General features: G+C 39.3%; 1 protein-coding gene across 2 annotated transcripts; it reads right to left on the reverse strand.

Moving 5' to 3' along the window:
* Window positions 1–25,076: 25,076 nt before the first annotated feature.
* On the reverse strand, window positions 25,077–97,450 carry LOC5570125. 2 transcript variants are annotated; one of them, XM_021839186.1, is made up of 4 exons: window positions 96,813–97,450; window positions 45,653–46,621; window positions 25,467–25,755; window positions 25,077–25,402 (listed from the first exon to the last, which is right to left on the reverse strand). In XM_021839186.1, exons 1-4 carry the CDS (start codon window positions 97,240–97,242, stop codon window positions 25,261–25,263), a joined length of 1,830 nt encoding a protein of 609 aa, XP_021694878.1. In that variant the 5' UTR covers window positions 97,243–97,450; the 3' UTR covers window positions 25,077–25,260. The 2 variants fall into 2 exon arrangements, with proteins under 2 accessions (XP_021694878.1, XP_021694879.1); XM_021839187.1 differs by lacking the exons at window positions 25,077–25,402; window positions 25,467–25,755; window positions 45,653–46,621 and adding exons at window positions 77,706–78,000; window positions 78,068–78,359; window positions 78,422–79,387 and having other exon boundaries at window positions 96,813–97,442.
* Window positions 97,451–102,138: the final 4,688 nt, after the last annotated feature.

Here is a 102,138-nt window from a genome sequence, read left to right on the forward strand (position 1 = left end):
TTCAGAGCTCTCATGTCTGTTGCAGCGGAGCCAAGGATGACAGTACGGCAGTATGACATTAAAACAGCGTTTCTAAACAGTGACCTTGAGGAGGAGTTGTTCATGCGCCAGCCTCCGGGATTCGTCGTCAAGGGCGCTGAAGCCAAGGTATGTCGTTTAAAACGTAGCTTATACGGGTTAAAGCAGAGTACTCGCTCGTGGAACTTGAAGCTTCATCAGGTGCTAGAAGGTGATGGTTTCAAGAGGAGTACCGCCGATCCGTGTCTGTATAGCAAGGTGGTCAACGGAAAGCGCTGCTATGTTTTAGTGTACGTCGATGATTTTATTATCGCCAGTGAGGAAGAAGGAATCATCGAGTCGTTTAGTCGAACGCTAGCTCGTAATTTTGAAATCGTTAGTCTCGGAGAAGTGCGGAATTACGTCGGCATTGAAGCGGAACGTGATAGTGCTGGTGACTTGCACATTGCGCAGCGCAGATACATTGCGGATATCGTGAAGTCGGCCGGATTGCAGGATGCCAAATCATCGCCGATACCTATTGACGTTGGTTATTACAAGCCGGATGGAGAAGACAAGCCTCTCTCGGATAACGCGGATTATCAAAAGCTAGTGGGAAAGTTGTTATTCGTGGCTGTAAACAGTCGGCCGGATATCGCAGCTCCAGTCTCGATACTTAGCCGAAAACTTTCGAACCCTACACAGCGTGATTGGAATGAACTGCGAAGGATTGTGCGTTATTTGAAAGGTTCAGTCAACCTGAAGCTTCGGCTGAGCAGTGATGGAGATAAATCTGGATTGGTGGGTCATGCAGATGCTGATTGGGCGGAATGCCGTGTGGATCGCAAATCTAATAGCGGATTTCTGTTCAAGTATTGTGGTGGCACCATATCATGGGCCTGCCGCAAACAGTCCTGCGTTTCCTTGTCAACTGCGGAGGCCGAGTTCGTCACCTTGTCGGAAGCTTCTCAGGAAGCAATCTGGCTTCAGCGGCTACTACGCGATCTGGGTGAAAACGTTCCAACAGTGCAACTAAATGAGGACAATCAGTCTTGTTTGAAAATGCTGCAGTCGGAGAAGTTTAGCAACAGAACAAAGTATATTGACACGAGGTACAATTTTGCCAAGGACTTGTGTCAAACCGACGTTATCAAGTACGTTTATTGTCCGTCAGAAGTGATGGTAGCTGATCTGCTCACCAAGCCGGTGGCACGTATTCGTGTTGAACAACTTCGACGTTTGAGCGGCCTAGAGGATTTGGAAGCCGGTATTGAGGAGGAGTGTAGAAGTACTGGCAACACGGCATCAGTTGTTTTGGTAATTTAAGAGTAAAAACTACCCATACCACTTTACAGTGTATTTTGTTCCATTACCGCTCGATTTACTTCCTGTCATATAACCAAAAGAAAACACGAGAAGAATAAACGTGTCCTAAAAGTAGTGCGTTGTAAGTGTTTTGTTCCGCAGTCCGATTCTCGATATTTCGTCCGATTCCGTTCGTTTGTGCGTGTCCGCCTGGTAAATGTTCATAGTCGTATCTACCAAATTGAACAGACACGACGATATGGGAGGATCGTCTTCATTCATCAGGGGTCCTTCGTCGTTGCTGATGAACATAGACTCTAATGCGTTCAAGTGCGAAGTTTTTCTTACGTTTTTTATAAGCTTTGCACTTTCCCAATCTATCGCATGATTGAAAGTTATCGCATGGGCTGCTACACTCGATTCACTAATTTTATTAGCCGATACTGCATTTTTGTGTTTATTTAATCTAACTTTAACTTTTCGGCGGGTTTGGCCTATGTAGACAGCTGGGCAATCCTTACAAGGGATCCGGTAAATTCCGGATTGCTCGTCCGGTGGAACCTTGTCTTTAAGGTTGCACAGTAGGTCACGTAGGGTCTTGTCGCTCTTGTGTACCACTTGTAGGCCTTGTCGATGGAGAGTGTTTCTGATAGGGTTTGTTATTTTCGGGAAGAATGGCAAACTGATCCTCCTTACATTTTCATCATCCGATCGAAGTGTTGTGATGTTTCCTCTGTGACTTTTGCGTTTGTGTTTCTGTAGAATTTTGTTCACAAATGATCGGTCATATCCGTTCATTTCGGCGGCCACGTGGATTTGGTGTTCTTCTTTGTTGAATTCGTCTTGTTCCATAGGTATATTGTAGAGACGATGTGCCATGGAGTGAAATGCGGCTTGCTTTTTCGCACCGAAGTGGTTGGAGTCAGAGGTAATATAGCGATCAGTGGAAGTGGATTGCGATAAATGCCAAATTTCAATGTGCAATCTTCTTTTCTGCTGATCATCAGATCAAGAGAAGGTAGATTTCCCTCGACTTCTTTTTCTACTGTGAAATTTATTGTGTTGTGTTTGATGGTCAGTGTCTGCTCTAAATATCGCTCTTTCACAGGAGTAAAAATGTCGTCTACATAGCGCCACCAGATTCTTGGAAAAAATTTTTCCTTCTGGGCGTCGACCTCGAAGTCACTCATGAAGACGTCTGCTAGCTAAGGCGAAAGCTTGCTGCCCATGCTCAACCCAAACGTTTGCCTATAAGTCTTCCCTCTAAATGTGAAATAGTTCTGGTTCATACACACCTGAGCAATCGAAAGATACGCGTCAATGTGGTTCGGTGGAGCTCGACTGCGTTCCAAATGGCGACGGAGGCTTTGCAGAGCTTCGGTGACAGGTACGCTTGGAAATAGCGCTGCCACATCAAACGAAACCAGAATCTCACCTCTTCTTATCTTGAACCCGTCTAGTTTCTCCACTAAATCGACCGAATTTTTCAAGCCTTTTCCATGTTTCACAGGATATTTCTGCATTTCCTTCACGAGCCAAGCTGCCATTTTTTCCGTGGGAGTTCGGACGTTAGAAGAAATAGGGCGCATTGCAATGGGATTTTTGTGAATCTTCGGCAAGCAATACAAATATGCAACCATTGGATTCGGCACATGAAGCTTTTTTTCAAACCTGTCTTCACCCATCAGATGGGCCACTTTTTGCCGCGCTTGATTCACTTCATCGATCATTTTATTGAGCGAATCTTTCGGCTAACAGTTCTTGAATTTGACTTTTTCATACGGGCCGGAACCGATCATTGAATGAACGCGCGTATCATAATCATCTCGATCCATTATCATCACTGCGTTTCCCTTATCCGCACGAGAATACATCACGTCACGAGATTTCAACTGCCGAATTGTGCACCACGTATCAAAACTTGGACGATTTTGGTTTTCTGTTTTACTTGTCGTTCGCAATAAGCACTGCTTCACGTTATGACGCGTAGCCGCTTTGAAGTCACTTCGGCGACACATAAAAAAAACACGAACCCGCTTGCTTGGATTTTACCAAGCGCACTCGTATTTTATCTTTGAATGAATGAATTCCCGATTCTGAAAGCCATTGAAAAAATCTCTTAAAAATTTATGGTGGAAATTATAGAAGGATCTTAGAACGAATTTCTATGGAAAACTCTGGAAAAAATCCGCAAGCAATGGAGTAATCTCTGAAATAATTTATATATAATTCGTTCAATATGATGTTGGAGGAATATAATGGAGTTTAGCTAACAAAATATCTTGTAGAACCTGTAGAAACGTGTGATTCATTGATAAACTCTAGGGTGGATTTCTGGTTTTGCAAATTTTGAAAAACTTTGATTTGATTGATTTGAATTTTTGAAGAAATCTGCATGAGACCTCTCCGGAATATCGATAAAGGTTTTCCCGAAAATAAATTTGAAAGAATCATTAATGGAAATTGTGAAAAGTATGTTGAAGAAATACTTGGTGGGATTTTTGAAAGACTTTCTGCAAGAACTCTTGAAGGAATTCTTTGAAGAATCCGAGAAAATTCAACTCATCAACATTCAACAACCCATTTCTGTTATTGTTAGTAGGAAAACACGGTACGGTTGAGCAAAATGTGTTCACCATTAGATTCGACGCAAATTTTGCGAGGACTTGAGTTTCGTCGGTTGGTTGGTAAATGGCTGGGCATGGCGTACCATTGGTACCTCGCGTACCTGAAGGAATAAAATAGACCCCTTTGTGCGGTCCTTAGCCTCTTGCCCAGCAACTCCTATCCCTACCTCCTCGCGGTACTGGCCGGGGTACGAGTAACCTTAGGGAAGATCGGGTAACCAACCCCCGGTGGGAACTTTGGTCGTATGCTGACAGGGAAGGGGGGGGGGGTTTGCTTTTGCTTTTGCTTCTGCAAACCTTGAGCGTCTGTACTCCATGTTAGGAGCGGCTCACAACAGTGTCTGTTCCCCATGTCAGGGGCGGCTGACCATCGTCCGAGTGTCAGAGATGGACTCTAAGTTAAACTGCGCACTATGGTCCTCCGAACATTTAGGGGGAATGGTCCTCCGGAAATCTAGGGAATTGGTGTCAGGCCATGCAAGCCAGCCGTAAAAAATCAAGCAACGAATAATCAACGAGAGAATACGAACCGGGACAATCGGCGAAGACCACTGCGACGTAAAGGGACTAGCGATTGGAAGCTCGGTACGTGGAACTGTAAGTCTCTCAACTTCATCGGGAGCACACGCATACTCGCCGACGTGCTGAAGGACCGTGGATTCGGCATCGTAGCGTTGCAGGAAGTGTGTTGGAAGGGATCAATGGTGCAAACGTTTAGAGGTAACCATACCATCTACCAGAGCTGCGGCAATACACATGAGCTGGGAACAGCTTTTATAGTGATGGGTGATATGCAGAGGCGCGTGATCGGGTGGTGGCCGATCAATGAGAGAATGTGCAAGTTGAGGATCTTCAACTTCAGCATAATAAACGTGCACAGCCCTCACTTCGGAAGCACTGATGATGATAAAGACGCTTTTTACGCGCAGCTCGAACGCGAGTACGACAGCTGCCCAAGCCACGACGTCAAAATCATCATAGGAGATCTAAACGCTCAGGTTGGCCAGGAGGAGGAATTCAGACCGACGATTGGAAAGTTCAGCGCCCACCGGCTGACGAACGAAAACGGCCTACGACTAAATGATTTTGCCGCCTCCAAAAATATGGCCATTCGTAGCACTTACTTCCAGCACAGCCTTCCGTCCCGATACACCTGGAGATCACCACAGCAGACAGAATCGCAAATCGACCACGTTCTGATTGATGGTCGGCACTTCTCCGACATTATCGACGTCAGGACCTATCGTGGCGCTAACATCGACTCTGACCACTATCTGGTGATGATCAAACTGCGCCCAAAACTCTCCGTCGTTAACAACGTACGGTAGCGACGGCCGCCCCGGTATGACCTAGAGCGGCTCAAGCAACCGGATGTCGCAGCGGCATACGCGCAGCAACTCGAGGCTGCATTACCGGAAGAGGGTGAGCTGGACGAAGCCCCTCTTGAGGACTGCTGGAGAACAGTAAAAGCAGCCATCAACGATGCAGCTGAGAGCAACGTCGGGTACGTAGGACGGAGTCGACGGAACGATTGGTTCGACGAGGAGTGCCAGGAGGTTTTGAAGGAGAAGAATGCAGCAAGGGACCCGGCAGAACGTGGAACGCTATAAACGGAAACGGCAACAGCAGACCCGCCTCTTTCGGGAGAAAAAACACCGCCTTGAGGAGACGGAGTGCGAGTAGATGGAACAGCTGTGCCGGTCTCAGGAAACGCGTAGGTTCTATCAGAAGCTCAACGCATCCCGCAACGGCTTCGTGCCGCGAGCCAAGATGTGCAGGGATAAGGATGGGAGCATTCTGACGGATGAGCGTGAGGTGATCGAAAGGTGGAAGCAGCACTTCGACGAGCACCTGAATGGTGCTGAGAGCACAGGCAAAGCAGGACGGGACAACGGAGGAAATGCCTTCGTCAGTACTGCGGAAGATGGAAACCAACCAGCCCCCACTTTGAGGGAGGTTAAGGATGCCATTCACCAGCTCAAGAACAATAAAGCTGCTGGTAAGGATGGTATCGGAGCTGAACTCATAAAGATGGGTCCGGAGAGGCTGGCCATTTGTCTGCACCGGCTGATAGGCACAATCTGGGAAACAGAACAGCTACCGGAGGAGTGGAAGGAAGGGGTAATCTGCCCCATCTTCAAGAAAGGCGACAAGTTAGATTGTGAGAACTTTCGAGCGATCACCATTCTAAATGCGGCCTACAAAGTATTATCCCAGATCATCTTCCGTCGTCTGTCACCTGTAGTAAACGAGTTCGTGGGAAGTTATCAAGCCGGCTTCGTTGACGGCCGATCGACAACGGACCAGATCTTTACTGTACGGCAAATCCTCCAAAAATGTCGTGAACACCAGGTCCCAACGCATCACCTTTTCATCGATTTCAAGGCGGTATACGACAGTATCGACCGCGTAGAGCTATGGAAAATCATGGACGAGAACAGCTCTCCCGGGAAGCTCACGAGACTGATAAGAGCGACGATGGAAGGTGTGCAAAATTGTGTGAAGGTTTCAGGCGAACACTCCAGTTCGTTTGGATCCCACCGGGGACTACGACAAGGTGATGGACTTTCGTGCCTGTTGTTCAATATTGCGCTAGAAGGTGTTATGCGGAGAGCCGGGCTTAACAGCCGGGGTACGATTTTTACGAGATCCAGTCAATTTGTTTGCATCGCGGATGATATGGACATCGTCGGCCGAACATTTGAAAAGGTGGCAGACCTGTACACCCGCCTGAAACGCGAGGCAGCAAAAGTTGGACTGGTGGTGAATGCGGCCAAGACAAAGTACATGCTAGCTGGTGGGGCCAAGCGCGACAGGGCTCGCCTAGGTAGCAGTGTTACGATAGACGGGGGTACTTTCGAGGTGGTCGACGAGTTCGTCTACCTTGGATCCTTGCTGACGGCTGACAATAACGTTAGCCGTGAAATACGGAGGCGCATCATCAGTGGAAGTCGGGCCTACTATGGCCTCCAGAAGAAGCTGCGGTCAAAAAAGATTCACGCTCGCACCAAATGTATCATGTACAAAACGCTCATAAGGCCGGTAGTCCTCTACGGGCATGAAACGTGGACGATGCTCGAGGAGGACCTGCAAGCACTTGGAGTCTTCGAACGTCGGGTGCTTAGGACGATCTTCGGCGGTGTGCAGGAGAACGGTGTGTGGCGGCGAAGGATGAACCACGAGCTCGCCCAACTCTACGGCGAACCCAGTATCCAGAAGGTGGCCAAAGCTGGAAGGATACGATGGGCAGGGCATGTTGCAAGAATGCCGGACAGCAACCCTGCAAAGATGGTATTCGCTTCGGATCCGGTTGGTACAAGAAGGCGTGGAGCGCAGCGAGCTAGGTGGGCGGATCAAGTGCGTATCGATTTGGCAAGCGTGAGGCAGAACCGAAGATGGAGAGATGCGGCCACGAACCGAGTATTGTGGCGTGAAATTGTTGATTCAGTGTTATCTGTGTAGATGTTAACTAAATAAATGAAATGAAAAATGAGTTTCGTCGGCGCGAAAAATATTTTGAACCTTCCATGACAACCCTGAAACAAGACTCTTAATAGAAATTACAGTAAAGTAGTCGAAGGATTTGCAGAAGATACAATAATGGTTTTCTGGACATATTTTCGAAGGATGTAAAAACCTTACGAAGATTTCAGGACGAATCCTCGATGTATCCCTGAAACATTTAGAATTTCTGAAGGAACGGGAGGGTATGAAAAAAACAGTAAAATAATCGGAATGCAGGTACCAATACTTAGAGAAGTAATCCAACAATTCTTATGGGATCTGTGAGTCTGCGATTTGGATTCTATACAGCGTTCTGTATTTCTTTATCAGTTTCAGAAGATCTAAAAGCGCTGTTCACCATCCAACAATCTGGTCATAAATCCTAGCGGGGTATACACGGTAACGGTCAACCACTGCAAAAATGCACAAAAGGTGTGTACAATGTTTAGTATACTACAGCTATGGCACAATGCCCAAGTGAAACAGGAGAACGCATTCACGAACCCTCGTATCTCGCAACAAAAGCCCCATCAAAACATCATCATCATCAGCAAACAGCTCGACCCTATCGTATGCAGAGATCGCAGATTACGGAACGAAAGTGCGAAATTTGATACTTTTCTTTATCCTTTATGCCTCTGTCATCGTCGTCAGTCATTCAGTCAGGATATTGCACCGCCACACGCTTTCAGTGAAGAATCACGGGAATCACGCTGCCGAATGCCATCGACCATTTCTCCACAGATTAACAGACGTAACACTTGGAACAAATTTCTTTAAATCACTTCGTCTATTTCGCACTATCATCATCTGGTAAGCTTGTTGCACGAAATATTGTTTCTTGCAACATGACCTGCAGATGGCAGTAGTGTGAAACGTCAAACACGAAGAAAATTGCCTCTGGTTATGAGATTTGAAACATAGCTAATTTGAAATGATCGTTAAATGAATGGAGGGAAATTTCAACAGTGTTACGTCTGTTTGTCTGTGTTTTCTCATTGCATCCCGCTTCGGAAGACTCAACAACCGAAGCGGGGAGCATCGTGACAGGAGACTAATTACTCAAAACTACTTTGCTAAATGTTGCCTCAAATTAAGTGCAATATGTGCACAACAGACACTTCCAATTATGGCCAGAATGTGTATTGTCATAAATTTCCCCGGCTCAGCAGAAAAAAGATCACCGCACGCACCAACCAGCGATTCCGAGGCAGCTTCTTGGAAACGCGAAGAAGATCAGAACGCAGTTCACGCGTTACGATGAGCGCAATCCCACGTGTTACCACTTTTACCTCAGACAAACAGACGTACCAGCTGGAACAAATATTTACAAAATCCATCGTCCAATTCAGACCATCATAATCTGGTGAACATGTTTCACGAAATACTTTAGAAGGTGCTAGTATGAAACGTCAAACAGGCGCGCCTCTGCATGCGAGGTTTGAAATATAACTAATTTGAAATCAGTGTTACGTCCAGTTATCTGTGCTGCTACCGTCTCTCCTTCCGCGCACGCGGCGTCTAATTTTAACGATTCCGATTCAATTATAATTTATTCCTCCCGACTAGTCAGCGACGATTATTCTGCTCCACCCCTTCGTGGTGACATCTGATCACCGAAGCAAGGCAACGCAGCGCTCTTCTAGTGAACCGTTTAGCTAGCGAGAGGTGCTTCAGCGTTCAGTTGCAGCTCAATTTGGGACTAATTTTAGTATAACCGCCTTTCTTTGCTTTCTGGTCGGATGGGGACGAGCGCGCGCACCAATTGAGATGAAACGGAAGAATAATTTACACGTCGTGTCACTTCGGCCGCTCATCGCAGGAATTGCAGAGATTTTGTTTGAGGTTCAGGAAAGGATGTTGCTCTTGACAAAGTAAATCAGATGCACATGTTGTGGACTACCTACCTTGTGGAAAAGCAATGCAACGGCTTAATCATTGCAATATGTTTGAAACTCGTCACCTAATAAACGTTTTTCGAGTGGGTGATTTTTCCATAAACTTTCCTTTGTGATTTTCTACATATAGGTATTTTGATATGTTAAGTGAAATTAGAATCCATAGCCATAGCAGGCATTGCAGAATTCGTTCTCAATTGATTTCGAAGCACGGTTAAAGCAGGCGAAGAAAAATATCCTATATGTATCGGTCCATGATCGGAAAAGTTCGTAAGTTGCTAGGACAGGACGTGACAGCTCAACTAAGACTGCCCTGTTGTTTTTCAGTCGATAATCTTGACGATGCAAAAACCAGTGCTACCAATATCCTTTTTGAGCTAATCTTGTGAACAAATTCAAATATCAAGGCTCATAATTTGGTTGTTTCTTGCACGTTTCATTCAATTAGTGCAATAGAGGATGCTAGCTTTCTAAAAAGTCAGCTTTAAATTCAAAAACGGCGTTAATTTTAGAGAATATTGGCACAGTTTCCGCTATATTGCTCTAAATAAAGTATTTTTTTTTTAATTCAGCATCGCAGGAGCACTTGCGGTAAACTTAACATCGAATATAAATAGATTTGGCACAAAAAAGTTTCATGAAATATTTGCAAACTTTCGATGAAAACTTTAATTCTCGATTACTTTTTCAAATCGGCGTAAGTAACTTTCATACGGTTTTGAGAAAACTAATTGAGAAGAATCACAACCTGTCTTCTAAAACTGTTTTAAAATGGATCACCTTTTTAACATTTTTTCGTCGTGTACATCGCTCAAATTTTGCATACAATCAGATCGCGTTCAAAAACTAGGTAGTTTCTATTATTTTCAACAAATATAATTATAACAAAATGATAAGCCGTTTCATACAGTTACTTTCGACGTTTTTCTACCAGTGTAAAATCGGCTCAAGTAGTGTTTTGTTTTGATTCGTGGTTAAGTCACTTTGTCTCCCTATACAACGGGGCGGCGAAAGTAGTGGTTAGGTTGCGAAAGTTGAAAATCTTACTTTCGTCGTTTTGTAAATCCGGAAATTAAACGTTCTAAAAGTGAAAAATCTAGTTGGGTAGGAGCGGAACATGGGGAATTTCGTCTGCGAAACACGTAGGATCAATAAAGTAAGTTTATTCACTTTTTGACTTGAGACTGTTTGAATAAGGTTTCGAGAATTTATGAACTAGCAACACGGCCCGGCTAGCAACAAAGTACCCTGTTGCAATCCAACTCAACGATGTGAAAGTAGGCCTTTGCCAAAACGACCAATGAGAAGTGGTCTTTTTTGACAGGCAATTGGTTTTGTTTTTGTACTTTGACCTGACACGTCTTGTCTTAGGTAAGTTGTATTGCACTTTTTGTTGAAGGATAGATTTTCGCCTTTCTATCTTGATGGCTACCAAGGCGAGTCCAGTTCTCTAAGGTATCACTTGGCGAGAGTGGCTAGAAGCACAGAACAGATAGCAAAGATGGCAACAAAAACAGCTGCCAAAATTAACGCGAACACTAGCGCACCTGGTGGCGGCGGGCAAGCTTTTTACACATTAAATTTTTCGAAAAATGTGCTGAATTGGACAAGAAAACTCGTCTAAATCTTTTTTAGATTTTTACTCCAAGGTTGTTGAAAAAAAGGTAGTCTTCAGAAGGAGTGGAATATTTTGATTGAACCCATGATAACCATGAAATTTTAATCGCAATTTAGGCATAACTTAGATTTTACTTAGCTAAAAATTCACAATTTTTTACACACATTTTTTTAGTTATCGCAAACATCAAATTTTGCAAAAAAAAAACGTCAATTTGTCAATTTTAAAATATTTTGAAAAGAAGAAGTTTTGCTGAAAAAAGTAATTCTACAACCCAAATTTATGATATTTGGTATATTGCTTTTAATCAGTTCATTTAAGAATGATTGCTTATTAAAAATATTGTAATTTTTGTCTAAATCTAAGTTTTGTTATAACTCAAAAGTTTGATTATGTATTGCTGTGTGCGTTTGAAACGCAAATATCAAATGCCTGAACACCAAACATGGTAAGATTTTTCACAAGGAAGATGAAGTCAAAGATTGATTTTTTTGCTAGGTTGGCGGTGATATCGATCATGATTGCTAAGTGTCCTTTGATTAGTTTGTTTTACCGCGTCTGAAGCTTAGTTGGACATAATTTGCACCTCAAACGCAAACAGCAATATCATTTTGTAAGTAAAATCGGCCAATGCGTAAATGTTGTACTGCACAAATGTTAGAAAATAATATCATGCAATTTTATTACAATATTCCAGACTTTTATTTATTTATAAGCAACAATATGTGTAGTACGTGATCATGCAAATCAAACATTGTTCTCGATTACATTCCGTCAAGTTTTTTGCATCTTTCTTTTCTACGATAAGCATACAAAGAAGAGGGTAAACAATCTAGAGTGAAGAACGATTTCTTAAAAACTTACATTTTTAGAATTAAAAATAAATGGTAGGTGGCTTAAACGCTTGATGTGTTTGTAATTCAAAAATTTTCTAGATGTTTTTTTCTAAGATTTAGAGGATTTTGAACAAAAAAAAACTCTATATTATGATATAATCACAGATTATATTTCAGTAAACACCTTGATTGAGTCATTTGTCTCATTTATGTCATCTTCAAAACCGAAAATTTCGAAGTTTGCAAACAACCAGAAATAACATAAGAGTTCATGTAAAAAATCGTATCGGATTGATTCAAACTTTGACCCATCTCCAGGATAATACGTCATTAGGGGGTTTAATCCTTATTGGAAGAAACTTTTAAGTCCGATAAATGCTAAAAAGAATCAGTATCACACAAAACATCTATCTAAGGAAAATAACGTCGTCATAAACATTAATATTTTTCAAATCTTAAGCATATTTTTAATCAAGTTTTTACCTCATTAAGTATTGTGACATTTATATTTTTTAACTTATAAATGTTGCTGGAAAATAATTGCTTTTGTGAAGTCAAGCATTTTATAAATAGGGTAGGTGTACCAGTTATGGTCATAGTGGTTCCCTATTTCGCTATACGGGATTACTTGTATGTTTTCACATTTTGAAAGATTTTCGGTGTTGTAGTAATAAGATTTAAGATATATCTTGATGTTTAAACATTAAAAAATATTTAAAATGTGAAAGTGATCGGAATTTTACGTATGGCCAAATAGGGAACCACTATGGCCATAACTGGTACACTTTCCCTATATTAATTTTAGAAGTATGTGATTATGTCGGATTAGTTGGGGATTTACACCCCGTTTATTCGTCATCTCACGCTCAAGTGCTGTTAAGACACCTAATCGATTCGACGTAATTCCGCACTTCGACCCGCACTATTTAAGAAATTCATAGGAATAAATGACCAAAGAATAGTGTAAATTTCATCAAATAAAGAAACAATAACAACCAAGAAATTTACTTCAGTTTTTCTACTTTTGTAGAACACGAGTCTGGTTGAACACCGGAATCCGGTAATCGTTTCTCCTCCTCAAACGTCAGCCATTGTATTCTTGCTGGATAGCGAATCTGATGCGCTATACAACGTGCCGTGTCGGGCATTAAATCTAAGGACTAGGAGATAAATCTTTTTTATGCATTCCAAACTGTGGAGCCAAAACAGAGTAGAATTGTATTAATCAAATTCAAGGAAACTAAATAACATAACACCGCGATAAATTAATCAACCTTGCACTCGTCTAAAAATTTGAACATCGGTGGTTTCTTCTTCATTTACATCATAGCAATCCTTTGGTGGAGAGTAATAAACAAAACTCGATACATTGGATGTGAATATTGAGTTCGTTCACAAATTTCACAACGCTGAAAATGACCATTTTCAACACCCACCCACCCTCTTGTAAAGCTTTCTTGTATGAGTAATCTAAAAAAAATGTATGAGCAGTAACATCTTAACGACATCCACCAGCCCCCTCCAGCTTTACGAAGTTTGTGAAAAGGCCCATTGAATAATATCAACCGTATCCTTCACGAGAGTGTAAGTGCGATCGTGTTGGAAAAGTCGTTGCGTAAAGGCGTTTTTGTTGAAAAAAATCAAGCTCATCAAGCAAAAACTGTGTGCTGCAACGTGTAGAAGAACTTTATGTTTGACATATATTTATTGCTTTAAGCCTGATTCGCTGCTGACAAGTAATTTCTCGGCCTATCTTGATGCATGGGTAATTTCTGCAAGGAATCGATCAAGAATGCGCTTTTTTCTGATCGCAGTACGCAGTTGAAAAGAACTGTCAGTTCAAATGGGAGACGCTGTAGAAAATTTCTGCAAGCAATCGGCGAGAAATTTCTTTAGCGATTCCTTTTCAGTAGCAAATCAGGCTTTAAACGGTGGACGAAGAAGGTGCACATGATTGAAATTAGCGTTATTTTTTTCGATATAAGTTTGATAACCAATTAATTCACAGTGCTCACCAAGGTGGCGGAGGAGGTTAGTTTTTTTTCAAGTTTAAAACTCCAGTCGCACATAAAGAGTATTACCAGTTACCACATGATTTAGCTAACACATCCCCAAAGAAATCCAAAAGAACGTCAAAAGCCAATAAACATCGGAAAATGTTCAGATTTTCAGTTTAAAGTGTGTCGGGCTTTTGTTGACAAATGTGCACTGCAAGGCTGCAAGGCTTACTGTGCTGGCGAATCAATGGTGTTGACATAACTTCAAACAAATTATACGAGCGAGGCAGATCATTTTAGACGAAATGAACGTCAATATCCTGCACTGTAAATTCCAGTGGGGCAAACAGTGCTTTATTCGCCTACTCTTCTCCACATTTTCTTGTACTCTAGATGAAAAATACATTTTGTTCTAAGATGGCTATCTGTTCTGTGCTAGAAGGCCATCTTCAACTTGCTGGTCGTTTTGTTTGCAAACATAACTGCCTTGCCCGGATGAAGCTGAAACTGAAACTAACTGTGCTGCCATCAGTGTGGATGAAATTGTCAAAATGAAAGAAAGGAGTAGAGCACACAAGGAGCAGGGGCGACCAGATAAGAATAATTCTTGACAACACTGTTTCTCCAACCAATCAGGAGTCAATCTCTCGACTACCTGTCTCAGATGTTTGTAAACAAAACGGCCAGCCCTTCCTCACCTACCCGGTCTGGTTTTCTCCACAAAGTGAGCATAATGGGACCAGAGTTACTCGCTGTCACTATCAACGCTTAAAATTTGCTGATTTGTACAGGCCGACTGCGATACAATTCGGATCAATCTATGTCGCATCAACATCATGCTGTCTACTCCATCACCAGTGCATTGATGGCGATAGACTATGGATATCACTGATGGGTTAAGTTTAACCTTAAATTAAGCAAATAAAATGGCAATTTATCAGTACGATATTTTTGACAGTGCTGCAGATAGATTGAAACTATATGTTGGTCACTGAAAAACAATAATAGCATGGATAATTACCACGTGATCACTCATTCTGCAGTGATTATGATCTAGAGTGCGCAGTCGGATCCCTACTGTTGGTTGTCAAATCAAAGTGATATTGATAGCTCGCAAGTGATATTGATAGTTTTAGAGCATCAGCCATCAGCTGATATGATTGATATTAAGCAACTTTGAATGGGACACCTTAGAGAATTGAACTCGCCTTGATGGCTACAGCGTAACGTCACGCCATTGCCGGGCGTATAGAGCGCTGCATATGAGCCTCTGTACGTGCTATAAATTCTTTTGTTCTCTTGACTTTTACTGTGCGCCGTGTGTTGGTGCTGTCTCGCTCTCTCTCACGGGCAACTTGAAAACAGGGCGCACAGTAAAAGTCAAACGTTTTATAGCATGCATAGGCTCATGACGAGCCTAACCTCATTTATTTGACAGCTGCTGGTCCTGTTGTTTACGTTTCGGACTTAGTCGTTTTTTCCATCATTTTTTCATCTTATTGATGGTGACGATTTTCCACGGTAGGAAGATAGAATAATACGATCCGTGGGTATCTGCAGTGGATTTGACCTCTCCTCGCAGCAAACTTTCACGAAATTAAAAATGATTCGAAAAAAGTCCAAACTGTAAACAACAGGACCAATACCTGTCAAAATTGATGCGTGACGTCACAGTGCAGTGGAGTATTATGGAGCTCCATCTTCGTCGGTCTTGGGCGTTACCTGGGAGGGAGAAACCGATACAAAATTTATGTACGTCATACCCGCATAATTATGAATCATATTGATACCATTCCCCAGAACATCCACAACTATTTCTGACAATAACCAAACAATTCCACAAATCATCCAAAGTAACAATAAAACGACAGTACCCCGAACAGTTTTTACAGTTTGTTAAATGGTAATTGGAAAAATTACAATGTGGGAAATAGGCGGTTAAGTTATGTTACCATTTAAAAACGTCGATTTTCTCGAACAAATTTTTCGAATTATGTTAATGGAAATGGTTGATATATTCGGTGTCTAACACTATGGCGAACAGTTCAGGAACAGTTGGACAGTTTCTAAAAAAAAATATGGCGGGGGTTGCATTGTTGCATCGCAAAATTTCTCAAATCTTGATAAAAATTATGAAATCTCACTCTCCTCCAATAAATCATGTTTTATTATCAAATAAATTATCCTCACTACAAAAAAGTGTGCTGTTCAATGTATCTGTAAATATTTCGCATTCTTAGCACTGCATAATTTCTAATACCGGTAATGTGGCGAAGTGAAGTTGTAGCTTTGCTGCTGCTTTGTAGGCTGGATCGTACTTTTTAGCCTGATTTATGTTCTGTTTGTTCTCGAATCTGTTCCTCGTCTAACTCTAGTTGCTGGTGGATCAGCGAAAGCGGTAGGCTAGCTTCATTTTGCATCCAACAGCTTGCTCGAGTATCGCGTTCCTGTTGAAAACACAACATTGAATTGGCCGCAGTTTTAAAGAACTTTTAAAAGATTTACTCACCAGCGCTATAGTTTAACCGGATCACAATTATATTTCGGGAAACATATACTTTTACAGGCAATCAAAACTTCGATTGGAAATACGCAACTTAGTGATTTTTGTTTTGTTTTGTTTTTTTTCTTTCAATTGCACAAATGCATACACGCTTAAAAAACATCACTACGATTGTTGAAGTTGCACAACATATTTGAAATATTTTTTTTTGTTTTCACGATTTTAATCAAATGTGTCGAACATAATCAATTTTACCGTATTTTTTTTATCTAAAATAAAACTCTTTTACGACCAAATTGTTATGAAAAATTATTATATCTTTGTACGAAACGTACACTACTAATTGGTTACTTTTAAGCGTGCCTCTACCATTCGGCAAACCGTGGCCTTATACTTTAACTATTTCGCACGAATTTAAACCCCCATATAGTTTCACAATGCCATGACAAAATTAGATACTGTTACAATTTGATATGCATTACTCAAATGATTTTTTATAATCTAAAGCTTCAGATTTATTATTGTACAACAAGAAAGCTACTGTTTGTGGAACATTAACCATAACAATTAAAAGAATGTTACTGTATGGAATGTACGGCGAATTGTGTTTTTCTATGCGGGTAGTGAGCCGAGATTCTGCTGTCACGAACTGTCACTGTGAGCCCAGATCTTCAAAAATGGACAAACATGAAAAAAGCAAAATTGATCAACCAATATTTTTGCATTTCAACACAGTTGACAACAATCGATTAAAAATCAATTCCTGCACACCCAATGCGATGATAACACCTTTTAATTTGATCGAATATAAAGTATTGAAACACGCATCTTTTTACTCTTTTCCAATCAAAATTAAAATGAAATGCACATTAAACTATGGCTTCTTTTCCAAGTTTGTCCAGAAAGATCGAAGGTACACAACAAAAGCAAACTAGCGATTTTTCCGAAGCCTGCCTTGATTGTCGTTGGTGAGCGGGAGTTATCTTGCAATTTGGAAAAGTGTTGTTCAATATTTCGTGTGCAGTATCTGTGACTCCCTCCCAGGGCGTTACTTCTCCAGTTGCCACGAACGATTAGGGTCACCAGGTCCTCTTGCACTACATTCAGCCAGCGTACTCGTGGTATTCCACGAAGTCGCCTATTACTAACTGATTCCCGGCTAAATAATATTTTCGCAAATCTTTCTTCCGGCATTCTCACTACGTAACCAGCCCACTGAAGTCTGCCGTATTTCATCCGTGATAGCATGGCAACCCTGCCGTGTGGAGACTTTACATCACGAACTTTTTCCATTTCCTTTCTATTTGAGCTTTGAATAAAAGTACAGTTGAATTCGTTCTCTCTACCTGATTGGTTGTGTTTTATTAGCTCTGCTCTACCTCCCAAAAGGTTATGGGCCGGTGTTAGCCATTTTGTTTTCGTGTGCATTGAAAATCGCAATTTTTCGGTTCGTTTCAAGTGTGATCGCGAAAATTGAAAATGGAGAGAACGGGTATTGCGAAATTGAACAATGAAAATTACGACTCGTGGAAGCTGGAAGTGGAATTTCTGCTCGTAAGAGAAGGATTGTGGAAGTACGTTTCGCCGGGAGTGAAGCCTGAACCTGCTGCTGACGGCGCAAACGCGGCTGAGATCGCTGCTTGGGAAGAAGCAGATCAGAGAGCGCGTGCGACAATCGGATTGCTGCTTTCTCGGAGTCAACACGGCCATATTCGAAACACTACGACCGCGAAGGCTGTGTGGGATAATTTGAAGCAACAACACGAGAAGAAAACGTTGACTTCCAAGGTGCTACTTCTGAAGCGGATTTGTGACCTTCAGTATCACGAGGGCGATGACATTGTGGAGCATCTGCAGGAATATGAAGATCTTTTCGAGAAGCTTGCGAATGCCGGAACCAAATTGGACAACGATTTGCAAGTGATTCTAGTCTTTCGTAGCCTGCCTAGCTCATTTGATGCGTTAACAACTACGTTGGAGAACCGTTCGGAGGACGATTTGACGTTGGAACTCGTAAAAGGCAAAATCGTCAACGAGGTCCTCAAGCGAAAGGAGAAAACACCAGCAGAAGGCATCGCCATGAAAGCGGAAGACAAGAAGAAGAATATTGTGTGCCATCACTGTCAAAAGGCGGGACACAAAAAGCGTTTCTGCAAGCTTTTGACGAAGAAAAATAAAGAAGAAAGTGCGCGAAGCCAGAGTGAGTCTGATCGTAAAGCAGAAAAAGCTAAACTGGCAAAATCGGAAGAAGAAGTGTTCGCGTTCGGTGTAAGTGACAGTGCGGTCTCGAATTCGGTCGACGGCTGGATAATCGACTCGGGCGCAAGTTCACATATGTGCACCAATAAGGGATATTTCCAATCGTTGGACACATTGCGCGATGACACTCCGAAATCAGTTACGGTCGCGGACGGGAAAAGTGCTGATGTGAAAGGTATCGGCATTTGCAAATTGCGTTGCTATGGACAAGACTCAAAAGTGAAACAAATCGTGTTAAGTGAGGTCTTGTATGTTCCGGATCTCGATATGAACCTAGTATCAGTGAGTAAGCTGGTGCAAAAAGGAGCCACGGTTACTTTCAGTGAAACAGGATGTACAATATCAAGAGGAAGTCGGATTGCTGCAGTTGCCCCCAGGTATATGGGCCTTTACCACTTGAGATTGGCGGAACAAGCGGGTGCAGCGATGGAGCAAAGTTGCGGAAAACACTGTGTACATGAGTGGCACCGTAAACTAGGACACAGGGATGTCCAAGCCATCCGAGAAATGGAGAATAAGCAGCTAGCGACTGGTATCAAGGTAGGTAGCTGTTCCTCTAATATCACTTGTGAAACGTGTCTGCAAGGGAAAATGACTCGTCTTCCATTTCCCAAGAAGGCTAAAATCAAATCGAAAGCCGTTCTTGACCTGGTGCACAGTGACTTGTGTGGACCCATGAACACAGTCACACCAGGTGGTCACCGCTATTTTTTAACGCTTATCGACGATTTTAGCCGATACACCACGTTATATTTCCTGCACAAGAAGTCAGAAACTGTCGAGGCAATCAAAGACTTCGTGCGGTGTATGAAGACACGATTTGGTAAACCACCAAAAATGATTAGATCTGATCAAGGCGGTGAGTACCGTGCAACGGAGCTGGTTCGTTTCTTGAAGGATGAAGGAATTTTGCAGCAATTTACTACAGCCTATACGCCGCAACAAAACGGCGTTGCTGAGCGAAAAAATCGTTCATTAGTTGAGATGGCTCGCTGCATGATTATTGATTCTGGTATGCATTACCGGTATTGGGCTGAAGCTGTCAGCACAGCCAATTTCCTTCAAAACATGCTACCTACCAAACCGATCCAGTTGACACCGTACGAAATGTGGTGCGGTGAAAAGCCGGACTTTGGAATGATACAAATTTTCGGCTCCGAAGCCTATGTATTTGTGCCGAAAGAAAAGCGTACTAAACTCGAATCGAAGGCGGTGAAAATGACTTTTGTAGGGTATTCATCGCAACATAAGGCGTGGCGCTTTATAGATACGAAAACGAACAAAATTGTATTCAGTCGCGATGCAAGGTTTCTACCCACAAAAGAAAACCCTCACTCGAGTACTCCAGACGCGCCAGAAGATCACGTTGTGGAAGAACTACCGCCGGTGTCTGTACCTGCAACTACAGAGAGCCATATGGATAGACCACCAGATGGATTTGCATCGGATGAAGAAGATTTCTATGGATATGAAGAAGAAGATTTCCATGGTTATGAAGATGAACCCACTATGTATGAAGATGCCTGTAATAGCGGAGAAAACGTTTCGGAGCACGGCGATGAAAGTGATGCGGTTCAGGAGGAGTTTGGTGAAATTGAGGAGGAGCAATCCAGTGGCGATCTACGCCGCTCGAATCGGACAAACAAGGGCGTTCCGCCGGATCGTTTTTCTGCTAGCAGTAGATTTGCCCGTCCACAGTCATCGGAACCCAGGAGCTACAAGCAAGCCACAACCGGAACCGAAAGTGCACAGTGGATTACCGCTATGAAGGATGAACTCATTTCGCATCGTGAGAACAAGACGTGGGATGTGGTCAAGTTGCCGCCTGGAAAGAAAATAATTGGATGCCGTTGGATATACAAGCGAAAGTTGGATGAACACGGAAGGCTTAGCAGTCATAAAGCGCGCCTAGTGGCCCAGGGGCACAAACAACGATTCGGTCTTGACTACGATGAGATCTTTGCACCTGTTGCAAAGCAAGTCACGTTTAGAATGCTGCTAACAATCGCAAGTCGTCGTAACATGCTGGTAAAACACGTGGATGTTAAGACAGCATATCTGAACGGTGACTTGAAGGAGACTGTGTATATGAAGATTCCACCAGGTGTTGCTGCAGAACCCAACGAAGTTTGCTTGTTACGGAAGAGTTTATATGGACTGAAGCAGTCGGCCCGTATGTGGAATCGCAAATTAGATGAGACTCTACGCCAGATGGGATTTAAGCCTGCAGAAGCTGATCCGTGTCTGTACGTGCGTTGGCGTAATAAGAAGTTGACGTTTATTCTGGTGTACGTCGATGATATGTTGATCTGCACAAGCACCCAGGAGGAGTATGAGGGAATTCTTGAAGCGTTGAACAGCAAGTTCCAAATGACCGCCCTTGGAGATGTTAAACAGTTTTTAGGAATACAGGTCACTAAAACTGAAAACGGTTACTGTTTAAACCAGCAAGCATACATTAACCGAATGGTGGCTAGTTTTGGTTTGGACGATGCTAAAGGATCTCGCATTCCAATGGACCCGGGATACATTCAGCTGAAGGAGGAGGTAGAAAGGCTACCCAATAATGATAAATACCAGAGCCTTGTGGGTGGTCTGCTTTATGTATCCGTACACACCCGTCCTGACATTGGAATTAGTGCTTCGATACTAGGACGCCGAGTCAGTAACCCAACAGTAGCCGACTGGACAGAGGCAAAAAGAACATTGCGCTATCTGAAAGCTACGAGTGGACTGCAGCTTCAACTGGGCGGTGATGCCGGAGATCTTGAAGGCTTTGCTGATGCCGACTGGGCCGGGAACGTCTTAGATCGAAAGTCAAACTCAGGATATCTGTTTCGCTTTGGTGGTGGACTCATCTCTTGGTGCGCAAGGAAACAACCATGCGTGGCATTGTCTTCAACCGAGGCGGAATACATTTCACTATCGGAATGCTGCCAGGAACTGATGTGGCTGAAAAAGTTAATGAAAGATTTTGGTGAATCAGTGAAAAAGCCCATATGCATCTTTGAAGACAATCAGAGTTGCATTAAGCAGCTCAGTCAAGCAAAAACTATTGGCAAGCGTTCAAAACATATTGACACAAAATACCATTTTGTCAAGGACCTTTTTGAACAAGAACAAATCGACGTGACCTATTGCCCATCCGAAGATATGCTTGCGGATATTCTGACTAAGCCGTTGAATCGTGTTAAGCTGGAGATACTGCGAGACAGAATTGGCCTCAGGTCAGCACGTGATGAGGAGGAGTGATAGCATGGCAACCCTGCCGTGTGGAGACTTTACATCACGAACTTTTTCCATTTCCTTTCTATTTGAGCTTTGAATAAAAGTACAGTTGAATTCGTTCTCTCTACCTGATTGGTTGTGTTTTATTAGCTCTGCTCTACCTCCCAAAAATCCGCTAATTGATATTCGCATCTTTATACACTTAGTATAACTCGTGTGCGCTGCGCCACACACCATTTTCGAGTTTCCCGTCTAATATTGTCCGCAGCAGGGGATTTTTTTATTACCGTAAGGGTTTGGGCCGAAGGGTCTCAGATTTTCATGAAACTTTTTCCACAGGCAGGGCTCATGGATATATGAATAAAAAAAATTGAGAAAAATTCAGGGTCGCCTATTTTTCCGGAAAACTCAGGTGGAAATTTTTTGTTTTCCCTTGACACTACTTACTTTGAAAAATCATAACTCAAGAACGAAGCATCGTAGAAACAAAGTTTTTATATGAAAATTTAAGCAAATTTTCTCAAAAATCCAAAAAAAAATATTAACTGGAAAAAGTTTTCCACAAAATTTTCCACCGTTGGGAAAATTTGTAAAGAAAAGCCGGAAAAACTATGCCCGAACTCGTGGAAAATTTTCAAAAAAATATTTTCGAGAAGGTAATTTTATAAGCTTTAATCACTGAAATTTTTGGAATGCAGTTTTTTTTCGTTTTTGAGTTATGGCCAATTTTGTCAAAAATGTCCAGATGTGCCATATAAGACTTTTCTTTGAAAAATCATAACTCAAGAACGAAACATTGTAGAAACAAAGTTTTTATATGAAAATTTAAGCAAAAAAAAAATCAAAAAACAAATGAACTGGAAAAAGTTTTCCACAAAATTTTCTACCGTTGGGGAAATTCATAAAAAAAGCTGGAAAATCTATGCCCGAACTCGCGGAAATTTTTATTAAAATATTTTTAAGAAAGAAACTTTATAAACTTCAATTCTGGTAACTTTTAGGATGTACTTTTCTTTAGTTCCTGATCTATGGTCAATTTTGTAAAAAATGCAAAGATTTGCCATACATGCCTTTTCGTTTAAAAATCATGACTCAAGACTCATCATGACTTGTCGAACCGGATTCAAATTATCTCGAAAATATGAAATTTTTTAAATGGAATCAGTTTCCTAGGACATTTTTCACTGTTTATGAAAACAAATAATGAAAACCCGATTAGCTATTCCAGCTTTCAAACTAAGTATATTTGAAAAGAGCGATCAATAAGATCCAATCCTACAATATTTTTCAATACGCTCATTTTTCGTTCCTAAAACATGATCAAATATTGCTAGGATGAGCTGTTTGAACCATATATTTACAAATTTATAAATTCATAAACAAAATTTCTTAAGAACGAAACTACATAGAAACAAAGTTTTCTTCAATCAGAATGTAGGCAATTTTTTCCTGTTAGGTAACTACATAATTGACAGTTAAATAAATGGGTAGACAATATGACAAATAGGTATTTACCAATTCAAGTTTAAAGCGTTGAAATGGCTTGAGAATCATAAGTTTACCAAAAACTAACAAAGAGCAGTGAGAAAGTGCAAGTGTTGTCTATCAGCTGTATATTCCTCGTTATTATTTTTTGTAAAGTGAAAAAAGTTTTCCCGAAGCGGTTGAAATGGACAAAGTTCAATATTACGAATACAATTCTTTATGCTGTAACCCCTTCGGACTGGACGGCCACAAATCAGTAAGGACAAATCTACGATCGATCAGCCAAGGCCTCATCAGTAAGCTTCATTTGAATGGAGTTCGGTGGATTACGGAAAAGATGAAAATTTGCGTGAAGTGCTCCATTACCGGTGACCAGAAGGCTCTCGTAACGGATCTTCCAGAAGCAATGGCGTTTGAGGAACAAGTTTCACCACTATCTTCGTTGGCGTCGCCAAAGGAAACTCCTTCCTCGGGTGAGTCAGTTGGTTCTATAAATAATGTACAAAAAATACAAGAGCTTGCTAAATTCTTGGAAATTTCTTTTCAAGTAAAATCTTCACGTTTGGATGCTTCTAGTAGTAACTATCGCAATGCTTCTATGGACGAAATGTTCAATCAAATTTTGAGTAAAATAAAGACTTGGTTTCCGCCTAATATTGTCGATGTTACAGAGGATTTTAATTCCGTTTTATTAAATTTGAACTCAGCTGTTACAAAAGCCGAACCTGACAAGCAAATTGAACTTCTAAAATTACTTCCTAGGAATTGGTCATATGCCAAAGTTAAAGCTCATTTTGACGTGTCTCAACACGTTATAACGGAATCAAAAAAATACAATTTAGGGATTTAACCACTTTCAAAAGTAGGACGACCCTCGCATGGATCAGATGTCCAAGACATAGTTTCAAATTTTTACCTAAGGGATGATATCAGTCGGCCATTTCCTGGCTTGAAAGATACCATATCTATTAAGTTACCCAATGGAGTGCGCCAAAATGTTCAAAAACGCCTTTTGCTTGACCCTTTGGATAGTTTATATAAACAATATTTGGAAACCTGGAAGAGTGAACAGGAATCTGTCTCATTCACATCGTTCTGGAAACTTAAACCAAAACAATGTGTTTATACAAAGGATTCATCGGCCATGAATGTTTGTGTTTGCATGATACCGTAATCCGGGGTAACATTGATCAGTTTTTAGGACATTTCTTAAATATTTCATCCAAAAATGTAAATGTTGTGAGTTTTATATTTTTAAAACAAGTACTGCCACCCATAGCTCATGACTATATACTGTATTTTGTTTTCTGAAAGATTTAAGCATGTTTACAAAAATGTTTTATGTGAATTTTTAATTTAGCTGATATGGGGTAACATTGATCATCCATGTAAACAATGTTGGGTAATATTGAAAATGTCGTTACTTACATAAATCATGGCCCCTGAAGTCGAATATGATGTCCAAACGCTTACATCTCATCTACTTTTTGAGTTATTTTAAAATTGAAAACACCTCGAACAGCGGAATACGCCTAGAGGTAGGCAATTTCCTAAGGGAATTCTACATTCTTAACAGTAATTCGGTAATGCTGCCTAATTGAACATACTTATAAAAGTTTTGACAGCGGAAACGTTTTTGGCGATGCCATTTATAGTGAGAACCGCATTTTCCTTGCTCATATCGCTTACAGAAATTATGTGAGACATGAATCTTCGGTAGTGTCATCCTGAACCATTGAAATCATTGCTTCGCAAACTTGACAAATTTACGCTAGAGCACTACGTGACGGTAGGGCTGGTAGTCAATACGAATTTCATCCCTTTTTAGGCTATTCAAGAAGTTTCTATTTCAACCATTTCTTCAGTCGTACATTAAAAAATCGTTTGCGCTGTAATAATGTGATAAAATTGCCGAAAGCTTACTTTAGGTACCTCTAATACCTATTCCAATTCACGAAGTTCACTTACGAAGGGACATTAGTTCAATGTAGGGTTCCTTCTACTTATGCTGCAGGGGCCTCCTGCCCTGGTTCCGGCTCGTCTTCTTCTTTGATTCTTCTGGCCAAGCTGGCAATAACTAAGCCAGAGGCAATGTCGAATCCGTCCTGATCGAGGATGGTAATCTCCCACGGGTACTTGTTGTCTCTGGTGTGAAAAGAAAGTAAAGTTGAGGAATTTGGTTGCTAAAATTTAACATCCCATCACTTACACAATCTTAGCGTGAACGCGTTTGTTCAGCAATGTCCGATTCAGTTCAACCACCGCCGGAACGTGGAAGGACTTCGCCGGCTGCAAGTTGGATAACTTGCACAGCACCGCCTGGTACGGAAGATAGCTGAATCGTTCGTCCCACTCGTGGACTTCCTCCAGGCGAACCATCTCAGAGTTGCCGTAATCCACGTAGAACACCATAACGTTACGGTCGTCGTAGAATCGGACAACTTCCGCCCGGTACCACCGTTTATCTATGTACTTGGCGAACACCCGTTGGGCTATTTCTGCAAAAATGGATCGAGTGTAAGATGAAATGAATCACACCTCACAAAAGGCTCTGAGGGCATATCCCGAAAGCCGCAAATCCTGCCTGTATCGATGTTCTCCGATTGAGCCGATTGAAATTTCATGGCGAGCAATGGCGCGTAAACCAAAGCTCTTTAGCAAGGACACAAGGTGGTAATACCTGTGCCCCATCCCTGGAAGACAGGCGCATGGAGTGACATTAAATTTCTCAGCAACGACACTCCATTTTAAGTCATCTTGTTATTTTCAGCAATTTTAAGCCGTTTTATACCATTTTAAGCCATTCTCAGTTATTTTAAGCAATTTAAAGCTATTTTAAGCCGTTTTTATCCGTTTCAAGCAAATGGCTTAAAACATGTTCAGTAATTTTAAGTGATTTTAAGCCATTTAAAGCCATATTGAGTAATTTTAAGACGCTTTAAGCCAGTGTTTCCCAAACTTTTTTGACTTTCGCCCCCTTGAGACCAATATTTTTTGGAATCGCCCCCCTGATATCAAATTTAAACATTTCAGCATTTTTTTTATATGGGCTTATCTGCATTCATCGATTTCTCTTCAACTTTGCTTTTTTGTGTTATTGCAGAAAACTAATTCTCTTTTCGTAGAATATGTTTGTGCTGTAGAATGAAGAATCACTATATCTTGCTTCATTACCAAGAAATATTACAGATTTATCTAATTTAATGAAGTTATTAATGAAAGAGAGGATCGATGAAGGGAAATCGCTCATGTCAGTTAGTCTCTATTGAAGTAACAGTGTCGATTTATATTACACGTTAAACTTGTGTTGAAGTATGGATAAATATCTGAACATAAGTATACCGAAAATTGATCAAATTTTAAAGGGTGTAGCAGTCAATCTTAATGCTTCAATAAAAATACCCCAAAAAGTGTGTCTTCTACTTGTATATCCATAAAAGAGTCATGCAACATCTATCATATGCATCAATTGTTTTTGTAACAACGAATGTATTATCCTGGCTAATGTGCGATCATTAAAAAAGATTCAGCTCACGTTCTGATTTTTCTTTCTTTTTTTTAATGTTTCTTAAGTTGTTGAAATAAATATACGAAATTGTGGGTACATTTTCGACTGTTCTGAAAATAGTCTAATATAGATTTTTAATTAAAAAAAATATCAGTAAATCCAGACCTCAGTCAACAACTTCAACTTTGATCCAATTTTATGTCGTTCTGGCTTATTTTTAATTGGGTGATTTACTGGGTAATTTTATCATTGAAATCCAAAGTCGCATAAATTTATTTATAAAATGATTTGTACTATAAATACTGATTAGTATGCGTGTCAACAAAATATTAAAATGAGTAGTTTCACAAATGCGTGAGAAATAATAGAAACTTAAGGTGTCTTATTCTAAAGACCTCTAACTAATTTCAAACATCACCAAAAGTTCTCACATATTTTTTGCTTTCAAAATGCATTCAATATTATTTTTTGGCAGAAACCGTTCACATCTCAATGACAATCGTCAAATTTGTCTATCATAATTCAAAAACGAGCGTATTTAGAGGAAAAGAACCGATGAAATAGTTAAGTGATAAATAAATTCTTCCTCGGATGTATATGCTATCATTAAAATATGTTTGTCTCTTTCAATGTTTGAATCTATTCTTGTTTTTTATTTGATCCCACTTTCGCCCCCTTCCTAGCGTTTTCGCCCCCCAAATTCAGTTTTACAAATTTTCGCCCCCCTGGACCTGAAAATCGCCCCCAGGGGGGCGAATTCGCCCACTTTGGAAATCACTGCTTTAAGCCATTTTATGTTGTTTTAAACCATTAAACACAAGACTAGTTATTTATAATGTCTGCTACGTTTGCTTTCATTGAATTTCACTAAAAATGCCGATTATAAGCCAGATTTATGTTTGGTCAGTTGGTTTAAACTTGCAGTTTAAGCTCTTTTAGGAAATTAGTTAGCCTTTTGACGTAGGACTACGTCTTTGTTTTCTATATTGGGGTGCACTTTAAAAGTACGGAAAATGAGGCATGTAACGAAATTAGGGGAGATTTTGAACGTTAATAACTCAGTTGTTTATGAACCAATTATTACGATTTTAATATCATTCGATCAGATATGTATCTACGCATCGTAAGTAATATATCCGATAAGTGAATTTTGTTGTTAAACTATTGAAAATTTGATAAATGTTGACCCCTTTTTTATCCAACCAATCACGTACGAGCATTTTTCGACGGTATCGCGTCCCACTATAAAAGCAAACGGGTCCCTGCTTCTTCCCTCGGAAGGGACGAATGACCTTCGGGTTAAAGTCCCTCTCAAACAACAACAACAACAACTTCTTCCCTCAGTCTTCTTTTTGCGGTCGGACTGTGAACACGATCGGGCGAGTCATTCTCGCTTTGCTTTTGCACCCGCGTCACAGTCCAATTTGTGTCATCGGAAGAGGAAGACGCAAAATTGATTTGCGGCGGCGATGACGATGGTTTGGGCGCTTCTCCGAGCGGCGAACTACTGCCGCTCGGAGAAGCGTCCAAGCCATCGTCATCGCCGCCGCAAATTTATCCGTGCTCCCAGATTTCGACTCGTGATCGGTGGTCAAGAAGCAAGCCCGTTAGAAACCAGAAGCCCTCAGAGTTGCTGATCCGAGGAGATGCTGCTAATCGAGCGTCGGACTGGTGAAATCGCTCAAGATTTCAAGAGTGAGCATCGTTTCCGAATTTCGACTTGTTGCAGGAAATCCACAACCCGTTGCTGTTGTGCGCCATCCACGTCACGAACCTTTCAGCTGGTTCGTCGTTTGACCATGACAATCAACTGATAACATCCCGTAGTGCTATTTATCTGTGACCGTATCGAGGCTAAGAAAGCCATCGGCCCTTATCAGGGCCATCAAATTTGTGGAAAAGAGTTGAAGGAATAATATTTCCGACCTTATTACATCTTATAATCCTCAATCAATCTCGCAGCTTCGTACAAAATTTAATTTGTCATGAATAATTGATGGCATGACAATTTGAGACTATTCGTGGACACTGCTTCAGTGTCGTCGGGGTGAGTGTTCAACATTTCACAACGATTGTAAACTATAGTAGAATTTCCGACAGTGTCTTTGATTTGCCATATTTTATGAGAACACTTCGATTACGAAAATGATCACATGTTACAAAATTGCGACATGTTTAGAATGCTTTTAAAAAGAAATTCCCATTTAACAATTTTCATAATTTTGGCACCCATGGATCAGAAATTTACCTTCATATTGAAGAAAACAATTGATTATTATCATTTTCCGCAATTATCAAGTAATTCTAAGTCCAACTCATTATTGGCACATATGCATTTCCCAGATTGGTCGATTAGAAAGAGAAGAGCACGAAAGGGAGGAGCATTATCTGCTAATCAAAGGGTATATAGCATGCTTCCTTCGTTGGATTCGGCTTCATTCCGTTTCGACTTCCAAGCTGGCAAGAGCTCCTCCGATCCTGTGCAGCGACGTCCTTCAAGCTAGCGATCCAGCGTCTGGTGATCGGTGGTCAAGAAGCGAGCTCGTTAGGAGCCAAATACCAGAAGCCTTCAGAGTTGCTGATCCGAAGAGAAAAGAGCAGCGAATCGAGCGTTGGACTTATGAAATCGCTCAAGATTTCAAGAGTGAGCATCGGTTTCCATATTTAGAATGGTTTTCAAGAGAAATTCTGATTGAACAATTTTCATCATTTTGGCACGCATTAATCAGAAATTCACCTTCATACTAAAGAAAACTATTGATTATCAATAGCGAACTAGAGAATATTTTGTAAATGTCAAGCATTCCAACTATTCATGTTTGATCAATTTCTCACGCATTATCATATTCCGCAATTTTCAAGTAATTCTAAGCCCAACACATTATTGGCACATACCCATTTTCCAGATTGGTCGGCTAGAAGAGAAGAGCACGAATAAAAGGAGCATCATCTGCTAATCTAAGGGTTTAAAGCATGCTTCCTTCGCCGAATTCGGTTTCATTCCATTTTCACTTTCGAGCTGGTAAGAGCTCCTCCGAACCTGCTTAGCGAAGAGCACCTCGTAGCCAGAAGCCTGCTGAGCTGTTGATCAGCATCTGGTTTATGAGATTTCGGCTCGTGATAAACTCATCTGTGGTGCAGTCAAGAATCAAGCCCGTTAGGCATCATTACTACTATTATTAGACAAATCGAGGGTCCAGCTTGTGGTATCGCTCAAGAGTTCAAACTTAAGCTACGTTTTCAGATTTCGACTTCAGCCGTGTGATCTAATACCTGTTGCTGATGTGTGCCATCCACACCATGAAACATTCAACTGGTTCGTCTTATAAGCAGAGAACTTATACAAATTTCTACACATGCGTTGGGGATTCTTCGTTTAACCATGGCAATCAACTGATAACAGCCTGTAGTGCGATTCATCTATGACAGCATCCGAGCTAACAAAGCCTTTGGCTCTTTTCAGGGCCACCAAATGTGTGTAAGAGAGTTAACAGAGTAATATTTCCGACTTTATTTACCACATTGCCAAGCAATGAATAATATTTCTCTCAAACCATAAGATCAACAAAGCGATGACTGAAGCTTTCATTATGATTCTACCATATATTTCATAGGAGGTTACTAATATAATTTCAAAATGATCATACAACCTGCAGTGAAATTTCACATTTTCATAGATAAATATGACGAATTCATCGGATGAAGATATTGTATATTTAGGACATGATTAAACGTACACTTGGCTGCAAATCGTTATATGCATAAATATTTACGAAAACACTGAAAACAGTATGAAGTCAAAACGAGCAACAAGAACGACATCAAATTCAGTTAAATTAACCATCGTGGTCCTACGTCACCAGTTCATACAACCCCATAGGGATGTACCCTTATAGTTTTTAGAGTGTTTACATCTTTTGTCTCGCACATCTTTTAAAGAAAGCGTCTAGCTTGTGTTTATCACGGAGTTGCAGGTGTTTAATACAAATAAGAATGATGTGTTCAGAGGTGTTTAGTTGATCGCATATTTCACAGTATCTCTCGTCTTTGATCCGCATGATACTCAACCAGTATTGTGAGAAATCATGCCCTGAGATCAATCCGTTTAGCGTTCTTACTTCCGAGTTGGAGAGAGGCAGGTTTCGATACCAGGGTTTATCGTTGATGCCAGTTTGATATTGGAAGAATTTTCGTCCTTTTCCAAGTTCCTGAGTGTGGTTAACGTACCAAATTCGCGCATCATCCATTATTGCAATTTTGCATCTGTTTACAGCATCATGAGGAAATATTTTGTTTCAGGCTTTGTTGGAGAGCAGTAGGCCATGAAAAAGAACGGAGAAAAAAATTTTCATTACTTGTCAAACCGCGTTTTAGATTAGTGCAATAAAGCGAAAACCTCCAAATTAGAAACCGTTTAAATTGTAATTTCATTCTCCATTGCGGAGATTTCCCGAAGAAAAAGGAAGAAGTGTTCCGTCGGATAGTTTCCGATCATTTACAGGTGAGCGAAACTGTCAAAGCGATTCCGTGCCAGCCTCTGTGAAGAAGCAAGAAGAGCTCCCGAGAAGACGTTCCCGTCGCATTTGGTCCTTCTCCGTTTCTTAGGTGAGCCCGTCCCTGTCGGTGAATCCGAGCGAGCGAATCCTGAAACATTTGGTCCTTCGAGCCGGATTAGAGCCTTGGAACTCGTCGACGAGCTGGAGGAAGAGGAACTGCGTGTCTCCCTAGAGCAGGATCGGATTGAAGCGGAGCAGCGACTTGAAGCTCTCAAGATCCAGAAAGATTTCGAGCTCAAGAGGGAGCAGAAAAAGGCCGAATTCATCAGGAAGAAGCGTGAACGTGCAATCCAGATTAGTGAGTTGCGTTCGGGTTCTGGTGCATCGAATTGCGGCTCAACGCAACGTGTTCAAGCATGGTTGAACGAAAACGAGAATACTGCCAATGATGATGTTGATAACGGCGCCACTGGAAATGCGCCGCGCGGTGCAGCTGCTACCGGTACCGCCGTGAATGAGGCATTGTGTCATGCTCTCAAGGCTCTCCATAGCCGGAATGTCAGAGATCTACCGCAGTTTTCCGGATACATAATGGACTGGCCGATATTCGAAAATGAGTTCAAGACATCTACCGCCGAGTACAAGCTGACGAACAGGGAGAACCTCAGACGATTGAACAACGCATTGCAGGGAAAAGCTCGCAAAACTGTGGAGTGTCTGCTGTCTGCCCATAAAAATATCGATCTGATTATGCGAATGCTGAAATCAAATTTCGGACGCACTGAGTGGGTCGTAGCTAATAGACTGGAGCTACTACGTAACCTGGATTATGTTAAGGATGGAAACATCGAATCTTTCCGTTATTTCTACAATGCTGTCATCGGAACAGCGGTGGCGCTTAAAAATGTAAATGCAGAAGCGTACCTGATGAATCCTGAACTGATTTCCTAACTTGCCGAGAAGCTGCCTGTTTTCAGTAAGCAAATGTGGGTGCGTCACAAAGCGTTTCTATTGAAGCAGGATCTGATCGTCGGATTCCAGGAGTTTTCGTGGTGGTTGGAGGATGAGATGGAAAACCAACTGGCAAGCATGAATCCCGTCTTCTCAAACCGAAAGGAGCGCAAGGATGTATCGTTCATCAGACCAAGGCCACCCGTTCTAAACGTGAATGCGCGAGCAGCTCAAGTGCAAAGGAAATGCCCTCTATGCAGTTCAACGATCACCGAAGTCTAGCCAAGTGTGAACAGTTCACCAAACTGTCGGTAAATCAACGACGTTCTGCTGCAAGATCCTATTTTTTTTATTTAGTTGGTGTTACAACAATTGATTTGATAAAACCTCGTTAACGATGTTACGCCAATTTACTCGGTCCATGGCTGTGTCTCTCCAACTTCGATTTTGGCCCACGTTCACCAGATCTTGTTGCACCTGATCAAGCCACCTCGCTCGCTGTGTTCCTTGCCTTCTTGTGCCAACCGGATTCGACGCGAACACCATCTTTGCAGGATTGTTGTCCGGTAGTCTTGCAACATGCCCTGCCCAGCGCACCCTTCCGGCTTTCGCAACCTTCTGGATACTGGGTTCGCCGTAGAGCCTAGCGAGCTCGTGGTTCATTCTCCGCCGCCACACACCGTTTTCCTGTACTCTGCCAAAGATCGTCCTAAGCACCCTTCGTTCGAACACTCCAAGTGCTTGCAGGTCCTCTTCCAGCATGGTCCATGCTTCATGTCCATAGAGGACCACCGGTCTTATAAGCGTTTTGTACATGGTACATTTGGTGCGAGGGTGAATCTTTCTCGACCGCAGCTTCTTCTGGAGCCCATAGTAGGCGCGACTTCCACTATCCTTCCAAGATCCTGCAAAGTTTATTACATATGCTTAAGGCAGGATCATTCTCGTCGTGAATGTCGATCCGATAAAACCTGTTCGGTATGCGACAAGAATCATCACGATCTGGTACATTCGGATGAAGAGTACAAGAAGCCAGTTAACACGTTTGAGAAGAAGCAAGCTGAGGACCTTTGTCATGTCAACGGACGAAACGAAAGAACGCTGCTACGTGTTGGTAAGGTTCGAATTCGCAGTCAAGGCAGAGTACAGGACGTGTTCGCTCTGTTCGGCGAAGGATCATCCACCTCCATGATCGACTCGAATTTGGCTGAAAAATTGGATCTACGTGGTCCAGTATCCCCTGTAACATACCGTTGGACAAATGGAATTACACACAACGATTCAGAGTCGATGATGCTATCATTCCAAATTGCTGGACCAAGCGATCAAGCCAAATGGTACGAAATGGACAATGTAAGAACTATCAAAAATTTGAATCTACCAAGTGTGGACTTCGACATCGCAAAGATAATGAGTTTGTATCCACTTCTTGGTGAGGAAAAATTGTCCGTTTTGCAAAATGCTTCTCCAAAAATGCTAATTGGATCAAACAACGCTGGTTTGATCGTTCCTTTGAAAACTGTGCAGTATTCAGTGCGAGGATTACAACTAACGCGCTGCCATCTCGGTTGGACAATCCATAGAGAAATTGAACCCGGGACAGTGCAAGTTGCTGAACAGTTTCACGTTTTCCTCTGTGATAACAATTAAGATTTGGAGTTGACTGAATTGATCAAACAACAGTATAAAGTCGAAGATTGTGGAATCAGACAAGGTCCAACGATGTCCGAAGAAGATGAGAGAGCTTTGGACATCATGAATCGCACGTTGAAACGACCGTTTCGAGGTTGGCCAGGTGTATCGTTACAACAACTTTTCGTTTTCCGACAGCAAGCCGCAAGCGCTCCGCCGGCTAACCATCATGGAGAGAAAAATGGATGAAGACCCGAAGTTTGCCGAACAGTATTGCCAGAAGATTAAAGATTATATCGAAAAAGGCTACGCGAGGAAGCTGAGACCAGAGGAGTTGAACGAGACGTCTAACACCTGGTTATCGTGGTTTTGCCTAATGGTGGAGAATGACTACGAATGAATACCGGTGATGCATCACTTTGACTTCCTATGAATTTGATCAATTCATCTACTAATATTGAATACATTACTCAACACCTTCCCCTTTTAGGAGAATGATGTTATATCATTCTATGACCAAGTACTTTTTGTCTTAAATTTTTATTAGTCGATTTTTGTGTACAATTTGGTTTGTAAGTATATTTTCTATAGTAACATTTGGGTCTATAATATTTTTAACAATGTATGGTCCTGGATATAAAGCATCTAATTTTTTTTCTATTTTCGAGTGTCAATCCTACTTTATCTCCTACTATTATTTCAATCGGTTTTACACTTTTTTTCTATTTTGTATCGTTTGCAATTTTGTTTGTTCCAAATAGTCTTTAGCTCTGTTGTAAACAATTTTTAATCTGTGTTGAAATTCTTGATTGTAATCATCTACGTTATAAATTGGATTTATTTTTGTTGAAAATAGTTCCTTATTATTTTTTTCTGATCTGCCAAATACTAATTCAAAAGGTGTATAATTTGTTGAGAAATTTGGCGTTGTATTATAAGAGAAACAATAATAATTTGTCCATTCATCTCAATCATTTCTGTGTTCATTGGAAAAGATTCTTAAATATTCGTTTAAACATGTATGATTCCTTTCCAGTGAGCCAATTGTTTGGGGATGATATGCTGTTGAGGTGATATGATTAATTTAAAAAAATTTGTTTATTTTTGTAAATAATTCGTTTTTATATTCTGTCCCTAAATCTGTTCTTATTGCCTTTATTGTAATTCCAAATGTTCAACTATTGCTTTTGCGATTGCATGTGCTTCTTTATTTGGTGTTGGAATAATGACTATGTATTTACTAAGATCACATTGTATTGTGACTGCGTATCTATTGTTGTTTATTGTTTTGACAAATGGTCCAACGGTATCTATACTTATAATTTCAAATGGTTTAAGTGGTGTAGTTGTTTTAACAAATTTTTCACAAGTTTTTTGCTGGTTTTTATTCATTTTACACGCGTTACATTTTCTTACGAACTCTGCGATTGTTCGTTTCATTTGCTTCCATTCATATTCTTTCCTAAGTTTTTTATATAATTTGTTCTGTCCTATATGACCTCCGGTTGGTGTGTTATGGTTTTTCTCGAGAATCTCGGAAATCATATGGGAATCAATAATTATTTTTGGTCGTTCAAATAGTACGATGTTTAGTTTTTTGAGTATTTCGCTTGCAAGTTTCTTCAATATATCGACGTCTAATAATTCCATAAACGTTGTGTTAACATCAAGACCTATTTTGTGCATGCTTTTATTTTCAGCAGCTATTTCAATATCTCGAACCATGTACTCTAATGCGACAGGTTCTTGGAGACAAATTCTGTACTCTCCTACTAATAGAAGAGACTTCTTGTAGTTTTTATTCATAATATATACTACACATTGTACGAATTTCTTGTTTCTTTTTATAACTTCGATTTCAAGCTTTGGAATACCTCTAACCTCCTCATTTGACAACGAGTCATACATCTTGAGTTGATCAGGCTGCAAGGTGACTGTTGTCTTGTTCTTTGACCATGCTTCTAGTTAAAACGAACATGGATTTTAAATCATCGAAATTCAACTTTATTCGTGATAAAGCATCAGCGACTATGTTTTCTTTTCCTGCCATATATTCAATTGTAAAATCGAATTCTTCAAGATCCAATCGGATTCTGGTTAGTTTAGAAGTTGGATTTTTCATTCCAAACAAATAAACTAATGGTCTGTGGTCTGTACAAATTTTGAATTTACGTCCATATAAATATGATTTAAAGTAATTTATAGACCATTGTATAGCAGCTAATTCTTTTTCAATTACAGCTTTGTTCTCTTCACCTTTTGTAAAAGTTCTACTAGCTATAGGTAGATCTTTTCCATTGTGGTTTTGAACTGCACCACATGCGAAGGATGAAGCATCAGTGGTTAAAGTAAAATCTTTCGAAAAGTCGGTAAATTGTAAAATTTGAGGTGAAAGTAGTTTTTTCTTCAAATTTTCAAATGACTCCTGACATTCTGATATCCATAAAAAATTTACATCTTTTCGTAACAATTTATTTAACGGTCGTGCTATTAAAGCAAAATTTTGAATGAATTTCCTATAATAGTTACCAAACGCGACGAATCTTCTAAACTTCATCAGCATTTTGTGGTGCTGGATATTTTTCGATGATCATCAGGTGTTATACCTTTGTCTGAAATTTTGTGACCTAAATATGTGACTTCACTTTTGAAAAAAAAAACACATTTTTCAGGATTTAATTTTAAATTGTACATTCTTAAACGTTCGAAGACATTTTCTAGATTTCTAAGATGATGATTTTCTGAACAGCCTATCACAATAATATCATCTACGTAAATAAATGCACATTCCGGTGATAGTCCAGCCATTGCGATAGTCATCATCCTTTGAAAACTATTAGGAGAAATATTTAGTCCAAAGGGTAATCTTGTATATTGATAATGACCATCGCTAGTGGAAAAAGCAGTATACTTTTTTGAATTATTTTCCAAAGGTATCTGGTGAAATCTAGACATTAAATCTAATGCAGTAAAATAGCGTGCTCTACCCAGTTGATCAAGGATGGTTTCAATCCTTGGCAGTGGAAATTTATCGGGTAAGATTTTTCTGTTCAATTGACGAAAATCTATAACTAGACGCCATTTTTTACCAGAGTCAGATTTCTTTGGTACTAATAATATGGGTGAGTTAAAATGCGAAACAGATGGTTCAATGATACCATCATCGAGCATTTTCTTAACTTGGCTATTTATTTCAGTTTGTTGGGAATGAATCTGTTTGTAGTTAGGAATGTAAACGGAGGTATTGTCAATTAATTCAATTGATTGTTCGTAAAAATTATTTGCTGTTAGCCTACCCGAGCAGAGTTGAATAACAAAATAATAACAAGTCTTGTTACCTGGTTATCATCGTTTGATAACTGATTTTGTTATCACCTTGGCTGAATTAACAGCCAACATAACAAAAATGAGAACTCAAATTTGTTCGTCGAATAACAAAGCAATAGCAAATTGTGTTATCACTGAGTTCAAGTTGATAACTCAATTCGCATCATCAAATATTTTTGAATTTTATGGTCTTAAATCAAAGAAAAAAATTGAGAGATGAGTGTTTTGGAATAAACTTACGCTTCAAATAATTTTACAAAACTATATATGACGAAAAGTCAACTTTGTTTAACCCCTCTACCGGCAGCTTCATTTTTTACCTCAAAATAGATAATCAAATCGTTATAACTTTTTTGTTTTTCAATATTTTTGCACCATTTTTTCACAAGTTCACAAACAACTCTTCTTGTTTAGGAATCCGTGTCGATATTAATCATTGGTGATCTGGTTTTAAAGATATTTCGATGTTCCTTGGGGGACCGAAATTTTACATATAAAATGTCTTTGGCGGCCATTTTCTTTTTGATCAATTTATCAAAAAAATAAAATGTGGGCTATATTATGCCAGGTAATAAGGAGCTACTCTGAAAAAATCATACAAATCAATCAAGAATTCTTGGAGATATCTGAAAATTACGATATGATGTTTTTTGAAGTTTTTAAGATCTTTATTTGGCCAGCGTGGTTCCAGAAACCTAAATGCTCATTACTTAAAGACGGGTGCACCAAATTGCTTCATTTTTTCACAACATACTCTCATTAATGTATTGTTCCGAAAAGTGAATATCCGAATACGATTAAAATTCTGTAGCCTAAGAAATCAACGATGGTTTCTGGTTACAGGTCGGTCCCCCAAGGAATTTTGGAATATCTTCAAAACCAGATGACCAATGATAAATATCGACACAGATCCTGAAACTAGAAGAGTTTTTTGAGAACTTGTGAAAAAATAGTGCAAAAATATTAAAAAAAAACAAAAAAGTTATAACGATTTTAATATGAATTTTGCGGTAAAAAATAAAGCTGCCGGTAGAGGGGTTAATAACACACGCTTTATAAAAATGTTATAGGAAAGATGTGTGATAACATGTTTTGTTATCAACCTGTTATCAAAAATGTCTGTCACTGATACAATGATAACAAATGTTGTTATCATTCGGTTATCATTGATAACAAAATATCAAAATGATAACAGCGATAATAAAAGTTGTTATCATGTTGATATCATCCAGTTATCCATCTTTGCTCGGGTATCCTCTGATATATGAAATATATCATTATAGTTCATCATCAATTTGTAAAGATTTTTCTGAGTTTTATGTGAAATATTCCCAATTTTCACTTTAGTAATTAATTCTTCAATCCTATCACTATGCTTAATGTTCGAATTTGAGACGTTCATTATTTTATAACAACTTAGTTGTTCTAAAGTAGGTTTGAAGGGTTTTACTACTACATGCTCATTTAATGTATTAATAAATTTTACGTAAGGATTTTTCTTATTTATAATGGAATTTCCTATAAAAATTCCATGCTGAACTTCTTGTGAGCAAACAAGCAGTTCATCTTCTTCATTATCTGGAACGTCAATTCTTTTCACCATTTCACATCTTCCAGGTATAATAAATTTTCCATCTACGTTATCTTCTATGGGAATGGTAAAAACTTCGTTACTTATACTGATATTAAGCAACCATAAATCATAATCTATTGTACAACGATTATTTACAAAAAAATCTCTTCCTATTATACCATCTGTCGGTATTGGAAAGTCGTTTTCAACTATGTGAAAAATTTGATCTATCATATGTTCACTAATATTTATTGTACTTTTGGTACTATCTAGAGAGGTTATTGTACCTTCACCTATACCTACTATATTACAATCTTGGTTTGGGAAGTATGTTTTGGTGGGCTTAACACATTTCGCTTTGATCACTGGTATATCAGAACCACAGTCTACAATAAATGTACACTGAGTGTCTGACAGATCAGTTTTGAGCAAGACAAAATTTGATGCTGAAATTCTTATTGAGTACGCCCGTACTGTACCTCTAAAAAAGGATTGTTTGTCACTTGTTGTTGGTTTGATTGGTTTGTTGATTGTTGTCGACTAGAATTTTCCTGTGCAACATACACACGAGAATTCGTACCTCTTCTACCTCGGTTATTTGATTGATGACTGTGGTTTCTATCAGGGAAATTGTTTGTTTGCGGTCGTGGCTGATACTGGAAACGATTCGCAGTATTTGTGTTTCGTCCCCTATAAGTTGATCTTCTACCTCGATAAGTAGAAGTTATCATCCTAGCCTGGTGATTTGAAAAGGTTGGACGTGGTTGATAACGTGGTTGGTGGCCATTGGTCCAGAAAACTTGTTCCTGTTGACTTTGATCAGCCTCCAATTCAGTTACCTTGGTGATTGCAGAAGTAAGGTTTTCAAATTGTCCGGCTTTAAGTATTAGTTGGATTTCGGAGCTCTTTACTCCATTGGTCAACGCTTTTACGGCAGCTTTAGATGCTAACCTGGTTGCGGATGCTAATGGAACGTTTTCTGTTATATAAGTTTTTTCCAACTCCAATGCGAGTTTTTCAATTTTGTCAGTAAAATCTACGATAGTGGAAGTCTGTCTAGTTGCGTTCAATTTTGCAACTACAGCTTCAGGAGACTGCGTAATTCTGCATCTCTGTTCCAAACTTGTAATGATCTCGTTGACAGTTGCAGGAGCAGCATTAACAGCTGATCGTGCTTTGCCTTCCAATCTTGAGAGTATCACCTGAATGGCGATAGCTCTATTATTATCGTTTACCATCGTATCAATAGCTCTCAAGGCGGCGGTCGTACCTTCAAGCTTATCTGCATTGCCATTGAATTGAGGCAAAAGCGTAGCAATAAGCTTCACAATTTCCATATTATTTGCCATGGTAACTTTTCGACTGCCTTTTTTTAGAATTTCCGTTGCAAGTACTACTTGTGCTACTTGTTTAAACTTCAACAGATGAATACCTGTATCAAGCCTGGTATCAATAAAAATTTTAATCTGGGTGTAAATATCACGTACAGCTTTGGTTAAAAATCTTTGTCTTGTTTCATCAATTAATTGAAATAATTCTATAAGATTGTCATAAATTTGTCGGCTTTCACTTGCTTTAGCTTGCAAAGTACTCTTTAGATATTTTCGGTTTGGAAACTTTTTTAGATTTCTCAAAATATTGGAAAGTTTTTCAATTAATGGATCGATATCTTCATCCATTGAATTTTAAAACACGAAAAACCATTACACACTTTGTTCAAAGATTACCGGTTTTACACATTTGCAATTTAACACCTTTAACACAATGATTTATACTACGTCAAACGCATTTTACAAATTTACAACATATTACTTAACACTACCTATTTCTACTAACCTTTGATTATAATTATCCACTCCATTACTTTGTAGGTATGTGTAGTTTGATGCGCTCAATCCTGGATCAACAACAGCCGTATCAGCAACAGTAGCGGGTTTACAGTTAATCGTTCTACCACTCAACGGCTCTACCGTGGGTTGTGCGGGGGACTCTGCTTTGTTGATGCCTTTGATTCGCAATGATGTGACGCTATCCATAAGCGCAGTGTGGTTGAATTTGACGATATTGTTAACTTTCGCGCACTTCGCGATGACATTACGATTTTCACACTCTACCACATTCGCTATAGCGATTGCAACAGCTAATTTAAATGATTCGGTTCAATGTTCAAACGTTTTGCACTTTATTAGCGGTGCTTAATGCTTTAAGAGTTTGCTTCTTACAGCATTTCCACATCATTTTCACTAATTTTAATGTTAATAAGGCACTCGTTATAAAACTACAAATGAACTTTAACACTTCACTTTTTGCAAAAAAGTTATAAATAAAATTATCCACAGTTTTATATCGTGCTGGTTATGAAGCTGTGTGCTAATTTGCTGATTTTCAATAATAGTGACTTGCTGGTCACCTAACTGTTTAACGTGTGTGTTTCGGTCGTTACTTTCCGTATCTCCCATTTCGTTCGTTTAGGTGGCACTTTTTTCGAACGAGGCCGGGCAATGGAATCGCACTTTAACTGTGTCGGTTACAGGTTGTGGAAGGTAATGTTTTCTCTGGCAATGTTCTTCGCTTCACTTTCTTACGCGAACGTAATTCTTCTTGCTTACCAACGAGCAAACAAATGGGCGAATTTAGCCTTATCAGTCAATTCTTTCTGCTCGATTATTAATTGCATTACCAGGGTGTCTACTACCTGGAAAAACCTGGAAAACCTGGAATTATCAGGGAATTTTATTCAACCTGGAAAAAACCTGGAATTCTCAGGGAATTACGATCACAATCAGGGAAATTATTTTGAGGCATTTTTGCGTTATAACCCAGAGCTATCGTTAAGAAAACTATCTTCATTCGAAAAAAAATTCGGCTGCGCCGCTCTCCAAGCACTTTATGAGCTGAATGAGTGAGAATCTATTCGAGTATAAAATTTTATCAGCTTATCAAAACATGATTGATGTTTTTAATGTATCTAAATTAATTCGATCAAGGATTAACATATCTAGGGCTAGTAGCAGGTTTCTTTTTAGATACCATTCTTATGCAAGTCTCTAAAAAGTCTCTATTTTTGATAAAAGGTGTCTGCAGTCTCTATTTTAACCAAAGTAGTCTATAAAGTCTCTTTTTTTCGTTATTTTGCTTGCAAATTACTGAGATGCAAATTTTTTTTTCGTATTTCTCGAGAACAGCCTAAGAAAATATCCTAGTGGTTTTTCCAGAGATTTTATCAGGAATTCTTCAAGAAATTCCTTCAGCTTTTTTTTCATAGGATGCTTACAGGAGTTCCTCCATAATTTGCTCCAGGCAATCCTTGAATATTTCAACGTTACCACCTCTAGGAATTTTTCTCAGGCAGTACTTTGAACAAAGACTATCCTAGGACTTCCTCCAGATATTTTTTCACTAACTATCCAACCGAATTCTACAGTCGTTAATCTTAGAGATATCCAAAGTTTCTCTCGGCAAGAATTTCAACGCCATTTCATCTACGGTTATTCCAAAGAAAAGATCCAAAAGCTCATCGAGAGGTTATTCGAGTGAATATATTAAGAACATTTCAAATAATTCCCTCAATTCGACCTTTGGTTCATTGTTAAGTTTCTTTAGAGTATTTTTCTAGGAATTTCTCCAGCATTTCATCCAAAGATTACTGCAGTTCATCCAAACATTTTTCAATGAATTTCTTAAAAAATCCCCATGGAATTTTGAAAAGTTCATTTAAGGTTCCACACAATTTAACACCTCAGCAATTTTTTTCTACGAAATCCCTCGATTGTAGGAATGGTTATTCCTACACAATTTTCTAGTAATTTCGTCCTGTGTTCCAGTAGATCCTGTGCAATATCCTGCGAGCTATTATGATTTTTCTTTTTTTTATTATAGTAGCAATAATATTGGAAAGCTTCTAAAAGTTTTTCAAGAGTAAGAAAATCCTCTTTGATCAAGGGTGACCTAAGAAATTACATAAATAACTGTAACAGAGATACCCGTAAATTTGCTGTAGGAATACGTCACGAATTTTCTCAAAAATTTCTCAGCTTTCTGGGAAATTACATTCAAATTTCCTTGGTGAAAACTCTTAATAGAATGCTTGAGAAAAAAGTTTTGAAAAATTCCTTGAGAAATTTCTTTGAATTAATAGAGGAATTTCCGGAGAAATCCTAGGAGCAATCTCGGAAGTAATTCCTGAAGGTATCCTCAGAGAAATTTGTAGTCAAAATCTTATAAAAATTCTGAAGAACAATTTTGTAGAAAATCCTGAGAAATCCTTGGAGGCATCTAGAGAAGTTTCCGGTTGAATATTACAACATGTTTGAAACGGGAGTTGTGGAGGATGTTCTAGAAAAACTGATTGGAGAATCACCGGATAAAATCCTCGAGGACTAAGGGCTTTTTCAAAAAAAAAAATATCTGAAATAATATGTGAAGGAGTTTCTGGTGAAAGTCTTGAGGTATTTTTTGTGATAATGTAATGGAAAAATCCTGGTTCTATTTTGAGATATCCAAAACAAAATTTTTGGAAGAATTCCTTAGGAAAATTTTTGGAGAGTGAATATTTTAAATATAGATATCAATCCATCCCTCTCGTAATGTCGTCGTAAAACATCAATTAATGTTTGTCCTTCACTGGCATATACCAGATGTGCTGGTATGTCGTCGTAATGTCGCGAAAAATTATTTGAAAAAAAAAGTTTTAAAAATATTTTCAGATAAATGTCTGGTCGGATTAAACTATTTTGTCCTGGTTCCTGTTAGGTTTCGTTTTTTGATTACTGTTTGATCTCTTTTTCATTATTTCATTTTAATCTCTTTTTTCCTGGAAAGAGGTTTCTAAATTTCATACTTTCAAGAAACTCACTCACTCAAAATATTTAATTTCAGAAAAAAAATTTAAAAAGTAAACTGGAATTTGAACAACTTTAAATTCGAAATTTCGTAACAATCATGATTAATTTAGAACTTTTTCGAATGAAATGTAAACATCTATAAATTATTCATACAGTTAAATGTGTGAATATAATTTATTCATACAGTTAAATGTTATACGGTCGAACGCGATTACCCAGCGGCTTGATAATCCGTGTTTCTATTATCCAAAATAAAAAATGGATCCGGGATCCAAAAGTTTTACGAATTATTTTTGTTAATTTAAATAGGTTATCTACTTAAATATGTAGCAGATGATCATTAACACGATCGATTCAATTTGAGATGTTTTAAAGAATTTGTTTTTTTTTTTTGCAGGTCATAACTGTATGATAACTTGCTAATACATCGGCAAACTTAATATTTATTGTAAAATATTGCCAAATATCCAAATAGGGTTAATTTTGCGCCCATGAAGCTGTCTTAGTTATCCAAACGACCGATGGAAATAAATGGTACATAATCTGTACTAAAAATACTTTCAAAAAGAAACATACCGATGCACTTGTTCAGTTCACAGAGCTCTTACATACTAAATAAAAGACATCATCATTGGCAAACACGATTCCTTTGAATAAAACGTGGCTTTGGTATTGTTATCACCTTCATATTGTAATATTGGATATAAAACTGTTCCATTTCAGCATGCTTTGCATAATGTTTAGAAGTGTATAAATAGTTATTAAATCGAACACACTTTAAAATTTGTCATTAATTTGTTTTAGATATATAAAATTGAACCTGGAATTATTTTTATAAAACCTGGAAAAACCTGGAAATATCAGGGAATTTCATTTCGCTAAACGAGTAGACACCCTGATTACTATTTTACACATTAATGCCATTAGTACAAGTCCAATAATCAGTACCACACACGGCACTTTGCCTGAAGGCCGCCAATTATCGGTCATGACGAGTATTTTTTTGGTTACCGATTAATGGCACATTTTTGCTCACTGTTACACCAACTTCACTTTTTCGATAACTATGAAGACTGTAGGTCCTGTCACGGTCGCCATATCGTGGTTTTGCCTAATGGTGGAGAAGGACTACGAATGAATACCGGTGATGCATCACTTTGTAATTATTACACTTTGCTTTAGTTCTGAAGATGGTCACGGAAGGTGAACCTTCTTCATTAATGTCCGAAGTTGGACTCGTCTTTATTCAATCATACACTTCAAACGTTCTTCACCGTTTTTCACCAGTTTTTTTCAATTTATTTCATACTTGCAAAAAACAACGTGCTAACTTGTTTTTTATAGCTTCCACTTTTCGCCGTTTATACTTCGGTGTGATGCAAACGCAATAGTTTTTTTTTTGCTGAGATGGCCATGTTCAAGCTTGCGCAAGATTGATGTACACACGGATTGGAATAAGAAAATAACTCAGCTATCGCAGAAAAGAAAACCGTCTCCGCAAGTCTCGTCTCAGGTTAAAGCCATTTTGAGCGATTTTAATCCATTTAAAGTAATGTTGAGTAGTTTTAAGACGTTTCAAGTCATTTTAAGCAATTTTAGGCCATGGGGACGGACCTGGTGTAATGGTTAGAACACATACCTCTCACGCCGAGGACCTGGGATCGAATCCCATCTCCGAGATAGTCACTAAAAATTTCAGTGACGACTTCCTTCGGAAGGGAAGTAAAGCCGTTGGTCCCGAGATGAAACTAGCCCAGGGCTAAAAATCTCGTTAATAAAGATAAAAAAAAAAAAAATTTAGGCCATTTTAAGCCGTTCGAAGCAATTTAGAACCTTTTAAAGCCGCCTTAAGCAATATTAAGCCATTTTGAATTTTGATTTTTTAAGACGTTTAAAGCTATTTTAAGCCCATTCAAGCCGATTTAAGCCATTTCAAGTCATTGGCGAAACACCTTTTCTATATAAAAGAACAAACCTTAAAAATTTCAGCCCAATCGGAGAACATCGATATAACGTCCCTTGTAAAGGAGGTTGCCGTTCTGGTGACCTGACCCTCAAACCTACTTGGCCTTTGCTGCAGTTTCCGGTACTGCCTCGAGTACTCCGGATCGTTCATCCGCAGTTCCATCTCGCGGAAGTCCGGATTGACGTAGTCCGCCGTGACCACGTGGCACCAGATGTGTCCAACGTCCCGGATGAACTTCGGCATCAGCATCAGGTGCGACCCGACCGGAGGAACGATCCGCTGCTTAGCTTCGCCAGTTTCCCGCGATTTGTGGCCATTCTTGCTGTGAGCTCCCGTGGCGCAGTTGGACTCGTCGAACGGGCAGTACCGTTTCCCAGCGGTAAGCGCTGAGGGAAAACGAATACTGGTGAAAGGGTTGTTCTGCCTGACGGGATCAACCGCAAAAATGGTCGAACGCGGCGGTTTTGGAGGTGAGCTGCTAAGGGGTGCTGACCGACATCGCCTGGCCAGAGTGGGTTTCACTTTGGGAGGGGTCGATTCCGGCGTGGATGGCGTGGAGAATGGATCGTTTAGCAGGATCGGATGTTTGCTGAGCTCGACGAATAGGATGTGCTTCTCGGAGGACACTACCTTGAAGTGCAGGGTGGAGTTTACCATTTTCTTCAGATACCGGTCGAAATCTTCACAGAAGGGATCATCGATTACGCTGACCAACAGACAGCGGATGGCGAAGGCCGGAATTCGGCGGTAGTACTCGGAAAGGGCACACATCGATAGGGCGCCATCGTATGGAATGATCTCACCGGTATCCAACAGGCGAATATAATCCTTCCGGGAGAAGCTTCGGATGCTGGGTTTGTTCCGGACGGCGCGGTATAGCGCACCCTCCAGATACACTCCGAAAACTTCACCGGGTGGGGGCAGCTGGGTAATACGGGCACTGCTCATGCTCTGCATCGCAGCGAACAGTTTGGTACCGTCCGGGTGGTCACGGTCCACCATACAAAACTGGCGCTGGCCGGAGCCAACGGACGAGACGACACATCGACCGGTGTGATTGGGTTTATCTGGAATGGATTAGGCACGATTGGGGATCAGTTGTGATTACCGTGACTTGAACATTCGGAATTAAGACACAAAGGGGAATTAAGGGGACACGGGAGACCGTGTTATTTTCCCTATCTTTCATCTCACTCTAACAATAATCATCAAAACTTTGTGGAAGCAAATCTCGAGTTTTAGTGAACCGATGAAGCTGAAAATTTATCGGGTTGTGCACTACATATATAGAATCATAGTGATACATTTTCGCATCGATATATGGTGTGGTTCTTGGGATTTGCTTCTTGAAATGGATAGGGTGATTATGATGACGTCCCGTGCAGCCTTAATAGCTATCGAAGGTATTGCATTTACGTTACAGTTTACTAGGAAAATGTACGACTTACTCAGCGCGTGTGTCTGAATCTGGAAGATAACGACACCCTTTAACACATCTACTGGTACAAGCTAATTTAGAATTGGGATCCTTAAGATATTTAATATTTTCTACCAATTTAAAAAGCGAAGTCGCAACCTAGATTCGAATTAAGGTGAAAAATCTCGGAATTCAAATATGGCCGGCACAATGGCCGAACTGTGCCCCTACTAGGGTTTTCAAAGGCACAAAACTGAAAAAAAACGTTTATGATCTTCTTATTTTAAGCTTTCTGCTAGTGCACAGCCAAAATAAAAAGTGCATTTTAGGATGCTTTCTTCATGGGATTTGTGCCTTTAAAGTTTTAGTGCAATTTTAATAGTTGATCATAGAGCAAGTGATTTTCTCAAAAATTTATACTTCTACGGAAATCCGCTTGAGCAAAAAACAATGAAACAGTTTTTATTGTTGGTAATAATGATTTATAAATAAAACAATCATTGAAATATTATTTTTTTTTGTCGGTAGCGATAGGGGTAGTACTGGCACTCTTAATCTGCCCTAAGCTCCTTCCCAGCATTTGCTTTTATAAGCCTCTATTGCGTTCATCACACAGACGTTCCTAAGCAATGTTGCTCAAATGGTCACTGTGTACGCTAGCAGCAATCAGCCCTTGTCGTAGTTTTGCAGTCTAGTAGTTCAGACTACTATCAAACTATGATAAGGCCTGAAATGCTACTAGAGTGGTTAAAGTGAAGAACGAAATAGTTTTATTAAAAGGTCCTCATTTCCCATTTCATTTCATCACTCACTATCGTCACTTTTATTTTCGACACTATCACGTATATCACCGATTATCACTCATCAACTTTCGTAATACACTTCAGATATACTTTCTATTATATCACTTTTCATATCACACCATTTTAATATAAATCTGTTAGCATTACCATCTGTTAGCATTACTAAGTAATTTAAAGATATTCAATTTAAATGTATCATAATTTTTGTGGCTGTAGAGTCATTACTATTCAAACTACGATTTAGCACTATGATCAAGAAAGTTACATTAAAAAAAATCACTTCGATCCATTCTTCTGCACTCGCTGTCATTATGTATTAACACTTTTATCATGCACGTTTGAAGAACTAGGCAATTAAGTTTATATTCAGAAAAATGATTGCAAATGTATTATGGCCATTATTAAATTAGTAGAGTTCACATCATTATTATCATATTTTTAACAAAACTATCAGAATCACTTCCACCTTAATTTTCAAATTTTCATCACAATAGATTTAATTATAAAATCACTATTAGCACCTTCACAATCACTAAATTTAATAACGACGAGTGTAATGCACCGTTCCACCAAACACCCATTCTTATGTTGCATTATAAAACGATTGATCAAACGTTGGCTTCGAAACTTAACCACCATTGCACATTGGTCCCAAAGCCATATCTAGGAAGACAAAAATGATTGCGCATAAACCATCAATTTTAGATATGTATATGGTGTCTTCGGCAAAGTTTCTCCATATTTTTCAGACATTTTTTTCAGAGATGTGAAATTAGGGTGGCCCACATGGTTTACGAGATCAGCACATAAACTTTTTTGCTGACGCATTTAAGACTACACAATGTTCTACAATGTTTTAGAACAACCAATTTGGAGCAACTTTGCCGAAGAACCCAAATTTCTATCTCTTATGGTTAGCGAGTTATGATTTTTTTAAACAAAAAAGTTAGGGTGGTACTGAAAAATCAGTTTTTTCTTGATAACTTTTTATACAATAATTTCTCGCAAAAACTTTGTTCCAAGCACTTTTAGAACTTTTGATTGCGCAACTTTTTGCCGAAGAAACTACTGTTATATCTCTTATGGTTACAGAGTTATCAGAAATTTTCTTCGAAAAAATGGTTGTTTTCAAATGCCGATATCTCCGAAAGGCGCAAACGGATTTTCAATCTTTTGTCGGCATTAGAAAGATTATTTCTTTCTCTGTTAATGGTGAAAAAAACTGTGGGGACGTTTTTTGTTTGAAAAGATTGACAAAATTTTGAAAATAATATGTTTTTCAACCGAAAATTGTCCATAACTTGAAAATATTCGAGATAGCTCTTTGATGCCTTCAGCAAAAATGTGCAAAATTGAAAGTTCTGAAAGTGCTTCATACAAAGTATTCATAAAAAATCATTGCATCAAGATATATTCACCATAAACCGAATTTTGTATGGTAAAGAAAGCGAAAAAAGATATATTTGCTGAAACAACCGGAATAACTGTATGTAAAGTCATTTAAAATTGAAAATATATGTAATGAAATAAGATCGATCACAGTAAGCGAAATGTTAGGAGTTAGGGAAAGTAAGTTGCTGAACCAGTTTTAACAGTGATCCATGGAACATTAATCTATAAACGATGTCTTGTTATTTCACGTGACATAATGTTTGTCCAGCTAACCTATGCCGTGGTTGGTTATAAATTGCTACCGCTTCAGCTTACTAAGCAGAAGGTCATGCGTTCAACACCGGTTCCGTTTATTATATTATCAACCCCAAACGATAACAAACGAATTCCTTCAAATTACCAAAACCTTACTTCCCGTGATATCTTCCCGTAGAAATATAGAAGTATCTGCAATTATTTTATCTGGGCATCCAACTAATTCCATTCAATTTAATCAAATCCAATAAATCTGCCACAACGAATTAGTCAGGGCAGCATTCGCTTGTTGAAGAATGCATGAATCTTGAACAAGAGCCAGATATAAATCCCAAATATCTGTCTAAGGTAACGAATCAGAAGGTGGGCCTTGATCACTTGAAAACTGCTTCAGCAAATAATTTTCCTTTTTTCAACTCCTTAGATTCCGCTTACTATGATCGATATCAATACATGTGTATTCAATTTTAAATGACATACATACCGTTAGTTCGATTGTTCTAGCAAATATCTCTTTTTTCGCTTTCTTTATTATACAAAATTCGGTTTATGGTGAATATATGTGTAAGCGTTGATTTTTTATGAATACTTTGTATGAAGCACTATCAGAACTTTCAATTTTGCACATTTTTGCTGAAGGCATCAAAGAGCTATCTCGAATATTTTTCAAGTTATAGACAATTTTCGGTTAAAAACATATTACTTTCAATTTTTTATTCAATCTTTTCAAACAAAAAACATCTTCACAGTTTTTTCACCATTAACAGAGAAAGAAATAATCTTTCTAATGCCGACAAAATATTCAAAATCCGTTTGCGCCTTTCGGAGATATCGGCATTTGAAAACAACCATTTTTTCGAAGAAAATTTCTGATAACTCTGTAACCATAAGAGATAGAACAGTAGTTTTTTCGGCAAAAAGTTGCGCAATCAAAAGTTCTAAAAGTGCTTGGAACAAAGTTTTTGCGAGAAATTATTGTATAAAAAGTTATCAAGAAAAAACTGATTTTTCAGTACCACCCTAACTTTTTTGTTTAAAAAAATCATAACTCGCTAACCATAAGAGATAGAAATTTGGGTTCTTCGGCAAAGTTGCTCCAAATTGGTTGTTCTAAAACATTGTAGAACATTGTGTAGTCCTAAATGCGTCAGCAAAAAAGTTTATGTGCTGATCTCGTAAACCATGTGGGCCACCCTAATTTCACATCTCTGAAAAAAATGTCTGAAAAATATGGAGAAACTTTGCCGAAGACACCATATATCCAAAATTGACGGTTTAGGCGCAATCATTTTTGTCTTCCTAGATATGGCTTTGGAACCAATGTGCATTGCTGATTAGTACAAAGGATGCTACAGCTCGTGTAAACGAATTGAAACATCAAACAACCAGCACTGGTTTATAAGTAACTAATGAGCCCTGGCGGTCCCTCCGTTCGAAGAGGATCTGATAATATGCCGAAACATATTAACAGATCCTCCGCCTGAATGCAGCCGTTTCATGATAAATCATGAACCGTTGGAGGTGTGCCAAAGTATTGGGAAGGTGATATGTTTCACAGACGGGTATTATTATGGTGCACCTTCTACTTTGGCACCGTCAAACCCTGTGATCGTGGCCAGGGATAAATAAAACAATCCTTGAAATATTATGTATTGTTTGTATTGAAATTTAGAGTCACCACCATTGCAGGTGCTAAGGCATTCCATGTCGTACGGTTCCTCCTAATGCTTGAATATCGCTCTTGCACATGCGCCTACTTCAACACTCCTCAAGAACGATGTTCGGCAGGCCAATCTCCTCCTTCATCTTCCTCAGTTTCGGGGCTCAACAAACTGATACAACTTTGGTTGTCCTTGTAGATATTCCCCCAAATCTCACCAACTACTAAGGGCTCCCGTACGCGCGTATTATCTTCGGGATGGTTATTGGTCATGCATTTGCAACTTTTCATGAAGCCAATAATCTCCACTAGTATCTCAACTAGAGACTCTATTTTTAGGCATTCATACTGAGTGACCAGTCCATTTGAGTCTGATAGTAGGTGATACCTATACTAAAAAAATACTTTTCTTCGTATTTGGAACAGCTTGTTTGTGCACAAGCACTGACATAAGAGGAACAAAAATTCTATGACTCACACAGAGTTACAATCTTAAATTTCGTCTCAACTTTTCGGCTCACTGTTTTTATTCTTATGTATTAACATACATTGCGTATGTAAAAACGCACCGCAGTAAAAAAAAATAAAAACAGCAAAATGTCCTGTATCATAACTTTTGAGTAATTTCATTAAATAAATTGCGTTATTCTAGAGAATTGCAGAAGTGTCAACATATAATCCATGAACAGAGTAGATATTTTACTACATTCCATATTATGTTTTTAAGGTGGAATCACCGGCACCATGACAAATGCGAACACAGTTCAAATTACACTTTATTCTCAAAAATGTCACTGAAGCGTGCGATAAAAACGATTGACAGTGTGTCTGTGGTATTGATACGTATCTTTCTGCGTCAACTATTTCGAGCAACGTTTCCTCTTTGTTAAAGATTCTGTGAGACGTTAGATTTGTTAGGAGACGATCCAGATTTTTAATCAAGGGTACGGGTCTGAACATAATAAAAATGTTTCTTACGAGCTGGGTCTATGAGAATCATTTTGGATTCTCGGTTCCTGAGGGAATTTTCAGAAAGGAGATTGGGCAAATCTGGGCCCGGAATGTACACATATGACTCATATCTCATTTGAAAGATCTAAGTGAAACAAGAACAAGTTTGTATGGGGTCAAAAATATTCGTCGTGGGAGAAAAAAGTTATTCCGCATGGTTTGCGATGGATTTTTTATGTTTTTTATTTTTTTGCTATATTTTTTATCGATTAAAAATAAAAACATATATTTTTTTTCAGCACCTATATGATGATGAAAAGCTTTATGCTTTAAAGAAGTGAATAAGAGCTTTGATTCAGAGATTAAGATATTACATGGTGGTGTTAGACCGTAATAACTTCAAAATCGTTATAAAATATGTACGTATATTCAGTAAGTTTTCTACCAGACCCTGCTAGTCACATTAAACTAATTGCAGTTTATTGACCGACCAATCCTTTTTTTTCTCGCAATAAGGTAACATTACGACTTGTATATTCAAATAAAAAAGTCAGCTTCATTCGATGAAAAACAATTGGGAGACAGTGGTGAAAGAAAAGTGTGTGGTGTCTTATAAGAGAACTGACTGTAATTGTTTTAGCTAAAGTACTTATTTCTCCAGAACGGATTTTGCAAAGAGATCAATAAAACCATCAGCTCAACCTCAATGAACAACATCATCAGCCATAAACAACGTAAAATGTGAATTGAAATGCTTATTTCAACCTATCAGTAACATATGCGAAGTTTTAGGATTTCATGTGTTTTAAACAATGACAATTTAGCTAGCTAGTATAAATCATCTCACACTGTATACTGCATACGTGGATGTTTAGTGTACTCCTAAATTATCCTACCAGTCTTGAGTTGAAATGTCAATCATTATCATTTTACGAGTTGGTATACGAAAGTCGTGGATGAAATGAAAATGATCAACGCACAATGATTATACCTGTGGGTTGATGGCTACTTTCACTGTAGTAGAACAACCAAGAAGGGTCTCAGCCAGCAAAACCAAATCCGGTAACGACTGCTCGAGATGTGGAGCGATACTGTGGCGAAATCCTTCTACTTCAATCGCTGAAGGTCACGCTGACTGGTGTCGGTAAATCGTTCGTCGTAAATGACATGGAGTTTTAAGAGCAGTTTTATTACTATCAGGTAGAGGGTGGGCTAAATGTAAGCACCACGATAGATTCTGACGTTGATTATGTAAGAGATGTGCAATCCATCCATCAATACCTGATCGATTCGCGTCCGTTTGCAATGGTGATCGCCAGTTATATTAGTACAGGAGATTATCTTCGAAGTAGGTGCTGCGAATGATCATATCACCATATTCTTGGAGGCCGTTGATCGACCATTGATCCTCAACCTGCACATTCTTTTGTTGATCGACCACCATCCGATTTCATGTTTTTGCATGTCGTTCATCACGATGAAAGCTGTTCCCAGCTCAAGTGTGATTACTTCTGAACATTCACATTATTGACATCCTCATGAGTATTTAGCGATCTTGGCGAAGCATTTGAGGAGGTACATGTGCTTAGGCGTCGCCAATGGAACTGACATTGATAGCAAACTGAAATGGTTCTGCTCGGATTATTGGCAGTTTGTTCACGGATTATTGGTTGTTTATCAAACACTACAGTTACTTCCAGTTCAAATGAGTCCCTTCTCTGAGAAGCAATAGCATGACAGTATGATGTTATTGATATCAAAGATAGAAGTGTGGTAACTGTCGCGCAGATTTCCAGCACGCTTAAGCTGTGTACGACAAGCGAGGTATTTCCACCAGCGTAGAACAGAATCCAACAACGCAATCACTGTAATGCTAAAACGGATATAGTGTGGGAATTCGTTCCTGAGTACATGAACCGCTGGTTTAAACAAACATATTACTAGAACATTGGATTAGGATAATACGATTTGATATTTGTGTCCAACTGTTACCTAAAGCGACGTGTTTGTCAAACGCACATACCTATATCCTTATTATTTTATCTCCGTATGTTTTTGATATTAACATTGCAGCAATACAAAACGTCCTGAAATCTGTGTCAAATCACAATATTTGAAAAATATAAACGGAGTTAAATAAAAAAACATGCATAAGTACAAACATACGCACGAGTTCAAAACATTTGCGCATGAAAATATTATTTAATAGAAAACTGTTCAAAACATACCTCTTTTCACATCTTTCCAGCTTACATAACTTTTTTCTCCCACGACGAATATTTTTGGCTCCATATCAACTTTTTCTTGTCTCGTTTAGATCTTTCAAATGATATATGAATCATCCGTGTACATTCCGGGACCAAACCCCATACATTTTTGCCCAATCTCCTTTTAATGGATTCTTGAGGATATCTGCAGATTACTAGCGAACACTGAGGGTTTCTGGTGGGATCCTGAGAATGTATAATTGGTTATTAGGGATTAGGTTCAAAATCTGATTATTAGCTTAGCTTAGCTTAGACTGACTACACATATCAATGGTTGCTATTCCTTGATTGGCCGAAGTCAGTGAAAATGCACAATGAATCAACTAGAAGATCGGCTGGGATTGGCCATAATCTTCTTCAGTGTGCATAATTCAGTGCCTCTATTTATACATGGTCAATAACGGCGCCGGCCACGTCCTTGCAGTCAGGTGGGATTGGGGGAAGGAATGTTAGTGTGTAACCATGCCTCTGCATCTCCACAAAGGTTACTGGGAGGGATGTTTGTTAATGGGGAGGATCGTTGGGTCACAGGATTCACTTTGATAAGCGATTAGACCATGATCAATAATAATTGGTGAGATATAATGCTTATATGTAAATATAATATTTTCATTTGATATGAACAATATCTATGTAGAAAAATTATGCCGACACTTGACGTGACGAACCTTTCAAAATTTGTTGAATAAAGTGAACCTCTCGCAAGTCTACACTCGTAGTGTCGAACCATTTCAAGTTTTTTTTTAAATTTAAATACAAAAATAAAGGTTAAAGGAAAAAGATGTATTGAAAATAAATTAGACTTAAATAATTTATGAATCAGAGTTTATGTCGACACTCACAGTGACGAACCTTTCATAGTTTGTTGAAAAATCATATTTACGTCTCACCGTAGTAACGATTAAAAGTGCAGTCATACATGTTTTATAGATTAGAAATAGTAGCATGAAACGAGCTCACCAATTGATCCGTCATCCTTGAGCAGCAACAATCCACCTTTAGCTTCACTCGTTTGCTCGGCTATATAAAAGCACTCAGAGAAAATAGGCGCGCGACCGGAGAGGGAAAACAACTGACGACTGCTCGGGCTTTCTTGACGCACTGCCCAGGAGCAAGTGTCAACGTCGAAAGATCGAAAAGAACTAATAGAACGCGGCACTTTTTCACTTCACTCGACCGATGCCCGACATGTTTGATCCTGCCCTCATCGCCGGCCCCCGCAGGAGCAAGCGTCAAGGTCCAAGGATCAAACACAACTCAAGATTAGGTCCAAAATCTGGTTATTCCTAATAAACTCTTAAGATTGTTAGGGCATCCTATAATTTTATAGCGGGATAATGTGGGTTTCTAGTGATATTTTGAGTATTTTTGGTGAAAACTTGGTGATTTTGAAAAGGTTTTTAAAGGAATTTGAGAAATGCTAGTGGTAGCCTAATAATAATAAAAATTTGAAAATTTTCACCGGAGACTAAGCAATATCGCAGCAAAATCCAAAGATATTAATTCCTAGCAAAATTCTTAGCGGGATCCTGAGAATTCTAGGCGAGATCCTACGGATTCCTAGCAAGATAATTCTGAGCCCTTTCATTGTCCTGTAGATCCTTTACGAGCACTTGAAGATTTCTATCAGGCTCTTCAGGTTTCATAGCGCGATCATGTAAATTTGTGTTGATCTCATAGATAAATGTAAAACATATATCAAGCACAATTATAACTGATTTCAAGTAAAAATCACATTCTACACTATTACAAGCCACATTTATGGATCACCTCATGTTTATGCTTATTTTAGTTTGCTCTTTTGACTGCAGTCAATCGTTCATTATGAAATGTTTTACTTTATTAGAAACATAGATTAAAGGAGCTTACTAAATTTGGTCAAATTTTCCGCTAAAGTCAAAAAGTTAAACTGATTTTTAATGTTCGTCAAATTAAAAAAGATATGCCGTTTTGCAATACACAGCGCTTTTGTTTTGTAAATATGTCTTTGTTTGAACACAGTAATACATTCATTTAAAGAAAAGTTCAAGTACAAATTACAATCCTACGGAAAACTGCTGAACCGTTCCAAAGTCTCAATGCCATATGATTCCATAAGGATCATGTAATAACATTCTAATCATGTTTTCAAAACCAATAGTTGAAAAATAAAATTTAAAATATGGGTTCCGGTTTTGGCATGGTTCCGTTTTTGGCAACTGAAAATTTCGACTTTGTTGCCAAAAACGGAATCCCACTGTACATCGAGTTCTGTTTGATCTTTCGACCTTGACACTTGCTTTTGCCGGGGCGAGCAACGAGGGCAGGATCAAACATGTCGCGCGTTGGTCTAGTAAGTGAAAAAGTGGCGTGATCGGTGAGTTCGGTTGGAGTAACTGAAAAAGTGCCGCGATCGGTTAGTTCTGTTTGATCCTTCGACCTTGACGCTTGCTCCTGGGCAGTGCGTCAAGAAACCCCGAACAGTTTTTTTTTAATTCTTTTTGGGGTCGCGCGCTTATTTTTTTTTCCTGAGTGCTTTTTTATAGCCGAGCAAACGAGTGAAGCCGAAAGTGGATTGTGGCTGCTCAGTCAAGGATAACGGATCAATTGGTGAGCTCGTTTCATGCTACTATTTCTAATCTATAAAATATGTATGACTGCACATTCATTCGTTACAATGGTGGGATGTAAATATGATTTTTCAACAAACTATGGATGGTTCGTCACTGTGAGTGTCGACACAAACTCTGATTCATGATTTATTTATGTTTAACATTTTTTTTTCAGAACACCTCTTATATACCTTTATTTTTGTAATTAAAAAAAAATTTGAATGGTTCGACACTACAAGTGTAGACTTACGAAAGGTTCACTTTATTTAACAAACTTTGGATGGTTCGCCACTGTAAGTGTCGGCATAAGAATAAGAGTGTTCTATGATGTCCCAACCAATCGAGTTTTTTGTTTCTTTTCAAATGAGTAAAATATAATAACACATGCTTTCGTCCTGACAGCTGTAGGAATGTTACATTTAGGTATTTGTTCAACAAACTTTGAATGGTTCGTCACCTCAAGTGTCGGCATAATTTTCCTCTACATAGAAATTGTTCATATCAAATGAAAATATTATATTTACGTATAAGCATGTATATATCTCACAAATCATTGTTTATCATGGTCTAATCGCTTATCAAAGTGAATCCTATGACCCAACGATCCTCCCCATTAACAAACATCCCTCCCAGTAACCTTTGTGGAGATGCAGAGGCAAACACGGTCTCCAAAAAGCAAAGGTTACACACTAACATTCCTTCCCCCAATCCCACCTGACTGCAAGGACGTGGCCGGCGCCGTTATTGACCCTGTATAAATAGAGGCACTGAATTATGTACACTGAAGAAGATTATGGCCAATCCCAGCCGAACTTCTAGTTGATTCTTTGTGCATTTTCACTGACTTCGGTCAATTACGGAATAGCAACCATTGATATGTGTAGTCAGTCTAAGCTAAGCTAAGCTAAGCTAAAAACGGAATCCCACTGTACATCTTCAAGGACACGTTTTTGTGTCGTTCCATCACTTACACTCAAAAAAATCCAAACGTCATTGCTACGTGAAAAATCACGTAGATCATTCCAAATTCATTTTACCTCCACTTCACCTGACTAAGATAAAGATCACTAAACCATTCATAACCACCAAATAGTGACTCGGTAATGTTTACTGAGGTTACCTATCGCGCTTACGTGGAATTCACGTAGGTGCCTGAGTTCATTTTGACATTTGCATAGTGTACGTACATTCGGTGTTGAGCTCAAATCCTAAGATGGCGCCCGCTTGATTTTTGAAGAACTTCAGAAGCTGCTGCTGCTTTAAACACTGTGTAAGATTCATTTCAAGGTAAATATGCTTTGAATACCGAAGAATCCCTGCATTACTTCATATTTTATACGTGATTTATAACCCCTATCAATTATAGCACGCGAAGGCTACAACAAGACAGACCAAACTCATAAAATTGGGGAAACAGGATTCAAAATGCTCAGATTGACAATAAAAATATCACAATCTTTTAAGTTTGTTTACATTTTCCAATTGAGAATTAGTTTTCTTCCAAAGCCTATTAGAAATAAGATTGGTCTTTATTACAGTTAAATTTAATGCAAAACCATCTAGGTTCTATTGAAACGCTTCGTAATGGCTACCGGAAAATCCACGTAGCTCTTACGTTTAGCGACGGTGGAATGGACGAAGTTCAAAAGTTCATGCGTTCATTCTGGGCTACCTATGATTAACGTAAGGGACGGTTCAAATATGACGTCCATCGTTTTTCGGGATTCCTAGACCCCCCCTCCCCCTGTGTCACGCTTTTTCCAATACCTAATACACGCACTGTCACACTTTCATAGACCCCCCCCCCTCCCCTAAATGATGGACGTCATTTTTGGATGACCCCTAAGAGCTACGTGGAAAGTGCGATGGAAAAAAATCACGTATGTTTTCACGTAACAATGACGTTTGGATTATTTTGAGTGTACATCATGTGTCATTCAGTCATAACCAGAATTACCGTGATGCTACCATATTTCGCGAACGCTCCTAATTTCGCTCACTGACATTTTATCCATATTTGTTGATACATATTGGAGTATATAATTGCATGTTATAAAACCATGGCTGAAGTAGAATTATTCAAAATACTAGCCAACGAAAATTTATTTTGCCAAACATGTTTAAAATGTCAATGAGCGAAATTAGGAACGCGCGCGAAATATGGGTACTTTACGGTACGTCCAGAGCAATTTTCATTATTTTTAAGAGTGTAGTTGTCCCGGCAAACTTCGTCGGTTGATGTAAAACGTCATTCAAAATGACATATTAGTCATCACCCGTTTTCTCGATTATTCTGGAGAATTTACCTTCATTCCTTGTCGAGTTCAACTATGAAAAATTTACGTTAATTCGTTCATCCGTTCGCATTCCTTTTCGTGACATTCAAACACCCCTCCGTTTTTATTTATATAGCCGTTGAAACAAGTTTAAGTATAAATCAAGTTTGTGGTGTTAAATTATAGCTTCATATTTAGAAGTAATAAAAGTTATTGTGTAACAGCTTTTTTTTTCAAACACGATCTCACAGAATCTCACGTTTAGTCACAGACAAACAGACGTAACACTCTAATTATTTCCATCGTACAGCAGAATAGCGCCCAATTCTAATATTTGGTAGTTGGCCGACGGGCCACTTGTGGCGCTGGCCTCACTTTTGTTCGAGTTTGACGTTTGCTCACTACCGCCATCTAGCTCACGGTTGTCCAAAAGAATTATTTTGAGCATTGGGCGTAAATGTTTAAGTGACTATGTTTTGAATTGATAATTGTTCTAGCTGTAACGTCTGTTTGTCTGTTGTTTAGTTCTCTCAAAATCCTGATAGAAACTCACATGGTTCTCAGAGTACGGTACATAATTACCATAGAAAATCATGAACAGGCCTTTCACATGATGCAAGGTGACTTTTGGACGGATTTATTTTGTAAACTTCTTTACAGCTTGGCAGAATATTCAAAAAATCTAAGCATGGGAAAAATTCTCACAAAATGCTGAACCACACTTTCAGAGAATTTCCCGTTAGTGTAGAGCAAACATGAGTTATTTTTTAGGTACTTTCTGATGGAGTTGTTAAGCAAAATCATTCTAAAGTTTTTTCAATATTTCTAATTTCTAGCATCACGGCGTTGGCAAAATACTTATCAAAACCGTATCTTTACAAAACTTTTATATTTTTCCTACAAAGTGTGGATCAAAAGCTTTCGTTTGATGTTAAAAAGTTCTTAATTCATCAATTATTTTGTGAAATAAAAAATAGTTTCTCTCAGTAGTGCTACTATAGGAAGGCGCAAGGGAGCTCAAATTTTAAGCAAAACAAATTATTTCGATCCTTTTTTGAACAAAATCAAGCTATGTATCAATGGTACTTAGATAAATAGCTCCTGGGCTTCATGTCAAAAAATGTTTTTAAAAGGTTTATAGCAAAACGGCCATAAAAAGCCACACGTGCGACTATAGGGGACTGTCCAGTAAGGGAACACTGACCCTATCTGTAAAATTGTTGCTCCAAAATTAACTTGATTTTTTCCATCAAGTTGATGATCTGGTTGATGAAGCTTTCGAAGAACAAGCCATTTTTGAAAATAAAAAATACAAATTATCGAATTTTACAGCCAATTTCTAACAATCATTGATTTTGATAACCTCCAAAAATCGACCGTTTTAATCGTTGTTCCATATTCGTGTGAAATTTCATTATTTTGGAGATTTTTTATTATCACAACATTGTACAATACTAGTCGAATGTTGTGCAAAAAACCGATTGAAATTTCATTGATAAATTAAAAAGATACAGCATGCACAAGATGTCCACTTTATAAAATGAACAGTCCTTAGTGTCACCAACTTGTCTTGGATAGCTTTCCTCTAGTCAGGCTCGTTCGGATGACCTTCAACGTCATTGTAGCATTCGGGAACCTGTAGGGAATTTACACCAGCAGGAAGGGCCTGGTACGTGAGAAAACCAACCTGGTCTCCTGCAATCCCGACCAATGCTGATCCACTTGGCAAACGATTTATCGGCAGATAAAAAAGGTTTCCCTTCGATTTTGCCATACCGATGGTTTCGCCGTACTTCATCAAAATTGTACGATCCTGCATGAACTCCACGTGTGCTCCCAAGTTCAGCAACTTCGACAACGACATCCTGTTTTATTTCAGTTGCTTGACGAGCAACACGTGTCCAAACAACAAAGTGTACCGATTTTCACCAATGCACAAGTAACCTTCGTCGCCGACCAAGTGGAAACTCGCTCCCGAATCTAGGACCCATTCGATTTCGTCCGGCTTTTCCGACACCTTCGCTCCGGACACAAGTGCTACCGCCTTGTCGATCGGAATTTTTTGCTTTCGGACTGGCAAACTTCTTATGCCCGATCTCTCCACAGTGGTAGAGCTTTTAATAGGGAATTTCGATAATTGTCCCCGTTGATTTCAGGATCTGTCCGCTAACACCACTTCGTCAGGGCGACACTTGAACCGGATTCTCGTCCAGATCGCTTTTGATCTTCCGCTAGAAGGCATGTTTTTACGGTATCAAGCTTCAATTGGTATTCCACATTTGGAATCGCCAAGGTAACCACATCGCAACGAAATAAACAGCTAGCTCACCGGGTCGAGCTCCGTACTCATGGCACTTCAGCTGTCTTCCCAGCTCAGTGCTTTTAAGGGTCTAAATTCGTGATCGAAAATGTTTTGCACCAGAAAAGTTGGTTTTAGAGGTATGGTGTCTTCAGAGAAGTTGTTCGGGATGTTGAAGCTCTTCTTAAGAAAGTATTATTTTTTTTATGAATTCACCTAGCAGTGAGATAGATTTTCACTTTTTTGCAAAAGTGAAGATACACCAATGGTGTCTTCGGCAAAGTTGTAGATAATTTCACTACATGAAAATTTGCTAAATACACTATCTAAATCTACACAGCTCTATCTATTGAGTTTAAGAGATATGGCTCATTGTTTGTGAACGACTCTTTAAAACTAGTTTTTTAATAAAATACGCATTTCTTCGGAAGGAATAAAAATTGTATCTCTTATATTTTCTGAGTTATATGATATTTTATGTTGAAAAATCGACTATTTCACTTTCCTCTAACATTTACAGGGGCAAATTGGGGCAACATTTTTAGCTTGCATATAAAAGAATAACTCAACAGCTGTCAAATACATGGTAACTAACACGTGGCACTGCTTTCCTTGACTACAAAATATATTCTGTAAATTTTTTAAAAATTAAAATTATGCAAATTAATTAACTCATTACGCGTGGTAAAGATGGACAAATTATGGGTGAAATTATGAAAAAAATCCACGTTCTCGGCTGGGATAATTTCACCCATAATTTGTCCATCTTTACCACAAGTAATGAGTTAATTAATTTAATAACCATGCGTATTGGATTACCGAACAGCTCAATATAAGTATCAATTTAAAATTATGCAGCTTTTTCAGGGCTGAGTGACAATTGTCAGGTCATCGAGACAATGATATTTCTGTTTGCATTTGAGGTGCAAATCTTGACGAACAATGTTCCAAATGCGGTAAGACAAAACAATCAAAGGACACCTAGCAACGATTATCGAAATCACCGCCAACCTAGCAAAGAAAAGTTATCTTTGCCACCGCATTTCTTGTGGAAAATCTTACCGCGTTTGGTTGTCCCGCATTTGATATTTGCACTTCAAACTAGGGACGTTCCAATACTGAGAAGTATCGATATTTGATTCGATACGATTATAGAATCAAAGTATCAATACCACCGACATATTGATTCAAAATATCGATATATCGGAATATTATATGATATATTTGAATGGATCAAATGTCTATATCGCTTAGAGATCTGCCGTTTACATTCATGAGATTCGTAAACAATTCTTCGAACACTTAAGGTTACCGGTCCCAACCAGAATCTCATAACAATATTATAAAATATTTGCATGAACAGCAGTTAAAATAAGAGTAGTTTATATAATTGTGTTCTAAAGATGGCTTCGTCCTTAAATTTTCATATTTTTGTAACAAATCCTTAACAAAATTTGTTATATTTTTTTTGCATTACATTTAAGGGGTGTAAGTGACAAAAACATGGTTTGAAGAAAACCGACTTTGAAATTTTTTCAACAATTTTTCATTGCATACAAATTGTATGGGAGCCAATAAAACAAGCCAATCTTCTACGAAATATATTTTTTCTGTCTTTTTATGTTGGACAGAAAAATCACCTAAAATACAGTTTGAGACTAGCAAATTATAACTCAACTCAAAATATCTCTTACTCACGTTTGTATCCCTCATTTATAAATTTGTAGTAAGAACATCCAAAGTAATAAACAGTAACATCATTTGCAATAATGTTGTTATTTTGTAACATCCTTACCACACTTTATACCTTAATTGTATTATAGTTTTAATAGGATTCGATACAGTTTTGCTTTATTTGGTACAAATTTTGTTAGATTTTTTGTTATTCCAACTGATTTTAACTATTGAAAGTATATGTTTTATACAACTGGTGAAAATTTCATATCAGGGAATAAAATTCTGTTAAAATCTTGTTTCTTCCGTTCGATCGAGGTATTTTGACTAACATGGACACAAGTATCTTCTTCGAGAATACAAAAAAACTACAGGGATCGACTGTGATGGAAGTTATGATGTTACTGATTTTCAGCTTCCAGTCTTCACAGATCATAAACATCGTCAGGTGGAGAACAGAAATCCGTATATGACCTGTGAAAACTGGAAGCCGAAAACCAATAACAAGATACAAAAAATAACAATAAGATATTATATTTAAAAGAAACCCTACAATTGTCTTCGAAATATTCATATACGATATATCGGAAGCAAATATCGATATCACCGATATATTGAATAGGAAATATCGATACAAAAATATCGAATATCGAAAGCAAAATCTCGATATTCCGATATATCGGAAGTATCGGAACGTCCCTACTTCAAACGCACACAGTAATATATTCGGTTTGGCTAATGCTGATATTAGGATATCTTGATATCAAACGTCATACTTCTCATTTACAGTGAAAACTAGATGTATGAATTCGAAGAGAGAGCCTATACAGTAATGTCCCGATTTTGTCAGCCCCATGCTGCATTTAGGGTTGACAAAATTGGGAAAGAGCTAAAATCGGGAAAAAAAATCGAAAGGGTTCCAAGTTTTTGTTTTAATTTAAGGGCTTAGTTTTATGATTTTGTTAATATAAACATTTTTTTACTTCAATTTTAAATGTACCGTAATCCAAGGAAACATTCATCAGTTCCTTGGATAATTATTAAAAATTTAACATTTCGAAATTTCGATCTTTAGCTGATTGTATAGACGTGGCCAAGGTCATAATTGACTTTATGCACCCAATATTGCCAGTATAGACTGATTAAAATAAATATAAATTTTAGGCTGACAAAACAGGGAAAAAGGATGCTGAAATCGGGGGTAGACAAAATCGGGTTAAAAAGGGTGCTAAAATGGGGGGTAGATAAAATCGGGGGTAGACAATATCGGGGGTTGACAAAATCGGATCATTACTGTATTACATAACATCAGCTCTATTCTGAACGTAGTATGAAGCACATTGAATAATGTTAGTAATATATTTGCCTTGAAACGCAAGTCATCCTATTTAAACTTTAAATAATAATAATTATAACAATAAAAGAAGGAATGTTTTCTTTGGTTTTGATATTTTGCTTTTTTAGATTTACAAGAGAATATAATCTTTATAAATCTATCCATCTTTATATATAAATAAAACTAAAATGGTATGTGTATGTCACGAAATGGCTTTCAAACGGACTATCATCTGTTACCATGAACAAGCTATACATTCGCTGTTGTGTGTATTTGTACGATTTAAGATACTACTTTTTATAAATGTTAAGAAAAAAAAATATTTCTGTGCGACTATCCCAATCCCAATATTTTTGCCTATGTAGATTATTTCTTTGGTCCTCTTACCCTACAATTTCCTGATTCATAAAAAGACTATCTTTTTCATTATTATTATTATTAAACAAGTGTTCATATAATGATATGTAGTCTTATGCGAATTGATTACTTACATTATCCACTGTGTCACGTTTTTACAGTCATAACCCAATATATCATTTCGTAGAAGACCTGAAAATTTTCCACTCAGCTATGAAAAATGGGAGCGGTTCATTTGGCATAGGATCATTTGGCTTAACGCCATCTTGCATAATATCCATTTGACATAACGTCCATTTGGTATAGCTAGAGTTAAATCCCTTCTTTCAAAATATGCCTGTTTTTTATAAAATTTGTTCATGCTAAATGACCGTTATGCCAAATGTCTTTTATGCCAAACGGCGTGATGCCAAATTACCTTATGCCAAAAGGCTTTATGCCAAATTACCCAGACCCATGAAAAAGGGGAAATTTAAAAAAATACACGGCATTAAAAGCAGCATAATTTTAATTTTTAAACATTTTACAGAACATATTTTGTAGTCAAGGAAAGTAGTGCCACCAGGTCCGTCGCACTCGGGCTCAGATTGGGTACCACTTCTAGTACTGCATTTGGTCCCTCGGTAGTGCAAAAGGTACCCAAGTTTGACAGATCGCAGTACACTTTTCAAGGCATTCTAGATTACGTTATGAGTCATAAAATTTTAAGCAACTGCAAGGAACATCTTCTTCTTCTTCTTTCTGGCGTTACGTCCCCACTGGGACAAAGCCTGCTTCTCAGCTTAGTGTTCTTATGAGCACTTCCACAGTTATTCACTGAGAGCTTACTGTGCCAATGACCATTTTTGCATGCGTGTATCGTGTGGCAGGTACGAAGATATGGCGCGGTAAATGGCTGGGCATGGCGTACCATTGGTACCTCGCGTACCTGCAGGAATAAAATAGACCCCTTTGTGCGGTCCTTAGCCTCTTGCCCAGCAACTCCTATCCCTACCTCCTCGTGGTACTGGCCGGGGTACGAGTAACCTTGGGGAAGATCGGGTAACCAACCCCCGGTGGGAACTTTGGTCGTATGCTGACAGGGAAGGGGGGGTTTGCTTTTGCAAACCTGGAGCGTCTGTACTCCACGTTAGGAGCGGCTCACAACAGCGTCTGTTCCCCATGTCAGGGGCGGCTGATCATCGTCCGAGTGCCAGAGAAGGACTCTAAGCTAAACTGCGCACTATGGCCCTCCGAACATTTAGGGGGAATGGTCCTCCGGAAATCTAGGGGGTTGGTGTCAGGCCCTGCAAGCCAGCCGTAAAAACACATCAGCAAGGGAACGTCAACGAGAGAATACGGACCGGAACAATCGGCAAAGACCACAGCGACGAAAATGGACTAGCGATTGGAAACTCGGTACGTGGAACTGCAAATCTCTCAACTTCATTGGAAGTACTCGCATACTCTCCGATGTACTGAAGACTCGCGGTTTCGACATCGTAGCGCTGCAGGAGGTGTGCTGGACAGGAGCATTGGTGCGAACGTTTAGAGGTAATCATACCATCTACCAGAGCTGCGGCAACACACGCGAGCTGGGAACAGCTTTCATAGTGATGGGTGATATGCAAAGGCGCGTGATCGGGTGGTGGCCGATCAATGAACGAATGTGCAAGTTAAGAATCAAAGGCCGATTCTTTAACTTCAGCATAATCAACGTGCATAGCCCACACTCCGGAAGCACTGATGATGACAAGGACGCATTTTACGCGCAGCTCGAACGCGAGTACGACCGCTGCCCAAGCCACGACGTCAAGATCATCATAGGAGATTTGAACGCTCAGGTTGGCCAGGAGGAGGAGTTCAGACCGACGATTGGCAAGTTCAGCGCCCACCGGCTGACGAACGAGAACGGCCTACGACTGATAGGTTTTGCCGCCTCCAAGAACATGGCCATTCGTAGCACCTATTTCCAGCACAGCCTCCCGTATCGGTACACCTGGAGATCACCTCAGCAGACAGAATCGCAAATCGACCACGTTTTGATCGATGGACGGCACTTCTCCGACATAACCGACGTCAGAACCTATCGTGGCGCCAACATTGACTCCGACCACTACCTGGTGATGGTGAAACTGCGCCCAAAACTATCCGTCATCAACAATGTACGGTACCGACGCCCGCCCCGGTACAATCTCGAGCGGCTGAAACAACCGGATGTCGCCAATGCGTACGCGCAGCATCTTGAGGCAGCGTTGCCGGATGAGGGCGAGCTCGATAGGGCCCCTCTTGAGGACTGCTGGAGGTCAGTCAAATCAGCCATTAACGACGCTGCCGAAAGCGTTGTCGGATATGTGGAACGGAGCTCAAGAAACGATTGGTTCGACGAGGAGTGCCAGGAGGTTTTAGAGGAGAAGAATGCAGCGCGGGCTGTAATGCTGCAGCATGGTACGCGGCAAAACGTGGAGCGATACAGACTGAAGCGGAAACAGCAAACCCGCCTATTCCGGGACAAAAAGCGCCGCCTGGAAGAGGTGGAATGCCAAGAGATGGAGTTGCTGTACCGTTCTCAAGAAACGCGGAAGTTCTATCAGAAGCTCAACACATCCCGCAAAGGCTTCGTGCCGCGAGCTGAGATGTGCCGGGATAAGGATGGGAGCATCTTGACGGACGGACGCGAGGTGATCGAAAGGTGGAAGCAGCACTACGATGAACACCTGAATGGCGCAGAGAACACAGGCACAGAAGGTCAGGACAACGAAGGCGATGGCTACGTCAGCACAGCGGACAGCGGAAATCAACCAGCTCCCACGATGGGGGAAGTTAAGGATGCCATTCAACAGCTCAAGAACAACAAAGCCGCTGGCAAGGATGGTATCAGAGCCGAACTCATCAAGATGGGCCCGGACAGGTTGGCTGCTTGTCTGCATCGGCTGATAGTCAGAATCTGGGAAACGGAACAGCTACCGGAGGAGTGGAAGCAAGGCGTTATATGCCCTATCTACAAAAAGGGCGACAAACTGGAGTGTGAAAATTATCGTGCAATCACCATCCTAAACGCCGCCTATAAAGTGCTATCCCAGATTCTCTTCCGTCGTCTATCACCTATAGCAAACGAGTTCGTGGGAAGTTATCAAGCAGGTTTCATCGACGGCCGCTCGACAACGGACCAGATCTTTTCCGTGCGGCAAATCCTCCAGAAATGCCGTGAGTACCAGGTCATCGATTTCAAGGCGGCATACGATAGTATCGACCGCATAGAGCTATGGAAAATCATGGACGAGAACAGCTTTCCCGGGAAGCTCACAAGATTGATCAAAGCAACGATGGACGGTGTGCAAAACTGCGTGGAGATCTCGGGCGAACACTCCAGTTTGTTCGAGTCTCGGCGGGGACTACGACAGGGCGACGGACTTTCGTGCCTGTTGTTCAATATTGCGCTTGAAGGTGTCATGCGGAGAGCCGGACTTAACAGTCGAGGCACGATTTTCACGAGATCCGGACGACATGGATATTATTGGGAGAAAATTTGAAACGGTGGCAGATTTGTTCACCCGCCTGAAACGCGAAGCAACAAGAGTCGGGCTAATGGTGAATGCGTCGAAAACAAAGTACATGCTGGTTGGCGGAACTGAGCGCGACAGGGCCCGCTTAGGAAGCAGTGTTACGATAGAAGGGGATACCTTCGAGGTGGTGGACGAGTTCGTCTACCTCGGATCTTTGTTGACGGCTGACAACAATGTTAGTCGGGAAATACGAAGGCGCATCATCAGCGGAAGTCGTGCCTACTATGGGCTCCAGAAGAAACTGCGGTCAAGAAAGATTCACCCCCGCACCAAATGCACGATGTACAAAACGCTCATAAGACCGGTAGTCCTCTATGGGCATGAGGCGTGGACTATGCTCGAGGAGGACTTGCAAGCTCTTGGGGTTTTCGAACGTCGAGTGCTAAGGACGATCTTCGGCGGCGTGCAGGACAACGGCGTGTGGCGGCGAAGGATGAACCACGAGCTCGCTCAACTCTACGGCGAACCCAGTATCGTGAAGGTAGCTAAAGCTGGAAGGATACGCTGGGCAGGGCATGTTGCAAGAATGCCGGACAACAACCCTGTAAAGATGGTGTTCGCCACGAATCCGGTCGGAACAAGAAGGCGTGGGGCGCAGCGAGCTAGGTGGATTGATCAGGTACACCAGGACCTGGAGAGCGTGGGTCACAGTCGAGGATGGAGAGAAGCGGCCATGAACCGAGGGAATTGGCGAAATATTGTTGGCGAGGCTTTATCTAGATAATTGATGTAAAGCCAAATAAGTAAGTAAGTAAGTAAGGTACGAAGATACTATATGCCCTGGGGAGTCGAGAAAATTTCCAACCCGAAAAGATCCTCGACCGGTGGGATTCGAACCCACGACCCTCAACTTGGTCTTGCTGAATAGCTGCGCGTTTACCGCTACGGCTATCTGGGCCCCTGCAAGGAACATGGAGGTCTTTAATTTGTCTTTGGTGCCACGTCTTAGTTTCCATGGATTTGATAGTTGTTGAGTTACTCTTTTATATGCAAGCTAAAAATGTTGCCCCAATTTGCCCCTGTAAATGTTAGATGAACATAAAATAGCATATAACTCCGAAAATATAAGAGTGATTCCAAGCAACAGCACCAAAATTTGGTAAATTTTTTAATTCATTTTTTTCTATTGAGCTGAAACTTTGCACAGTTTTCCAGTTCCATCTAAATCGTCATTTTCCGATATCAAATCTTCAAGTTGAGTCACGACTAACTTTTCAAAAGTGTGTATGTGAAAATGGTTACAAAATATTCAAAAAGCTGCACAGCAAAAACGGTTCGTTCGATTGTTAGACAACTAAAGAAACAAAGTTAGACAACTAAATAAAGATTCCAAAAAAATACACACAGTAAAAAAAAATTTTTTTTTTGCATTAAAAAACATAATTTTTGACACAAAAACTCAAATATCTCAAAACCCTATCGGAATACCAACGTAATTTTTTGAGAGAAAACGGTCCATTATATTAGCTATCTACCATAAAAATTTGGTGATGGTAAACCAATAAACAAAAAAGTTATGACATTTCAAACATGTCACAATTTTCACATTTAGTAGAAAAAAAAAAATTTTTTTTTCGGTGTAAATTATTACGGGAACCGCAGTTTGTTGCTGATTTTATTGTTAAGGGTGAATTGCGTGAATTAAACAAGTCGTTTTCATGTATTCATTAGTATTATGTATATTATATGTATAAATATTATATGTATATGTATATATGTATAAATTAAAATGAATTAACAGATTACACGAAAATAAAATTTTCTTTTACCAGGATATTTTTTTTTGAGTATGATCGATAAGTTTCTAAATGTTATATATAAACTTTAAAAATTTTGGATTTGGGTATGCGTTATGAGATCATGAAAACATTTTATTAATACTTATTTATTTATTTATTGTTATTCATTTTTTTTACAATATCGAACACTTTTGCATCATTATCAGTACAGTTCGAGTATAGTTTTGCTTTAATTTTATTTTCTGACAATGGAATGAAACAGTGAAATTTTTGGGTTCCTTGGATCGTTTTCGCGTTATTATATTGCTCGCTGAGCTCTGATGCCGTTAATTCGTACTCTTCAGTAGTAGTAAAACAAAATGATAATTTTTTTAAATCTTCTTCTTTTCTGCGATTCGCAGTTTTAATTGGATGCTCACGTTCTTTGGCTAAACTTGCTCTTGTGGCCATGCGCTTTATGGTTCCTCCAATAGCATCACAAGGACCTTTGCCATGTGACGTAGCAAAGAAATGCCGTTCTGCATCAATTCCGTACTTTGATTTAAATTGACATAGGCTCGAAAAATTCTTACGGTTTTTGTACTGCGATGCTGCTCCATCAGACATGAAATATATCTTTCTGATTCCTTTATCCTTATCAACGCGTAAAAAGTTAATCATTTTGGCAATGAACAAATTAACAGATACTGTCTTAAATCTTCGGAAATTACAATAAAACTAAAATGTTCAATTTGCGTACTTCCATTGAAATAAATAACGAATGGATGAATTGTAGCTTGTTGTACGTTCCAGTGATGGGACTGTACTTCATCTTGCAATACAAAGCTATAGTTTTCAGAAAAATCACAAATGACTAAAAATTCACCATCTTGTAATGTATTTTTCGTATTTTTTAAAAAGCGGGATTGCTCTGTTTTAATAAAGTCGTGAGGAATTAAACTTTCTAATTTCAAGCAAAAAAAATGACACAAATACATCTACAGGTTTTACAATAGTTTCTAGGTCACACCTATCCGTGGTCACCCATTGCTCAAATGATAACTGATCAATATAATTTTCTTCAAACTCAGCGAATAAAGTATTTTCCATTGATGAAGAATCTGGACAATCCGAACAAGATCGTAGATAGCAATTTGATGTTGTATTTTCACACAAAAGACTACCAGTTAACATTTTAATATCCTTTGATAAATTGATTCTTTTCAAACTATGTAAGATTAGGTTAATATTTTCGTGTATTGTGCACACACAAACATTATGTGTTCCTGAATTAGATAGAAGCTTGCATTGCCTTGGACGAAGGCTTGCAAATGAGTAAAAACCTACCTTAATATTTTCGTTAATTTCCTTGAAGCGTGTATACGCTTCTTTCAAAGTAGTTAATCGTTTTTGGATTGCTTGACGCTTTCCATCTTTTTTTACAGATACATAATCTTTTTGGCCAGGCATAGCTCTACTTACTTCATCGTCTTCAAAATATTGAATTATTTTTTCTTTTGTCTCATCTGTTAATGAAGTACTCGACCTAGCATTTTTGGTTGCAAGACAGTTATTTTTGAATTGTTTTGCCTCTTTTGCTGTATTTCTATTGGTTTTGAACTCATCAATGGCGTCTTGAATAGACCACGAGCTTGGCAGCATCGACAAAATCAATAATTTTTCTTTCCTTGTCGTGGCTAGATTCAAGAACCTTTCCTTCATATTCATAATTACCTCATCGTAGTCTGTATTTTCCACATCCTCAGGTCCTAATTCGAAGAGGTTTCTTCGTACAGCTTCGTTGATTTCACGGTATTTTTTCTCGGGATAATTGACGTAACCCATCTTCGTCCATTTAATCGGAGTCACTTTTATTGCAGCTATCCCTTCGTTGAAGCGTTCGATGTTGACCTTCTGGATGCACTCATCTTCTGATTGATTTGTTGAAACAGATGTCGCTGATGGTACCGTGGCAAGACTATCTGCACTTGGTACTTCTGGTAACTCCTCAGTTGTTGTCGGTGCATCTAGTAATTCCTCAGTTGTTGTTGCTTTCGAACTTCCTGCAACCTGATCCACCGATGATGTACAGATTGCCCGTTTGTCAACGTTTAAACGGCAGGACGTACAAATGCGTAAATTTGTATTCAATGTAGACATTGGAGCATAACCAGCCGCTTTCAGTTTATCTATGGTGCTTTCGGTGAGATTTCGTAGCTCTTTCGAACACTTTTTTTCTGCAAACGGCCTGCAACAGTTGAGAAAGCGACTACTCATGTTGCTCGTTAGATTTTAATAAACAAAATCACTTTTAAGTTTTTACTGACTAGTTTGGTGTCGTTTGCTTGACTGAAGAAAAATTTTACAATTAAATCTTTTATAACCATAGTGGTAGTATATTTTTAGCTTTTTCGTGAGTATGTATGTGTATGTGTATGCACCTATCATGTTTTTGATGTTGTTGAAGTTACTCGCTTTCTCCCAAATATGATTAACAAAGTCTATTCTCTACCAAGGCGGGTCTATACCCAGGTGTAATCAGATTTTAACTTTGTGGAGAAAACCAGCGCCGAGAAAACCGACCTGCTTTACGTATACTAGATCACCTGGGTATAGACCCGCCTTGTTCTCTACGAGGTAAACTTTTTGCAGGTAAACTAGTCGTATACCTGTATAGAAAACTTTTTTTGTAGCTTTTGTCTTCAATATTAGATTTCTTATAGGTTTCTTTTATCAAAAGGTTTCAACACTATTGAGAGAATTTTTCTTCAGTTACGTACAATAAAAAATATGACACTATCAAGACTTTAAATCACAACACTGGATCGCGTCTAACTTTCTAATAGAAGCTATAATAGTTATGAATAATTAAATAAAATATCATGAAAACAACTTGTTAACCTCATGTGGTACCCTTAACAAAAAATTCAGCAACAAACTGCGGTCCTAAAAAAAAAATTAACAATGAAAAAAAAAATTTTTTTTCACTAAGTGTCAAATTTGTGAAATATTTGAAATGTCATAACTTTTTTGTTTATTGGCTTACCATCACCAAATTTTTATGGTAGATAGCTAATATAATGGACCGTTTTCCCTCAAAAAAATACGTTGATATTCCGATAGGGTTTTGAGATATTTGAGTTTTTGTGACAAAAATGATGTTTTTTAATGCAAAAAAAAAAAAATTTACTGTGTGTATTTTTTTTTGAATCTTTATTTAGTTGTCTAACTTTGTTTCTTTAGTTGTCTAACAATCGAACGAACCGTTTTTGCTGTGCAGCTTTTTGAATATTTTTGAACCATTTTCACATACACCCTTTTGAAAAGTTAGTCGTGACTCAACTTGAAGATTTGATATCGGAAAATGACGATTTAGATGGAACTGAAAAACTGTGCAAAGTTTCAGATATTTTTGAAATGGTCGATCAGAATCGATTTGCATGCCTCCGTGGAATCCCTCATAAGAGATATTATATTTATTTCTTACAAAGAAATGCGTATTTTATCGATTCAAACAACTTTGTAGAACATAAGAAAAAACTCAAAAATACCCAGAAAAAGATATAAGGTACAGTGGGGGAAGTGTATCAGTGGGGTAAGTGAATCATTTGTCAATATAAAGCATAAATACTTGAATATGTTGAATGTTTTCGTACCATTGCTTCGTTTTAGGTTATGTTTTTACGCCCACACTGATACTATTGCAAAACTGGTACTACACGTACACTAACACAAGCAAACTTGTTAGCTGCAAAAAGTAATTAATTTGAAAATTGTTTTCCATCAAACAAAAATCCATTGTATCTCTGCCTAAAAACGAATTCTATTATTTTTTTCGACACATGGTGAGCATTTCAGTTCTAATTAAATGAATCACAATGAAAAATATGTCATTTTTATAAATAAATACAAATATATTAGACATGGTACACTTACCCCTACTTTTTAATGGGGTGGGGTAAGTGGATCAAGAATAATTATCATTTGTTGGCAGACTGCTTACGAAAATTTTAATAAGCTTTAATATCCGCAAATTCTGTTTTCCTTTATTTTGTTCCATTCCCATCTTGAATTTGTCAAATTGACCATAGAAAATTTGAATGAATCCACCTAAAAGTTTGTTTTTTGACCTTTCTGGTATAAAAAAATATAGAAAGAATAATAATTTCAAAATTCACACGAAACTTTTCGTGGTTTATCTAAGTTGAGTTGTAAAAGGGCAAAATATACTAATTTTTCAATCGAAAGCATAGTATCGTACCTTATTTGACCATATAAATTGTTCTAGACAGATGATACACATATATTCATAAATAAAATAGAACGATTTCAGTTTGTTATTCAAAAGTAAATGTAACTAATATTTTTTAAACCAAGAGTGTTTTTCGAAAATATCGTTAGGAATTATCTTACAATACTTCTGTATAACTTATTCGTATGAATGGATGAATTTTCTCCAAATTTTTATAATTACAATGTATGTTTTTTTATTCAAATTAGTATGAGCTAATATATACATAATTTTTATTATATTTTGATTAAATAAAGATACTTTTTAATTTTAAAGTATTAAAATGTAACATTACTAGCATTAATAACAAAAACGAGGGTTATATGATTCTTATTAAACATAATCACACTTCATTTGTTTCGAGAACAGATTTTTTTTAATGGTGATCCACTTACCCCACCATGGTGGAACAAGTGAATCATTTGGCTCAAATTTTTAGGTCTCTCATACTCAATACATAACAATCAGAAAAATCGGAATAAATGATGATTTGAAGTATAATAGTCCCTTATTTGTTATCCACAGAAAAAAGTTTAAGTTACATTATTCACGTTAGCTGTACATAACAATGAAGCTAACTATTGATTTTTCTGTATCCACTTACCCCACGGTACCTTAACGAAAAAACTTATTTTTAGGGATCGTTCACAAAAAATGAGCCATATCTCTTAAAACTCAATAGATAGAGCTAAAGTGTATTTAGCAAGTTTTCATGTAGTGAAATTATCTACAACTTTGCCGAAGACACCATTGCACAGTGGGACGGATTGGGGTTTTAGGAGGAAAGATGGAACTTACACCTTCAATAATGATTTAACGTAAAAGAGATTTTTAAAGAAATTTGTTTTGATCGGAACGGAAATTAGGATGGGCCCTTGTGAAAAAAATATAATCATCAAAACTTTTTTATGTTAAAGAATATCGGTATAGTTTGTTCTACAAATTTGAAGATCAGAAAATTTTAAGCTGATTTGACTAAGAAAGTTTTTTTAGCTCTTAAATTGACCATTTTAGATTATTTTTAGTTAATTTATGTAGGGTGGCCCAACAAAAATAGGAATTTGTGTTCTATTTTTTTATTTAAAGTTTCTCAGCAAAGTTGTCTTCCTATCACATTTAGATCTAATTGAAGCGAATGTTTTGAGGCCAGTAGATTCATCCAATTTTGCCGAAGAATTGTTGTAAACATTGTTTAATGAAAAATGAATATTTTTTTCACCTGTAGATATAGTTGGGGCAAAAAATAACATTTTTTACAAATTAATAATTTTATTTCGGCTTAAAATTTGAATAAAAACGGTTTTTGTTCCATAAGCTAATAAAAGTACTTCTGAATTGAGCAAAAATAGTTCAGCAACAAAAATAAGAAAAAAGTTTTTCGGAGACATCTTTTAAATTTACCTCATGATTGTTATCATTGATTGAACCTTTCCTGGCGTGGCTATCCTTTAATTTCCGAACACTTTTGTTTTTGTATTCGTCAGCCTATTCGGGAAAAACTAATTGAAAGTAACGGATGCTTACTTACTACAAATCCGTGCACAAGTAATTTGTGCATCGTAGGAGATATAGCGTATCTGGAACGCTCGATTCCTAGAATATGCTTCCTAATTATGATGCTGATTTTTCAGTCTAGATTTAGGAATAAAAACTATCTGCATTATATGATCACGTATAGATGTTTTGATTGATTAAGGCTATAGTTTAGAGATAGCCACACCAGAAAATCTAACCTTCAAGTAAATTTGGGAGATGTTTTCATTTTTTTTAGCGTTTATTAACATATGATCCGGTCATGTCACTGACAAACAGATCCACCGTCTATTTTTGTTCACATTTCAGCACAATTATATCAAGATTTGTTACAAATAACAAATTTTGTTTCATTTTTGTTAGGAGCACTTTGAGTTGATGGAGGTAATTATCACAAAATTAAAAAAAAAACAGTTTTAACAAAGGCTGTTTCAAATTTGTTTCAATATAAAACATAATTATAACACAATTTGTTGTAAAAATTCAAGGGCTGTTGCTTACAACAAATTTTGTTATAACTCAGTTATGGAAAAAACAAAATGAGTTATAGCTTTGTTTTATTTGAAACATAATGAGTTACATTTCTGTTTAAATTATAACATATTTTGTTTTAATTTTGTTTAGTGTGGAGGAAGTTGTGTTATAATTTTTGTTATTTTAACTACTAATTAGCAAAAATTATAACATGTTTTGTTACAAAAAAAAGCGCCAGCTGTGTAACAAAATCTGCCAAAAACTCTGTTGTAATCCAATGGTCGGGATGCCCTTTGCTACGATGTTTCTAGTTGTGTTCTGGTCCTTTATTGATACGCTTTGGATAATCGCTGTTTCCGTGTCTACAATGATTTTCTTCACATCAGGCTTCGTAGTTAGCGCATATTCTAACCCCTTGTAGAGATGTGTCAATTGTTCCACTGTGAACTGCTGCGTCGAACGGTTAACTACGAAATCTTCAATCGGTTCTACAATCGGAGTAGAAACGCGGTTACCTTCCGTCGTCTTGGATCGCATGGTAGCTCGTTTTTTTTTTTGGTGTAGCCCGTTCTTCCTTTCGGCTTCGCACTCTTCCACTCGTTTAACCGTGGCCAGGAATAATGGGAGTTCTTCCGGATATTCCTGAGCCAATTTTAAATGCAGAAAATAGCACTTCGTCGTCAGCTTGTCCAGTTTCGCGTAGTGGGATTTAATCGATGCCGTGATGTACTCTTTCTCTGCTGTCCTCGCAATATGTTGTGGAATATGGGGGCCCATCTTATTCCTATGGCTAACAGGTGTTAGCTTTTCTTTTAGACACTTGTGCAAGTAGTAAGCGAATGCACCTGTCGCTTCCGGAATCACTCTTCATCGGACCAATCGTCCCGTCTTTTTCGTTCGACGTATCCGACAATACTCCGGCAATAATCTCGTCTACGACGTTGATGGCTTCTTTTGTTAAACTCCAGCAGTCCTCGAAAGGGACTTCGGCACGCAAATCCTCTTCCAGCAATACTTGCTATTGATAGCGCTATGTCGCTTCAGTCGCTTAAGGTCATATCGATGCGGGCGTCGGTACCGTACGTTTTAAAGTACATGTTCAACATTACCAGGTAGTGGTCAGAGTCGAAATAAGCATCCCGAGTTAGACCCTGACGTCGATAATGTCGGAGATATGTCATCCATCGATCAGAACGTGGTAGATATGAGATTCCTCCTGCAGCGCTACAATATCGAACTTGTGAAACTTGAATGCATCGCAATGATATCCAGACCCGTCCCAACGGATGTGATACATGGAAAATCCCAATAATTTACTTCTCATTCAAAATTATGTTTCTTAACGAGTTACAACTAGGACATGGAATATTTTGAGTACAATAAAAAATCTTCGCTTACGAACACATTAAAACTTCGAGAATCTTCATGGAACACAAACGTTATCAAAAATCATTAAACTAAACTTATGCTAAGCAGGCACCAGCCCGTGCTTTTCGCTGATCACAATCGGTTGCCTCGTGCGGGCCATATTCCTTCGTACCATCAGTTGCCCGATGTCCTGCATTCCGGCTCCGTACACCAGCACTTCCCAATACGAGCGGATGTCTCTGATATGTGCGAAAGTAAAATTAAAAACAAGTCAATCAGACTCGCCGATCTATCTATGATACTCACAGCACTTCGACGACCACCAACCGATCAAGGATCTCCTCTCTGAGTGCTTCCGTCGCCCGAACGTCATCATCCCGCAGCCGGCCAACATTGGCCAACCGACAGTGGACGGCCTGGAACGGAAGGTAATCGAATCGATCGTCCCACAAGCGCAAATCCGCCAGTCGAACGTTTTCCTTGTTGCCGTAATCCACATAAAACACCTCAACCAACCCATCGTGGAAGTATTCCAGCACTTCCGCTCGGTACCACTGGCCATCGGCCGCGTAGAACGCGAACACCAGCTCCCGGGCGTCTAGAATTGGAACTCTTTGAAGTCATTACGCCATCTCCGAAAAACCGCCCAACCCTACTCACATGGCTTGTGGTCCATCTCCCGGAAGTCCCTCACGTACATCGGATCGTTCAGCGTCTGCTGCAGACCCCGCAAACCCTCGCTGCATTCCTTCAGGTCCAGCTGGCCGTAGAACTCCTCCACGCTGACGATGGTCGTCGGTATCAGCTTCACCATCGCTCCGATCTTCGGTTCCACCAGTTGGGCACGAATTTTAGCCTTGTGCAGGGCACGATCCCGGGTCCAACCGTCGGGATCCTTGGCCACGTGCTCCAGCCGACAGGCCGCTCCCTTGAAGCAACCCTGAATAGCCGGATCGTAGAACGGACAAATCCGGACGTCGTCCTTCGGGACGTAACCCAGGGTGGCCTTCATGACGTTGGTGGTGTTCAGGGGCTCCTCGTACAGGATGTCCAACTGTTCCTGAGTTAGGGTTTTCTCCGAAATCTTATACTCAGGAGGAGCGGGTTCCAGGGGCTTCGACTTCACCACTCCATTGCGGTCCACCTTTGGAACTGCACTGAGCTTCACGTGGAGGAGATTGTCCTCGTCACGCGCGAAGATCTCGAATTTCCTGGTTTTGTACACGTTGCTCGTGAGATACCGATTGAAGTCTTTACAACGAGGTTGATCAACTACTTCCACAAGCTGACAACGGACAGCCAGCGGTGGCAGATTCTGATAGAATTTGGTCAACTGATAAAGCATCATCGAGTCCGCAAAGGGAAGCACATCACCCACATCCAACAACCTTAGAAACGGCCATCCACAGTCCGGTTTACTGCGAACGGCTCGGAACATGGTTCCCTCCAGCTCGACGCCAAATACGGTCTTGGGGGATTCCGGCAGAGTTTCCAACCTCATCGTCACGTTCTGAAGGGAGGACAATATTTGGTCTATTTTGCCGTGGCTGCGGTCGATCATGTAGAATGTGGCAGTTTGCGGTACAACAGATGTTAGGTATCCCGTTCCAGTTTGACCGGGAGTGTCTAAAATGAAATGGTTTCTTCTGATGAATACTCTCCAGACTAAATTTATAATTAATTTTGGGTTAAATGAAAGCATAAGTACCTAATTAGTCGCCTCGCTAAGCACATGCAGTTCTTAAGCCACTTAAAACAGCGCATCACAATTACACGGTTAACCTTATATCTGTGCTAGAATATGATTACTTTGTTTATGCTTTAGGGTCTCAAAATCATATAGTGATAATATAGGTAAGGGATGGTACACAAATTATGTCACGCTAAATTTAAACTTTTTTGGCTTTTTTGGAAGATAACATTTTATAGTACAAGTCACTTGCATTTAAACCATATTTTTTTCTGTTTTTCTATGCATTTCATGACGTTTTCCCTAGGCGGCCCATATTGCCCCGATCACCCCTATATGACATCCGTCTGCGTACGTTCCGTCATGCTATTAGTGATGTAGGAAGTGAGGCACAGTAAATTAGTGGTAGTTGACTGGCCCGCAGTGAAACCATGCTGGTCGGGGCTGAGAGTGAGAGCAAAGGTTCCATAACGACAAACTCCATAAGTTTCGAGACGGAACACAGCGCCGCAATTCCTCGGTAGTTATTCACGTCGCGTTTACTTCATTTTTTATGTACTGGGAACATGTATGCAGAGCCGTAGCGTGGTCTCATGGCGCCCTTGGCGAACTGCCAGTCGAGCGCACCTACTCAGAGTTTAACTTTTTTAACATTGTACCACAGACAAACAGACGTCACACTCTCATCATTGTCCATCGACCACCTTTTTAACGGTCGATTCAAAAATATGGTAGGTGGTCAATCCTCCACCCGCAGCGCTCGCATCGTTTTTGTTCGCGTTTGACGTTTGCGCACTACCGCCATCTGTTGGCCCGTCGGCCAAATACAATAATTTTAGCATTGGGCGCACATGTCCTCGTGACTATGATTTTGATCGAGATTTGTTCTAAGTGTTACGTCTGTTTGTCTGTGATTGTACCGTAATCCGGGGGCAAATTGATCACTGGGGTGAATTTGATTAGGTCGGTACCAAAAGACATTTTCTTCCAAGGATACTAAAGGTTTCATTGGCACTACAGACATTCCTTGTTTTCTAGTTTATGGATATCTTATGATGATTTTGAACTATTTCATTTTTATTAGGGTCAGTTTTGCATAGAAATATTCCCAGTTTTGGAAGGTGTAAGCAATACAGTTGGAAATGTCTATGCTAAACAATCCACTGGTGCAATGCCTACATGTTAACTTTGAGAGTTTAAAATGATGTGTAAGCTTAAGTATGAACTACTGAACTAATTTTTGATATCATACAGCATAGCAAATATAGTTTTTTGTTCATAAAACCGTTAATCTTGGATAATATGCTAATTTCAAGGGAAATTGCCTACATTTAGGCGTATTAGGCAGATTTTCAGAGTTTAATTTTGCAATAAACTGATCAAATACTCGAGTTATTAGTATGTTGCCATCATTTTCAGATTCAGGAGACCCAAATTTAGTAGACAGGGGAATTTTTAATTCTAAAATCTGCTTTGTGATATGGTGATCAATTAAGCCCCAATGTGTCATTTTAATTTCATAAACTGATAAAGATCAATGGAGTACTGGTTTTGTCGAAATTTATTTGACCATATTTGAATTCTGAAGGATAACACAACAAAAAGTTGTAAAATTGTGATCAATTTGCCCACGGATTACAGTACTAGTTTACTTTCGAAAAAACGTCAACAATAATTTTCAAAAGTCTATGGTAACTTCGTGATAAAGCTTAATCAATAATTAAACATTAGAAATCATTCAATTATTTGTAAGGCTTTGCAAAAATGTATATTAAATGTTTCAACATTCTTTTAAGGTGGAGATGAATCGAGATCATTCCTCAGATCTTTAGCAGCACAAATCTTGACAACCAAACAAGGGTTCCAGCTGCAGACTTGATCGTTCGATCACCGCCAGTGGGTAACTAATCTATCAAGTTCAAGCTTGAATTGCAGTCTGATGCCCTAGATATACTCCTAGTAGATTTGAGGAATGACTTCAATTTATCTACAGCTGAAATGTCTGTTAGTCCGGAGGTTATCTAGAAGATGTATCTAGGTGAAGATTAATCGAAGCAACACCTCACATCTACAAAAGCACAAATCTTCAGAATCAGAATGTTCAGAGATGTACTTGCAAAATATACTGGATTTATTGATTTAAACCTTCATTGAAATCTCAGTAAAATTCATATTCTTAAATGGTCTATTGTAAACATTTCTGAATCATCATTTCTTACTCGTTTTTGCATAGTTTTCTAAAACATTTGGTCAATATTGCAAACGAAATTTTCAGGAAATCTCTTAGTAAAATCTATTAGCCATATATTGTTGACCTAAAAATCACGAGATAACTTTAGGATTTTTTAATTTATTCAGCAACTTTTCAATGACCAAAATTTTTTTGAATGTTTTTGCCTTGAATATTAAATTCACTTCAAGAATCTTTGCGATAGTAGCTCAGAAAAGAAAAATAGAAAATAGTAAAAATAGAAGAAATTTCAAATACTCAAAGAGACCAAAATAGTATTCTGATCGAAAAAAATTTCCAAGATATCCTCTAGAACCTTAGTGATCACGGGGAAACAGTTCACTGAATAATGCTCTTTTCAACGAGATTTTTATACGATCAGAAGTCCGCGGTCTCCTGGATGGGAATCATGGCTGCATTAAAAAGGGAGCATGAAGTAAAATAGAAAATTTTGTTGTAAATCAGTAATACCTTTCTAGAAATGTTAGTAAGTTCTGCACGGGTTTTAAAGGAATTCTTTCTTGAGAAACAAAAAATATTGCTGTTGTTAGGAAGTATACCCAATTTCATGTTATAATTTTATAATTCTCTGAGAATCTCGTTCGCCAATAATTTCATGTATTCCGCTGTTTTACTTTCGATCAGACTATGAACACTCGTTTGATAGTTTGATTTCAAGATACCTACTTGTTTTCTGCCACAACAGGATTACAAATTATTGAAGAACTCTTCTAGAAATCTTTATTAAATTTACTGAGATGAACCAGGCTCGGTCTGAAAGCTCGTTGATAAATATAATAATGATAAATATAACATTGTTTATTATTTACTCTAAAAAGAGTTCAATTAACGAATCCTTTAACAACTTGTAGGTTGCTTTCAAAATATTTTGCTTAAGTCGATTCAGAAACTGTTTTAACTGTTCATGTTTCTGTCAACGATATTTTTCTCGAAATTTTGACTTAAGAGGTGCTCTAACTAAATATGCATTTCTAAAAAATTTACCAAATGGGTCACGCATTTTGGCGCCCCCTGAAGGCTGGCGGTCGCCAACCTGGCCAACCGCACGCTACGGCACTGCATGTATGCGGTTTTTCAGCAGGACGGAAAAGTACCACTGGAAAGCGACATTTGAAAAAGATGACGGAGAGGAACTAGCAAGTTGTCGATGTGTTTTTTTCAGGAGTGCGGAGGGGACACCGTCTGGCCCCGGATTATTTGAGGATTTCAGCTTTGAAGTGGCCTTGATGATCGCGTCGAATTCTCGCATACTCTGAGATAACGCCCTAAAAGCCATTGGTAACCACGAGCGTAGCTCGTTGTTTCTGAACAAATGAAAGAAATAGCATCCAAACCAACATCACGGGCTGGTAGATATTGATCTTTTCTTCCCCATAGCGTTGTCAAATAACATGAAAATCCATTCAAATGCTCAGAAACAACGAGCTACACACATGGTTACCAATGGCTTTTAGGGCGAGATCAGAAGTTATGCGAGAATTGTACGTCGATAGCACTCAACGATTGACCATTCAGAGGAACATAACTGGCTGCGCGGCTTACTTGGTCCTCGGGAATGCCCAAATAAATTTTTCAGCGAACAGCTGACAGATTTCTTGCGTGGTAGATGCGATTTCTCCGTTCAGCTCCATAGAAGACGGAAGGCCAGATTCCTTACGTTGTTCATTTACAAATTTCCAGAAGGATTTGGGCTTATTTTTAAGTTTAAGCTCTATATCTCGCTGGTGCTAAGAGTAACATAAGCGACTTAATCTTTTATATTCGTTATTGATCCTCACATAATCGTCCCTTAGAGGAAGCGTTCGATGCTTTGTTAGTTTCCTTAAAGCGGCTCTCTTCTGCGACTTAAGTTGGCGAAGCTCTTTTGTTAGCCAGGGAGGATGTGCGTCTTGAAGATGTATGCGCTATGGTACATGCCTGTCGATGACATATGAGAGAACATTTGAAAAGGTAGTTGCAGCGACTTCAACATCGCGGGGGTCAAGAATAGTTGCCCAATCGATACTTGACAGGACATCTGCAATGCTACGATGATCGGCTTTCACAAAGTTGTACGAAACAGAGGCGGGGCGATCGTCGAATTCGGATATCTGGTAGCCTTCAATAGATATCATCAACGCAGGATGATGAGCGACATCTTTTACTAAGGCGCACGGAGCCTCGGAAATTATTGGTGCTTTTTCTTGGAAACTCACGAAACATAGATCCAGACTACGGTTATTTTCATTGACAACGTGATTGATTTGAGTCAATGTGGCGGCACTGTAGCTATCCAACAGATTAATCGCACAGGCATGGAACGACGAGCACTCGGGGTCCGGATAGAGGAACGATACCATTTGTGCCTGACTCGTTGAAATTGGGTTCCACCAGTCGCGGGCTGATCCGTGTCTGTTCACCAAAAATGTGTTCGGAAAGCTAGTATATCTGCTGATCTACGTAGATGATATAATCGTTGCAAGTGAAGTTGAGGAGGAGATTGACCAAATCGAATGCCAGTTAAAGAAGAAAGTGAAATTATCATCGCTCGGTGAGGTTAGCTACTTCCTTGGAATAAGTGTCAGCAAGGACGACACCGGAAACTACACGTTGGACCAGCAGAACTACATAGCCAAGATAGCAGCGAAATTTCAGCTTGACCGTACGAAGGGATCAAAAATCCAAACGGCGTTCGGCCAAATGGCCGGACACTCTTCAGACAGCAGGTTGACAAAACGGTCACCAAAAGCAACATCTTGCTCAAAGCACTATACCCACTGATCAACCGGAAGTCAACTCTGTCTTTGAAGAACAAGCTTGCTGTTTACAAACAGGTCATTCTTCCAGTCATTGAATATGGCGTACCAATCTGGGAGAGTTGCGCCAAAAAGGCACCATCTGAGGCTCCAGAGGACCCAGAATAAATTCCTCCGGATGATCCTCAACAGCCCTCCGAGAATGAGGACAACCGAGGTCCACCGTCAGGCCGAGATCAAGATTCAGTGCTCGTTGCTACCAATCTGGCCAGCAGGTCATCCGGGACCTCGTTCCCCCCTAGGTTATCAAAATTTTGTAGTGTAAATAGTAGTAGTTAGGTTTTCAAATTTTCTTTTCAAAACTACCAGAGCCTATAAGGCCAACACTAATATTACTAGGGTAAAACCACCAGAACATAACCAGTCTGTAGTAACTTGATAGTCGCTTTTCTCAAAGCGTCTTTGCGAGCCAAGATTAGACCAATAACTGACAGAATGTTGTTACTTGGTTTCTATGCTCCTATTTTTCAAAGCCTGCTTACAATTCTATGTTGCCTGAATAGACAATTCAATCACACTACATTACTTCCTCACATTGCTATCCCTTTCTATTCTTTTCTTTTAATCAAATGTAATGTTTTATTTCCCTTTTTTTAGTAATTTACAAAATTCATTTATTTAAAATATAATTTATTCTATGTATGATCTCAATATTTAGCTAAATTAGTTCCAGATTTGTTTAAATATTATACGCAGTCAGTTTAAGTCCTTTCATTTGATAGTTCATTCAAATCATAATTTGGTCTTCTAATGGGCCATTATCACGGCTTAGATATATCTCCATAACTCAAATCTTCAGGGGTGGCGATAGTGATAACTTGATATTACTCAAATTGAAATTTGTACATCAGCATCGATTCCAATGACCTCGTATGGCCTATATTGAAAAGTTCGATTCGAAATAAATATTAACCTTCACGTTATCATTAAGTTATCATTAAGAACACGATCTACCGAAAGTTCTTTCATTACCATCGAAGACCAAAAAAAATCAAACCAAACCTTAGATTGCAAATTTTTACATCGAAGCTTTTTACGATGTTTGAATAGCAAAAGGCCTAATAACCTAGGGTGAAATCTTCATATTCCTTCTACTTCCAGTACTTCTTGAAATTACTTTATTCCAGTACTTCTTCGTATGATTCTGCAGCAATAGTATTTTCTAGATTATATTGTAGCGGGGAGTGGTGATCGCTTCAAAACCTTCAACAGTATTTTTTTACGAATAAACTTCAACTTAAATCGTCATCTAGTGTTATTTCGAAATTACCAATTATTTCTCTCTTGTAATTGGTGAGCATGATAATTTTAAAACAAACCGTTTTGTTGCAGTTTAGCAAATCTGTTCCAATTGTGCTATGCATCTTTCCGCACAGTTAATAACATCCCATAAAAACGTACATCGTCCACCAAATCAAATCCAAATTAAATCCACTTAAGAATGATCAGAGATGCATGTGCGGTAAGAGCATTCTTACCCGACGTTCGGGCACATGTTTTGCTGACTCGTATTATAGGGTAGTTGCCCCCAGTGCAGGGTACACGTGAAAGAGTCAAATAATCAAAATAATAACATCTATGGGTTCATACCCAAATGTGAATTATGGTCAGCATTATGACCCAGGCGTTTTCGTTCTTTTTTTAACATATATAATTATAGACAAGCATTTGTAAATAGTTGTAGAATGATAAGCTAAAATACCGTAGGACTTCAGAATTACAATCAGTCTTGTTCATACCAGAGACCCACACTTTTTCGAAGTGATTCCCAACTATTATTATTATAGTCGTTAACACCACTTCCCGAAGAAATGACCCTAGGGCTATTCTAAGCCCGATGGCTCTAGATAACTGCCAATCGTATGTCCATTTGGATCACGCGCGTGTAACCTCATGCACCGTATTCCCGTCACGACCGTGTGGCATGTAATACAATCTCAATTTTAGAAATTCTCATCTTCAACCACATATTTGCCGGGTGCTTCAAATTATTCTTTGGGTACAGGGATTCTAGCTTTTCCACTCTGAGCTCTCCTAGGGGCAGTATTCACGCAGAAAAGTTCAGAATTATAAGTTTGTTCATTGATGTTATCATTATCGATGCCGTTGAATATGAATTTCATTAAACTATGCCGTCGGACAATGCTCATCTAATTTCACCACCACATGCAGCGAGGCGTCGAATTATGAGCCTTGCTTATTTTTCTTACTCTTTTTTCCATATCGTTTTTCATCAACCCATTCGCTTCTTTCAACTCGTATGCTGTTGTTTCATCATGCAAAACAATATTAACAATTTTTAAAACTAAAGTCGACCACATTTCTATTTCGTATTTATGGGCTCAGTGTTTATCAGACTAGTACTGTTCTATAATTCATAGGTAAAATATATTTTATCAGCACCATCAACAGCGTCACAACGCTGATCGGTGCCGCATCCACAGCATCCTGCCGATCAGAGTACTCCATACGAGTCCGATGGGTCTTCTACCACACTGATATTTATCACTTATCTCTCAATTCGAACACACAATATAGTATTGTATGCACATCATACAATCGAAACCATTATACCCAAATTAAATTTTCATAAAACTAGAAGAATCAGTATTAGCTTACATGTCAATCGGTAAACTTCAATAATGTTCTCTCGTGAAGCCTCCCTACAAATTGATTATAGGTACACTAAATATTCCTCGTTAATAAGGTTCAGCGATGCACTAAAACTTTCATTCGATGCAGGTAATGCTTACTTATCCAAATTCAAGCTTTTCTTCACACGGTAACTCATAAAATTATACATTGATGTAATGAATTCACGGATTTCAATAAACTGTGCCGTCCGACATTGATCCTCAACATTCCTTTTGCATACTTATAGATGAACTCAGTGTTCATCAGAGACTTGCTTTTGAATTCTGCCCATTTCCGTCAGAATCCATTTTCCGGTACTCTGTCCTTGTCCATCAGAGACCATTCTTTCTCGGTTTTCTGTCTATTTCCATCAGAAACCATTTTCCTTTCATCTCCGCCCATGTCCGTCGGGGACTACTATTTTATTTCATCTATATTTCTATTTTGTTAAGGACTTACAAGGTGTTCGATAATTTCAAATTTTCTCGTCTCTACCGACTGCGCCAATGTAGTAACTTGATAGTCGCTTTTGTCAAAGCGTCTTTGCGAGCCAAGATTAGACCAATAGACCGATGCACGAGTTCACTAATTTGACGTTTGAGCGGTGCCGAATTCACTGGTTGCTATGGTCACATAAATAACACGGCACCGCTCAAACGTCAAATAGTGAACTCGTGCACTGGTCCATAACTGACAGAATGTTGTTACTTGGTTTCTATGCTCCTATTTTTCAAAGCCTGCTTACAATTCTATGTTGCCTGAATAGACAATTCAATCACACTACATTACTTCCTCACACAGTCCAAACCAAATTTAGGCAAACAAAGCTGAAGGACCCTACGGGGTCAACCTCTTAAAGTGCAAAAGCAATTTCTATGTAAAACTATGTAATGAAAAAAACATGAATTTGATGCAAATAATGCAATACCGCACAATCAGTATTGTTTTAACATCCGCGCGAATAAGACCAAGTAATCAAGTGCATAATAAAAGTGTAATGTAAATAGTTAAGCGCAGAGTAATAAAGTGCAGTAGTAAAGTGTAGTGATTGAAAAATGAGGTGTAAATTCTTTCATCCCGAATTCACAGTCGATATACAGTCCACCCCGACCTAACCGGAGTTGGCCACGGTGAACAGCGCCAACAGTGATGTTTCGCTTAATGGGTACCATAATCCGGGGTATCATTGATCAGCGGGTTAAAATTGATCGGAATGATTCATCTCGTAAAAAGTTCGCATTATCATTTATTGATGGAACATTTCCAAATCATTAATGGTGCTTCTCTTTCTCATATTCATAAGCTCATGAAAGTGAAGATTTTTGCGAAAATTGCGTTTACCTTATGCGTAAAGTTGGCAACTTTTCGAAACAATGATTTTAATGATTAAGGATAACACTACCGAAGATTCATTTCTCACATAAGTTCTGCAAACAATATGAGCAAGGAAAATGCAATTCGTACTAAAAATGGCATCGCCGAAAACGATTCCGTTGTCAAAACTTTCAAAAGTATGCTCAATTAGGCAACATTACCGAATTACTGTTAATAATGTAAAATTCCCTAAGGAAATTGCCTACCTTTAGGCGTATTCCGTGGCTCGAGGTGTTTTTAATCTTTAACTCAAAAAGTAAATGACTTGTAAGCATTTGGCCTTCATATTCGGCTTCAGGGGCCATGATTTAAGTAAGTAACGACATTTTCAATATTACCGAATGTTGTTTACATAGGTGATCAATGTTACCCCATATCAGCTTAATCAAAAAATCGCTTAAAACATTTTTTTGCGATACTTATTTTTTTTTTTTTTTTTTTTCAAAACAAAATACAGTATATAGCCACGAGCTATGGGTGGAAGTACTTGTTTTAAAAATATAAAATTTGCAACATTTGCATTTTCAAACGAAATATTTAAAAAATATTCAAAAAAAATGATCAATGTTACCCCGGATTACGGTATTTTCTTATGATAAGAAATATAATATTTTGGATCCAAAAACGAGATGCTGAAAATGGACTTATGGTCGTCTTCATCATGACACTGAAAGAATTTCCGGGAAACTGGTACTGAACTTTTTACGAATGCATTGAGATTTTACTAGTTACTTAAGAAATTGTAACAAATGAATTGCAGAAGTAATCCTTGGATCCTTGTTGGAGAAATTGCTTGGAAAATGTGTGGAGGAACTTCATGAGGAATTCCAGGAAGAGTACTAAACTTCCTAGTCAAAAATATATCTGAAAAAAAAAATCCTGAGCAAGTCTTCTCAATAACTTCCTTGTGTAAACTACAGGAGGTAGAAGCGTTAAAATGCTCAAAAATAGCAAATTTTGAAATTTCTCTAAACATTATTTGAAATGCCACTGAAAGAATTCCTGGGAAACTTGGTGATGGAAACACTGAAAAATAAATGCTACTCGAATCTCTGGAGGTATTTCTGAAAATCTCTATAGAACATCTCTGTGGAAATGACTAGGATAATTGCAGAATCTTTTCCTCTAGGAATCTGAGATGCAATTCCTGAAGCACATGTAAAGTAGTCGCATAATGGTCTATCGTTTTTTTTTTTTTTTTTTTTTTTACTTAATCATTTATTTAGCAGGCTCAAGCGCTCTTAGGCATTACGGAGCCGGATTGAAAGGATTTATTTACAAAATCATATTTGTTTCTTATAGAACTAAGTTAGTTTTGGGGAACCGTAAAACTCGCGGTTTGGTCGAGGTTAAGGAATACAATCATTTTTGGAAGGGATGGGAAATATGGTTTACTTGTTGATCTTCAACAGCAGCATTTTGTTGAGGCGTTATTGCTGCTGGTCAACGCAGAGTGGACATGACGACAACCTGTAACGGTACAAACAAACGGGTTTCGAGGGAAACAAGGTGGACATCCAAAAAACGGGAAGGGGTATACGAGGGGGACAAGCGGATCAAAAAGCATATTATCAAACAAAAATGTCGATTTGCTTCAAAAACTTGTAAACAAGTAACATGTAGTCAAAGTCCAGTCTACCCAACACATCTCTAATGTCTTCCTTGTCTGGTTTTCCTCGGGCCCTGAGAGATGTACATAGATTTGATCTGGCAATTCCGTATTCGGGGCAGTACCAGACAACATGGTTGATGTCTTGGTAACCAGCTCCACAACCACATCGATTATTGTCTGCGAGCCCTATTCGATAGAGATGCGAGCCTAACGAGTAGTGGTTGGACATCAGCCGACACATTATCTTGATAAAGTCGCGACTCATGTTCATCCCTTTAAACCACGACTTCTTTGACACCTGCGGGAGAATGGAATGTAACCACCTGCCCAAATCCCCTTTATCCCATTTTTGTTGCCAACTGAGCAAGGTCTGCTGACGAGCAATTGTGAAAAATTCTTCAAAGGCGATTTGTCGATCATAAATATCGCCTTCCATAGCGCCCACCTTGGCGAGTGCGTCCGCTTTCTCATTGCCCGGAATCGAGCAATGCGAGGGGACCCAAACCAAGGTGATGGTATGATTCGACAAAGCACTCAATTTAGATCGTATTTCACGGAGGAAATACGGGGAGTACTTTACCGGCCTCATTGAACGTATAGCCTCGATGGAGCTGAGACTATCCGTAAAAATGAAATATCGATCAGAGGGAAGAGAGGCAATTCGCTCTAATGCATAGTGTATAGCCGCTAATTCTGCGACGTATACTGAACAAGGGTTCTGAAGTTTGTGGGCGGCGCTATGAAATTCGTTGTATACACCAAATCCAGTGGAATCATTTGTTTTTGACCCGTCAGTATAAAACGTTCTGTCGCTGCTGACCTGGCCGAACTTGTTTGCAAAAATTAGTGGTATGACCTCCGATCGGAGCAGATCTGGAATTCCATGGGTTTCTCGCCTCATGGTCAGATCAAAACCTACAGTGGAGTTGGAGAGGTTTGGGAAGCAACTACGATTGGGAGCATTCAAAGAAGGGTTAATCTCCAGACTCATGTACCAGTAGTACAGTGTCATGAATTTTGTTTGAGGATTTCGTTCGATTAGCTTTTCAAAATTTTCAATAACCAATGGGTTTAATACCTCACAGCGGATGAGGAACCGGAGGGACAATTCCGCGAAACGATCTGATAAAGGAAGAACGCCTGCTAATACCTCTAAACTCATTGTATGAGTCGAGTTCATACAGCCTAACGCGATTCGAAGACAGCGATACTGGATACGCTCAAGCTTCAGAATGTGTGTTTTCGCGGCGGATTGGAAACAAAAGCTACCGTATTCAAGGACCGAGAGGATTGTAGTGCGGTATAACATTATCAGATCGTCCGGGTGGGCTCCCCACCATGTTCCGGTCAGTGTGCGCATGAAGTTGATTCGTTGTTGGCATTTCTGATACAGATACTTAATGTGCTTTCCCCAAGTGCATTTGGAATCGAACCAGACCCCAAGATACATATGTGAAAGACCCTGAGTTAGTTCCTTACCCATGATTTGAAGCGCCACCTGTGCTGGGGCATGCTTCTTAGAAAAGACAACCGACTCAGTTTTCTCCGGAGAGAATTCGATACCCAGCTTTAAAGCCCAAGTAGACAAATTGTCTAGAGTATCTTGCAGTGGTCTTTGCAAATCATCCGCCCCTGGTCCTGTGACGGAAACAACGGCATCATCTGCAAGCTGTCTTAGCGAGCAATTTTCCACGAGACAATCATCAATGTCTCTGACATAAAAATTGTAAAGAAGGGGGCTTAAGCATGAGCCCTGGGGGAGACCCATGTAACTTATTCGTGAAGCTGTTGAGGTACCGTGAGAAAAGCTCATACGTTTCTCAGACAACAAATTGTACAAATAGTTGTTGATTAATGGTGAAAGCCCACAGTCGTGGAGTTGGTCTGAAAGGACATCTATGCATACTGAATCAAAAGCTCCCTTAATGTCCAAAAAAACCGATCCCATTTGCTCCTTTTGAGCATAGGCCAGTTGGATTTCTGTTGAAAGAAGTGCAAGACAGTCGCTCGTTCCTTTGCCTCTGCGGAAACCAAATTGCGTATCTGATAGAAAGCCGTTCGATTCAACCCATTTGTCAAGCCGATGAAGAATCATCTTCTCTAACAGCTTGCGTAAACAGGACAGCATCGCGATAGGGCGGTACGAGTTGTAATCCGACGCGGGTTTTCCGGGCTTTTGGATGGCAATCACTCTCACTTGTCTCCAATCATCCGGAACAATGTTGCGTTCCAGAAACTGATTGAATAAGTTCAACAAGCGCCTCTTCGCGACGTCTGGGAGGTTTTTGAGCAAGTTGAACTTAATCCTATCCATTCCTGGGGCAGAATTGTTACATGAAAGGAGAGCAAGTGAGAATTCTAGCATCGAAAAGGGTCTATCAACTTCGTTTCTTTCGGTTAAGTTAACGCGAACCTTTCCGTGTACTGGAACGGAGTCAGGACACACTTTCTTGGCGAACTGGAAGATCCACCGAGAAGAGTGTTCTTTGTCTTCATTTACCGCTGTCGCGTTCCGCATTCTTCTACCGACGGTCCATAATGTTGTCATGGAAGTTTCCCTAGAAAGCCCGTTTACGAAATTGCGCCAATATCCTTTTTTCTTCGCTTTGACGAGGCTACCAAACTTGCGTTCAAGAGAGGTATAGCGCTCATAGTTTTCACGAGAACCGCGTTTCCGGTATTCTTTAAACGCGACGGACTTTTCCCGATATACTGCGGTGCACTCATCATCCCACCAAGGGGTGGGTGGCCGTCTTCGAATTTTCGCTCCCGGTATTGGTCGACGCTGTGCTTCAATAGCACTGTTGATAATTAACTCGGATAAGAACTGATACTCTTCCAACGGAGGAAGAGCATCGACCGACTGTTCGCCATCGGAGATCGCTTCAGCATATTTTCCCCAGTCAATGTGCTTGGTGAGGTCGTATGCTACGTCGATCTGGCGAGCCTGACACGAATCATTGGAAATTGAAATTTTGATAGGCAGGTGATCACTACCATGGGGATCTTGAATTACTTTCCACGTGCAATCCAATGATAATGAGTTCGAACAGATTGAGAGGTCTAAAATACTTGGAGGAGCTGGAGGTTTGATACGTGTTGCTTCCCCAGTGTTTAAAATAGTCAAGTTGAAGTCGTCGCATAGGTCGTATATCAAGGTTGAACGGTTGTCGTCGTACATTGACCCCCAGGCTGTACCGTGTGAATTGAAATCACCTACGATCAACCGTGGGGCTGGCATAGCGCAGCAGATGGCTGTAAGCTCTCTGCGAGATATCCTGGCACTAGGCGGTAGGTACGTACTTGCTATGCTAAAGCTTTTTCCTCGTATAGTAACCTGACATGCAACTACTTCAGTGCCTGTCATCGGGGGAAAATCAATTCTATAAAAGGAGTGGAGCTTGTTGATCCCCAATAATACCCCTCCATAACCATCCCCACGATCTTGGCGAATAATGTTGAAATCGTGGAAAGAGAGATTCTTATCAGAAGTTAGCCATGTTTCACTGAGAGCAAATACGTCACAGCGTGTGCTGTGAACTAAATACTTAAACGCTTCAATATTTTTAGAAATGCTTCTGCAATTCCACTGTAGGATTTCGACCATATCCCCGACCTCATTGGATGTATTATCCATCGAAAGATATGAACGATTCAAGAATGGGCCATTTTGAAGCCAGTCGCTTCAGAAGAGGTTTTATGAAAGAAAGTGCCTTACTAATAAGGTTTCTTATTGCGGGAGAGACTTCCATTACTTCGAAGATGATTTCCACAATCCCAGAAAGCCTTATTTTGTCGGAAGTTTCGACATGTTCTTGTCGAGATGTGAAGATGTTTGTTTGTTGGCTTTCCGGGCGAAAAACTGGGACATCTGGGGTTTTAGATGATCCCGGAAGTGAAGGAAAATCTCCAGGTTTGAATTTAAAACCTGGGGGGGTAACTTTAGTGGTATTTCCGTCACTTCTTGACTTTTTCAGGGAGAGTCGAGAATTCTGTTGCGCAACAGGAACATGAGAAGGCTGCTGACGGTGCCTTCGTGCTATAGCTCGCTTTCGCTTTGTTCCTGTTTGTATAACATTATATTCTTCACCCGCCTCAGAGTCAGAGCCTTGGTCATCATCAGGCAGGGTAGTAAAGAGGTTGTTACTAGCGATAGAGTGGGCTGGTGGAACAACAGTCGGTGCGATCTTCTTTAGCATTTCTGCGTAAGATTGCTTTGACCGTTGTTTTAGAGAGCGTATCTGATGTTTCTCCCGCTCTATAAACTTCGGGCATGCAGTGAGCTCATGTGGAGCTTGACCACAGCATGAACACTTGGGATCAGAACTGCAGGCACCCTGCACATGTAGCTCACCGCATTTTGCGCACCGTGGTTTGTTACAGCAGAAAGGTGATGTGTGACCAATTTGCTGGCACTTATCACAGTGCATAACCGTCGGTTTATAGAGGCGAACGGGCAACCGAAGTTTCCCGATCACCAAGTAGTCTGGAAGCGCCGATCCAGAGAAAGTTACACAAAACGAATTCGACGGCTGTTTTGTGCCATCAGGAGCCACCTGATTCATTTGTCTGACATCAAGTATGGTGACCGGAGGGACGGCACGATTTTTAAACCCTCCAACACCAGATTTGATGTCAGCGCAACTCAAAAACGGTTCGGTGACCACTCCTGCGATCTCAATTTCTCGACTTGGAAGGTATACTCTGTACTCCATCGAGAAGAGTTTGTAGGCAACAATCTTATTGGCCTGTTCACGATCACTAACCGTGACACGTAATTTGTCACGACTAGGAGCATCAACTGATTCGATGCCCCGAAACGACTTTGCCAGATCTTTTTCTATTTGCAATTTGTTCAGTGGTTTGCCTTTGGGCCGAAAGAAAACCAGAAAGGGACCCTTAGATCCGGGTGGATAGGCTTTTAGGCGGGGGGTCGCTTCCTTAACAGTACCAGAAGAGGAGGAGAGCACCAGGGGTTGGTTTACATTACGCGTATTGGAGGAGGTATCCATCGGCACTTGAGCACTGGCCAAATATTCATATGACGGAGATTCAATCGATTCACCATCTTCCGAGGAGATAGAGCTAGATGAACCGTTTGTAAGGGATGCATATCCTTGCGGGGTGATAGGGAGGGTGGGTGAGACTTCGTTGGTCTCCATTTCCGTGATATTCTGCGGAATCGATGTTAGAACGACATTTGACCGGTTTGGATTTGATTCATCATCCGAGGATATTTCGTATTGCGACTGACCCCCGCCTTTATCGTTTGGTTCCATTGTGGGGTGAGATTACCCCACCAGGAAGAATTCAAAATCGTATGTGCAATCAATTTGTAGCACCCAGCAGATAGATTTCGAACAATATTTACACTTAATAATAATAATAATAACAAAATAAAGAACTACTTATTGTAGAATTTAAAGTGCGGTTAAGTTCGTTCGCACTTCAGGTGAATCAATCACCTCAAAACAAAAAAAAATGAACAAAAAAAAAATAATAATAATAATAATACTAATATTAATAGCAGAGGTAGACAAATTTACCTTTAGGTGAATTAATCACAAAAAAAAAATAAGGGAAGAAAAAAAAAATATTTACAAAAAAAAAAAAAAAAAGTTCAATAAAAAAATTAATGAACGCAAAAAGGCAACTATACACTGGTAGGTGAGTTGATCACCATCTGGCGTCGAGAAGGAAGATAGGCGGGCAGACGAAAGAGATCGGCAGAACGAAATAAATACCTATTCATCCAATGTGACCGACTGGCTTCTCTGCACTGCTGTTGTTTTTCGTAAACACGTGCAGATCCGCCGATGGATGTATTGTCCGGGACTTGTTGTTCGAAACGATAGGCACCCGGTAGGCACCACAGCAACTTGATGGTTTGAGGCCTCTTCTGTGCTGCTGTTGCTGATGATGATAATGGTGATGATGATGGCAAATACGATGATGACGCAATGCTGCGACGGGATGGCCTCCGGTAAAGCTGGACAGTCCAACCAATAGGCTAGGCTAAGGCTGGCTGCTTCCGTGATCCGAAACGCGGATGATCGGTTATTTCAACTGAAATTGTAACACCGTAAAAAACCACGCAACGCGAGGAGAAAAAACGGTTCACTTCGCAGTGAAATCAATTTGCTTCGAACTATAGAGGAACTGCGCAAAACACAACCGATACTGGCTGGCGTTCGGAAAGGAATGGTCTATCGTTTTCTCCGGTACAAATTGAATTTGTAGAAGGATACACTCCAAGCAGGAAAAAAAGACTTTTGAGATCATTTTAGATAATAAAGAATAGAGACATTTTAGAGATTTGCATTAAAATAGAGGCCATGTCTCTAAAAAGAGACCTGCTACCACCCCTGATCGAGAACCTGAAGGACAATAAAGGAGTTTGGTAGTGAACATTTTAAAACCACATTTACTAGATATATGAAATATATATAAATAAATAAATAAATAAATATGCTTGTCTAACAATGATAATCCACAAATATTGAAAATATAAATCCATTTCAACTATCTCGTTAGAAACTGAGAGAACTGTTCTCTATCAAAAATTAATAAGACCAAGTTTGGGTCATATTGACCTCTGAACACAGACAAAGGGTTAATGAATTGCCGAAAAAATGTAGAAGCATGACTCAAACCAAACTAAAAAGCAAGCGATAGAAAAATGGTTCAATACTCACAATTCGCCAGCGACTGTTCCAAAAACTCAAACGTCGGCTCGGCCGGCTTATCCAGCCCGTTGTGGAATCCCAGCTTCCTCCCCTCGCCATCCCCCTTCAGATCCAGCAAGCTAATCTGCTCCAGTATCTTCCTCTCCGCTTCTTCCTTGGGTTTATTCTTCTCCCCATCCCCAACTCCGGGAATGTTCAACATGTCCAGCCGGATGTCCTCCAGGGGCTGTTCCCACATGTCGACGAAGGCGTGCACCGAGTTGATCATGGCCACCATCTCAGCCAGGGTGAGCGGCGTCTTTTCCAGCTTGTAGATCAGCTTTCCCAGGACATCCTCCGCCCGGAGAATCAACCCGCGGAGCATATTTTTGCCGTCGCCGTTATCGGCGGCGAAAGTTGTGCCGGCGGCAGCCCCTTTTTTGGATTTGTTCGTTTCCATTTTGTGCTTACCGTTGGTCACGGAATGGTTTGCCGATTCGAGAGAAAACAGATTGCACTGGAATTTTACTGGATTTTAACGAAATAAAAATGTGGCATCCGAGTCGCGCCAAGAAACAACAGGAACTTTGAATCACGCCGCAACGGAATCTGTAAACAAAAAACAAACGCGATTACCCTTCAGAAACGATTGCATCTTGATCAGAACTGTTGAAATGGCGTTGGACGATTAGGTCGACTATCGTAAGGTCGAAAGATATTTGGCGGTGTGAATAAAATGTTTATTTCACATTTTCCAGAAACATGGGCAGTCACAGATAAGGGGTTCATTCACAAATTTCATAACGCCAAAAATGGTCATTTCCAACCCATCGTAACGCGTTTTGTATGTATGTTTTGAAGATTTGACCGTAACATTTCGATGACACCCATCCACCACCTTCAGCGATATAAAATTTGTGAATGGGCCCTAGCTGTTGAGTGTATGTTTCAATCAGGGGGTGGGAAAATCGGCTCAGTGTGCCCGGCACACGTTCCGCACATTTTCGGCACACCTGTGTACACCCTTCAGAAACTTCTGAAATCAAAGATTATCGACTCTGGCATCCCTGCTTGGCATGTCAGATTATCAGCTGCTCATGTTTTCATCTGGTTTTAGGAAAAAAAAAACGAACAAAACCAGGAACAAAATTGATTTTCAGATGCAAATGCTGTCGAAATGCATTCAATACGGCTATATTTAGCGTATGTGTGCGCCGTCCAGGCGTTATCGGAAGTATCGCGTCTCCAGTTGAAAGCTGGAATCATCGACACGCGAAAACCGATTTTTCTCTAAATCTATGCGTTGAACCTAACGTCGGGCGTAGTGCGCTGGACAGCGGACGTGGTATACTACGCAGCGCACCTTGCCCGACGTAGCTCCGACGCATGGATTCGGAGAAAATCCATTTTTCGCGTGTCGAAAATTCCGGTTTTCAACTGTGAGAATAATATAACTAAATGATTATAAATACCAAAATTGTGTAAAAATTAACATCTTATTTCAAAATTTTCAATTTATTCAATAACCAAGACAAGTTCTTCGGTAGTGGCTTCTTCGGTCCACTTCCGCCATTGATATTCCGGAACACAATACGGTGTGCAGGTAAAAAAAAACCGCATCCTGAAATTCCGGTCGATGAGCTTCTCGATTGTACACGCAAAAAAATTGTGCGGTAAAAACTACCATTTTAGGGGGTTAACTTAAGCGCTCGCACCGGCAATTTTCAGCAGACCAGAGATGCTCTTGATTTTACCATGTTTGTAGTCGAAATCAGATTGTTGTAAATTATTTCTGTCAAATGAACCAGTAATGTGGTGGGATGTACCGTAAACATAGTAAATTGGTCTGAAATTGCATGGTAGTTTCAAGAATGGGCGTAGTCAGCTAAAATAGTAATTTTTACTACAGAATTTTTTCCCGTGTACAGATTGATGGTTCCAGGGACGATGAATGCTGATCTGAAAACCGAGTGAAAACAGCTTCATTTGATTATTGTCTATCCTTAAACCAAACAAACAATTGGGTCCTAAAATTTGTAATGAAATCTTGTTTTTATTTAATAACACGAAAAAGCATGTTACTGTAATTACTTTAGCAATTTTTCCCGCTCAAATAATGGCTATATCATGTTTAAACTTTAATTTAAAAATTTAGTCCATAAATGAACCTTGACACTTTTGATCATGTTTGACGTTCGCTTAGTCGACAAAAACACCACAGGGGTTTTAGTTCGACCACTGGGGTTGTTCCTATCTGACATTTCGTAAGGGACACGGAAAACAAAATACACCCAAAATTTGAGTTTAAGCCAAAGGATGTGACAAAATCTAAAAAAAAAATTTTTTGGGCTTAAACCAACGGAAAACATTAGAAAATTGAGTAAACATGTGTTTTTGGCCTAAACTTAAGCGTTTGGCACTAAAATTGGGACAGGGCTTTAGGACCCAATTTAACTTACCTTTTCAGCATGACCGTTGTTTTCAGCATATCATAGATGCTAGACACGATGGTCATTTCAATGTGGATCGGAATAATTTCAATCTTCTCACGAACTTGTTATCTATGTCCCAAAAGATTCCTCAAACGCGAAACACTTCGACAATCGAGTCGAAAATATTTTCATAAGCAAAACGTTTGCAAGGATTGATGATTTTACGAAGGAACAACAACCAGATGGCACTGCTGAATGAATGATGATGTTTTGTTCTCAATTTGTCAAAATACAAGTGTTTCGCAGAAAGTTGTCAAAAATTTGTCTTTCTTGGTGTAATTATTTGATTAAATTCTAAAACTATTTCTTGTATACGTTAGATTTTTGTTGCTCTTTGTAAATTTTTATGCGGATTGAATTACCAACGTTTGCAAGAGGTGTTTTTTTTTTGCAATTTTGTGCTTCGTTTCTATGGCGGCTGACCGTGTTGGTGAAATGTATCGTGCCGTCTTGTCTCAATGTTTTTGCCAGATCTGTGAACTGCGGAACCCTCTCTGATCGGTCGGACGGAACCTCCTACATAATCGATTATATCGATCAGTTTCACATCCACTGGGAAATCATCCACCGATGCAGTTTAATTTGCTCCAGCCATTGAGCGGTCGGCTGGAATGAATAAAAAAAACACAAACAAACCACCATAACCTCCTGCAAACTCTGATTTTTCGAAGATTTCCCGTAATTCTTGACCGTTTGAAATGCGATATAACCGTAACGTTGAAGAAAAAATAAATTCTTATCTGCTTCAGAACTCATTTCACTGGTTATTGATTAATTTTGCGAAAAAACGCGATTTTTCCAGCTGTTCAGATCAGTTAAGTTATCAAACCAAACAACTATCATCATTTTTCGTTTCAATCCGCCACAACTAGGCGTCGCATGGACTGTTTAAGTTTTGCGACAAAACGTCAATCCCGAAAACCAAAACAAATTATACGGTTGCCAGACACAGCGAAAAATTTACAACCAGAAAGTCAAAACGTCAGCACACTTCGGCACATTTCGGCACACCGGGCACAAAATGAATTGAGCCGAGTTTCCCACTCCCTGCATATTGTAACTATTTGTGGTACATTGTTCAAACTGTTTGATATGGTATTAAGTTTGAGGATTCATACTGTTCAACAAAAATGCAACTGTTTAAGATACTTTAACCTTAACCCAGGGGGTGGGAAACTCGGCTCAATTCATTTTGTGCCCGGTGTGCCGAAATGTGCCGAAGTGTGCTGACGTTTTGACTTTCTGGTTTTAAATTTTTCGCTGTGTCTGGCAACCGTATAATTTGTTTTGGTTTTTCGTGATCCTTGCAAACGTTTTGCTTATGAAAATATTTTCGACTCGATTGTCGAAGTGTTTCGCGTTTGAGGAATCTTTTGGGCCATAGATAACAAGATCGTGAGAAGACTGAAATTATTCCAATCCGCATTGAAATGACCATCGTGTCTAGCATCTATGATATGCTGAAAACAACGGTCATGCTGAAGAGGTAAGTTAAATTGTTTGTTTGGTTTAAGGATAGACAATAATCAAATGAAGCTGTTTTCACTCGGTTTACAGATCAGCATTCATCGTCTCTGGAACCATCAATCTGTACAATCGAGAAGCTCATCGACCGGAATTTCAGGATGCGGTTTTTTTTTTACCTGCACACCGTATTGTGTTCCGGAATATCAATGGCGGAAGTGGACCGAAGAAGCCACTACCGAAGAACTTGTCTTGGTTATTGAATAAATTGAAAATTTTGAAATAAGATGTTGATTTTTACACAATTTTGGTTTTTATAATCATTTAGTTATACTTCCGATAACGCCTGGACGGCGCACACATACGCTAAATATAGCCGTATTGAATGCATTTCGACAGCATTTGCATCTGAAAATCGGTTTTGTTCGTTTTTTTTCCTAAAACCAGATGAAAACATGAGCAGCTGATAATCTGACATGCCAAGCAGGGATGCTAGAGTCGATAATCGTTGATTTCAGAAGTTTCTGAAGGGTGTACACAGGTGTGCCGACAATGTGCGGAAAGTGTGCCGGGCACACTGAGCCGAGTTTCCCACCCCCTGGGTGTTACTATTTGATTTGGATTACTCAAATCATTTTTAATAATCTAATGCTTTAAATTTAATATTGTCCAACATGAAAGCTACTGTTTGTGAAACATTAACCTTTACAGCTATAAGAAAATTATTGTTTGCAATGTATGGCAAACTGTGTTTTTCTATGCGGGATATCATCCAGAATATTATGAAGAAGATGAACAACTAAAAGCACAAACTTATTTTCACAATTGATAGATTAGATGTCGATAAAATTATAATTTATTAATTTTTGATTCACTCTTGATGCGGTGGCAACGAACATTCCACGAATCTGACAGCTTGTAAAAAGAAAGAAAAATAAACCTATAAAGAAAACAACACATTTTTGGTAAGTTAGAAATGGTTAGAAACGGTTGTATGTGATTAGCTACGGATATATTTGGAAAAGGCGTAATGTGGACGGATATTACCACATGTAGACATAACGAAGTCTTTCTTTTGCTTTTTCATCAAAATCCGTCACCGCCTTCCCCCTTGGTATAATCTCAATGTTACTGTTATGCGATTATAATGGGTTACATGTATGCCCTGATTCGCTACTCGCCACAACGCACATGCGCTAGGTTAACGCTAGGTAAAAGGTAACGCGAACATATTTGTATGGCGAAATGCATCTAATGAATTATATCTCAACATTGGGAACTATTTCAGAAAAAAATATTTGGTACCGGTTGTGCGTGATATTGGTGGCTATCACGCCTACCAAATATTTTTTCGATTAAAGCCCTCAGTACACGCTTTGCCAAGTGTGCAAATTTTTCCA

This window comes from Aedes aegypti, chromosome 1 (genome assembly GCF_002204515.2).
Source record: "Aedes aegypti strain LVP_AGWG chromosome 1, AaegL5.0 Primary Assembly, whole genome shotgun sequence".
In the NCBI taxonomy this organism is placed as follows: domain Eukaryota; kingdom Metazoa; phylum Arthropoda; class Insecta; order Diptera; family Culicidae; genus Aedes; species Aedes aegypti.

Excerpts from the sequence above, each read along its gene's own strand:
- LOC5570125 (XM_021839186.1), bottom strand. The coding sequence starts at position 97,242 with ATGGAAACGAACAAATCCAAAAAAGGGGCTGCCGCCGGCACAACTTTC. Across the intron at positions 46,622-96,812 it reads GGAACAGTCGCTGGCGAATT|ATAAACCCAATCACACCGGT; the intron begins GTGAGTATTGAA and ends AATCCATTCCAG. Across the intron at positions 25,403-25,466 it reads CGCGTTCACGCTAAGATTGT|AGACAACAAGTACCCGTGGG; the intron begins GTAAGTGATGGG and ends TTTTCACACCAG.